This window comes from Haliotis rubra, unplaced genomic scaffold, assembly GCF_003918875.1.
Source record: "Haliotis rubra isolate DU_JTF1 unplaced genomic scaffold, ASM391887v1 Scf942, whole genome shotgun sequence".
Lineage (NCBI taxonomy): Eukaryota > Metazoa > Mollusca > Gastropoda > Lepetellida > Haliotidae > Haliotis > Haliotis rubra.
In genome coordinates this window covers 471-144,649 of record NW_025767682.1, presented here as the reverse complement: position 1 = coordinate 144,649, position 144,179 = coordinate 471, and the positions used below count along the sequence as shown (strand labels likewise).

Sequence of the window (144,179 nt, the reverse complement as noted above, 5' to 3'; positions counted from 1 at the left end):
GTAACTGTCAATCTCAGCCATCCGGTTAACAGCCTTACACTGATCACGTGCCATGTGCGCGTTAACACTACCACCGGAAGTGATATATTGTAGGATAAACGGCACGACTTTAAGCCAAACTGTCAATGAACCAGATCGCTGTGTACGTTCAGTGGGGGGTTTACATATGGCTATGTAATCGCCCGGCGTTAGGATCGGTATTTAAGATATTTCAAAACATTCTGAAACTATTTCGGTCAAGCATCATTTCGTTAGGGATAACTTACTTCAGGACTGAATTGTGTTTAGATGAGAGATAAACAGCGACAAACAGTGTTTGTGTATTTTTGTGATATTTCTTCAATTCTGCGATGTTTTGAGGTATGCTATATGACTATACTGTCGCTATAACACTACTGCTCAGCTTGAGGGTGAAGTGTGCACGTTATCGAATGTGTTGATTATCATTTCGTTTATAAATTTGTGCCAAGATTTAGATAATCGAAAGACATTTAGCGTAATATTAGACATTCCGCACCCGGTCAGTCAAATCACCTCAAAGTTTCAGTGATCTGCGGAAAACAATTATTGATGACCAAGGTGGTCCGTGCTAGGAATCAACAACATGATGCCACATGGACCAGTTGCCCACAACCATGCCCACCTTAACCCTGCCATTGGCCCAAGTACTGCTACATCGTACACAGTGTAGTCTTCCTGTACGAGCTCTACACTTCAGGTAGTACACACTAACAAGTGTGTGTGTGTGTGCGTGCGTGCGTGCGTGCGTGCGTGCGTGTGCCTTTGTGTCTGTCTGTGTGATATCACAACCTATACAAAATTGGTCCAGAGAGGGCTACAACTCGGGCTTTATGTCGTTACACGTGGGTACATGTAAATATAAGCAGTGAAACCAAAGAGGTGTATAACTCAAGATACAAACGTTAGGAGCTATTTAATTACATCATTCAGTCAGCATTCTAGTCTTTGTTCACGGGAGATCTTTCTGGAAGAATCGTAGTTACAGTTGACCATTTATAATTGTAAAACAGATTGCAGTCGAGTGACATGTGACGTGACGGTATTCCATTCACCAGCGCTGTCAGCGAGTTGCAATCACGCCTCGCCCTAGGAATCAACACACGTGCAGGTGCACAACGTGGTGAATAGCTTAATGTCTGTGTCACTGTGATTCCCAGAAGTGGTGGGCAGTTACGCAACCACCGAGTAATGATTTGTGACAAAATGTCACGTGCACACGCATGATCTAAACACTCGTAAGCTATTCATCAGTTGCAGACACAACAGACACAACAGACACACATTCATAAGCTTCACACTAACCAGCCACACACTACAGACACCTCCCCCATGATAGATAGATAGATAGATAGATAGATACATAGATACATAGATACATACATACATAGATACATAGATAGATATTCTTCATTTCCTCCATAAAATGAAGATTACATTTGTATGATAAACACCAGTACAGTAAAGGTTCTAACTATTAGTACTTATATTATACAGTAATATTCAATTGTGAAAGAACTGAAGGTATTTACTGCGAACAGAGAAGCTAATCATTACCATCAGTTCTGACCAAACAATAATCCAATAACATCCTTACAGTGGTCAGGTATACCTCGGAGGAAGAATGACAGGAATACATCATCGTCTTCCATCCACATTTTAACAAAAATGTCTATGTCAAGAATGTCACAGATTATTTCAAATAGAGAATTCCTTTCTACTAAGTTGTACTGGCATGACCTAAAAACATGTTTCATAATGTCGTGAGCAACTGTACCACATAGACATTCCTTTGATTCTATTGGAGTTGCACCAAGCCTTATAATTCTCGCAATGTCAGTGAAGTTCTGAGGTCGCTCTAAAGCGAGTATCCATAGTCTATGTTCTCGTCCTGATCTTATTGTTAGATATCTGGAGAGAGACAACCTTGTCTGTAGTACATTTACCAACTGCATTTGATTCGGCATTCAGAGTACATACATAAGCTACACACCTCTGCTACAGACACTAGTTAAACACTAGCTATAGACGGTTACAGCTAGACACATCAGCTACACGCGGCTACACATAAGGCATAAGGCACAACACACACACACACACACACACACACACACACACACACAGAGAGAGAGAGGTATGTGTGGTTATTCGTGTTTTCAACGCGCCGTGGCGACTGCAATACAATTCCTCCTTCAGCAGGCAAGAGTTATCGAACCTTATTACATAGGTAGGAAACTATTTAAGGCCACCTCACAGTGATGTTAGGAGTTCTCACAGTGATGTTAGGAGTTCCCACGGCCGGAACAGGTGTGCGGAGATAAGGATCCTGTCTGACGTGCCATGCCACTCTCCCGAGAAAAGTCAAATATTCTGAAAAATAATAGCCAGAAAAGATTTGAGGGCTGGAAGTGGTGGACTGTCAGGTTGTATTGCTGCGCGATCTGTTCGGACGAAACTTGTAAAGCAGAATGGAAGCTTCTTTTATTGGATGGGTTTTTTTTCGAAAGCAATTTCTGGTTGTAATGAATTACGTACAGACGTTAGACTGTTGTGTGCAGGGGAACCGGGGGCATCTTACAGTGTTGATACCATGGTTCGTCCTGAGAGAGTTGATAGTCTCAAGAAAAACACATTCTGTTTGTTTGGAAGGGCGACAATATTCGACCCAAGTTCCCCTTGTTCTGCTGATGTGTTGGCTTGAAATAATGTAATGCCATTATTTGGCAAATTGTTTGTGAAAGTGTCAAAGTCTGTAAGAGACCGTTATGCTGAATCTGATATGTTTACATCACAGAAGTATAGCATCACTTATTTTGTAATATGTATTTTCAACCCGCGTCTCACGTGTTCCCACAGGCCCGGTTTTGACTTCTTCTGTGACTCCTCAGTAAACAAACCACGAGGGTTTCCATGATTGCACGGGTAATATCTCCACGTGGGGCTTCGCAGCATCAAGCTGTAGCATGGGCACACAATCAAGTGCAAGCAAAAAGGTATCAAAAGATTGTTATCGCAAGGGTCGTGTTCGGAAAAGAAAACATTGCAATTACGTGCTAACTCCGTTCAAGATATGCGGGTCCATGTCACTTGGCAGGACCGGACCGAGGGGTAATTAGGCTCCCACGTGATTTGATTGTGGAGATCTAAGGACACACAAAGTAGGCCAGTTGTACGGCCTAAAACAAAGCTCCAAGTCGCTTTACTCAACCTGCTTATCTTATAATCAACTGCACTGGTCCTTCCCTTCTATTGTCAGTCTTTTCCCTGTCACGTCGCTCTACCTCGACACACAGCTAGACTTTATTCTGTTGTGCTCGACCCCCTTTCAATACATCCGCAATGCATCCCTCTACACCCCTCTGCACCGATTTACACCCCTCTACCCCCCTCTGCACCGATCTACATCCCTCTACACCACTCTGCACCGATCTACATCCCTCTACACCACTCTACACCGATCTACATCCCTCTACACCACTCTACACCGATCAACATCCCTCTACACCACTCTACATCCCTCTACACCACTCTGCATCCCTTTATACAACCCCTAGTCTGTCTCACAGTCCCTGAATCACATTAATTTCCCTACTGCCAAGCCCTCTCTGCAGTGCTAAAGCCCTAAATAAAGCAAGTCTAGATTTCCTCAGGTTCAGGTTCTGAATCTCTGGTCTCCCTAGGGCTCCTTTTCAATATAAATGGCCTTGTTTGTTACTATAAAAATTATATATATTCAGAGACTAAGCCTTAGTCTATACAACCCCCTACATTCTGTACAACGACGTACCCAACTACATCAGGGATCTGTGTCTGCTGTTTTGTCTTTCGTGAAGAAGTGGTTCTAACAGATCAAAGTTTGGAACAAAACACATACAAGCACCATCTGCGGCCATGTGCACACCCTCACCCACCCTCCCAGCCCCTATCCCCACCCCCACCCCCCTCCCACCCTCCTAGCCCCTATCCCCCCACCCCCACCCACCCTCTCCCAGCCCCCCATCCCCCACCCCCTTCACCCATACCTCCCAGCCCCACCCGCCCCCCACCACCCCACCAACACCCATCCCAACCCATACCACCCCACCACCCACCCCACCCACCCTACCACCCCCACACCACACACCTTTTTCACCAATGGGTCCAGACCGACGACCAGCGTTTCCACGTCCCCACCGAGTCCCCCGAAAGATCTCACACTGCCACAACCAATTCACAAATACGCTCATTGATCTATTCCTCCAAGTGTGTATGACTGTTGATGCCCCATGGTATCTGTGAGTGTTCTGTCCCAAATACCTTCTTTCTCAACCACATCAAACGATTATACAGCAACTTTTACATCTGTTTGAGCCCCGATCTTCGATGTCTTGTGGTCTATCCAGGGAGTCAGCCAGAACTCTTCATTCATAGAACAAACCCAGTGTGTCACTTTGTTGTTAGATTGTCCTAAACTGGAGGAGCGCAGGTAAACACACAAACAAACAAAGACATGTTAGCCGACATAGCTCCTCCTTGTTTGAGAACATCGCTAGCCGACATAGCTCCTCCTTGTTTGAGAACATCGCTAGCCGACATAACCCCTCCTTGTTTGAGAACATCGCTAGCCGACATAGCTCCTCCTTGTTTGACAACATCGCTAGCCAACATAACTCTTCCTTGTTTGACAACATCGCTAGCCGACATAACTCCTCCTTGTTTGAGAACATCGCTAGCCGACATAACCCCTCCTTGTTTGAGAACATCGCTAGCCGACATAACTCCTCCTTGTTTGAGAACATCGCTAGCCAACATAACTCTTCCTTGTTTGAGAACATCGCTAGCCGACATAGCTCCTCCTTGTTTGAGAACATCGCTAGCCGACATAACTCCTCCTTGTTTGAGAACATCGCTAGCCGACATAACCCCTCCTTGTTTGAGAACATCGCTAGCCGACATAACTCCTCCTTGTTTGAGAACATCGCTAGCCGACATAGCTCCTCCTTGTTTGAGAACATCGCTAGCCGACATAACTCCTCCTTGTTTGAGAACATCGCTTGTAGGCAGTCCGGTTCAACAGACATTTCAAGTTCAGGGTCGCTACCTGAGACGTTACTTCCTGCTGTGACCCAGCAGCCGGACCGTGGTAAACGTCACGTGTTAGCAAAACAGATAACAGTGGAGCGTGGTTAGTTTAGTGTATAGGCGTGTGATCACCACTCCGTAGACTGTGGTTCGATTCCCATGTATTCACATGTATTGCGTTGTAGAACGTTTCAGTTTAGCCAGCACACCATATGTATTGATTGTGTTGCAACATGTTCCAGTTCAACCAACACAACATATGTATATTGTGTTGCAACATGTTCCCGTTCAACCAACACAACATATGTATATTGTGTTGCAACATGTTCCCGTTCAACCAACACAACATACGATTGTGTTGCAACATCTTCCCGTTCAACCAACACAACATATGTATATTGTGTTGTAACATGTTCCCGTTCAACCAACACAGCATATGATTGTGTTGCAACATGTTCCCGTTCAACCAACACAACATATGTATTGATTGTGTTGCAACATATTCCCGTTCAACCAACACAACATATGTATATTGCGTTGCAACATGTTCCCGTTCAACCAACACAACATATGTATATTGTGTTGTAACATGTTCCCAACATATTCCCGTTCAACCAACACAACATATGATTGTGTTGCAACATGTTCCCGTTCAACCAACACAACATATGTATATTGTGTTGCAACATGTTCCCGTTCAACCAACACAACATATGATTGTGTTCTAAAATGTTCCCGTTCAACCAGCACAACGTATGTATATTGTGTTGCAACATGTTCCCGTTCAACCAGCACAACATATGTATTGTGTTGCAACAAGTATCCGTTGAACCAACACAACATATGTATTGTGTTGTAACATGTTCCCGTTCAACCAACACAACATATGTATTGTTTTGTAACATGTTCCCGTTCAACCAACACAACGTATGTATTGTGTTGCAACATGTTCCCGTTCAACCAGCACAACGTATGTATATTGTGTTGCAACATGTTCCCGTTCAACCAACACAACATATGTATTGTGTTGTAACATGTTCCCGTTCAACCAACACAACATATGTTGGTCATTTTCAAAATTGGTAGGATTTTCTGTCCGTTCCAAATTAAAAAACGATCTGTGAGTTTAAAAGGATTTTATGTTCTAGAAAACATATTTAGATGTTTACTAGTCAGTAAATGTGGTATATCATTAGTTTTGTCTTTTTGAAATTTATACTTAACCACATTTTTGGGTCAAAATTTGCAGATTTGCTCCGTCCGGAGGTGACGGTCCTAATATCAATGTTCACAAATAATGTAAATATAAATGCAAATAAACAAATTAATTCATATGATGCCAATTAGGATTGATCAAGCATACTCAGACTGCATTTATTTATTTTTTAACTTAAAAAAGTTTTCTTCTACAAATTGTCACATGCTTGTCCTGTGATTCTGTGTCCTGACCGTTACCAGTGTTTGAATTTCCTGCAATAATATCTCCCTGGAGCTGGATTGTAATACTACTTCCTGTGTCTGTTTGAGCTAGCCCCTGTGGATGTGACAGCAGATGAAATAAAGTGATTCAATACATTTTGAAGAAAATTGACACCATCAAATAAGTATAAATGTTATGTGTCAACCTTAATTGTCCAGACCGTTACCAATGTATTTTGTGTCAAATATGTATCTTTTTTTTTAAATTTCAATAGATATGGTGCCCAGAAATGGAAGAGGTGGAAGGCATGTCCTTTGAAATGTTTTAGGAATCATTCATTTGTTTATTTAAGATTTACTTACAAATTGTCTTGACCGTTACTGTCCAAACCGTTACCATTCTGCAAAGTAACGGTTTGGACATTCCTTGTAACGGTCAGGACAAAATGATTTGCATTTCAAAACGTTATTCATTAATATTTGAAGTAGAACAAATTTATAATTTCTTTAAGAGTTAAGATAGTTTAAGCATTGACTTCAAATGAGTTTTGATGTAGTAGCGAAAAAAACACAGTCTCTAGTAACGGTTTGGACAAATAATAGTAACGGTCGGGACATTTCTTTAATAAATTTCAATTTTGAAGAATCTGTTCTATGGTGTGATAATAAATTTCTATTTACTTATCTATCTGCTTTTAATAATAAAAACCAAAACGAATTTATCACGTTAAGTTTCTATTTTCTATAAGATGTATAGTCTTTATGAATTAAAGGTAACTGTAAGGACAAAATGTAGTAACGGTAAACAACTTTCTTGTATTCCAACCTTTAAAGATTTTGTTGGTGTAGTCTGTTTTGACTTTGTGAGATATGTAAGACTACCTTTTACTTAGAATATTGATAGGTGCTAATATGTTGGCCTTTGTAATTGATAAATATGTGTTACCATCTCACTATTAACAAAAGCTAAAGGTATCCGAGTGAATGAAAGAAGTATATTTTGTGGAGACTAATATTGCACCGTAATATCAACAGCAATATGACATCTATGCAGCCTGTGTAGCATGACCATGTGTACAGTATCATAGTTGTTGCAGTACCTTTCAGAATTTAATCTTTTACAACTTTTTAGAGGGATAACATTTGTTTGTTACACTGATGTCCTGACCGTTACCAATAATGTCACAACCGTTACTATTCATTCAATTTTCGTTCCCCAATTGCACTCTTCTTTAGATTATAAGTGATTTCCAATCTAGACAGGTGTGTTTTTCTATTCTTTAGAAGCTACAGTTTGTTTTTATTCAAAAGCCTAAATTCATTCACAAGTTTTATATTGATATAACAAATGTCCAAACCGTTACCACAGAATGGAAGAAAACATGTCATATTATATAACTAGTTACGAGTTACAATTCTATTACACATTTCACTGTCTGCCCAAAATAGGGTTAGCAGTTCAAGTAAATGATATCATTTCTTTCCTTTCATGTTACCTGTTTCTATGTTGAATTAAATTGTTTAAGGCTTATGTCCGTTACCATTCCTGTCCAAACCATTACCACTATTGTCCTAACCGTTACTGGTGTTAATTGACTGCTCTAATTAATTCATGATAATACATGAAACACTCCTCTTTATGTTGGTATCATCAAAAGATGTACTGGGCTTAGTAGCTGATGTTTATTTTAGACAATTCCACCTGTTGAAAGCTATATACATAATGTTTCAGAAAAATGCTATCATTTAGTGGTAAGTAAATGAAAGATACAAAATAACAGTTTCAAGATTCATGATGATAGTTTTTACCTACAAGTTTGATTAAGTGTGTGTAAAAGCTGTGTCGGCCATCTTTAAAAGAGTTTTATGAATTATATTTTAAAATCCATATTCTGACTAAGAAATGGTAACGGTCAGGACAGTCCCCCACGCTTTTAATTACTTATGTATCAATTAAAAGGTCAATTAGTACATTTCAGTCTGCATGTTTGTATTTTTGAATAATTAAGTGTTTGAGGTTTTATTTGAATAATAATTAAAATTTTTTTGAGGAGTTTGATTTTACTGTAATAAAGAATTGAAAATCCTACCAATTTTGAAAATGACCCATGTATTGTGTTATAACATGTTCCCGTTCAACCAACACAGCATACGTATTGTGTTGCAACATGTTCCCGTTCAACCAGCACAACATATGTATTGTGTTGTAACATGTTCCCGTTCAACCACCACAACATATGTATTGTGTTGTAACATGTTCCCGTTCAACCAACACAACATATGTATTGTGTTGTAACATGTTCCCGTTCAACCAACACAACATATGTATTGTGTTGTAACATGTTCCCGTTCAACCAATACAGCATATGTATTGTTTTGTTACATGTTCCCGTTCAACCAACACAACATATGTATTGTTTTGCAACATGTTCCCGTTCAACCAACACAGAATATGTATTGTGTTGTAACATGTTCCAGTTCAACCAACACAGAATATGTATTGTGTTGTAACATGTTCCCGTTCAACCAACACAACATATGTATATTGTGTTGCAACATGTTCCCGTTCAACCAACACAGAATATGTATTGTGTTGTAACATGTTCCCGTTCAACCAACACAACGTATGTATTGTGTTGCAACATGTTCCCGATCAACCAACACAACATATGTATTGTGTTGCAACATGTTCCAGTTCAACCAACACAACATATGTATATTGTGTTGCAACATGTTCCCGTTAAACCAACACAACATATGTATATTGTGTTGCAACATGTTCCCGTTCAACCAACACAACATATGTATTGTGTTGCAACATGTTCCCGTTCAACCAGCACAACGTATGTATTGTGTTGCAACATGTTCCCGTTCAACCAACACAACATATGTATTGTGTTGCAACATGTTCCCGTTCAACCAACACAACATATGTATATTGTGTTGCAACATGTTCCCGTTCAACCAACACAACATATGTATATTGTGTTGCAACATGTTCCCGTTCAACCAACACAACATATGTATTGTGTTGCAACATGTTCCCGTTCAACCAACACAACATATGTATATTGTGTTGCAACATGTTTCCGTTCAACCAACACAGCATATGTATGTTGTGTTGCAACATGTTCCCGTTCAACCAACACAGCATATGATTGTGTTCTAAAATGTTTCCGTTCGACCAACACAGCATATGATTGTGTTCTAAAATGTTCCCGTTCAACCAGCACAACATATGTATGGTGTTGCAACATGTTCCAATTCAACCAACACAACATATGTATTGTTTTGTAACATGTTCCCGTTCAACCAACACAACATATGTATTGTTTTGTAACATGTTCCCGTTCAACCAACACAACATATGTATTGTTTTGCAACATGTTCCAGTTGAACCATGCCGTGGTATAATGCAACAATACAACACAGACATCCATCAACCACCACAGCAGATCATACCGGACCCCCTCCCCAGACAGCCAATATAGGTCAGTCTGTGAGCTACTGGAGGGCTGGAATGTATTTCCTCAAATTATCGAAATGTAAGAATTCGGATATCCTGCGCTGCATGCAGACATATGATTGCCTGACATTTTATTCCTTGGAACTGTGCATAATAAATCTTGCTCCAGCTACAGATTCACCTTTGTCTGTCCAGCATAAATGAGCTATTATTAACCTTTGTGGTGGTAAGTCGTGGCGGTTTACTGCTTGATTAATAGACCACATACAGTGGAGACAGAGCAAGGGGGTTAATTGTTGAATAGGATACTAGCGACTGCTTAATCGCGCATGATTACAAGGCGGATCACCCCTCCTGCCAGCTGTATCCGCTTTCTAAAAGTAGGCCTCTTTGATCCAAGCGCGATCTACTTATATCTACACATGAGCTGTCGACTGCGTTTCAAAGTGCCTACTTACATCGAGCCCCCAGATGAAGTGGATGCTATATTTGAAATTCATTTGGACCTCACAAGTTTGGATAATCTCTTGGTATTTCTGAGAGCTTGGCTGATGGCATTAGATGCAAAAAACGCAGATTTTTTTCCCGCTTTGGATAATGTTCATACACCGCTTTAATAGACAGATGACGTCACGACTGCTACCGGTGTAACCCATCCATCTCCTCAATACAATCCTCAATATAAACACGCATGGACGCACGCACGGACGCACGCACACACACATTACTGATCCCAAATTACGTCTGGGTCTGTCAGCTGCGCTAGCTGGTTTTGAATTTAACTGAAACCTCTCAATATAGACAACAGAGAGACCTTCTGCATGAAGAGACATGGGGTAATATTCCTTTGTGTACACATGCGTTCAAGCCCGTCAGGAAACCAACGATTATGGAGTATGGATGTGATAAACCCATCATCAGTGAAATGAACTTGGATTCGAACCGTAACTGAGTGTATGTTTCAAACCTTGCAGTGAAAGGTAGCACATCTGCATGGTGATTTGAATGATTGCCAAAACACAGTTTCATGTCGTATCTGTTGAGTCAATGGTTCATCTGTATAATATCTGGACCGTAATAACGGCCATAGACATGACACAACCCGTGATCACAGCCAAGACACAAACAGTGATCACAGCCAAGACACAAACCGTGACCACACCCATGATACAAACCGTGACCACACCCATGATACAAACCGTGACCATAGCCAAGACACAAACCTTAACGCGGCCAAGACACAAACCGTGACCACAGCCTAGACACAGTCCGTGACCACACCCACGGCCGCGGCACGTACTTCAGCGCACGTTGGTTTGTAAGACTGTGGTATTTTGCCACCTTGAAACAGTTTAACAACCTACTGTGGACCGGCCGCATATTCTTTCAGGTCGAAATATTTGGCTTGGTTCCAGCCCAGACCGGAAGTTCCAAATGAGTTCTGACGTCACGTGCAATAAACACGAGTATCGAATGGTTGTGAATGAGTGACCTTGACTCGGCAGACTCAAGTGTACCGGAGCTGCAAGCGCTACAAGCTAATACTGACATCCCAGACAAGATGTTTACCCACCGTGGACGGTAGCCCGTGCTGTCGAACCACGCTGATCCGTCGGAGTACGGCCTGTGTGCGTTTCGATTTGTGGTTTGAAGAATCAAATGGTTTCAGGATAAAGCGGGCTGATCTGACACACTAAAACGCAATGTTTTCACCTTATATATGTGTCAATTAAGATGTCCATACGGGGCGTCCAGATACTTCAAACGGCATCCCAATATGTACAACGTGTTCCATGCGGGGGTCTGAGAGCAGCAGCTGTAGAGGAGAACATATCTTAGGATGGGTGTGTTCAGTGCATGCTTCCAGCTGTCTCAGTGTGATATCATTTACCATGTACACATTCCCCTCAATGCTCCCAGTTGTCTCAGTGTGATATCATTTACCATGTACACATTCCCCTCAATGCTCCCAGTTGTCTCAGTGTGATATCATTTACCATGTACACATACCCCTCAATGCTCCCAGTTGTCTCAGTGTGATATCATTTACCATGTACACATTCCCCTCAATGCCTCCAGTTGTCTCAGTGTGATATCATTTACCATGTACACATGCTTCCAGTTGTCTCAGTGTGATATCATTTACCATGTACACATTCCCTCAATGCTTCCAGTTGTCTCAGTGTGATATCATTTACCATGTACACATTCCCCTCAATGCTCCCAGTTGTCTCAGTGTGATATCATTTACCATGTACACATCCCACTCAATGCTTCCAGTTGTCTCAGTGTGATATCATTTACCATGTACACATACCCATCAATGCTCCCAGTTGTCTCAGTGTGATATCATTTACCATGTACACATTCCCCTCAATGCTCCCAGTTGTCTCAGTGTGATATCATTTACCATGTACACATTCCCCTCAATGCTCCCAGTTGTCTCAGTGTGATATCATTTACCATGTACACATTCCCCTCAATGCTCCCAGTTGTCTCAGTGTGATATCATTTACCATGTACACATCCCCCTCAAAGCTCCCAGTTGTCTCAGTGTGATATCATTTACCATGTACACATCCCCTCAATGCTCCCAGTTGTCTCAGTGTGATATCATTTACCATGTGCACATCCCCTCAAAGCTCCCAGTTGTCTCAGTGTGATATCATTTTACCATGTACACATCCCCCTCAAAGCTCCCAGTTGTCTCAGTGTGATATCATTTACCATGTACACATACCCCTCAATGCTCCCAGTTGTCTCAGTGTGATATCATTTACCATGTACACATCCCCCTCAAAGCTCCCAGTTGTCTCAGTGTGATATCATTTACCATGTACACATACCCCTCAATGCTCCCAGTTGTCTCAGTGTGATATCATTTACCATGTACACACACCCCTCAATGCTCCCAGTTGTCTCAGTGTGATATCATTTACCATGTACACATCCCCCTCAAAGCTCCCAGTTGTCTCAGTGTGATATCATTTACCATGTGCACATGCCCCTCAATGCTCCCAGTTGTCTCAGTGTGATATCATTTACCATGTACACATTCCCCTCAATGCTCCCAGTTGTCTCAGTGCGATATCATTTACCATGTGGAGGCCCCCTCAATGCTCCCAGTTGTCTCAGTGTGATATCATTTACCATGTACACATACCCCTCAATGCTTCCAGTTGTCTCAGTGTGATATCATTTACCATCTACACACCCCCCTCAATGCTCCCAGTTGTCTCAGTGTGATATCATTTACCATGTACACATCCCCCTCAAAGCTCCCAGTTGTCTCAGTGTGATATCATTTACCATGTACACATACCCCTCAATGCTCCCAGTTGTCTCAGTGTGATATCATTTACCATGTACACATTCCCCTCAATGCTCCCAGTTGTCTCAGTGTGATATCATTTACCATGTACACATCCCCCTCAATGCTCCCAGTTGTCTCAGTGTGATATCATTTACCATCTACACATTCCCCTCAATGCTCCCAGTTGTCTCAGTGTGATATCATTTACCATGTACACATTCCCCTCAATGCTCCCAGTTGTCTCAGTGTGATATCATTTACCATCTACACATTCCCCTCAATGCTCCCAGTTGTCTCAGTGTGATATCATTTACCATGTACACATTCCCCTCAATGCTCCCAGTTGTCTCAGTGTGATATCATTTACCATGTACACATACCCCTCAATGCTTCCAGTTGTCTCAGTGTGATATCATTTACCATGTACACACACCCCTCAATGCTCCCAGTTGTCTCAGTGTGATATCATTTACCATGTACACATCCCCCTCAAAGCTCCCAGTTGTCTCAGTGTGATATCATTTACCATGTACACATGCCCCTCAATGCTCCCAGTTGTCTCAGTGTGATATCATTTACCATGTACACATTCCCCTCAATGCTCCCAGTTGTCTCAGTGCGATATCATTTACCATGTGGAGGCCCCCTCAATGCTCCCAGTTGTCTCAGTGTGATATCATTTACCATGTACACATACCCCTCAATGCTTCCAGTTGTCTCAGTGTGATATCATTTACCATGTACACACCCCCTCAATGCTCCCAGTTGTCTCAGTGTGATATCATTTACCATGTACACATCCCCCTCAAAGCTCCCAGTTGTCTCAGTGTGATATCATTTACCATGTACACATACCCCTCAATGCTCCCAGTTGTCTCAGTGTGATATCATTTACCATGTACACATTCCCCTCAATGCTCCCAGTTGTCTCAGTGTGATATCATTTACCATGTACACATTCCCCTCAATGCTCCCAGTTGTCTCAGTGTGATATCATTTACCATGTACACATTCCCCTCAATGCTCCCAGTTGTCTCAGTGTGATATCATTTACCATGTACACATTCCCCTCAACGCTCCCAGTTGTCTCAGTGTGATATCATTTACCATGTATACATACCCCTCAATGCTCCCAGTTGTCTCAGTGTGATATCATTTACCATGTACACATACCCCTCAATGCTTCCAGTTGTCTCAGTGTGATATCATTTACCATGTACACATCCCCTCAATGCTCCCAGTTGTCTCAGTGTGATATCATTTACCATGTACACATACCCCTCAATGCTCCCAGTTGTCTCAGTGTGATATCATTTACCATGTACACACCCCCTCAATGCTCAATGCCAGTTGTCTCAGTGTGATATCATTTACCATGTACACATCCCCTCAATGCTCCCAGTTGTCTCAGTGTGATATCATTTACCATGTACACATTCCCCTCAATGCTCCCAGTTGTCTCAGTGTGATATCATTTACCATGTACACATTCCCCTCAATGCTCCCAGTTGTCTCAGTGTGATATCATTTACCATGTACACATTCCCCTCAATGCTCCCAGTTGTCTCAGTGTGATATCATTTACCATGTACATATTCCCCTCAATGCTCCCAGTTGTCTCAGTGTGATATCATTTACCATGTACACATTCCCCTCAATGCTCCCAGTTGTCTCAGTGCGATATCATTTACCATGTGGAGGCCCCTCAATGCTCCCAGTTGTCTCAGTGTGATATCATTTACCATGTACACACCCCCTCAATGCTCCCAGTTGTCTCAGTGTGATATCATTTTACCATGTGGAGGCATACCCCTCAATGCTCCCAGTTGTCTCAGTGTGATATCATTTACCATGTACACACCCCCCTCAATGCTCCCAGTTGTCTCAGTGTGATATCATTTACCATGTACACATACCCCTCACTGCTTCCAGTTGTCTCAGTGTGATATCATTTACCATGTACACACCCCCTCAATGCTCCCAGTTGTCTCAGTGTGATATCATTTACCATGTACACATCCCCCTCAAAGCTCCCAGTTGTCTCAGTGTGATATCATTTACCATGTACACATTCCCCTCAATGCTCCCAGTTGTCTCAGTGTGATATCATTTACCATGTACACATTCCCTCAATGCTCCCAGTTGTCTCAGTGTGATATCATTTACCATGTACATATTCCCCTCAATGCTTCCAGTTGTCTCAGTGTGATATCATTTACCATGTACACATTCCCCTCAATGCTTCCAGTTGTCTCAGTGTGATATCATTTACCATGTACACATCCCCCTCAATGCTTCCAGTTGTCTCAGTGTGATATCATTTACGATGTTGAGGCCCCCTCAGTGCTTCCAGTTGTCTCAGTGTGATATCATTTACCATGTACAAATCCCACTTAATGCTTCCAGTTGTCTCAGTGTGATATTATTTACCATGTGGATGCTTCCACCTGTGTCACGGCGGTTTCTACCCACGTGTTTGTAAATATGCTACCTGTATGTTTGCGTAAACTGATTCTGTATATGTCTTCAATTTTTCCCCTGTTCCGTAGTGGATTTTTTTGCAATAAATATACCTTATCTCTTATCTTATCATGCAGAGGCCCTTTTCAGTACTTCCAGATATCCTGGATCTACTACCTATAAACATTTACAGCAACAAGTCCCATGACATCCTATAGCCATATACATAGCAACATGTCCCATGACATCCTATAGCCATATACATAGCAACATGTCCCATGACATCCTATAGCCATATACATAGCAACATGTCCCATGACATCCTATAGCAACATATGTCCCCATGACATCCTGTAGCCATATACATAGCAACATGCCATCCTATAGCCATACATGACATCCTGTAGCCATATACATAGTAACATGTCCCATGACATCCTATAGCCATATACATAGCAACATGTTCCATGACATCCTATAGCCATATACATAGTAACATGTCCCATGACATCCTGTAGCCATATACATAGCAACATGTCCCATGACATCCTATAGCCATATACATAGCAACATGTCCCATGACATCCTATAGCCATATACATAGCAACATGTCCCATGACATCCTATAGCCATATGCATAGCAACATGTCCCATGACATCCTATAGCCATATACATAGCAACATGTCCCATGACATCCTGTAGCTATATACATAGCAACATGTCCCATGACATCCTATAGCCATATGCATAGCAACATGTCCCATGACATCCTATAGCCATATACAGCAGTAAGTGGTGTTGCAACCCACATGATGGATACATGGATGTATACTCTCCCCCAAAACGAACCACATAGGTGATACTGATGCATGAAATTTCAAATATGTTTCAAAATTAGCAATCCTCGGAACCATTAAGAAACGTTTACATTCGAAAATGTCAACTTGCATGAAAATGCCATGTGGAAAGTGGTTCGCAATACGCACGTGCAGTTCTGATGAATCGTGAGCAGGGACATTACCTATATAAGGTACCCGTGGACGTCCGGGTTAGAATGAATCTTCAGTAACCCATGCTTGTCGTAAGAGGCGACTGACGGGATCGGGTGGTCAGGCTCGCTGGCTTGGTTGACACATGTCATCGTTCCCAGTTGCGCAGATCGAAGCTCATGCTGTTGATCACTGGATTGTCCGGTCCGACGATTATTTACAGACCGCCGCCATATAGCTGGAATATTGCTGAGTGCAGCGTAAAACTAAACTCACTCACTAACTCACTCACTCACTCACCTATATAAGGTCGTTTTGCGTTTAGTGGGTCATTGTCATTTTAAATAGCTAAATGAAAGAATATCGATATGCTGTAAATCGAAACATTACCGTTGGAGGTCTGCAGGCTGGGAGTCTCAACATGCCGTTGGAGGTCTGCAGGCTGGGAGTCTCAACATGCCGTTGGAGGTGTGTAGGCTGGGGAGTCTCAACATGTCGTTGGAGGTCTGCAGGCTGGGGAGTCTCAACATGCCGTTGGAGGTGTGCAGGCTGGGGAGTCTCAACATGCCGTTGGATGTGTGCAGGCTGGGGAGTCTCAACATGCCGTTGGAGGTGTGCAGGCTGGGGAGTCTCAACATGCCGTTGGAGGTGTGCAGGCTTGGGAGTCTCAACATGCCGTTGGAGGTCTGCAGGCTTGGGAGTCTCAACATGCCGTTGGAGGTGTGCAGGCTGGGGAGTCTCAACATGCCGTTGGAGGTGTGCAGGCTTGGGAGTCTCAACATGCCGTTGGAGGTCTGCAGGCTGGGAGTCTCAACATGCCGTTGGAGGTCTGCATGCTGGGAGTCTCAACATGCCGTTGGAGGTGTGCAGGCTGGGGAGTCTCAACATGCCGTTGGAGGTGTGCAGGCTGGGGAGTCTCAACATGCCATTGGATGTGTGCAGGCTGGGGAGTCTCAACATGCCGTTGGAGGTGTGCAGGCTGGGGAGTCTCAACATGCCGTTGGATGTGTGCAGGCTGGGGAGTCTCAACATGCCATTGAATGTGTGCAGGCTGGGGAGTCTCAACATGCCATTGGATGTGTGCAGGCTGGGGAGTCTCAACATGCCGTTGCACCTCGCCTCAATGTTCACCAGAGTACCATCAGTCGTTTATGGGACCGATATTAACAAAGCAATTCTACCAAGATCGGCCTCGAAGTGGTAGACCTCGGATTACCACTACAGCACAGGATAGGTACATCCGTGTACTTCACTTGCGGAATCGAACTGTATCAGCAACTGCAACTGCAACTGCAACTGCAAAAGCAGTGCCTGGTTTTAGGAGGGTGTCGGCGCAAACCATTCGTAATCGTTAACAAGGAGCTGGACTTCGAGCCAGAAGACGACATTTTGTCCCTCTGCTGCGACAAATACACCGACGGCGACGGGTCCAGTGGAGCAAAAACGTTCGACCCTGTAATCTACAAGACAGGTGACGTGTATGGTTTAGTGACGAATCACTCTTGCTTCTTCAGTGTCATGACGTTCTACACAGAAATCTAACTTTGTGCGCCTTCAGGGCAATTTAACTCGGTCGACGCGTACGTGAACGTCAACCGGCATCCCAGACGTTAGATCAACTGTCGCAGGCGTTGCCAGAGGAATGGGCCAGAATTGCACAAGGTCGAATTCAAAGACTTATTTAGTCGATGCCGAGACAGTGCAGAGCAGTTTTGGGGGCTCATGGCGGCCACAACAGATACTGAAGGCAACTGGGAACAGACGCCTTCACTTAGTGAACTTTTTATAAGTTATGCTGCTGTGACATTTGGCTGAAACTGATCCAGAATTACCATGCGTTATCTCAGTTTAAAGAAAGCAGATTAATTTCGTAAAAATACACCAATGCGTTTCCTTCTTGGGAGAGTATAGGATGACTTGCTTCTTGATGCAATATATATATGGTTGCATTGCTTGTTGTGTGTCATGCTGCCATGTCTACAGGTTATATCAAAAGGTTGCCCGTTTGCGCATTAATAGTGCGCCTATATCGCACACACGCACACACGCACACTTCTCTTCACCCAGTTTCGTGACCCAGCATGGGAAGTGGCAGCAGTTGACATAAGTTACCAGACGTTCATCACGTAACGCTGCCTCGCGAGTGTCCGGCGATACATTAGCAATATAAGTATTACATTAACATACTTTATTGGAGTGAATGCATAAGGTCAACACCAGAGATTAACTAGTCACGACTCACTGTCGATTTAAAGGTGTAAAAAGATCATTGACAATCGGTGGTGACAGCAGCTGATCCTGCTCAAGACGCAGCACCGGCAACTCATCCTATTTCAATCCACCAACTCACATTACTGGTTATCTGAATATTTCTGATTAGATGCATTCTAACCGTCACAAATTCACCACATACAGTAAAATATTTATAATATTTCTATCAGACTTTCTGCCTTAAAAACAACAGCCGTGTAGATTAAATATTGGAATTGCCCTTTCGATTACTAACAATTTCTCTGTTGATTAGAGAGTACCATTTCTCTGTTGATTAAAGAGTATCATTTCTCTGTTAATTAGAAAACGTAATTTCTCCTTTCAAAGGGAGCGGTCACTGCCATCTGAGACAGGGTTACCACAATAACACCAGCCTGGCCAAGGGCCGATCAGCTTGTGGGTCGGTACACAGTGATCTGTCACGATCCGCTTACATCTATATATATACGTACATAACGATAGATATGAAGTGGGCATTGTGTTTGATTATTTTACGCTGAGGTCGGCAATAATACAGGTGTGTCCTGAAACTGATGGGGTTGGGCAACCCGGTGGTTGATAGCTTAATCTACATATCACACTGTCGTAAAGTATTCTGACCTGACATAGCCACACTGTCGTAAAGTATTCTGACCTGATATAGCCACACTGTCGTAAAGTATTCTGACCTGATATAGCCAAACTGTCGTAAAGTATTCCGACCTAGTATAGCCACACCGTCGTAAAGTATTCTGACCTAGTATAGCCACACTGTCGTAAAGTATTCTGACCTGATATAGCCACACTGTCGTAAAGTATTCTGACCTAGTATAGCCACACTGAGGTAAAGTATTGTGACCTAGTATAGTCACACCGTCGTAAAGTATTCTGACCTGATATAGCCACACTGTCGTAAAGTATTCTGACCAAGTATAGCCACACTGTCGTAAAGTATTCTGACCCATTATAGCCACACTGCCGTAAAGTATTCGAACCTGATATAGCCACACTGTCGTAAAATATTCGGACCCAGTATAGCCACACTGTCGCAAAGCATTCTGACCTAGTATAGCCACACTGTCGTAAAGTATTCTGACCTGATATAGCCACATTGTCGTAAAGTATTCTGACCCAGTATAGCCACACTGTCGTAAAGTATTCTGACCTAGTATAGCCACACTGTCGTGAAGTATTCCGACCTAGTATAGCCACACTGTCGTAACGTATTCTGACCCAGTATAGCCACACTGTCGTGACGTATTCCGACCTAGTATAGCCACACTGTCGTAACGTATTCTGACCCAGTATAGCCACACTGTCGTGAAGTATTCCGACCTAGTATAGCCACACTGTCGTAACGTATTCTGACCCAGTATAGCCACACTGTCGTAAAGTATTCTGACCTAGTATAGCCACACTGTCGGCGTCCAGGTAAAGTATTCTGACCTAGTATAGCCACACCGTCGTAAAGAATTCTGACCTAGTATAGCCACACTGTCGTAAAGTATTCTGACCTAGTATAGCCACACTGTCGTAAAGTATTCTGACCCAGTCTATCCACACTGTCGTAAAGTATTCTGACCTAGTATAGCCAAACTGTCGGTGTTCAGGTAAAGTATTCTGACCCAGTATATCCACACTGCCGGTGTTCAGGTAAAGTATTCTGACCTAGTATAGTCACACTGTCGGCGTCCAGGTAAAGTATTCTGACCCAGTATAGCCACACTGTCGGTGTTCAGGTAAAGTATTCTGACCTAGTACAGCCACACTGTCGGCGTCCAGGTAAAGTATTCTGACCCAGTATATCCACACTGTCGTAAAGTATTCTGACCCAGTATAGCCACACTGTCGGTGTTCAGGTAAAGTATTCTGACCTAGTATAGCCACACTGTCGGTGTTCAGGTAAAATATTCCGACTGAATATAGCTACACGTAAAGGGAACATCAACGGACATTATATCATGTTTCGTCCTTGTAAATGATATTCACCATGAAATTATAATCGACTGATTTTATCTACAAAAGCAAAAAAGAAAAGTATCGATCAGTGATTAATCTAGCTGTTGTGGCCGGAGTGATATATACACACGATGCTTGAATATGCTGTCTGTTTGAGAGCTAAAGAACAGATAAGATCTACATTACACATACGACTGCTGTTGTGTACTAACCCAGTCAACTACACGGCTTCTATTGGGTCATCCGGATAGAGACGCCTGTCAACGCCAACAGTCTACCCCTGCTCTCTGTGTATTTATATCAACATCAATATGGTGACGTCTTTGCCTAATTGGGGCGCTTCAAGCTAATGGCGTGTACACCCACTGTACTGTACACCCACTGTACACCCACTGTACACTACAGACATACGGCTATAAGGAGATCACAAACAACTGATTAACACCATCAGTGACTCTGATCCATACAATCGGTCTCCATTTCATGTAGGGTATGATGACACGTACAATTGCGCGACCTGGATTACGATGTTGCTGTCGCGTACAACGTATCTGGCTGCCATCAATAAGTACAGGACTTTATACCAATATTTGGCTAGATGGCAAGTGTCCCAAGGGCTATGACAGGGAGGCACAGGAAACAAACAGAAAAGGTTTCTAGCTGTCGGAGGGTTGGTTAAGAATCTGGCAGTTGTGTCATATGTGGTCTGTGTTTATAATGTGTACATTACCAAACTATTCCCCGCCAGATACCGTTCTTCCTGACGACTCGTGAACGGTAACCGTACCTATCGAGATGAACAGTTTGATACGTTTTGAAATACATGAGTTGTTATGAAGCCAGGAAGGAAATGGCAACGGGTGCGGGTATTAAGTATTACTCCTTTTATGCTGCACGTTAAAGTGATGACGTCGCTTGGTACAATAGTGGGAATCAACATCCGACCAGGTAACTCGGTTATGCACTTTACTCTAAAGGTGCAACCTGGCAATATGGTGCGCGTTTTTCTCCGACCTTGATTACAATAAGCGATAAAATGTAAATTCTATAAACATATTCAGAATAGCATTACTGATACATATTACACAGTTCAACGCAATGTTCCAGCTTCATACTTCAGTGTAGATGTGAATCTCTATTTCAAACGTCCTGCAATAGAGCACAGACAATTGCCACACAGACTTGCAAAGTTCCAGTAAAGTATGACGTATATTATGGGATGTATGACGTGTGTGTTTTTGAATCCCTGTGGCGGTCTGCACATGAGTCCAACCCGGATATTCAGCGAGCTGAGCCAGCGCTGTATTCAATAAACTACCCACTGTCCCAATATCAAGTTGGCCTCCAGAAACACACCTCACAATGATTAATTTAAGCCAGGATATATCCGACATGATATGCTGATTCACCAGTTTATTATTCTTTAAAATTCCTCCAGGTGATCAACAGCGACACTCTGCACTAGATGGTGTCGGGTTTCATCACTGACCTACTTCCTCAAAGATTGTTAACGTCATCATCGGCTGAAATTTGAAGACGATGTCGGTGTGATGACACAAGTCCTATAGCCGCAAGGCCTGTCAGCTGCCCGATGACGTCGCCACGTGTTATTAAGGCAATCATCTCGCTACTCCCCGTTCCTAATTTACTAATATTATAGACTACGGGAGACACTTTCTGGAACACTTTGTTGCAGGCTCGTTCGGTCTACTATCAACAGAAGTAAATGAATGCCGCCTAAGTTTATGCAATATATAATATGAACTGCCACGAGGTGGTCATGTCTTCAGTTTCACGTCTGGAATTAGTAAGTTGCTAATTTATTTTCTCTTGCGTACAAAGCAATTGAATATTAAAACACCAGTTGGGGAAAAAATTTGCAAACATGTTCAAAATTTATATAGAAATTATATTAAACAAAAAATGGCCGTCAAACCATTATTCTCACTGACAATATACAAGCCAGGGTAACTAACTCAATCCTTCAGCGCATATTGATGTGTGTTTGTTATAGATTAGGAGTCTGGTACACCATAAGAGTGTCTCATGAGTTTGTTTGATGATATAACACGAGATCCTTGGTGGAGTTCCTTGAAATGAGATCACAGACTCGGCTTGCCAAGCTCCTCGTGGAGGATGATCAGAGGACCCAAGATGTAGACATTCTCGGTATAATTGACAATACAGCGCGTTACGACAGTTGACACACTACATGACCGAGAAACAGCGCCATCTCATCTTGGAGTGCAACCGCAGTTCCTGAATGCTGTTTATCGCCACCTACCGGTTCTCATTACATAGTTATGTCCCTTTAATCGGAACATCAATGGCGCCTTAGGCACCACTAATTAGTCTCGGTGCACCACGCCAGCCTCTCTGCCAGCTTTGATATAATGTTCGGATGTTTACAGTGTGTCCTGCTGCGGGCGATTCTAGTCGACTACTGGTAATTGTCTGGAGTCGGTGTCTGGGCTGGTTAGAAGAATTGCATTGAAGAATCGTTAATGTAATATGTTAGTTGCTTGTTTTCTTGCCAGCTGTTAATCGTGTAAAGACTGATAAGTCGAATTAGGCGTGATGTTGAGTTAACTTTATCATCGTTGCATTACAGTCCATTGCTGAGCATTATGCGTTCGGTGACCCTGACATTGCTCTGATGGAACTGGGTGTGGTTTGATCATCTGTACACATAGCCTTTACATACTGTGTACGGTCCAGATATACAGGATATTTAACATGGCTCGTCATATAACATGTCTGTCTTATTCACTGACTGTCTAAATTATTCTTTTCAAGAAGTCCACAATCACACGAAAAGCTGGCGGTCTTTTTTTCAAATCTTTGATCCATGCTCAAGGTCTAAACCATCTGAATCTAAACATTGTGTTTTTGTGGTAGACTCAGATTGTAGTCGAGTCAAGTTTCTATGTTCATTGTTCAGACAATATAGTATTTCCTCACTGAATACACAACACACATCCACATTGTCTGGTGAATAAGGTTTAAACATTTATATATTCCTTACAGGCAGTCGCGTTTTCCACCACAGAAACCAGTCACCATCCCTCCTTCCCGATCCGCTGCTAGTCTCTTCTAGGGCTTCTTCCACTCAGAGTGGATGAAGGGTAGCCTAGTAGTTAACGTGTGGTCACGCCAAAGGTCTGAGTTCTTTTTCCCACTTTGGTGCAGGGTATGCAGCCCAGTTCTGGTGTCCCTGTTCTTGTTAGAAAACCGCCGTAAAACATTACTCACTCACCCAGCTCACACACACCCGTGCCACACACCCACTGCGTTCAACTATGCTTATTGTATAATTGTCGGTGCATGAGTAAAGTGTTGGTAATCTAATTTACAGGCCCAGTATTCTGGTTAAAGTGAGTCGATATATGTCGTACGCCATTAAATATTGAACTCATATAATCAACCAAGACGAATCAAGTTTGGACTTAGACGTGCAATGAAACACGAGCCACCATCATCACCCACTCCGCCTCTCTGATCAGTCGACCCTCACGGCGCTGTGGCTACAACCGACGACGTCAATGCGACGTTCTATCAATAAGCCTGGTCTTGGCTGGACCTATCGCACCTGCTGGCCCAAGTCTCGAGGCCTGAACGCCCTGATCAGGCTAATGAGACGAGTCGTATCTTATCACCACGAGACAATCGTCCACTGAAGCAGAATTGATTGCTTGTGTCTGCATGATCAAAGTTACAATTATTGGATGTATGGTTGTGACGTGGGTCTGACACTGGGGACAGGGCAGTACATCAGGTACTTGGTATACGTATTTAACCGACAAGTGATCAGGCCCGATGTGCCTGCCACACGGACGATGCTTCTTCAAGGAAAAAACTATCACTGAAAAGCACTGAACACGCGAGACTGTTGGGGCTAACGGCGCATATTCAGACACAAGAACACTCAACACTGTTGGTGCTAACGGTGTATATACAGACACAAGAAAACTCAACACTGTTGGGGCTTACGGTGTATATACAGATACAAGAACACTCAACACTGTTGGGGCTAACGGTGTATATACAGATATAAGAACATTCAACACTGTTGGGGCTAACGGTGTATATACAGATACAAGAAAACTCAACACTGTTGGGGCTAACGGTGTATATACAGATACATTATACTCAACATTGTTGGGGCTAACGGTGTATACAAAGACACAAGAACACTCAACACCGTTGGGGCTAACGGTGTATATACAGACACAAGAACACCCAACACTAATGGGGCTAACGGTGTATATACAGATACAAAAACACAGGACACTGTTGGGGCTAACGGTGTATATACAGATACAAGAACACTCAACACTGTTGGGGGTAACGGTGTATATACAGACACAAAAACACTCAACACTGTTGGGGTTAATGGTGTATATACAGATATAAAAACACAGGACACTACTGGGGCTAATGGTGTATATACAGATACAAAAACACAGCACACTGTTGGGGTTAACGGTGTATATACAGATATAAAAACACAGGACACTGTTGGGGCTAACGGTGTATATACAGATACAAAAACACAGGACACTGTTGGGGATAACGGTGTATATACAGATACAAAAACACAGGACACTGTTGGGGCTAAGGGTGGTACAGAAACAGGAGCACTAAACACTGTTGGGGCTAACGGTGTATATACAGATACAAAACAAGGGAAACTGTAGGGGCTAACGGTGTATATACAGATACAAGAACACTCAACACTGTTTGGGTTAACGTTGTATATACAGATATAAAAACACTGGACACTGTTGGGGCTAACGGTGTATATACAGAAACAGGAACACAGGACACTGTTGGGGCTAACGGTGTATATACAGATACAAGAACACAGGACACTGTTGGGGCTAACGGTGTATATACAGATACAAGAACACTCAACACTGTTGGGGTTAACGGTGTATATAAAAACACAGGACACTACATATACAGATATAAAAACACAGGACACTGTTGGGGCTAACGGTGTATATACAGAAACAGGAACACAGGACACTGTTGGGGCTAACGGTGTATATACAGATATAAAATACACAGATACAAGAACACTGTTGTTGGGGCTAACGGTGTATATACAGATACAAAACACACTGGACACTGTTGGGGCTAACGGTGTATACAGAACTGTTGGGGCAGGAGCACTACAACACTGTTGGGGCTAACGGTGTATATACAGATACAAAAACAAGGGAAACTGTTGGGGCTAACGGTGTATATACAGATACAAGAACACTCAACACTGTTGGGGCTAACGGTGTATATACAGATACAAAAACAATCGGGAAACTGTTGGGGCTAACGGTGTATATACAGATACAAGAAAACTCAACACTGTTGGGGCTAACGGTGTATACACAGATACAAGAACACTCAGTACTGTTGGGACTAACGGTGTATATACAGATACAAAAACACAGGACACTGTTGGGGCTAACGGTGTATATACAGAAACAGGAACACGCGACACTGTTGGAGCTAACGGTGTATATACAGATACAAGAACACTCAACACTGTTGGGGTTAACGGTGTATATACAGATACAAAAACACAGGACACTGTTGGGGCTAACGTTGTATATACAGATATAAAAACTTAGGACACTGTTGGGGCTAACGGTGTATATACAGAAACAGGAACACACGACACTGTTGGGGCTAACGGTGAATATACAGATACAAGAACACTCAACACTGTTGGGGCTAACGGCGTATACAAAGACACAAGAACACTCAACACTGTTGCGGTTAACGGTGTATATACAGATATAAAAACACAGGACACTGTTGGGGTTAACGGTGTATATACAGATATGAAAACACACGACACTGTTGGGGCTAACGGTGTATATACAGATACAAAAACACAGGACACTGTTGGGGCTAACGGTGTATTTACAGAAACAGGAACACTCAACACTGTTGGGGCTAACGGTGTATATACAGATACAAGAAAACTCAACACTGTTGGGGCTAACGGTGTATATACAGATACAAGAACACTCAACACTGTTGGGGCTAACGGTGTATATACAGATACAAAAACACAGGACACTGTTGGGGCTAACGGTGTATATACAGACATAAGAACACTCAACACTGTTGGGACTGACGGTGTATATACAGATACAAAAACACAGGACACTGTTGGGGCTTACGGTGTATATACAGACACAAGAACACTCAACACTGTTGGGGCTAACGGTGTATATACAGATACACAAGAACACTCAACACTGTTGGGGCTAACGGTGTATATACAGATACAAAAACACAGGACACTGTTGGGGCTAACGGTGTATATACAGATACAAAAACACAGGACACTGTTGGGGCTAACGGTGTATATACAGAAACAGGAACACACGACACTGTTGGGGCTAACGGTGTATATACAGATACAAGAACACTCAACACTGTTGGGGCTAACGGCGTATACAAAGACACAAGAACACTCAACACTGTTGCGGTTAACGGTGTATATACAGATATAAAAACACACGACACTGTTGGGGTTAACGGTGTATATACAGATATGAAAACACACGACACTGTTGGGGCTAACGGTGTATATACAGATACAAAAACACAGGACACTGTTGGGGCTAACGGTGTATTTACAGAAACAGGAACACTCAACACTGTTGGGGCTAACGGTGTATATACAGATACAAGAAAACTCAACACTGTTGGGGCTAACGGTGTATATACAGATACAAGAACACTCAACACTGTTGGGGCTAACGGTGTATATACAGATACAAAAACGCAGGACACTGTTGGAGCTAACGGTGTATATACAGACGTAAGAACACCCAACACTGTTGGGACTGACGGTGTATATACAGATACAAAAATCACAGGACACTGTTGGGGCTTACGGTGTATATACAAACACAAGAACACTCAACACTGTCTGGGCTAACGGTGTATACACAGACACAAGAACACTCAATAATGTAGGGGCTAACGGTGTATATACAGATACAAAAACACAGGACACTGTTTGGGCTAACGGTGTATATACAGATACAAAAACACAGGACACTGTTGGGGCTAACGGTGTATATACAGAAACAGGAACACGTGACTTGTTGGGGCTAACAGTGTATATACAGATACAAGAACACTCAACACTGTTGGGGTTAATGGTGTATATACAGATATAAAAACACCTAACACTGTTGGGGCTAACGGTGTATATACAGATATAAAAACACAGGACACTGTTGGGGCTAACGGTGTATATACAGATACAAAAACACAGGACACTGTTGGGGCTAACGGTGTATTTACAGAAACAGGAACACGCGACACTGTTGGGGCTAACAGTGTGTATATACAGATACAAAAACACTATACAGATACAAAGAACACTCAACACTGTTGGGGTTAACGGTGTATATACAGATATAAAAACACAGGACACTGTTGGGGCTAACGGTGTATATACAGATATAAAAACAATGGACACTGTTGGGGCTAACGGTGTATATACAGATACAAAAACACAGGACACTGTTGGGGCTAACGGTGGTACAGAAACAAGAGCACTCAACACTGTTGGGGCTAACGGTGTATATACAGATACAAGAACACTCAACACTGTTGGGGCTAACGGTGTATATACAGATACAAGAACACACAACACTGTTGGGGCTAACGGTGTATATACAGATACAAGAACACTCAACACTGTTGGGGCTAACGGTGTATATACAGATACAAGAACACTCAACACTGTTGGGGTTAATGGTGTATATACAGATATAAAAACACAGGACACTGTTGGGGCTAACGGTGTGATACAAGAACACTATATACAGTACAGAAACTAGAGAACACTCAACACTGTTGGGGCTAACGGTGTATATACAGATACAAGAACACTCAACACTGTTTGGGCTAACGGTGTATATACAGATATAAAAACACAGGACACTGTTGGGGCTAACGGTGTATATACAGAAACAGGAACACGCGACACTGTTGGGGCTAACGGTGTATATACAGATACAAGGAAAACTCAACACTGTTGGTGCTAACGGTGTATACACATACAAGACACAAGAACACTCAGCACTGTTGGGGCTAACGGTGTATATACAGATACAAGAACACTCAACACTGTTGGGGCTAACGGTGTATATACAGATACAAGAACACTCAACACTGTTGGGGCTAACGGTGTATATACAGATATAAAAACACAGGACACTGTTGGGGCTAACGGTGTATATACAGATACAAAAACACAGGACACTGTTGGGGCTAACGGTGGTACAGAAACAGGAACACTCAACACTGTTGGGGCTAACGGTGTATATACAGATACAAAAACAAGGGAAACTGTATGGGCTAACGGTGTATATACAGATACAAGAACACTCAACACTGTTGGGGCTAACGGTGTATATACAGATACAAAAACAAGGGAAACTGTTGGGGCTAACGGTGTATATACAGATACAAGAAAACTCAACACTGTTGGTGCTAACGGTGTACACACAGACACAAGAACACTCAGCACTGTTGGGGCTAACGGTGTATATACAGATACAAGAACACTCAACACTGTTGGGGCTAACGGTGTATATACAGATACAAGAACACTCAACACTGTTGGTGATAACGGTGTATATACAGATACAAGAACACTCAACACTGTTGGGGTTAACGGTGTATATACAGATATAAAAACACAGGACACTGTTGGGGCTAATGGTGTATATACAGATACAAAAACACAGCACACTGTTGGGGTTAACGGTGTATATACAGATATAAAAACACACGACACTGTTGGGACTAACGGTGGTACAGAAACAGGAGCACTCAACACTGTTGGGGCTAACGGTGTATATACAGATACAAAAACAAGGGAAACTGTTGGGGCTAACGGTGTATATACAGATACAAGAACACTCAACACTGTTGGGGCTAACGGTGTATATACAGATATAAAAACACAGGACACTGTTGGGGTCAACGGTGTATATACAGAAACAGGAACAAGCGACACTGTTGGGGCAAACGGTGTATATACAGATGCAAGAAAACTCAACACTTTTGGGGTTAACGGTGTATACACAGACACAAGAACACACAGCACTGTTGGGGCTAACGGTGTATATACAGATACAAAAACACAGGACACTGTTTCGGCTAACGGTGTATATACATAAACAGGAACACGCGACACTGTTGATGCTAACGGTGTATATACAGATACAAGAACACTCAACACTGTTGGGGTTAACGGTGTATATACAGATACAAAAACACAGGACACTGTTGGGGCTAACGGTGTATGTACACATACAAAAACACAGGACACTGTTGGGGCTAACGGTGTATATACAGATACAAAAACACAGGACACTGTTGGGGCTAACGGTGTATATACAGAAACAGGAACACGCGACACTGTTGGGGCTAACAGTGTATATACAGATACAACAACACTCAACACTGTTGGGGTTAACGGTGTATATACAGATATAAAAACACAGGACACTGTTGGGGCTAGCGGTGTATTTACAGAAACAGGAACACGCGACACTGTTGGGGCTAACAGTGTATATACAGATACAACAACACTCAACACTGTTGGAGTCAACGGTGTATATACAGATATAAAAACACAGGACACTGTTGGGGCTAACGGTGTATATACAGATATAAAAACACAGGACACTGTTGGGGCTAACGGTGTATATACAGATACAAAAGCACAGGACACTGTTGGGGCTAACGGTGGTACAGAAACAGGAACACTCAACACTGTTGGGGCTAACGGTGTATATACAGATACAAAAACAAGGGAAGCTGTTGGGGCTAACGGTGGTACAGAAACAGGAACACTCAACACTGTTGGGGCTAACGGTGTATATACAGATACAAAAACAAGGGAAGCTGTTGGGGCTAACGGTGTATATACAGATACAACAACACTCAACACTTTTGGGGCTAATGGTGTATATATAGATATAAAAAAACAGGACACTGTTGGCGCTAACGGTGTATATACAGAAACAGGAACACGCGACACTGTTGGGGCTAACGGTGTATATACAGATACAAGAAAACTCAACACTGTTGGTGCTAACGGTGTACACACAGACACAAGAACACTCAGCACTGTTGGGGCTAACAGTGTATATACAGATACAAGAACACTCAACACTGTTGGGGCTAACGGTGTATATACAGATATAAAAACACAGGACACTGTTGGGGCTAACGGTGTATATACAGAAACAGGAACACGCGACACTGTTGGGGCTAACGGTGTATATACAGATACAAGAAAACTCAACACTGTTGGTGCTAACGGTGTACACACAGACACAAGAACACTCAGCACTGTTGGGGCTAACGGTGTATATACAGATACAAGAACACTCAACACTGTTGGGGCTAACGGTGTATATACAGATACAAGAACACTCAACACTGTTGGGGCTAACGGTGTATATACAGATACAAGAACACTCAACACTGTTGGGGTTAACGGTGTATATACAGATACAAAAACACAGGACACTGTTGGGGCTAACGGTGTATATACAGATACAAAAGCACAGGACACTGTTGGGGCTAACGGTGTATATACAGATACAAAAACACAAGACACTGTTGGGGCTAACGGTGTATATACAGATACAAAACACACTCAACACTGTTGGGGCTAACGGTGTATATACAGATACAAAACAAGGACACTGTTGGGGCTAACAGTGTATATACAGATACAAGAACACTCAACACTGTTGGGGCTAACGGTGTATATACAGATATAAAAACACAGGACACTGTTGGGGTCAACGGTGTATATACAGAAACAGGAACAAGCGACACTGTTGGGGCAAACGGTGTATATACAGATGCAAGAAAACTCAACACTGTTGGGGTTAACGGTGTATACACAGACACAAGAACACACAGCACTGTTGGGGCTAACGGTGTATATACAGATACAAAAACACAGGACACTGTTGGGGCTAACGGTGTATATACAGATACAAGAACACTCAACACTGTTGGGGCTAACGGTGTATATACAGATACAAGAACACTCAACACTGTTGGGGCTAACGGTGTATATACAGATATAAAAACACAGGACACTGTTGGGGCTAACGGTGTATATACAGAAACAGGAACACGCGACACTGTTGGGGCTAACGGTGTATATACAGATACAAGAAAACTCAACACTGTTGGTGCTAACGGTGTACACACAGACACAAGAACACTCAGCACTGTTGGGGCTAACGGTGTATATACAGATACAAGAACACTCAACACTGTTGGGGCTAACGGTGTATATACAGATACAAGAACACTCAACACTGTTGGTGATAACGGTGTATATACAGATACAAGAACACTCAACACTGTTGGGGTTAACGGTGTATATACAGATATAAAAACACAGGACACTGTTGGGGCTAATGGTGTATATACAGATACAAAAACACAGCACACTGTTGGGGTTAACGGTGTATATACAGATATAAAAACACACGACACTGTTGGGACTAACGGTGGTACAGAAACAGGAGCACTCAACACTGTTGGGGCTAACGGTGTATATACAGATACAAAAACAAGGGAAACTGTTGACGCTAACGGTGTATTTACAGATACAAGAACACTCAACACTGTTGGGGCTAACGGTGTATATACAGATATAAAAACACAGGACACTGTTGGGGTCAACGGTGTATATACAGAAACAGGAACAAGCGACACTGTTGGGGCAAACGGTGTATATACAGATGCAAGAAAACTCAACACTTTTGGGGTTAACGGTGTATACACAGACACAAGAACACACAGCACTGTTGGGGCTAACGGTGTATATACAGATACAAAAACACAGGACACTGTTTCGGCTAACGGTGTATATACATAAACAGGAACACGCGACACTGTTGATGCTAACGGTGTATATACAGATACAAGAACACTCAACACTGTTGGGGTTAACGGTGTATATACAGATACAAAACACAGGACACTGTTGGGGCTAACGGTGTATGTACACATACAAAAACACAGGACACTGTTGGGGCTAACGGTGTATATACAGATACAAAAACACAGGACACTGTTGGGGCTAACGGTGTATATACAGAAACAGGAACACGCGACACTGTTGGGGCTAACAGTGTATATACAGATACAACAACACTCAACACTGTTGGGGTTAACGGTGTATATACAGATATAAAAACACAGGACACTGTTGGGGCTAGCGGTGTATTTACAGAAACAGGAACACGCGACACTGTTGGGGCTAACAGTGTATATACAGATACAACAACACTCAACACTGTTGGAGTGAACGGTGTATATACAGATATAAAAACACAGGACACTGTTGGGGCTAACGGTGTATATACAGATATGAAAACACAGGACACTGTTGGGGCTAATGGTGTATATACAGATACAAAAGCACAGGACACTGTTGGGGCTAACGGTGGTACAGAAACAGGAACACTGTTGGGGCTAACGGTGTATATACAGATACAAAACAAAGGACACTGTTGGGGCTAACGGTGGTACAGAAACAGGAACACTCAACACTGTTGGGGCTAACGGTGTATATACAGATACAAAAACAAGGGAAGCTGTTGGGGCTAACGGTGTATATACAGATACAACAACACTCAACACTTTTGGGGCTAATGGTGTATATATAGATATAAAAAAACAGGACACTGTTGGCGCTAACGGTGTATATACAGAAACAGGAACACGCGACACTGTTGGGGCTAACGGTGTATATACAGATACAAGAAAACTCAACACTGTTGGTGCTAACGGTGTACACACAGACACAAGAACACTCAGCACTGTTGGGGCTAACAGTGTATATACAGATACAAGAACACTCAACACTGTTGGGGCTAACGGTGTATATACAGATATAAAAACACAGGACACTGTTGGGGCTAACGGTGTATATACAGAAACAGGAACACGCGACACTGTTGGGGCTAACGGTGTATATACAGATACAAGAAAACTCAACACTGTTGGTGCTAACGGTGTACACACAGACACAAGAACACTCAGCACTGTTGGGGCTAACGGTGTATATACAGATACAAGAACACTCAACACTGTTGGGGCTAACGGTGTATATACAGATACAAGAACACTCAACACTGTTGGTGATAACGGTGTATATACAGATACAAGAACACTCAACACTGTTGGGGTTAACGGTGTATATACAGATATAAAAACACAGGACACTGTTGGGGCTAATGGTGTATATACAGATACAAAAACACAGCACACTGTTGGGGTTAACGGTGTATATACAGATACAAAAACACACGACACTGTTGGGACTAACGGTGGTACAGAAACAGGAGCACTCAACACTGTTGGGGCTAACGGTGTATATACAGATACAAAAACAAGGGAAACTGTTGGGGCTAACGGTGTATATACAGATACAAGAACACTCAACACTGTTGGGGCTAACGGTGTATATACAGATATAAAAACACAGGACACTGTTGGGGTCAACGGTGTATATACAGAAACAGGAACAAGCGACACTGTTGGGGCAAACGGTGTATATACAGATGCAAGAAAACTCAACACTTTTGGGGTTAACGGTGTATACACAGACACAAGAACACACAGCACTGTTGGGGCTAACGGTGTATATACAGATACAAAAACACAGGACACTGTTTCGGCTAACGGTGTATATACATAAACAGGAACACTCAACACTGTTGATGCTAACGGTGTATATACAGATACAAGAACACTCAACACTGTTGGGGTTAACGGTGTATATACAGATATAAAAACACAGGACACTGTTGGGGCTAACGGTGTATATACAGAAACAGGAACACGCGACACTGTTGGGGCTAACGGTGTATATACAGATACAAGAAAACTCAACACTGTTGGTGCTAACGGTGTACACACAGACACAAGAACACTCAGCACTATTGGGGCTAACGGTGTATATACAGATACAAGAACACTCAACACTGTTGGGGCTAACGGTGTATATACAGATACAAGAACACTCAACACTGTTGGTGATAACGGTGTATATACAGATACAAGAACACTCAACACTGTTGGGGTTAACGGTGTATATACAGATATAAAAACACAGGACACTGTTGGGGCTAATGGTGTATATACAGATACAAAAACACAGCACACTGTTGGGGTTAACGGTGTATATACAGATATAAAAACACACGACACTGTTGGGACTAACGGTGGTACATAAACAGGAGCAATTAACACTGTTGGGGCTAACGGTGTATATACAGATACAAAAACAAGGGAAACTGTTGGGGCTAACGGTGTATATACAGATACAAGAACACTCAACACTGTTGGGGCTAACGGTGTATATACAGATATAAAAACACAGGACACTGTTGGGGTCAACGGTGTATATAGAGAAACAGGAACAAGCGACACTGTTGCGGCAAACGGTGTATATACAGATGCAAGAAAACTCAACACTTTTGGGGTTAACGGTGTATACACAGACACAAGAACACACAGCACTGTTGGGGCTAACGGTGTATATACAGATACAAAAACACAGGACACTGTTTCGGCTAACGGTGTATATACATAAACAGGAACACGCGACACTGTTGATGCTAACGGTGTATATACAGATACAAGAACACTCAACACTGTTGGGGTTAACGGTGTATATATAGATACAAAAACACAGGACACTGTTGGGGCTAACGGTGTATGTACACATACAAAAACACAGGACACTGTTGGGGCTAACGGTGTATATACAGATACAAAAACACAGGACACTGTTGGGGCTAACGGTGTATATACAGAAACAGGAACACGCGACACTGTTGGGGCTAACAGTATATATACAGATACAACAACACTCAACACTGTTGGGGTTAACGGTGTATATACAGATATAAAAACACAGGACACTGTTGGGGCTAGCGGTGTATTTACAGAAACAACAACACTCAACACTGTTGGAGTCAACGGTGTATATACAGATATAAAAACACAGGACACTGTTGGGGCTAACGGTGTATATACAGATACAAAAACACAGGACACTGTTTGGGCTAATGGTGTATATACAGATACAAAAGCACAGGACACTGTTGGGGCTAACGGTGGTACAGAAACAGGAACACTCAACACTGTTGGGGCTAACGGTGTATATACAGATACAAAAACAAGGGAAGCTGTTGGGGCTAACGGTGTATATACAGATACAACAACACTCAACACTGTTGGGGCTAATGGTGTATATATAGATATAAAAACAGGACACTGTTGGCGCTAACGGTGTATATACAGAAACAGGAACACGCGACACTGTTGGGGCTAACGGTGTATATACAGATACAAGAAAACTCAACACTGTTGGGGCTAACGGTGTACACACGGACACAAGAAAACTCAGCACTGTTGGGGCTAACGGTGTATATACAGATACAAGAACACTCGACACTGTTGGGGCTAACGGTGTATATACAGATACAAGAACACTCAACACTGTTGGGGATAACGGTGTATACACAGATACAAGAACACTCAACACTGTTGGGGTTAACGGTGTATATACAGATATAAAAACACAGGACACTGTTGGGGCTAACGGTGTATATACAGATACAAAAACACAGGACACTGTTTCGGCTAACGGTGTATATACATAAACAGGAACACGCGACACTGTTGATGCTAATGGTGTATATACAGATACAAGAACACTCAACACTGTTGGGGTTAACGGTGTATATACAGATACAAAAACACAGGACACTGTTGGGGCTAACGGTGTATGTACACATACAAAAACACAGGACACTGTTAGGGGCTAACGGTGTATATACAGACACAAGAACACACAGCACTGTTGGGGCTAACGGTGTATATACAGATACAAAAACACAGGACACTGTTTCGCTAACGGTGTATATACATAAACAGGAACACGCGACACACTGTTGATGCTAACGGTGTATATACAGATACAACAACACTCAACACTGTTGGGGTTAACGGTGTATATACAGATACAAAAACACAGGACACTGTTGGGGCTAACGGTGTATGTACACATACAAAAACACAGGACACTGTTGGGGCTAACGGTGTATATACAGATACAAAAACACAGGACACTGTTGGGGCTAACGGTGTATATACAGAAACAGGAACACGCGACACTGTTGGGGCTAACGGTGTATATACAGATACAACAACACTCAACACTGTTGGGGTTAACGGTGTATATACAGATATAAAAACACAGGACACTGTTGGGGCTAGCGGTGTATTTACAGAAACAACAACACTCAACACTGTTGGAGTCAACGGTGTATATACAGATATAAAAACACAGGACACTGTTGGGGCTAACGGTGTATATACAGATACAAAAACACAGGACACTGTTTGGGCTAATGGTGTATATACAGATACAAAAGCACAGGACACTGTTGGGGCTAACGGTGGTACAGAAACAGGAACACTCAACACTGTTGGGGCTAACGGTGTATATACAGATACAAAAACAAGGGAAGCTGTTGGGGCTAACGGTGTATATACAGATACAACAACACTCAACACTGTTGGGGCTAATGGTGTATATATAGATATAAAAAAACAGGACACTGTTGGCGCTAACGGTGTATATACAGAAACAGGAACACGCGACACTGTTGGGGCTAACGGTGTATATACAGATACAAGAAAACTCAACACTGTTGGGGCTAACGGTGTACACACAGACACAAGAAAACTCAGCACTGTTGGGGCTAACGGTGTATATACAGATACAAGAACACTCAACACTGTTGGGGCTAACGGTGTATATACAGATACAAGAACACTCAACACTGTTGGGGATAACGGTGTATACACAGATACAAGAACACTCAACACTGTTGGGGTTAACGGTGTATATACAGATATAAAAACACAGGACACTGTTGGGGCTAACGGTGTATATACAGATACAAAAACACAGGACACTGTTTCGGCTAACGGTGTATATACATAAACAGGAACACGCGACACTGTTGATGCTAATGGTGTATATACAGATACAAGAACACTCAACACTGTTGGGGTTAACGGTGTATATACAGATACAAAAACACAGGACACTGTTGGGGCTAACGGTGTATGTACACATACAAAAACACAGGACACTGTTGGGGCTAACGGTGTATATACAGATACAAAAACACAGGACACTGTTGGGGCTAACGGTGTATATACAGAAACAGGAACACGCGACACTGTTGGGGCTAACAGTGTATATACAGATACAACAACACTCAACACTGTTGGGGTTAACGGTGTATATACAGATATAAAAACACAGGACACTGTTGGGGCTAGCGGTGTATTTACAGAAACAGGAACACGCGACACTGTTGGGGCTAACAGTGTATATACAGATACAACAACACTCAACACTGTTGGAGTCAACGGTGTATATACAGATATAAAAACACAGGACACTGTTGGGGCTAACGGTGTATTTACAGAAACAGGAACACGCGACACTGTTGGGGCTAACAGTGTATATACAGATACAACAACACTCAACACTGTTGGAGTCAACAGTGTATATACAGATATGAAAACACAGGACACTGTTGGGGCTAATGGTGTATATACAGATACAAAAGCACAGGACACTGTTGGGGCTAACGGTGGTACAGAAACAGGAACACTCAACACTGTTGGGGCTAACGGTGTATATACAGATACAAAAACAAGGGAAGCTGTTGGGGCTAACGGTGTATATACAGATACAACAACACTCAACACTGTTGGGGCTAATGGTGTATATATAGATATAAAAACAGGACACTGTTGGCGCTAACGGTGTATATACAGAAACAGGAACACGCGACACTGTTGGGGCTAACGGTGTATATACAGATACAAGAAAACTCAACACTGTTGGGGCTAACGGTGTACACACGGACACAAGAAAACTCAGCACTGTTGGGGCTAACGGTGTATATACAGATACAAGAACACTCAACACTGTTGGGGCTAACGGTGTATATACAGATACAAGAACACTCAACACTGTTGGGGATAACGGTGTATACACAGATACAAGAACACTCAACACTGTTGGGGTTAACGGTGTATATACAGATATAAAAACACAGGACACTGTTGGGGCTAATGGTGTATATACAGTTACAAAAACACAGCACACTGTTGGGGTTAACGGTGTATATACAGATATAAAAGCACAGGACACTGTTGGGGCTAACGGTGTATATACAGATACCAAAACAAGGGAAACTGTAGGGGCTAACGGTGTATATACAGATACAAGAAAACTCAACTTTGTTAGGGATAACGGTGTATATACAGATACAAAAACACAGGACACTGTTGGGGCTAACGGTGTATATACAGATACAAGAACACTCAACACTGTTGGGGTTAACGGTGTATATAGAGATACAAAAACACAGGACACTGTTGGGGCTAACGGTGTATATACATAAACAGGAACACGCGACACTGTTGACGCTAACGGTGTATATACAGATACAAGAAAACTCATCACTGTTTGGGCTAACGGTGTATACTCAGACACAAGAACACTCAGCACTGTTGGGGCTAACGGTGTATATACAGATACAAAAACACAGGACACTGTTGGGGCTAACGGTGTATATACAGAAACATGAACACACGACACTGTTGGGGCTAACGGTGAATATACAGATACAAGAAGACTCAACACTGTTGGGGTTAACGGTGTATATACAGATATAAAAACACAGGACACTGTTGGGGCTAATGGTGTATATACAGATACAAAAACACAGGACACTGTTGGGGCTAACGGTGGTACAGATACAAGAACACTCAACACTGTTGGGGCTAACGGTGTATATACAGATATAAAAACACAGGACACTGTTGGGGCTAACGGTGTATATACATAAACAGGAACACGCGACACTGTTGACGCTAACGGTGTATATACAGATACAAGAACACTCAACACTGTTGGGGTTAACGGTGTATATACAGATACAAAAACACAGGACACTGTTGGGGCTAACGGTGTATATACATAAACAGGAACACGCGACACTGTTGACGCTAACGGTGTATATACAGATACAAGAAAACTCATCACTGTTTGGGCTAACGGTGGTACAGATACAAGAACACTCAACACTGTTGGGGCTAACGGTGTATATACAGATACGAAAACACAGGACACTGTTGGGTCTAACGGTGTATATACAGAAACAGAAACACTCAACACTGTTGGGGTTAACGGTCGTACAGAAACGGGAACACAGGACACTGTTGGGGCTAACGGTGTATATACAGATATAAAATACAGGACACTGTTGGGGCTAACGGTGTATAGAGAGAAACTAGAATAACCGACAATGTTGGGGCTAACGGTGTATGTACAGAAACTATAGAACACTCGACACTGTTGGTTGTAATGGTGTATATCTACAAACAAGAACGCAGGACACTGTTGGGGCTAATGGGGTATAACAAACAAGAACACTCGACACTGTTAGGACTAATGGTGTATATACAGTCAAGAACACAGGACTTTGTTAGGGCGTACATAAACAAGAACACTAGGGGACAGACAGACAGACAAATATTTGGGGACTAAGGTTTGTACGGAAATATAACCATTTCCGAGGAGCTCCTTGAGTAAATGAAATATTCACCATGTTTTACGTTAAATGTGAAATTGAACATTTTTTGAAACACACATTACATTTATCAAATAACTTTGAGGAATCCTGAATATGATTGATGAACCGTCCGTTTGGCCTGAAGATCTGTCCAATAATCAAATAATTTAATATTGTTATCTCAATAACTTTCAGGAGCGCGGTTGTTCTGAGACCTGCCAGAGCTCCGCCCTGACGGAACTGGGTCGAGCTGCACGGGCTGTCGGTACCGTGCTTTCCCGGCATCCTCCGTGACGTCAGACGTAAGTCTCGGGGGCAATCTCGCGTTCAGCTATTTCCGTCAATCCTCTTTTCAACACGTCACTGGTTATGTTAGGTCCCTTTTTTGGCACATGTCTCGGGGGAGACAGTGGTGTGTTTAAATAGAGTAACTGAATACTGACTGATGTCCCCGTGTTGTCAACAAAGTTTCACATGAAACATCTTCTATTTAATATGTTTCTACTTGACTGGTTCGGATGCAGGCCGTGTCCCTCGAGATATGGATTTATTACCATTTGGAGATAATATGACAATACAACTGTTTATTTATTATTAAAGTGTGGATCACATTGGCTGATTACTTGCTTTCATGCAACTGACGTCAGAATATGGTATTTGTGTCTAGCCTGTTGTCCATGTAACACACCGTTGGTGACGGCAAACATTCCGTCAATGGGGCAGTAGTGTCTGGAGGAAGTCATCCGGCATATCATACAGGCCAGTCCACACACTGTACAACATACCATACAGACATCTCCACACACTGTACAACATACCATAGAGACATCTCCACACACTGTACAACATACCATAGAGACATCTCCACACACTGTACAACATACCGTGCAGACATCTCCACACACTGTAGAATATACCGTACAGACATCTCCACACACTGTACAACATACCATACAGACATCTCCACACACTGTACAACATACCGTACAGACCTCTCAGTTCACTGTACAACACACCGTACAGACATCTCCACACACTGTACAACATACCATACAGACATCTCCATACATTGTACAACATACCATACAGACATCTCCACACACTGTACAACACACCGTACAGACATCTCCACACACTGTACAACACACCGTACAGACATCTCCACACACTGTACAACATACCATACAGACCTCTCCACACACTGTACAACATTCCGTAGAGATACCTCCACACACTGTACAACATACCGTACAGATCTCTCCACACACTGTACAACATACTGTACAGATCTCTCCACACACTGTACAACATACCCTATAGACATCTCCACACACTGTACAACATACCTAACAGACATCTCCACACACTGTACAACATACCTTACAGATCTCTCAATTCACTGTACAACATACCGTATAGACATCTCCACACACTGTACACAATATTGTACAGCCTTCTGAAATTCACTGTACATCATACCGTACTGACATCTCCTCACACTGTACAACATACCGTACAGACATCTCCACACACTGTACAACATACCGTACAGACCTCTCAGTTCACTGTACAACATACCGTACAGACAGCTCTAGACACTGTACAACATACCGTGCAGACATCTCCACACACTGTACAACATACCGTACAGACATCTCCACACACTGTACAACATACCATAGAGACATCTCCACACACTGTACAACATACCATACAGACATCTCCACACACTGTACAACTTACCATACAGACATCTCCACACACTGTACAACATACCATACAGACATCTCCACACACTGTACAACATACCATACAGACATCTCTACACATCGTTATGAAAGAAGTTGAATATTGAATATTCAATACGATTGCCAGACCGTCCGTTCGGCCAGGAGATGTGCCCAAGTAATCAAATAATCCCCGTTACCTTCATAACCCCCAAAGAGTTCCCAGAGATTTGGATCTGACTCGAAGTGCACGAATTTCTACCGACGGCGAAAGTTTTAGATAAGGGCAACATGTTGTTAATCATAGAATCTAGAAACTACATGTAAAAACATTAATACTGATTACTATTGTCTCCGAGACTTGTGCAAGTCTAGGTGTTGGCGTGGGCGTCCTGCCCACAGGTGGCAGTCGTCACAACCCTGGCCATGCCGAGTCTATTGGTGACGACGTTTGAACCCTGCGATGTGTATTATAGGGCGCCTGTCAGACACGAGCGATGCTGAAGTGGAACAGATAGCAAATCTAAATAAATCTTGTTTGCGTGGAATGACGCTCTGTGTAGAAATAGTCTGAACCAGATGAAACAGATCTGAGAAGCGGCTGCAAACATCTTGTCCCTCATCCCATGTGTAGGAGCGGTCGTTGAGGATGGAGCCGGCAAACAGCACGACAACACTGCGCAGGAAAGCATTCCTTGATCTGCTTCTCAATCATCTTGCTATTTTCTTCACATAAATAATTAAGCAAAGTGTGTCCGATGACTGAAGGTTGTCGACAGGTAATTACTTCTACTGTGTGAAAGTGCTGCTGCTTTGAGACTGCGACGGTGGAGACACGGCTGGCGGTGTCAGTGTCGTTGTCACCTACATCACGGCGACGGGATGAATGGCCAGCGACGACAACACCTGATGTTTGTTTCTAAGAATACTGACGACACACATGTGCTGGATAATTAGACTTGAATAACTTCCTACTCTGGAAGTCTTGAGAAAACATTGTGATGTTGAATATGACGTCATCTGTTTGGTTTCAAGAATAGACTTCATGCCTTTGATTATACTGTACACATTTCCCAGTTCAAGGACTGTGTGTAAACGTTATTGACACAAGCAGTGTGTGAATGGATGCTGCCCAAACGATAAGATTTCAGGAGTGCCAGCTGTTTATGTTCAATTCCGTAAACCAGTTGGATCAAACAAACTAGTATGATAGTGATATGGAGTAGAGTGCGTGTAGCCTTGTGGTAGCTAAGAATTAGAATGTAGTTTACACGAGTGAGTGAGTGATCGCCTCTCTACGCCGCCCCTATGTTTTGCAAAGAGATCGACGCTTTACGAGTGCAAAGCCCTGCCTGTGTGTATGGGACAAAGACTGAAAACAGTTTTTTCAAGAAGGTATAGTAAAATTACTGATCAGAGTTGTAAACCGTACAGCCAGGTAGTGTATGTTACTTAACGCACAAATACTTCAGCTATATTTCAACCAGACAATCCTATGATCAACAGCATGAGCATCGTTCTACGCATTTTGGATACGATGACAAGTGTCACCCAAGTCAGCAAGCCTGACCACCAGATCCCGTTAGTTGCCACTTACGACAAGCATGGGTTGCTGCAGACCAATTCTAACCCCGATCGTCACGGGTATAGGGACCTCCATGTTGGATGTTGATGATGGCCGAGGCACGATATGGGCGGTTGGCGACGGATTACTTACAACATAACAGAGAATATTATGTAATCTGTTGAGGCCTCTCGCCGATGTACGCAGTTTTAACTTTAGAACCTGCTATTTTGATAGTTACGATTTCTCTCTCAGTTTTCTCCGTGTCCAACAGCTTCACCGTGAAACATGACTTGTTCTGTCATCTGTGTTAACGGTGGAATGGGTGACGTTAGATCACGTGATTCCGCGTGATTAATCCAAATGAGGGTCAAATCCAGATTAACAAATTTGACACGGAGTAAAGTCAATGTAGACGCGTATCGTAAGTGCTAAACGCATATCGTCAATACTTCACGGTTTACAACGCAAAGACGATATACTGGACGTACATCGTCAATACTTCACGGTATACAATGTAAAGACGATACTGGACGTACATCGTCAATACTTCACGGTATACAATGTAAAGACGATATACTGGACGTACATCGTCAATACTTCACGGTATACAATGTAAAGACGATATACTGGACGTACATCGTCAATACTTCACGGTAAACAATGTAAAGAAGATGCTGGACGTACATCGTCAATACTTCACTGTATACAATGTAAAGACGATGTTGGACGTACATCGTCAATACTTCACTGTATACAATGTAAAGAAGATACTGGACGTACACCGTCAATACTTCACTGTATACAATGTAAAGACGATGTTGGACGTACATCGTCAATACTTCACGGTATACAATGTAAAGAAGATACTGGACGTAAATCGTCAATACTTCACGGTATACAATGTAAAGACGATGCTGGACGTATATCGTCAATACTTCACGGTTTACCACGTAAAGACGATGTTGGACGTACATCGTCAATACTTCACGGTATACAATGTAAAGAAGATGCTGGACGTACATCGTCAATACTTCACTGTATACAATGTAAAGACGATACTGGACGTAAATCGTCAATACTTCACGGTATACAATGTAAAGAAGATACTGGACGTAAATCGTCAATACTTCACGGTATACAATGTAAAGAAGATGCTGGACGTACATCGTCAATACTTCACGGTATACAATGTAAAGAAGATGCTGGACGTAAATCGTCAATACTTCACGGTATACAATGTAAAGGAAGATGCTGGACGTATATCGTCAATACTTCACGGTATACAATGTAAAGAAGATGCTGGACGTACATCGTCAATCTTCACGTCAATACTTCACGGTATACATTGTAAAGAAGATGCTGGACGTACATCGTCAATACTTCACGGTATACAATGTAAAGAAGATGCTGGACGTATATCGTCAATACTTCACGGTATACAATGTAAAGAAGATGCACGTAAAGACGATGTTGGACGTACATCGTCAATACTTCACGGTATACAATGTAAAGAAGATGCTGGACGTACATCGTCAATACTTCACCGTATACAATGTAAAGACGATACTGGACGTAAATCGTCAATACTTCACGGTATACAATGTAAAGACGATACTGGACGTAAATCGTCAATACTTCACGGTATACAATGTAAAGAAGATGCTGGACGTAAATCGTCAATACTTCACGGTATACAATGTAAAGACGATACTGGACGTAAATCGTCAATACTTCACGGTATACAATGTAAAGAAGATGCTGGACGTACATCGTCAATACTTCACGGTATACAATGTAAAGACGATACTGGACGTAAATCGTCAATACTTCACGGTATACAATGTAAAGAAGATGTTGGACGTACATCGTCAATACTTCACGGTATACAATGTAATGACGATACTGGACGTAAATCGTCAATACTTCACGGTATACATTGTAACAATGTAAAGAAGATGCTGTCAATACTTCACGGTAAGATACTGGACGTAAATCGTCAATACTTCACGGTATACAATTAGTCCAGTCATCCTGGTAAGATTCTGACCTAACCCACCACAAATTGTAGCAGAAATGATTTCAACAGTTTTAAGACCCTGAACCATTCCTTTATAACATATAAAAAGTCTAGGAAAATCTCAGTGGTGGAACAAGGTCAAATTCGACCCTAAAGGTCATAGGGGTCATCTTCGCTTTCGAAATCTTAGATGGAAATGCAAACTTATTTGTAATCTACTCCATTGTGTCATGTTATATATAAAATAAAAGCTCTGTTTACAGGCTTTTCAAAGATATACGATTTAATAGGTATTAGCCTCATCATATTTGTTTAATTTTAAAAAAAAAGGTTCTGAAAATTATGAAAATCGTTTCAGACATCCACATGTATGTGTATGCTATGATTATGTAAAACTAATTATCTGCTAAAAACAATGTTTTATTAATTTTAAAACCTTGTACTTTTATATTTAAAAAATAAAACAAACATTTAGAAATGCAGCTGAGGTGCTATAAATTTTAATGCACTAACATTGATTGAGCCCAAGTGACTTGTCACCACACAAGCCATGGAAAACAATGTAACACCAATCGTCACTTTTGATTAGCCTCTCTGGCGGAAAGCTTGAATGAAAATTTCCAGTGAGCCTTCATCAAGGGATTTGAAGAACGTCGCCTTTTCGGATGGATTTGAAATATCATGTCTGGATAGGGTCTATTTGAACTTCTGGTAGTGATATATGCCAGTTACACAATTAGTTACATACTAACAGGGAAAGCTGTTGCCAGAGCAATTCGAGCTCACTTTCTTGTAGCCACAGCTCTCGGTGCACTGTTGATATCAAGAGCTTTTAACGTGAACCTTCCTAGGTTTTGTAAGCCTTCTGATGAAGCTGACCTTGTCACTCCCCTTCAAAACAGCGATGGTGACGATCTCAACATGGCGGCAGTGCTGTACAATGAGCTGGTGAGTGAATCCTTGACTGTTGGTGAAGTATCTTCTTCAAACACATAAAGAACATTCACCATCAGTTACACCAAGAAAAAGATGCACTGAGCAATATGAGGACAGCGAAACCTTGGATCCAGTATATGAACATGGTAGATATCTTGCGGAATTTCATTTAGGCTGAAACATTAGGAAATGGGAAGATGCACCTAAAGTCTATTGTCATAACTTGTATACCAAATCAGTTCAGTTGTACGTTCAGTTGATGACTTCCCAGCAAGGAACACATCCCAAGACCTTAAAATTCAGGTCATCATGTTATATGCCGTTCCGATCGCTATTGGGGAGGACCTTAAACAGATCTTGTGATTGAACAGGTGCTCATGCGGAGCATTAAGACAAACGGAGGACTTACAAGGGGGGCAGGCATGTCTGAAACGCAAAGGTTTATGTCAATGCCATCATGCATGGAAGTCAGCAATGCCATGAGTGATCTTACAAGTAGTAGAAACAGAAAATCTGAACTACACAAGGACATGTCCAATGCAAGACAGGAGAGTGACAAGAATGTGGGCATGAAACTACTCCATTTCCTTCAAGAAACACTGCATATAGAGTGCAACTGTGAATGCAGATGATGCATGTTGTGTTGGTAGCTCTGTTGTGGACTCTATGACAAACACAACCACTGGCGATTTCAAATTCAAAAAGGAGTGAGTGAGTTTAGTTTTACGCCTCACTCAGCAATATTTCAGCTATATGGCGGCGGTCTGTAAATAGTCGAGTCTGGACCAGACAATCCAGTGATCAACAGCGTGATCATCGATCTGCTCAATTGGGAACCGATGACATGTGTCAACCAAGTCAGAGAGGCTGACCACCCGATCCCGTTACAAGCCTCTTACGACAAAAATGTGTTACTGAAAATCAATATTCTAACCCGGAACCTCCACGTGTCTCAAAAAGGAAGATCAAGTTGTACAATGAATCAGAAATAGGAAGCAATCTGCAACATTGGTCCAGTTTTAGTGTTTCAACGGTTTCTGATTGCCGCTAGGAAGCAAACAAACCTGCCCTGGTTTCATTCATATCAACATTGGATGGTGGTTTTTCCCCTGGTCCAGCTTCTGATGCTGTTTATGTTCTCAGTGGAAGGGGTTTGCTTCATACACTACCTTGGCCACGTGGAGAATCTTATGCTGAGTTGTGCATCATGTACTGCACATATGTCAAACTACACTATGACAGAGCTACTGTTGTGTTCGATGGATACTCAAGTTCATCGAGAAAGTATACAACACAAATGAGGTGGACTCGTCAGACCAACAGTTAAATTTGATGACAGTCTGATCTTACAATCAAAGAAAGAGTCATTCTCGCCACTGTTCAGAACAAAGAACAGTTCGTCATGATGTGTTCCTATCACCAAGCTGATGTTGTGATAGTTCCAACAGCAGTTTCATTGGCATGCCATCAACAGTTGTCAAAGGGGACGACACGGATCTACTGGAATTGCATGATATCTTCGTGATGTCAACCCCCAAGAAAAGTTCTTTGAAAAGAATTCCAGTTTGGATTATCAGCGAAACCAAGAAGAAGCATGGAGAAGACACTTGTCAGAACTTGTTCATACATGCTGTATTTAGCTGTGATATGACATCAAGAATCCATGGAATTGGAAAAGCTGTTGCCATGAAAAAGTTTCAGGACGATCTATGTTTCAGGGAAATTATTCAACTAGCCCATTGAATCAATAACAGCAGAACAGATCAGCGATGGTTGATGCAATCAGAGAACTGTTGTAAAGTAAACTGGAAAAGGACATTGCCATTCTGTCAAGGAAGTGTAACTAATGAATTGTAAAGTAAATTGAAAAAAGGGCATTGCCATGTCAGTCAAAGAAGATTAGCTAATGAACTCAGGTAATTCATAATGAAATACCATTTATGAAGTTGAGTAATAGAGAACTCTCTTACATAACTTTCAATCATTAAATGACTTGTTTTTCATCTTTGCATCTGAGGAAAATGTGTTGATATAAAATAATATTATTATATTATTATCATATTCCACATTTCTCTATTGCCATATTTGAACTACTTCTAGAGTACTCTAAGGCACTACCGAAGTTGTTTTTTAACTTGACCATTGGATGTCAATCTCAACGGCACATCGTATTTTCAAATCTCAACTCCCTGGGGGATCACTAGGCACGCCGAGTTAATGTTATTTTACCATCCTACCGAGGTATCCATTAACAACTGGGTGGACTGGGACACATAGTCACAGTACTTTGTCCAAGTTTTATTGCACGTTGCTGTATCCGCCCGGTCACAGGTGGGCTCGATCCCGGCTTACTTGCTTAAGACAGCTCGCCCGTCCTGCACCCCCCACCCACCCAACAATATTGATCGTCAAATCTTTTTCATTATTATTTGGATAGACTTGGTTGATACAGATCCATCACAATATTTCTTCATGCAAAAACTGTCACACAATTGAAGAATGATATTTTGGGCATAGTCGTAGCATACATATACATGTGGATGTCGGGACACAATTTTCATAATTTTCGGTATGTCTTTTTAACAATAGAACAAATATGATGAGGCTAATCCTATTAAATCATATATCTTTGAAAAGCCTGTAAACAGAGCTTTTATTTGATATATAACATGACACAATGGAGTAGATTACAAAAAAGTTTGCATTTCCATCTAAGATTTCGAAAGCGAAGATGACCCCTATGACCTTGAGGGTCGAATTTGACCTTGTTCCACCACTGAGATTTTCCTAGACTTTTTATATGTTATAAAGGAATGGTTCAGAGTCTTACAACAGTTGAAATCATTTCTGTTGCAATTTGTGGTGGGTATTCACATAAATTGACTGGACTAAATGTAAAGACGATGTTGGACGTAAATCGTCAATACTTCACGGTATACAATGTAAAGACGATGCTGGACGTACATCGTCAATACTTCACGGTATACAATGTAAAGACGATGCTGGACGTATATCGTCAATACTTCACGGTATACAATGTAAAGACGATGCTGGACGTACATCGTCAATACTTCACGGTATACAATGTAAAGACGATGCTGGACGTATATCGTCAATACTTCACGGTATACAATGTAAAGACGATGTTGGACGTAAATCGTCAATACTTCACCGTATACAATGTAAAGACGATGCTGGACGTATGTCGTCAATACTTCACGGTATACAATGTAAAGACGATGCTGGACGTATATCGTCAATATTAAAGGAAACATTCCACCCTGGCCGTGCCAGTTTAAGAGCCTCCATCACCTGTACATTAACCAGGCTACATATCTCTAACAAGCTCCACACCCAGCCTCTCTGCCTTACTAGTGATTTACACGTTGCTGATAACGCCGACAGTTTTTTTAGCCTTGATTAGATAAAGAGTTTTAAAGTAGGTAAAAAGCATCGTGGGAAAATTACTTCCTGGAGTATCCATCCCATGTACTCGTCAATGATTAGGACTAAACTCTAGATATCCACAAGCAGATGCATTAACGGGAGATAGGCCTGGGAATGGATGGGGCGACGGGGGAACAGTACTTCAATTGTTATAGATGGGGAGGGGAAACGCAAGTAGCTGGCTAAGTGGATGTGATGATAATGATTGAGTAATGTGTTTGTGAAGATCTTCACCTCCGAGTGTGTTGTTCTGTATAAGACGCAGTGCTGTGCTAGATGTGGTCTACAGATGTCTTACTGTTGGGTGGGGGTGGGGGTGGGGGTTAGACCGAGATAGACAGCAAAAGTGGAAACAGTAATATTTCGATGATTGATTGGTAGTTGGTCCTCTGTGAAAATGAATTGTATACTCGCAACAAGTTCGACAGATGCGCGTGTGAGCGGCTCAGGAAACATGTTCCAGTGTAGCATGCGGGTCTCACATTCCCTGAACCGCAGTATGTTCCCTTCCGCCCAACACTTTCTGCAGTCCTAAAGCCCTATATGAAGTAAGTCTAGATTTCTTCAGGTTCAGGATCTCTCGGAATCTCCTTTGTCACAGGGGCTCCTTTTCTTAAAAGGAACTGTTTGTTTCTATCCAACTTTATATATTCCGAGACTAAGCGTTAGTCCAGGCCGACACACAGTGTCTTTCTTGTATATTTTCAGATAATGTAATATACATGTTTGTGTTTTTATATGTTACACTGACGGATCCAAGTGTGTGTGTGTGTGTGTGTGTATGTCGGAGGGAGGGAGATAGGGGTGTCGGAGGGAGGGGGTGGGGTGTATGTCGGAGGGGGTGCGGTGTGTGTGTGTGTGTGTGTGGGGGGTTTGTTTAAAATAGATAATGTCATGCTACTGAGAACCAGTCCTGTAAAATGTGTGACAGTGATAACAATGAAGATGAATATCACTTTCTTCTCACCTATCCACAGTATGAAGTTCAAGGGAGTCATTATATCCCATCCAAGTATGCGTACTGTCCCACAATATACAATTCTGTCTTCTAATGTCAACAGAAAATGTCCAGCTTCTACAGAAGGTGGCTACATAATGCATTGTCAAAACGTTCACGCGCGTGTACCACTCACTCATTCTACATTCTTACTTATACTATGGGAACCCGTGAAGGTCCGGGTTAGAATGAACCTTCAGTAACCCATGCTTGTCGTAAGAGGTGACTAACGGGTTCGGGTGGTCAGGCTCGCTGACTTGGTTGACACATGTCATCGGTTCCCAATTGCACAGATCGATGCTCATGCTGTTGATCACTGGATTGTTTGGTCCAGACTCGATTATTTACAGACCACCGCCATATAGCTGGAATATTGCTGAGAGCGGCGTAAAACTAAACTCACTCACTCACTCACTTATACTATGGGCCTCAGGACATCAGTTCAGAATCACAGAATCGAATCAATGTTTAGTTAATTGGTCGAATTCACAAACAATCGAAAACGCCATGATAACAGGTGAAAACTAGAACATGTGTTCGTGTGTATGTGTGTTACGCGTGTGTGTAAGCAACAGAAATGCGTCGTGGTGAAATGCGCATTTTGTTACCACGACCAGTCCAACGCCACACACAAGTATGTTTCGGCGATCAACAATCGTCTCCGTGAGACGCACGTGAGGACCTCAACATGAAAGTGGAAACAGGAATGTTTACTCGCGGCTTTGGATCGCAGTTGATCAGCGGCATTCCTTGGTATCCATCCCTTGGAGGAGTGGTCAGTTAATGAAGGGTCCTGACATCAGCCGATCCAGTTGTTTCACGTACACCAGATAACATGGAGTGCAGATGTACTTTAAGCATTCGGCACATACCCAAATGATCAAGGTTTCCTGGGCATACTGTAAAATATGGAGTGGAGTCTTGGAGTGGAGCCTTGGAGTGGAGTCTTGGAGTGGAGTCTGGAGTGGAGTCTGGAGTGGAGTCTTGGAGTGGAGTCTTGGAGTGGAGTAATGGAGTGGAGTCTGGAGTGGAGTCTGGAGTGGAGTCTTGGAGTGGAGTCTTGGAGTGGAGTCTGGAGTGGAGTAATGGAGCGGAGTCTGGAGTGGAGTCTGGAGTATGGAGTATAAGTGCACTTGTCACTTCTGTAAATACTGATTACTGTCTAGAATATGCCATTAATGTTTTTTCCCAGTTGTTGTTTATACCTCCAGAATCACCGGTTTCAAAAGTAAATATCTTATCTTACTCATCTTAGAGATTAGTCTTTCTTTTTTACAGCTCTCTAAGAAATGTTTGTTAAAGCTTGTCAGTTTACTCCGAACTTATTAATAAATCGTCACAAATTTGAACTCAATTTGTGCAATTATACTTTCATTTGTAGACAGCAACGTAATCGAGATTGTAAACATGTTTACATGGCAATCCACAGCAGCATTCCTTTAGCTCTGTGACATTCTGAGGGCAGATCGTATCAGTGATGTGTTTCCTCTAATCCGTCACATTCCAGTGGACTGCCCAAATGGATTTTCCAAGCCATAGAGAGCTGATGAAACTCACTAACAATCAGCTTGCAAAATATTCTGCTACATTTATTTTTGCTTTTTGTTTGTAAGTTCAAGGATGTAGAGAGATGGCTATTTCTGGACAGGCAAAACTATGATGACTTATGAACAGTTACTTTTGCCATCACTGACAACAAATCCAGTTCTTGAATAATATAGTGCTATGTATCTTATGTAATCAATTTCTTTGTTAAGTAAGAAATAAATAATTCATGCAATAATAACTGTTATATTCCCTGATGATTAGTATGTCTTAGCATAGACCTAATTTGTGTACCTTTTCCCTCACTACCGCTTCCTCTACACAAATTTGAATTAACATGTGAAAATGTTATATATGTCGTTATTTGGCTAATAAATAATGCCATTATTAATATTTTGTTTACAGGTTGTAAATAATTTACATGCTTCTCCATCCATCCATTCATCCATCCTTCCATCTATTCATATACATTTTTCTTCTTGATGGCAGCATGGTACTGTTACAGAATGACATTTCTGGAGTTGACAGGGCTAATTGATACGTGTATACAAAATGCCTCCTGTCTTCTGATAAAACTGATAACACCAACCAGCTACAGATGTGAAATGAATGTGCTTGTATAGCTACCCTTATGATCAAAACAAAACAAACTCGGTCACCTAAATATTTACATTAAGACTCCATTCTCAGACTCCACTCCAAGACTCCACTCCATGTTTTACAGTTTGCCGGTTTCCTCAACTCACATGTTGTAGCACAGCGGACATTACTTCAAGCGAGTTGGAATAACAACTTTACTTAAACCTTTCACAATCGACTCGACAGGTATCTGGTTTCATGACGAAACCAAAATCTGAACAATTAAGAGTAGGCGCGTTTGTAAAATGCATGTTAAAACAAAAAGTTATATTTTAAAATGAAACAATTGTACAAAGAATGTGCATATTTATAATGCGCCTGATGCACACACTAAAATATGCTCCAAATCGCTGACAGGGAAGCCACGTGATCCGAGTTGTCGGCTTCCTGGGGATCATACACAACAAACGTCCTTCTACCGGGTACCCATTCACTGATGGGCGAATATGGACTTAACTGGAATAACAGTTCTTGTCTAAGCATTACTTATAAATCAGGGCCTCATGTAACATGGGCCAGTGGTTAAGGCCTGCGTGAGACCAACGTTATCCTATAGTATAGATATTATATAACGGGTTCTAGAAACGGGAACATGTTGTAATGAACACACGTTGTGGTGTGTTGGTTGTAACAGTTTGCTGAAAATAGTTCACCACACAGACGCTCGCTGCTGTCATTCCATCTTGTCAACAGCTACAACACTGTATTTACCCGGAGTAAAGCACATCTCGGTTCACGACCTATTGCGAAACGTACCCGTGTTCACCTGCCTTGTAAACAGCAGGGAGCCAGGACATTGAACCCCACGGGCAAAACACTCATGTTGTATGTCAACCCAGGTGACACAGACATACATAGCTTCCCGCTCGGAAATACACCAGCTCGAACATATGTAGGATGCATTAACCCGAAAACAACACATTATGGCGATCCTTGCTGTGAATGTATGTTTGGACGCCCGGTTTAGTACCAGCTAATTGATATCTGAGTAGAAGACAGGGCAAGTATTATAGATTCATCCGCTGTTGAACAAACAAGGACAGCGCTGAGGATTAATAACACAATCATTATCACTATTTCGAGAGTTTTTCAACGATTTCACGTTTAAACAAAGATTAATTATATCCTACTCTACGGAAAATAGAAATTTTTGAAACATAGTGAAGTCGATAACCCGAATGAGTGCCAGATGAACACGTACGACTGTACGTAAAACACTTGTGTGACGATATGCTGCTTATTTACAGTTACATCTGTACAGATATGAACAGGCGCGACTGTACGGGCATTACTGACAGTTGTAATAAGAACGTGTGTCTGTATAGATTCTCACGTATAGTCAGTAATACTTTTATAACGTTCAAATATCCAAAACTGAAATTTTTTAAAGCTACTCCACGTCTTTGTTGGGTGAATACATAAGTACGGAATACGATGAAACATCTGTGCCAATTCCAGTACGCTCCAGTACGAACTGAAAGTATATTGACATAGGAGTATTATGCGTGTAGCGTGTTACGTAAGTGTCAATTACTTAGCCGAAACTAAAACGACAACCAGGAAATCTATCAGTAAAAGAAATAATTAGTGTGAAACCAAGAAACAGCCAAGAAATGTTATTAAATTACCAGTTTTATTATTTTATGAAAACAACAACAGATTTTCAAATCCACTCAATATACGTCACATTATTTACAACGCCACTGCACAGCAGAGTGGCAGTACTTTAATAAGGAACAGAGTCCGTGGCCTAGGATGGATTTCAAGAATAGAAATATGATCTTCACACAACTGCTGGTCTATATGTCAATATGTATCCTTCAAACCTTCCAGTATATGTTCCCTAATAAACTGTAATGTTCTACGTTGTTTCAGAAGTTCCACAGTACACTGGACTCCAAAGGCATCATGATGTAGTATGTCGATATTTCGGGGGTGTCAGTATTTCTAGGTTTGGAAACGGAAATGTGCTGTAGCCCGTAAAGGCAGTCATCAACATAGACCATCCTCGGTAATTAGTAGACCTCCATCCAACATAGACCATCCTCGGTAATTAGTAGACCTCCATCCAACATAGACCATCCTCGGTAATTAGTAGACATCCTCGGTAATTAGTAGACCTCCATCCAACATAGACCATCCTCGGTAATTAGTAGACCTACATTCAACTGAGATACACTAACCAAGGTAACCCCGCCCTGCCTTTCTACAATATTGGTCATTATAGGTAGGGAGTGCCAGGTATTCACTATCCCTAAGGAGTGAATAAGTTGGGTTTTCTTGATTTGAGCAATATTCAAGACATGTCATGGTGGCTGAACTTTGAGGTACTGCAAATTCTGATCAGTGCAACATAGACCAAGAAGCGTGCTGATCCACCTGTACCCCTCCTTATGTACCGACATATGCCAGCCACGCACGTAGTAGAGAAACACTGTTATTTATTAATAATTCCAAGATATGTGAGAGCAGATTCACATGTGGCGTGGCGCCCGTGAAGATCCGGTACGGAAGTGGTCTTCCTATGTTTGTGTTATTAGGAAACTATGGTGATGGGCGACTAACGGGCTTGGGTTGGCAGGTTCCCTGACTTTGTGGATGCATGTACTCGTGTCCAAATTGCGCAGATCGCTCCTCATCATGTGAATCACTGGAATGTTTTGTCAAAACTCGATTATATAAAGACTGCCATCATGTAGCTGGAATATTCCTGACTGCGGCGTTCAACAGAAAACAAACAAATCATATGACATTGATTTCATTATACTGAACCAGCTGTAAATCAGAACAAAAACAACCTCTACTTAGCCTCACATGTAAGTCAGGGAGCGATGAATCCATTATTTGTAAGTCAGGGAGCGATGAACTTCATTACTTGTAAGTCAGGGAGCGATGAACTTCATCACTTGTAAGTCAGGGAGCGATGAACTTCATCACTTGTAAGTCAGGGAGCGATGAACTCCATTATTTGTAAGTCAGGGAGCGATGAACTCCATTACTTGTAAGTCAGGGAGCGATGAACTCCATTACTTGTAAGTCAAGGAGCGATGAACTCCATTACTTGTAAGTCAGGGAGCGATGAACTCCATTATTTGTAAGTCAAGGAGCGATGAACTCCATTACTTGTAAGTCAGGGAGCGATGAACTCCATTACTTGTAAGTCAAGGAGCGATGAACTCCATTATTTGTAAGTCAGGGAGCGATGAACTCCATTACTTGTAAGTAAGGGAGCGATGAACTCCATTACTTGTAAGTCAAGAAGCGATGAACTTCCATTATTTGTAAGTCAGGGAGCGATGAACTTTATCACTTGTAAGTCAGGGAGCGATGAACTCCATTATTTGTAAGTCAGGGAGCGATGAACTCCATTACTTGTAAATCAGGAAGCGATGAACTCCATTACTTGTAAATCAGGGAGCGATGAACTCCATTACTTGTAAGTCAGGAAGCGATGAACTTCATCACTTGTAAGTCAAGGAGCGATGAATTCCATTATGTGTAATCAAGGAGCGATGAACTCCATTCCTTGTAAATCAGGGAGCGATGAACTCCATTATTTGTAAGTCAGGGAGCGATGAACTCCATTACTTGTAAATCAGGGAGCGATGAACTCCATTACTTGTAAATCAGGGAGCAATGAACTTCATTACTTGTAAATCATGGAGCCATGAACTCCATTACTTGTAAGTCAGGGAGCGATGAACTTCATCACTTGTAAGTCAAGGAGCGATGAACTTCATCACTTGTAAGTCAGGGAGCGATGAACTTCATTACTTGTAAGTCAAGGAGCGATGAACTTCATCACTTGTAAGTCAAGGAGCGATGAACTCCATTACTTGTAAGTCAGGGAGATGAACTCCATCACTTGTAAGTCAGGGGCGATGAACTTCATCACTTGTAAGTCAGGGAGCGATGAACTTCATTACTTGTAAGTCAAGGAGCGATGAACTCCATTACTTGTAAGTCAGGGAGCGATGAACTCCATTACTTGTAAGTCAGGGAGCGATGAACTCCATTACTTGTAAGTCAAAGAGCGATGAACTCCATTATTTGTAAGTCAGGAGCGAAACTCCATTACTTTGTAAGTCAAGGAGCGATGAACTCCATTACTTGTAAGTCAGGAGCGATGAGGACTCCATTACTTGTAAGTCAAGGAGCGATGAACTCCATTACTCGTAAGTCAGGAGCGGTGAATTCCATTACTTGTAAGTCAGGGAGCGATAAACTTCATCACTTGTAAGTCAGGAGCGATGAACTCCATTACTTGTAAGTAAAGGAGCGATGAACTCCATTACTTGTAAATCAAGGTAAATCAGAGCGATGAACTCCATCATTACTTGTAAGTCAGGAGAGATGAACTTCATTACTTGTAAGTCAGGAGCGATGAACTCCATCACTTGTAAGTCAGGGAGCGATGAACTTCATTACTTGTAAGTCAAGCGATGAATTGGAGCGATGAACTCCATCACTTGTAAGTCAGGGAGCGATGAACTCCATTACTTGTAAGTCAGGGAGCGATGAACTCCATTACTTGTAAGTCAGGAGCGATGAACTCCATTACTTGTAAGTCAAGGAGCGATGAACTCCATTATTTGTAAGTCAGGGAGCGATGAACTCCATTACTTGTAAGTCAGGGAGCGATGAACTCCATTACTTATAAGTCAGGGAGCGATGAACTCCATTACTTGTAAGTCATTACTTGTAAGTCAGAGCGGTGAATTCCATTACTTGTAAGTCAGGGAGCGATGAACTTCATTATTTGTATGTCAAGGAGCGATACCCTCACAGAGCATTACTTGTAATTCAAGAGCAATGAACTGTTATGTGTCAGTCGCAAATCAGCACGACACGAACCACAGCATAGTATCGTGAGGTACACAATGTCCACTCCTCGAACCTGTCGGACAACGGGGGCCACGGGACGCTCTGGGTTGGGATCGGCAGGGTCACGCTTCGGCAACATGTTGACATGAGGGGGGATCTCGCAATACCAGACAGACATTGCGCACACATCTCACGGGGAGGTTCAATGTTGTCATAGTTGTGATCAGGCCGAATGCTAGTCTGTCATACAGACCCTCAAGCAAATACATGTATATCTAAGAAATCCCATGCAAGTCTAGAAAATGTGGCAAGTCTAGATTTCCACAGTTTCCGGAGTTTCAGGGTCCTTTTTATTATATTTTGGTGTTTTTTTTCACTATGAGCCTTTTTCTGTAAAATGTGTTCATTTCAAAGACTAGTTGTTAGTCTAACCAGATGCCTACATTTCATACTCTGGCGTAGTCTGTTGCAGACTGGTTTTTAGCATGTTGAATGTACAACGATACATTTCTGATTTGTCTAGTATATGACATTTGGATTGTTGTAGAAACAGTTGTTTTCAGATATTTTGCTCGTAGATTATTGTACACTGAACACACACATGAACGACGTCTTTTCTTTTCTTAAAAAGATACAACAAACAGTGCGAATGTTTGGATTTTTATGGCACCAGATCCAGTAAACAAATTGTGTACAGAAATGCGTGTTGCTATAAATAGCTACACTGGTTGTATGGGCCTTCGATGCAACACCTTGACACGCCATCGCAAGCCCATGTCTGTGTTGTTGATCGAGGTCACAGAGGTTGACACTGGAAATTTACACGAACCTTCTGACAGTTTACATTACAACAGGTGCTTGTTGTTGACGAGAGCGTGCACGGGTTTCTCAACATAACAGTGTCGACGGCACGTGTGAGGCGTGAAATTGACGACCGTAATGAGCTAGACAAGACGAGTTGCACTATATAATGACAACGGCGTTCAACTCAGTGTTAATATTCTGGGTGAGAAGGAGTATAAATATCCAGCTTAGATTAGTCGGCGATAGGTAAAGTGGGACGGGTTTCCGTCTGGGGACGTGTAAAGCGACTATTTGTAAGATACTCTAATCTGTGAAGGAGGGACAACACTGACATTAACTGACGAATAAAGGATATCATACCAGGTTTGCCATTAAGTCATACAACGCTCTCGGAACTCACATTGACACATTCTGAGTATGTGAACGTGAAGTGAAGTCTTTGACAGGAATTTGGAAATCTTGATTATTTTTAGACTGACATGACACGAAAAACCTCTTTGAGGGGCATGACACGATAATGGTAAAGTACCCCTCGTGAGTCTTATGCTGTACCCGTCACACTCACACTCGCCACATACTGGTCGAACAAGTCACACATACCCCCATACACCCCCCACTCACACGTCGTCCTCGTCACACGCACCCCTATTCATGAAACACACGAACGCCAGATGAAATACAACGTGGAGACAACGTCGTGATATCTCGCCCACAGCCCACAGTCAGTGTGATTCATGGAGAGCCGGTTGAGGCATGTCCCCTCTATATGCTCTAGATCAAACGTAATACTTACAGGTAGGAATAAGCAAAAACATGTCTACTTGAAAGCGTTTCTTGGATCAAGTCTCCTTTTTGTGTGACGTATTTTCCCATAGCTATATTTGTCGTATGCGTGGTGATATAACCTGTACTAACACTTCCAACAGGCCGTTGAATGTAAGATATTTGTAAAGCACCCAGTTGGACGAGAGTAATGTTCGCTCCGCTTGTAATGTGAGCAGTCATCAATATATTTGTACCTGACAGAGGTGTGTTGCCGAGTTTGGGCCTGTGGAGGACACCACCCATCGTCTCACAGGTAGAGATACATGTAGTTCTGACCAATGAATGTTTAGGATTACGCTTTCTCAGTGACGTACAGATTCTGCTACATTTGTTAGGGTGAGACCCATGCGGGATTCGAATCCGCACTGTCAGAGTTAGGCACCTATCTACCAGCACACATAGTCAGCAATCTAACCCACTCAGCCCTCGCAGCTTCCATGTGTTATACGAGTCCTTCTTCAAGACTGTTGAACAGAACATCAATGTCTTATTGAAAAATAAGGCAAGAAATCTCACACTAATGATTAACCTGCTTATCCTAACAGGAACAAATATACAACGGTAACAAATGGCAACTCGATATGTTACATTTCGTATTTGAAGTAATTATAAAATAATATTTCCTATTTTGGTGCCTAATACAGGTACTGAAGACGTCCTGAGTGTTTAATTCATGTGCGTTGAAAGGGAGATAACTCTGATTATCATACTTCAAGAAACAGTCCCAGGCCCTCAACACTCTCCATCCACTGCCCACTGACTACAGGTTCAAGTCCCCATCTACTGCCCACTGGCTATAGGCTGAAGTGTCGACCTGGTCAGCGTGTGCTGTGTGAAAACATCCCAACATAGACTTCACCAATGATTGGTTTCACCCATTCTTCATTTGTGTTTGTCCGTCCATGGGTCCGTCTGTCTGTCTGTCTCAATGGCCGACGAATGAATACTTCTGTATGAACAATGGGAGTAGCTATATGGATATTCTATATTATAGAGTAAGCGACGTTAAGGTGTAGCAGCATGCACTGTTATGAGGCAAGTTTCAAGTGATGGCTTGCTTGATAACGGTGTGAGCTGCTACACCTAAACGTCGCATATAGAGTACTAAGGAAGTTTATATCCATAGAACTGTCTCTCTTGTTTCGTATGTGAAAAAAATCATTTACAAAAGGCGTTTCAAATATTTCTATATACATTTAGTTAAATCTTTGGTGGGCATTTTGAAGATCTGAACCTTTTGTGGATGACACTATATAATTACACGTAATGTCGTTTCAAGGCCACATCTTGTTTTTACATATTTGTCAGTTAATATATTACACTCATCTCATTCAGTTGTCGTCACTTGAATCACAAGTTGCATGGCGGCTAGGTCCTTTACCTCGATATTGATCTCCAGCTGATCAGGATAAAGAACGACAATAGGATAAAATCGTGACGCGTTTCAAACGATTTTAACTGCAGGGTCGTTTTTATACAATTCAGCTTGTAAACAACATTAGACAACACTGTGCTGTATTTATAAACATGTGTCAGTAACGACAACAGTTGCGGGGACGTCGGCTTGACAGTCAACATTGACAGTGATATATGGTTGCAGTGGCTGTCGTCATATCAACATTGCGACACAAAGTTCAGGTCTGTGATACAATAGACACACGGTGCAGCTGCAGGACCAGTTGGGTTCCTTCCGCGAAGTACAATAGATACACTGTTCAGGGCTGTGGTACACTAGACACACTGGTTCTGGGCCCCGTTCCTCAAAGCGATCGTAGCGCTACAACAGTCGTATAGTCTATGTTAAAGTATGGGAATTACGATCAACTTTGCGCTACGATCGCTTTGAGGAACGGGGCCCAGGTCTGTGATACAATAGACACAGTGGGTTCAGGTCTGTGATACAATAGACACACGGTTCAGGTCTGTGATACAATAGACACACTGGTTCTGGTCTGTGATACAATAGACACACGGTTCAGGTCTGTGGTACAATAGATACACGGTTCAGGTCTGTGATACAATAGATACACGGTTCAGGTCTGTGATACAATAGATACACGGTTCAGGTCTGTGATACAATAGACACACGGTTCAGATCTGTGATACAATAGACACACTGGTTCAGATCTGTGATACAATAGATACACGGTTAAATACAATAGACTGGTCTGTGATACAATAGACACACGGTTCAGGTCTGTGATACAATAGACACACGGTTCAGGTCTGTGATACAATAGACACACGGTTCAGGTCTGTGATACAATAGACACACGGGTTCAGGTCTGTGATACAATAGACACACGGTTCAGGTCTGTGATACAATAGACACACGGGTTCAGTTCTGTGATACAATAGACACACGGTTCAGGTCTGTGATACAATAGACACACGAGTTCAGATCTGTGATACAATAGAGACACGGGTTCAGATCTGTGATACAATAGAGACACGGTTCAGGTCTGTGATACAATAGACACAAGGGTTCAGATCTGTGATACAATAGACACAAGGGTTCAGATCTGTGATACAATAGACACACGGGTTCAGATCTGTGATACAATAGACACACGGTTCAGGTCTGTGATAAGGGGCGGTGGGGTAGCCTAATGGTTAAAGCGTTGGTTCGTCACGCCGAAGATCCGGGTTCGAATCCCCACATAGGCACAATGTGTGAAGCCCATTTCTGGTGTCCCCCGTCGTGATGTTGCTGGAATATTGCTAAAAGCGGCGTAAAACCAAACTCAGTCAGTCAGGTCTGTGATAGACGGTATAGGTCTGTGATACAATAGACACACTGGTTCAGATCTGTGATACAATAGACACACGGTTCAGGTTTGTGATACAATAGAGACACGGGTTCAGGTCTGTGATACAATAGACACACGGTTCAGGTCTGTGATACAATAGACACACTGGTTCAGATCTGAGATACAAAAGACACACGGTTCACGTTTGTGATACAATAGAGACACGGGTTCAGGTCTGTGATACAATAGACACACTGGTTCAGATCTGTGATACAATAGACACACTGGTTCAGGTCTGTGATACAATAGATACACGGTTCAGGTCTGTGATACAATAGAAACACTGGTTCAGATCTGTGATACAATAGACACACGGTTCAGGTTTGTGATACAATAGAGACACGGGTTCAGGTCTGTGATACAATAGACACACGGGTTCAGATCTGTGATACAATAGAAACACGGGTTCAGATCTGTGATACAATAGAGACACGGTTCAGGTATGTGATACAATAGACACACTGGTTCAGATGTGTGATACAATAGACACACGGTTCAAGTTTGTGATACAATAGACACGCGGGTTCAGATCTGTGATACAATAGAGACACGGTTCAGATCTGTGATACAATAGACAGACGGTTCAGGTTTGTGATACAATAGATACACGGGTTCAGGTCTGTAATACAATAATCACACGGGTTCAGATGTGTGATACAATAGACACACTGGTTCAGATGTGTGCTACAATAGACACACTGGTTCAGGTCTGTGATACAATAGACACACGGTTCAGATCTGTGGTACAATAGATACACGGTTCAGGTCTGTGATACAATAGATACACGGTTCAGGTCTGTGATACAATAGTTACACGGTTCAGGTCTGTGATACAATAGACACACGGTTCAGATCTGTGATACAATAGACACACTGGTTCAGATCTGTGATACAATAGATACACGGTTAAAGTCTGTCATACAATAGACACACGGTTCAGGTCTGTGATACAATAGACACACGGTTCAGGTCTGTGATACAATAGACACACGGTTCAGGTCTGTGATACAATAGACACACGGGTTCAGTTCTGTGATACAATAGACACACGGTTCAGGTCTGTGATACAATAGACACACGAGTTCAGATCTGTGATACAATAGTTACACGGTTCAGGTCTGTGATACAATAGACACACGGTTCAGATCTGTGATACAATAGACACACTGGTTCAGATCTGTGATACAATAGATACACGGTTAAAGTCTGTCATACAATAGACACACGGTTCAGGTCTGTGATACAATAGACACACGGTTCAGGTCTGTGATACAATAGACACACGGTTCAGGTCTGTGATACAATAGACACACGGGTTCAGTTCTGTGATACAATAGACACACGGTTCAGGTCTGTGATACAATAGGCACACGAGTTCAGATCTGTGATACAATAGACACACGGGTTCAGATCTGTGATACAATAGACACACGGTTCAGGTCTGTGATAAGGGGCGGTGGGGTAGCCTAATGGTTAAAGCGTTGGTTCGTCACGCCGAAGATCCGGGTTCGAATCCCCACATAGGCACAATGTGTGAAGCCCATTTCTGGTGTCCCCCGTCGTGATGTTGCTGGAATATTGCTAAAAGCGGCGTAAAACCAAACTCAGTCAGTCAGGTCTGTCCACGGATAGCACGGTATAGGTCTGTGATACAATAGACACACTGGTTCAGATCTGTTGATACAATAGACACACGGTTCAGGTTTGTGATACAATAGACACACGGGTTCAGGTCTGTGGATACAATAGACACACGGTTCAGGTCTGTGATACAATAGACACACTGGTTCAGATCTGAGATACAATAGACACACGGTTCACGTTTGTGATACAATAGAGACACGGGTTCAGGTCTGTGATACAATAGACACACTGGTTCAGATCTGTGATACAATAGACACACTGGTTCAGGTCTGTGATACAATAGATACACGGTTCAGGTCTGTGATACAATAGAAACACTGGTTCAGATCTGTGATACAATAGACACACGGTTCAGGTTTGTGATACAATAGGGACACGGGTTCAGGTCTGTGATACAATAGACACACGGGTTCAGATCTGTGATACAATAGAAACACGGGTTCAGATCTGTGATACAATAGAGACACGGTTCAGGTATGTGATACAATAGACACACTGGTTCAGATGTGTGATACAATAGACACACGGTTCAAGTTTGTGATACAATAGACACGCGGGTTCAGATCTGTGATACAATAGAGACACGGTTCAGATCTGTGATACAATAGACAGACGGTTCAGGTTTGTGATACAATAGATACACGGGTTCAGGTCTGTAATACAATAATCACACGGGTTCAGATGTGTGATACAATAGACACACTGGTTCAGATGTGTGCTACAATAGACACACGGTTCAGGTCTGTGATACAATAGACACACGGTTCAGATCTGTGATACAATAGACAGACGGTTCAGGTTTGTGATACAATAGACACACGGGTTCAGGTCTGTGATACAATAAACACGCGGGTTCAGGTCGCTCATACAATAGACACACGGTTCAGGTCTGTGATACAATAGACACGCGGGTTCAGGCCTCTCATACAATAGACACACGGTTCAGGTCTGTAATACAATAGACACACGGGTTCAGGTCTCTCATACAATAGAGACACGGGTTCAGGTCTGTGATACAATAGACACAGTGGGTTCAGATCTGTGATACAATAGAGACACGGTTCAGATCTGTGATACAATAGACACACGGGTTCAGGTCTCTCAAACAATAGACACACGGGTTCAGGTCTCTCATACCATAGACACACGGGTTCAGGTCTCTCATACAATAGACACACGGGTTCAGGTCTCTCATACAATAGACACACGGGTTCAGGTCTCTCATACAATAGACACACGGGTTCAGGTCTCTCATACAATAGACACACGGGTTCAGGTCTCTCATACCATAGACACGGGTTCAGGTCTGTCATACAATAGACACACGGGTTCAGGTCTCTCATACAATAGACACACGGGTTCAGGTCTCTCATACAATAGACACACGGGTTCAGGTCTCTCATACAATAGACACACGGGTTCAGGTCTCTCATACAATAGACACACGGGTTCAGGTCTCTCATACCATAGACACACGGGTTCAGGTCTCTCATACCATAGACACACGGGTTCAGGTCTGTCATACAATAGACACACGGGTTCAGGTCTCTCATACAATAGACACACTGGTTCAGGTCTCTCATACAATAGACACACGGGTTCAGGTCTGTCATGCAATAGACACACGGTGCAGCTGCAGGACCAGTTGGGTTCCTTCCGCGAAGTAAACTGTTGAACTTTGTTGTGATCACACTTCCAGGCCAGGTTCGTTTATTCATGTCAAACCTGTTTGTGTTTGTTTTCAGGACTCTGCGTGGGCGGGACAACGCAGACCAAATATTTTACATGTTATTTTGAAATTTTGTAATTGCTACGCTGACAGCAGTGGAGTGACGTGTTACCAGCCTCTCGTCCTTTGTGACTTGAAACTGTTAAACAATTCAGCGTTGGGAAAACATGTCTTCCTCGCCATGGCCCTTCTCTGGCCGCCGCTAGATCGGCGTAAAAAAATGCTTGTTCATTCATTCTGACATACGACCCTTAATTCGGTCGCACGCCGAAGGTACGATACCTCAATGTTCAACTATTGACAATGTTTATATCAAAGTGCGTGGTCCATTATGTTAGTACCTGGTGCACTCGGGAGGATAACTACATACATCTGCTCAGTGCCTCTATGGTGGCACTCGGGAGGATAACTACATACATCTGCTCAGTGCCTCTCTGGTGGCACTCGGGATGATTACTACATACATCTGCTCAGTGCCTCTCTGGTGGCACTCGGGAGGATAACTACATACATCTGCTCAGTGCCTCTCTGGTGGCACTCGGGATGATTACTACATACGTCTGCTCAGTGCCTCTCTGGTGGCACTCGGGAGGATTACTACATACATCTGCTCAGTGCCTCTCTGGTGGCACTCGGGAGGATAACTACATACATCTGCTCAGTGCCTCTCTGGTGGCACTCGGGTGGATAACTACATACATCTGCTCAGTGCCTCTCTGGTGGCACTCGGTAGGATTACTACATATATCTGCTCAGTGCCTCTCTGGTGGCACTCGGGAGGATAACTACATACATCTGCTCAGTGCCTCTCTGGTGGCCAATCAGCAAGAGTCTGCCCAGTGCTGGTGCTTTATGTCAGAGGGTTAAACATTAAGTGCCAGATCAGTGTTTGTGCTTCATTGCAGAGGGTGATACATTAAGTGTCAGATCAGTGTTTGTGCTTCATTGCAGAGGGTGATACATTAAGTGCCAGATCAGTGTTTGTGCTTCATGTCAGAGGGTGAAACATTAAGTGCCAGATCAGTGTTTGTGCTTTATGTCAGAGGGTGAAACATTAAGTGCCAGATCAGTGTTTGTGCTTCATGTCAGAGGGTGAAATATTAAGTGCCAGATCAGTTCTTGTGCTTTATCAAAGATGGTGAAACATTAAGTGCCAGATCAGTTTTTGTGCTTTATCACAGATGGTGAAACACTCCCATTCCCTCTACATAATTGGAGATAGCTAATGTCACTATCATCGTTTCAGTTATATATTTTCTGTGTCTGAATCGTCTAAATGAACAAATACCATTATTCAACACGTACAAACAAGTGCCGAGTTCGACGTTTCATGTATTTGCCTCCTCGTTGTAACTTCTCAAACACAAGGCTTCCTGTTTTCCAGCGACTTTAACAGAGCATGCATTAAGAACAAAAGGGAAAAAAAGATGTAATTTGACAAATTTAGCATGCTGCAAAGAAGTAATAAGACCAGGATATATTTCGCCCATTGATGTCAACGAAGAAGATACAGTACTTCCTCGTTGACTGAAGACTTAGCTTCCTACTCACCATCACTTACCATCCCAGCACAAACACGTACCTGCACCATCTTACCGAATAAGGGTCATTGACTTCGAGGGCAAGGGGAACCTATAAATGCTGATGGACTTCTGTTCTGTAGTGTCATTATTTATATCCTGAAAGACGTCATTCACGCATACACTACATGTCTGAAGACTAATTATAGACAGTATTACACCATTTCAGGAAACGGCAGTCTATATCAAGCATGCCAGTTAATACTACTTTCCTATTCCATTTATTGTTATTTCAAACATCCAAGAATTAAATCCTAACAGGGTTGTGATTTTATCTAATATTGTATCTTTAAGTGGCGTTCAGAAGGTGTCGTATCAATGGAGACTAGTGGGCTTCAACTTCGATTTCAGTTTAATGAGTAGCGTATGAAAGTGGAATTTGCCAAGTAGGTGACAACTCTCCGGAAGTACACACTTCAACTATAAACATGGTCTGGAATCAAAACCAGATGAAAGGTTTGAAAGGAAGCCCCTTACCATATATATTTTTGTGTTTTTTCCATTTGAACACAATCCTATATTGATTATTCCCTTTACACAAATGCTTGAAACAGCTCAAAGGAGACAATCCTTAAAAGGGTGAACATTAAGTACATTTTTTGCCGCAGTCATTAAATTTCAACCATATCGCAGCAACCGGGAAACAACCTGGATCCCAATCTACAAAACGTTCGTAGGACTACGACATTCGTAAGCCTGTGATAGACTATATAGTTACGACAGGTCGTAACATTACGAAAGCTTTGTGGATCGGGACCGATGCCTGGAAATTGCAAGTACAACGTAACAGTGATGACCACAGTAACTCGGTGTACATACCGAACCGTACACTCCGATCTACACATTAACATATTCAACTCCGGTCTATTCTGTGACGGAGGTGTAACGCGATCACATTTGCACATTTGTGTCTCACGATCACGGAATAAGAAGATGCCAGTTTAATATTTCCAGTAAACTGAGACTAAACGCCGATACTAAAGAGAATGACGCGGGGATTCCAGCGCAGACAGAACGGAAGTTTTAGGACGGAATCTTCTGGAAGCTCTGTGTGTGCGTGTGTGTGTGTACACACACACACACAGATTCCGTCCTAAAAATATATATATATATATATATATATATATATATATATATTAGCGGGGGAAAAATTACTGTGCATAACGTAAATTTGCATAAAATATAAGTTATTTGAAAAGTTATATTAATAACCCTAAATAAACATGTAGCAAAGTACTTTGTATGAAATTTGATGTCTCGTGTGGCACGTGCACTTTGTCTACATTGAACAGTTTGCATGCTTTTTGACACCTTGAAGTTCACACACCTGATATTGGAAATGTAAGAACGGTTGATTGTTCTCTAGCCTCTAAATGTTGCGGAAAACACGTTAATTTCAACCTGAACGCTTACGTCATGCCACGGCTTATAAAATTAAAAAATCAGCGTCCCCGCGCCGTTGGTATGCTGGAGACTCGAGTGGCCAGACATTTTTGGTGGCCATCGAAACACGACCTCATGTCTATGTAGACGTTTTCAACATAATGGGAACACGATAGATTTGCCTCGGACCGGCCGTAGCATATAGGAGACAAGATTGGGATGGTGTCTTGTTCACTGATAAGATTTCATCTGGACAGCTCAGATGGCAGGACAAAGGTGTACAGACAGTGAGGTGAACGGTATGCTGACAGACAGCGTTATGGTATGGGGGAGCACCACATGTCATGGTCAGACATACCTTGTCATTGATACAGGGATGAGATCATTGGGCCTCATGTGCAGGCGTTCAGTCAAGGACAGAGACGTGACTTCAAGCTTCGGCAAGATACTGCCCGTCCACATGTCGCTCGTGTTATGACAGATTTCCTGAGACAGCAGAACATTCCCGTACTCCCTGGCCAGCTGTTTCTCCGGACCTGTCCCCTATCGAGCACACTTGGGATGAAATGGAGACAGGCCCGTTTTGGAAACCTGATCACAATAGGAGCTAGGTGACTATTACAATCACTGAATCTATTACTGACAGTTTCATATCATATATCCATTTTCTTGTTTGTACTACCATGGAGTACTTTCATATAATTACTTTGTAGTTCAAACACACCAACTATACTTACTCCACAATCAAGATTTCCGCTTGTAATTCTTGTTGGCACAGAAACAAGGTGGTGTTTGACATGCACTGATTGTCCCTACCCAGATATCACACTCAGTCCCCACTGTTTCTGGAATTCTTGGATTGGCGATACCAAATACACTGCTGACATCATGTTGGATACAATCTACAGTTCCTGGATTCACTACCTTTGTATATTTGTAATTATTTATGACGAAATATTGTGAGTTTGATATGTTTCTCGAATCTACAGTGGTGTATGCATATGATAAGCAGAGTGGTCAGAAATGATACCACTACACACTGCCCGCAGCTACCAACCAGTCCCCTGCAGAAGCCTTCATGTACAAACATTCCTGAGAACTGTTCTGGTATCTCGCACCTCCTTCCCTTCAGTAGCGGCACCGGTCAGACTGGTCAACAATGATGGACACAACAGGATATACTTGATAGCTATATACAAGTTTATTGTACAGAGTCAGTCAGTCTGCCGACTCAGAGGCATAGTAAACTACCGCAGTTGATATACACACAGGCACACGATATACAGCGAGTACACAGTCACATGCATATACAACACAAGCAGGTTAACATACAGCGTAATAACACTGAGATGGTCAACAGGAACACAATGACAGTCCTCGGGAAGTGGGGAACAAGGCATGTGGAAATGACAACTCAGATTGAAACTTCAGTTTGCTGGCTTAACAATCTAATTATACAACGACAATGAGTCAGTATCACACAGGGCATGTATTGCATACCATTCAGGAAGCGGAATCAGTGTGGAACTATCAGCAGGTCAGTGTATGGTGGCCACACCTGCAGGTGTAATGTTGGGCCAGTAATACTGGTAGAGAAAACCTAGTACAGCTGATCACTACGACCAACCCGATATTCACTCATCTTCCTGATTCAACCAAAGTTGTTCCACAGAATATTTCATAAGTTTGATCAGATGAAACACAAAGGTGTTGATGTGTTGAGCTGACCCTTCCTCATGGTGTGACTCGCCTGTCCGTGGCAACCAGACTCCCACCAAGTATTGAGGCAAGGAAGCACTATTTCTCGTAGTGAGTGTACATGTCATAATCTGGATGATCAGTTAAACCCAGCCTCGTTCAGTACTACACACTGGCCACCTACACTGGCTGTAAACTGACAATGTACTACCAGCCCTATTGACAGCACCATACCTGGAAGTACAAGACGAGTATGTCCACCTGCAGTGTAGAGGTAGGGTCCTTCTCACATGATTATTGCAATAATGGTGGCTGTAAACAGCTGACAACAAAACCCACACAACTGAGGCACTGAACTCCAACTTTGGGCTATCTGTCTTTGATTCCACCAAATATTCAGTAAACCATAAAACTACCAGTTGTGGAACTGGAATACACAAACTGTTGTTTACAAAATATACCTTGCATCACAGAGCACAGACAGACTTGCATAAATAAGTGAAATATACTGTATTATCCATATCCTTGTGACACACACTAACTCTACCTGGAGCCACACTGATTCTCAGCTGTGTTCACCGACGTATTCAGGCACTGGTCAAACCAGCTGGTGAGGATGTGCCACAGATAATGGTGGGATGTAACGATTCATGTGAATAATATCAACAGCCCCATATTCCGATGACTATAAGACACACCTGTACAAGTATCACAGATTCTCATAAAGATAGAAAAATAATTTAAAACTACATCTACAACATGGACATCAGTGGGTGGAATGAGATCAAAACATCAACCCCAAGTAGCACATGCTGTCCAGTGCTGCACACATAGCCTTACCGGACCACACCGACACCCCACCCCACAGAACCCAGTCCGCCCCTGATTATTGTAAAGCAAGTTTCATCATACACATCTTCTCTCACAAAACGATTCTTTAAAACTCAGCTGTAAATATGCTTTGTCATAACTATTTTACCATTCCTCTCTGAATCACATCAGTGCTATTTACAGAGAGGCAGAGCTGGACAGCAGGATGTCCACAGGTCGTGATTCAGGTCGATGTTGACGGCGATACAGGTCGATGTGGTTCGTGATGCGAGAAACAATGGATGTCGCGCCTGAGTCGCAGCCGTCAGTCTGCTGCAGTCGCAGCCAAACACTTCAGTCTGTGGTCGGACCTGCAGGGTTATTTTTCTGCTGGTTGTCCAAACACTGGAATGTCTTGTTCTCCGTCAGACTTGTTCTCCTGTCATCGTGGAGTCAGAGCTTGTACAGGAGTAAATGCTCCAGCAAAGACACCGTCTGGAACGTCAGAGGAGAATTGTACATGAGTAAATACAAGTTCTGGAACGTCAGAGGAGAATTGTACGTGAGTAAATACAAGCTCTGGAATGTCAGAGGAGAATTGTACATGAGTAAATACAAGCTCTGGAACGTCAGAGGAGAAATGTTTATGAGTACTTCCTCTCTCTGAGAGAGTTGACATCACACAGGGTAAATCAGTACTTTCTGTCTTTGATCAAGTTGATATTTACAAATATTTGGAAAGCTACAATAAGTTATACATTTTCATCGAATTGTTTTCAAAACAGTAAAGAGTCTTTTTAAATATTTGTAAGAAACAAGAAGACAAAAGTCATCGATATCTGCTGCCAGATAAAGTATATGTATAAAATAACGAAAATGTATGTGGTACACCTCATTATACCAAGGTCAGTTGTTTGTTTGCTTGTTTGTTGTTTAATGCTACACTCATCTATATCCCTGCTACATGAAGTCAGCCCAGAGATTATGCAGATCCATGGATTGACGTTGTGAGTATTATATAACGGAATTGAGATGACACGTTATCATTGAAGTGAGCAAGCCTGATCCACCAGATCGTTCAGTTGCCTCAATCAACACATAGGTTGCTAGAGGCCTTTAGTTTCACCAAGAACCTTCACAGGTGGGCAACTCTAGGCAACTGTGGACATCTACAGACGCAATACACATGATGTAGTGTGAGGCTGAACAACACAAACACACATAACAAGACAGACATATACACACAAGTTGCCGTGTTGTGGGACATAACAAAGTAATGTGAGGCAAGGTGGAGTTTGGTGGGAAGCAGGGATCACAATCAACTGTTTTCTGGTGTTACGCTAACATGATCAGGTTACTTATTCAGGGCATTCACAGTACAAGGGAGGGAACTCTGGAAATGTACAACACAAATACCCTTGTCACTGAAGGCCAACAGGTTGGCATATTTTAATAACATCACACTAACTATATATTCACACTAACTTTCAAACAGGTTAACTTCACTGAAGTGTCTTTAAAAGAGTCAAGTTTCATGACCTAAGGACTATTCTGCCTTGTTCTTAAAAGGATTGTCCGACTCTTGAAACCTTGCTGCCCCAACTCTTGAAACCTTGCTGCCCCAACTCTTGGAAACCTTGCTGCCCGAACTCTTGGAAACCTTGCAGCCCCAACTCTTGGAAACTTTGCTGCCCCAACTCTTGGAAACTTTGCTGCCCCAACTCTTGGAAACCTTGCTGCCCCAACTCTTGGAAACCTTGCTGCCCCAACTCTTGGAAACCTTGCTGCCCCAACTCTTGGAAACTTTGCTGCCCCAACTCTTGGAAACTTTGCTGCCCCAACTCTTGGAAACTTTGCTGCCCCAACTCTTGGAAACTTTGCTGCCCCAACTCTTGGAAACTTCCTGCCCCAACTCTTGGAAACTTTGCTGCCCCAACTCTTGGAAACCTTGCTTTACAATAAACAAAGGTCCAAGAGACAAACTATCCACATCCCACTGAAGATCCAGGTAAGAGTTTGTCTTCAGCAAACCATTCATGATGTAAGAGAAAACTAACTGCATCATGTGGTTAGGCTGCTAACTTGGTTGATGCATGTCACTGTATCCCAACTGAATCAATCAATGCTCATGATTTCCATTTTAGAAGTTGTGAAGCTGAAGGAAAACCAAGTTCTAAGGATAACCAACTTCTTTATTGCAATGAGTGCGACGTCTCGGTGTAGGTACTAACATCATTATCAAGCAAGTGATGATGGTTTTCCTTAATGCTCATGATGTTAATCATTGGACATTCTCGTCCTCCATGGATTATTCACAGACAGCTATGTAACTATAGTCAGTGCAGCATTAATCACCAAACAAACATTATTCACACAGTAAGGGATCGTGTGTTGGCCACAAGTACCCAGGTGTTCTGGTTTTGCTCCAGGTATGTATCATGTACCAGCTGGAACTGAGGTATCTATCTACCTGGCATCTTTCAGTTCATGGCTGGTGTTATTGGTCACATATTCCTAAACACATCATGATCCAAAACTTAATTCTAAGGGACCTATCAATACAGGGGAAAAGATTCACTATATTTGGGATTTCACTTTCTCAGTAAAGATTCAAACATTTTTTCGGGATTTGAACCCAGACTCAGAGAGTGAGGCACCTGATCGTCACACCACAAACCTGGGTGAGTATGTCCAGCTGGCCTGCAATCTTCTCCATGAACTGGGTGAGCTGTGGAGGAATAGACTTAGACTCCAGGGGCTGTGTGACTGACGTGTACTCCCGGGAGCGTTGTGATGTGTCCGCGGCAGAGGCCATGTCATAGTCCGAGTGGAAGTGATCTGACACACCATTAGACAGAGTGGGCTGAAACAGACAAACAAACCTCCATATACAAGGTGAAGGGAACACAAGAACAGTCGAACTGAGTGATGATATCCAGATGCTCATTACTGTAGATCATCATGATGAACAACTTGACTATAGATGGCAACACATTACTTGAGAATAAACTATTTGAACAGCAAAGTTTATACAGGGGCCAAAACCCAACACCCTGCATACATCTTTCTACCTGTGAGGAGAAGAGGGCGGGGCCCACATCAGTGACCCCCGGGTCCTCGTCTGCCATGCAGCGAACCTCAGACCGTGCATCAAGCTGAAACACATACAGTGCCCATGTAGGATGTCTGATACACAAGCAAGACATCAGATATAGAAGCAATGCATGTAGGACCCATGCAATTCACATACAAGGCATCAATACACATCAAAGGCATCCAATACACATGCAAGAGACCCAATACATTATCAAGACATCCAATACACATGCAAGACATGAAATACACATACTGAACACCCACTGTAAAAAGACAACACCCTACACAATGCAGGACATACCCTATACATGCAACACATCCCCTGTTCACAGGAGACATCCAATACACAAGCAACACATCCAATACACAAACAACACATCCGATACACAAGCAACACATCCGATACACAAGCAACACATCCAATACACAAACAACACATCCGATACACAAGCAACACATCCAATACACAAGCAACACATCCAATACACAAGAAACACATCCGATACACAAAGCAACACATCCAATACACAAACAACACATCCAATACACAAACAACACATCCGATACACAAACAACACATCCTATACACAAGCAACACATCCAATACACAAACAACACATCCGATACACAAGCAACACATCCGGTACACAAGCAACACATCCGATACACAAGGAACACATCCGATACACAAACAACACATCCAATACACAAACAACACATCCGGTACACAAGCAACACATCCGATACACAAACAACACATCCAATACACAAGCAACACATCCAATACACAAGCAACACATCCGATACACAAGCAACACATCCAATACACAAGCAACACTTCCAATACACAAACAACACATCCGATACACAAGCAACACATCCTACACACAAACAACACACAAGCAACACATCCAATACACAAACAACACATCCGATACACAAACACATCCGATACACAGTGGTCATCCCAAACATATTCAGAACATCTATTCCGTGCGCAAGATGTTCAATAGACACATAGACCTGTTTCAGAAAGCACCACTACGGCTTTATCACAACAGTATATAAATAATCGAGTCTGGCCCTGGCACACAGTAACTAAATAAATCAGAAACAAGACCAGCTCAACCAAATGTCTGATAATTCTTCAATGAATGTACGCTACAGACAATATATCCCAAACTAAGTTCTCCCTGGGAGTTGGTAGCCATGCAGCACAAGAAGCATGAGGTACAGACTGACAGCCAACAAGACCAGCACAGACACTTACCCGTCTCGGGGATTTCCTCTGTGACCGTGGTGGTATATCTTCAACTGTGGGGGGTGCAGTGCCTCGTCTAGGGGGCAAGGCCTGGTTGAAGTCTATCTGGTCAAAGTTGGTCTTCCAGGCCAGCACCTGCAGCACACGAGGGCGGCTGTAGCAATGTGACAGGTCAAATACAGACCAGTAAAGAGAAACTGAGGACCTTTCGTTAGATTTAAAAATGAATAACCTTAAACTCTTTTCACATTGCTGAAGTGTTGAAATCAACATCCAAATAGTGTGCTACCTTTAGGTGATGACCACTTCAGTGCCAACAGAAAACAGTTTGAACTGGGTGGTAACAGGAAATTATCTCGGTTTTCATAATTGTGAAAGGGCATGACATTTCTGTACTGAGAGCCTGACAACTATTCCTCTAACATCTCTGCCATAGCGTTAAAGCATCCAAACGTGACTGAAATCCAGTAGTGATGCAAGGGAGATAATTTTCAGGTCAAAATTATCTCCCTTGAGACACCAACTGGAAACTTCACCCACCTGTTCATCTGCACCGCCTGTTGAGAAATACTCCCCATTTCTTGAGAATGCCACGGCAGTCACTGGGCCCTGGAACAAAACACACAGGTTAAAATCAAGTATGTGATACATGAGCTCACCGTATTCAGACCAACCAAACAAATACCAACAGAGGGCAAACAACTATGGAAGATGTACACACTTTACATAGGAATTTAACTGAACATAGTAAATCATGCAGCACTTGGCTTGATGTAGTCTCCATTCAAAATGTGGCAGGTTTTAAGTATTTTGATGCAGACTTTATGGGGATTGGGTCTTGTATGTAATTCCCACCTACACCCATGTAATTCGCACCTACAACCATGTAATTCCCACCTACACCCATGTAATTCCCACCTACAACCATGTAATTCCCACCTACAACCATGTAATTCCCACCCTTAGTTGGCACACAACCATGTAATTCCACCTACACCCATGTAATTCCCACCTACACCCATGTAATTCCCACCTACAACCATGTAATTCCCACCTACAACCATGTAATTCCCACCTACACCATTGTAATTCCCACCTACAACCGTATGTAATTCCTGACCACCTACACCCATGTAATTCCCCTACCTACACACCATGTAATTCCCACCTACAACCATGTAATTCCCACCTACAACCCATATGTAATTCCCACCTACACCATGTAATTCCCGTACCTACAACCATGTAATTCTCACCTACAACCGTATGATTAACACCCTACAACCAATGATTCCACCCTACACCCATGTGATTCCCACCTACAACCATGTAATTCCCACCTACAACCATGTAATTCACACCTACAACCATGTAATTCCACCTACAACCATGTAATTCCCACCTACAACCATGTAATTCACACCTACAACCATGTAATTCACACCTACAACCATGTAATTCCACACCTACAACCATGTAATTCCCACCTCCACACCATGTAATTCCACCTACACCCATGTAATTCCCACCTACAACCATGTAATTCGTGACCTAAACCATGTAATTGCACCTACAACACATGTAATTCACACCTACAACCATGTAATTCCCACCTACACCCCTTTGTAATTCCCACTCACACCCATGTAATTCCCACTCACACCCATGTAAATCACACCTACACCCATGTAATTCCCACCTACACCCGTGTAATTCCTACCTTACACTGATGTAATTCCCACCTACAACCATGTAATTCTACCACCACAACCATATGGGCTTCACACCTACAACCATATGTAATTCCCACCTACACCCATGTAATTCCCACCTACACCCATGTAATGCCCATACACCCGTGATTCCACCTACACCCATGTAATTCAGCACCTGCAAACCATGTAATTCCCACCCACAAATCATGTAATTCCACCTACACCATGTAATTCCCACCTACAACCATAATGGTCACACCTACACCCATGTAATTCCTACTCCTACACCCATGTAATTCAAGCGACCTACATGTCCATGTAATTCCACCCACACCCACATGTAATTCCCACTCTGTCCACTATGTAATTCCCACCCACACTCCATATGTAATTCCCACTCACAACCATGTAATCATACACTCTACAACCATGTAATTCACACCCCACAACCATGTAATTCACACCTATGTAATCACTAATTCCATACCATGTAATTCCCACCTACAACCATGAAATTACACCTACAACATATGTAATTCCCACCTACACCTATGTAATTATACCCTACACTCCATGTATCTGCATTCTAAAACCATGTAATTTGTGACTCTACAACCACATGTAATCATACACTCTATACCCATGTAATTCACACTTACACCTATGTAATTCTCCAAGAACCTATATGTAATTCTACCTAAGCATCATATGTAATTCTCCTAATTCTACAATTTCATGTGATTCCCACCTACACCCATATGTAATTCCCACCTACAACCATATGTATCTGTGACTCTACAACCATGTAACTCCTACTCTTTTACACCTATGTATTCCTACCTACACCCACATGTAATTCCCACCTACAACCACATGTAATTCTAATCTTACACCCATGTAATTACACCTGCAACCATGTATTCCTACCTACCCGATGATTCCCACCTCACACTCATGTAATTCCCACCTACAACCATATGTAATTCCTAACTCTACACTCCATATGTAATTCCCACTCTTACAACCATGTAATTCCCACTCCACACCCATGTAATTCACACTCCAAAAACCATAATTCCTGACTACACCTAAGGGATTCCCACTTCTATGTCCATGTAATTCTGCCCCACAACCATGTAATTTTCAGACTCTACAACTATAATTCTACCCCACACTCCATGTAATTAGACTTTACACTATTATGTAATTCTAATTTATTAACTGGACATGTGATTCCTACCTACACCCATAATTCCTACCTTACAACCATGTAATTTACCTACAACTATACCCCACCTACAACCATGTAATTCTAATTTACAATCCATATATGTAATTCATACTCTACAACCATGTACCTGTAGCTCACAACCATGTAATTCTAATTTACACTCCATGTAATTCACACTCCCAACCATGTAATTGCACCTACAACCATATAATTCCCACCCCACACCGACATGTAATTCCCACTCTACAAACATATAATTTCACTCACAACTCCATGTAATTCCCACTCCAAGACCCCATGTAATTTCACCTATTAACCATGTAATTCTGCACTCTACAACCATGTATTCTGTCTCATAAATCCAATTTCCACCTACACCATTGTGATTCCCATAATACCTGCACCATGTACCATTAATCTTCCACCTACACCCATGTAATTCCCAATTTCCACAACCATGTAATTTCTAATTCTACAACTATGACATTCCTAATTCACACATTCCATGTAATTCCCACTCTACACCCATGTATCTGTGACTTCCACCTATGTATTTCATTTACAACCATGTAATTACACTCTACAAACTATAATTTCTACCTTCATAAACATATAATTCTAATTTACAACTATGTAATTCCCACTCACACCATGTAATTCCTAGACCCTTACAACTCTGTAATTCCACACCACATGTGGGTCTCTAATTTGTGACTAATCTACAACCATGTAGTTCCTAAGACTCTACACCTATGTAATTCAGACTTCACACCCATATAATTCCCACCTACACCGATGTAGATTCTACCTACACCCTAGTGTAATTCTACTCCATAACCATGTAATCTCATAACTCTTACACCCATATGTAATTCCCACCCCACAACCATGTAATTCCCACCCCATAACCATGTATTCACATCTCCACAACCATGTAATTGTGAGCTACACCATAGTTCTACCTACACCCATGTAATCCATGTAATTTGCACCTCACAACCTAATGGTCAGACTCCTACACTCCATGTAATTCTACTCCACCCATGTAATTCCTCCAACCATGTAATTCTAATTCCTACAGACTGACATGTAATTCCCCACCTACACCTATGTGGGTTCCCACCTACACTCTATGGATTCTAAATGTCTATGTATGTCTTGGCACCTTCACAAACTATGTATTTCCCATCTACACCCATGTAGGATTCTTAATTTACACCATATGTAGAATTCTCACTCACACCTACATACCCATGTAATTCCCACCTCCAACTATGTAATTTCTACCTACACTTAGAGCAACAATAATGCTATAAACCATGTAATTCCCTAATCACCACAATCTTATGTAATTCCTGACCTACACCCATGTAATTCAGACTCCATGGGCAACCTTAATTCACCACTCCACAACCATGTAATCTCACACTCTACAACCATGTAATTCCCACCATAATTCACCTACACCATGTAATTCCCACCTACACTCCATGTAATTCCTCGGTGACCTACAATCTAATTCCACCTCCACACCCATGTAATTCTCTGCACTCACAACCATGTAATTCCTCAGACCTACAACCATGTAATTCCCACCTACAAACATACTACACCTACAACCATGTAATTCACACCTACAACCATGTATTTACACTCTTACCAACCATGTAATTTCACCTACAAACTTATGTAATTCACACCCCAACCCATGTAATTCACACCTACACACCTATAATTTGCACTCTAAACTGGATGGATCTGCACCTACAACCATGTAATTCCTACCTACAACCATGTAATTCAAATTTCCACTCCACATGTAATTCCCACTCTACACCCCATGTAATTCAAACCTACACTCATAATCCAGACCTACACCCATGTAATTCCCACCCTTACACCCATGTAATTGGCACCTACACCATGTAATTCCCTACTCCTACACTCCATGTAATTCCCACCCACAACCATGTAATTCGCTACCTACAACCATCACACACCATGTAATTCCCACCTACACCCATGTAATTCAAGACCTACAACCATGTAATTCCCACCTGTAAATGTACCACATGTACCATGTAATTCTAATCTCAACCATGTAATTCCCACTTGCACCTATAATTCTACAACCATAATTCAAAGACCTAAGCACCCATGTAATTCAAGACTCTAGCACCCATGTAATTCGGTGACATAACCACACCCACACCATGCATCTAATTCACAACCATGTAATTCCTACCTACATGTCCATGTAATTCCACACTCCACACCCATGTAATTCATACTCACACATATGTATCCACATGAAATGCACTTCACACCCATGTAATTCCACCCCAACCATGTAATTCACACCTACACCCATGTAATTCACAGACCCATAACCATGTAATTCCACTCCTATACCCATGTGGCCCACACCACTCTACACCCATAATTCCCACTCTTACACTCCATATGTAATTCAGACCTCCAACCATGTAATTCCCACCCATAATTCCATGTATTCTAGACCTGCAACCATGTGATTCCCACCCCACACTCCATGAGTCTTCCCACCTGGCACACCCACATGTTATTCTAATTTCAGAACCATGTAATCTCTAATTACACCCATGTAATTCCCACCTTACACCTATGTAATTCCCACCCACACCCATGTAATTCCCACTCTTGCAACCATGTAATTCCCACTCCACACCCATGTGGATCTGTTACTCCTGTAAACCATGTAATTCCCACTCCACAGTCCACATAGACCAGACTCATGGATTCCTTAATTCCACTCCCATAATCTCAGACTCACACCCATGTAATTCTAATTCCACAACCATGTAATTCCCACCTACACCCACATGTAATTCCCACCTACAACCATGTAATCTCTATCCTACACCCATGTAATTCACACCTGCACAACTATGTAATTCCTAATCCACACCATGATAGGATTCCCACCTACAACCATGTAATTCCCACCTACAACCATGTAATTATGACTCCAGCAACCATGTAATTCCCACTCTACACCCATATGTAATTCAGACTCTACACCCATGTAATTCTAGACCACACAATTCATTGTGATTCCCACTCACACCCATGTAATTCCTGCACCTACACCCACATGTAATTCCCACCTACACCTATGTAATTTCCACCTACACCATTGTGATTCCCACTTTTTACACTCCATGTAAATCCCTACCACCTACAACCATAATTCTGCACCTACATTCTTGTAATTCCCACCTACAACCATGTAATTCCCAGCTACACTCCATGTAATTCCCACCTGTCACCCATAATTCCCACCCACAACCATGTAATTCCTGACTCTACACCCATGTAATTCCCACCTACACCCATGTAATTCCCACCTACAACCATGTAATTCCCACCTACAACCATGTAATTCCCACCCACACCCGTGATGTAATTCCCACCTACACCCATGTAATTCACACCTACAACCATAATGTAATTCCACCTACAACCATGTAATTTCCACCACACCATTGTGAGATTCCCCACTTACACCCATGTAATTTCACCACCCACAACCATGTAATTCCCACCTACAACCATATGTAATTCCCACCTACACCCGTGTTCACCTACAATTCACACCTACAACCATGTAATTCCCACCTACACCCATATAATTCCACCTACAACCATATGTTCCACCTACAACCGTATGACTCCACCTAACCATGTAATTCCCACCTACACCCATGTAATTCCCACCTACAACCATGGTTCGGCACCAGCCGTCCGACACACGGGCGCCACGTGTAATTCCTAACCTACAACCATGAAATTCGACACCTACAATCATGTAATTCCCACCTACAACCATGTAATTCGCACCTAAACCATGTAATTCGCACCTACAAACATGTAGTTCCATGTAATTCCCACCTACACCCATGTAATTTGCACCTACAACCATGTAATTCGTCACCTACACCCTTTTGTAATTCTAATTTACAACCATGTAATTCCCACTCTACACCGATGTAATTCCCTACCTCGTACACATGTGATTCCCACCTACAACCATGTAATTCCCACCTATGCCGTACAACCATGTAATTCACAGACCTACAACCATGTAATTCCCACCTACACCCATGTAATTCACCGACCTACACCCATAATTCTGTGACCTACACCGATGAGTTCACACCTACAGCCGTGGATTCCCACTCCACACCCATGTAATTCCCACCTACAACCATATGTAATTCCTCCCACCTACACCCATGTAATTCTGCACCTACAACCATGTAATTCCACCTACACCCATGTAATTCACACCTACAACCACTTATAATTCAGAAGGACCTAAACCATGTAATTCCCACCTACAACTCCATATAATTCCACCTACCCATGTAGTTCCCACTCGACCATGATTCACTACCTACACCCGTTGTAATTCCCACCTACACCCATGTAATTGTGTGACACCTACAACCATGTAATTCCCACCTACACCTATGAAATTCCCACCTACACCGATGTGATTCCCAACTTACACACATACATGTAATTCCCACCTACAACCATGTAAGATTCCACACCTACAACCCATGTAATTCCCACCTACACCCATGTAATTCCCACCTACACACCCATGTAATTCCCACCTACACCCATGTAATTCCCACCTACACCCATGTAATTCCGCACCTACAACCATGTAATTCCACACCTACAACCACAGCCGTAATTCACCTGCACCTGGCCGGTGGCCATGTAATCTCACACCTACAACCATGTAATTCGTGCCTCCACACCCATGTAATTCGCACCTACAACCATGTAATTCGTTCCTCTACAGCTATGTAACACCTGCACTTACATATGATTCACGCATACAACCATAATTCCAACCACAACTGATGTAATTCCTAATTCTACACAGCCATGTAATTCCCACCTACACCCATGTAATTGGCGCACCTACAACCATGTAATTCACTCACAACCATGTAATTCACTTCTACAACTGATGTAATTCGCACTTCTACAACCATGAGATTGGCACCTACAACCATGTAATTCCACCTACAACCATGTAATTTGGCACCTACAACCATGTGATTCCCACCTACACCCATGTAATTGCTGACCTACAACCATGTAATCTCCGCACCTACACCCATGTAATTCACACCTACAACCATGTAATTCATGTGACCTACACCATGTAATTCACACCTACAACCATGTAATTTGCAATCACCCCTACACTCCATATATCTGCACACCCACACCCTACATGTAATTGGCACCTACAACCATGTAATTCGCTGACCTAAACCGTATGTAATTCAGACTCTACAACCATATGTAATTCACACCTATACCCATGTAATTTGTAATCCTACAACCATGTAATTCCCACCTACACCCTTGTAATTCACACTCACAACCATGTAATTCCCACTTACACCCATATGTAATTCCCACTCTGCGCGGTCATGATTCCCACCTACAACCATAATTCCCACCTACAACTATGTATCTGTGACTCTACAACCATGTAATTCCCACCTACAACCATGTGATTCCCACCTACACCCATGTAATTCACACCTACAACCATATGTAATTCCCACCTACACCTCATGTAATTCCCACCTACACCCATGTAATTCCCACCTACAAGCATGTAATTCACACTCCACAACCATGTAATTGGCAGAGTTACAACCATGTAATTGGCACCTACAAACCATGTAATTCACACCTAAACCCATGTAATTCACACCTAAACCATGTAATTCCACCTATACCCATGTAATTTGTGCACCTACAACCATGTAATTCCCACCTACGCCTTGTAATTCACACCTACAACCATGTAATTCAGACCTTACACTCCATGTAATTCCCACCTACACCCATGTGATTCCCACCTACAACCATGTAATTCCCACCTACAACCATGTAATTCCCACTCACACCCATGACACCTACAACCATGTAATTCCCACTCTACACCTATGTAATTCTGACTAATCCTACACCCATGTGATTCCCACCTACACCCATGTAATTCCCACCCTACAACCATGTAATTCACACCTACAACCATGTAATTCCCACCTACACCCATGTAATTCCCACCTACACCCATGTAATTCCCACCTACAACCATGTAATTCACACCTACAACCATGTAATTCGCAGCTACAACCATGTAATTCCCACCTACACCCATGTAATTCCCACCTACAACCATGTAATTCCCACCTACACCCATGTAATTCCCACCTACACCCATGTAATTCCCACTCCACAACCATGTAATTCCCACCTACAACCATGTAATCTCACTCTACACGGACCATGTGATTCCCACTCTACAACCATGTAATTCTGCACCTACAACCATGTAATTCGCACCTACAACCATGTAATTTCACATCTACACCCATGTAATTCCCACCTACACCCATGTAATTCCCACCTACACCCATGTAATTCCCACCTACAACCATGTAATTCCCACCTACACCCATGTAATTCCCACCTACAACCATGTAATTCCCACCTACAACCATGTAATTCCCACCTACAACCATGTATTCCCTAGCTACAACCATGTAATTCCCACCTACACCCATGTAATTCCCACCTCCACAACCATGTAATTCTTGCACTCCTACACCCATGTAATTCTACACCTACACCCATGTAATCTCTCACCTACAACCATGTAATTCCCTACAACCATGTAATTTCACCCACACCTATGTTCCACCTACACACCCCGCGCGTAATCTCACACCTACATAATAATTCGTGACCTACAACCATACCACTTCCACCTACACCATTGTGACTTCACTTACACCCATGTGATTCCTACCACTCCTACAATCCATGTAATTCCCACCTACAACCATGTAATTCCCACCTACACCCATGTAATTCACACCCTCTACACCATGTAATTCCCACCTACACCCATGTACTCAAGACCTACAACCATGTAATTCACACTACAACCATGTAATTCACACCTACACCCATGTAATTCTGCCTACAAACCATGTAATTCCCACCTACACCCATGTAATTCCCACTCTACACCCATGTAATTGGTACCCTACAACCATGTAATTCCCACCTACAACCATGTAATTGCACCTACAACCATGTAATTCTCACCTCTACACCCATGTAATTCACACCTACAACCATGTAATTCTACCTACACCCATGTAATTCCTACACCTACAACCATGTAATTCCCACCTACACCCATGTAATTCCTACCTACAACCATGTGATTCCCACCTACAACCATGTAATTCCCACCCACAACCATATATGTAATCACACCTTACAACCATGTAATTCCCACCTACACCCATGTAATAATCACACCCATGTACTACCACTTCACAACCATGTGATTCCCACCTACACCCATGTAATTCTACCCTACAAACTATGTAATTCCACCTACAACCATGTACTTGCACCTACACCCATGTAATTCACACCTACAACCATGTAATTCCCACTTCACAACCATGTAATTCTAAGCACAACCATGTAACTCTACTTCCCACCCATGTAATTCCTGACTACAACCATATGTAATTCCCACTACACCTATGTAATTCTCAGACCTACAACCATGTAATTCCACCTACAACCACATGTAATTCCCACCTACAACCATGTAATTCCCACTCTACAACCATGTAATTCCACCCTACAACCATGTGATTCCCACCTACACCCATGTAATTCATAATCTACAACCATGTAATTCACACCTACAACCATGTAATTCACACCTACACCCATTTAATTCTGCACCTACACCTATGTAATTCCCACCTACAACCATAATTCCCACCTACACCCATGTAATTCCTACCTGCAACCATGTAATTCTCACCTCACAACCATGTAATTCGCACCTACACCCATGTCATTCGTCACCTACAACCATGTAATTTTACACCTATGTAACTCACACCCATGTATGTACTCCGCCTTTACACCCATGTGTAATTCAGACCTACACCCATGTAATTCCCACCCACAACCATGTAATTCCCACCTACAACCATGTAATTCCCACCCTACACCTATGTAATTCCCACCTACACCCATGTAATTCCCAATCTCCACAACCATGTAATTCACACCTACACCATGTGATTCACACTCTACAACCATGTAATTCTGACCTACAACCACATGAGATTGGCAGCTACAATCGTGTAATTCCCACCTCACAACCATGTAATTTGCACCTACAACCATGTGATTCCCACCTACAACCATGTATCCGCAGACCTACAAACCATGTAATTCTGCACCTACACCCATGTAATTACACCTGCACCCATGTAATTCAGACCTACAACCATGTAATTGCACCTACAACCATGTAATTCACCCTTACAACCATGTAATTCGCACCTACAACCATGAGATTGGCACCTACAACCATGTAATTCCTACCTACAACCATGTAATTTGCACCTACAACCATGTGATTCCCACCTACACCCATGTAATTCGCACCTACAACCATGTAATTCGCACCTACACCCATGTAATTCACACCTACAACCATGTAATTTGCACCTACACCCATGTAATTCACACCTACAACCATGTAATTTGCACCTACACCCATGTAATTCGCACCTACACCCATGTAATTCGCACCTACAACCATGTAATTCGCACCTAAAACCATGTAATTCGCACCTACAACCATGTAATTCACACCTATACCCATGTAATTTGCACCTACAACCATGTAATTCCCACCTACACCCTTGTAATTCACACCTACAACCATGTAATTCCGACTACACCCATGTAATTCCCACCTACACCGATGTGATTCCCACCTACAACCATGTAATTCCCACCTACAACCATGTAATTCGCACCTACAACCATGTAATTCACACCTACACCCATGTAATTGCACCTACACCCATGTAATTCCCACCTACACCGATGTGATTCCCACCTACACCCATGTAATTCCCACCTACAACCATGTAATTCCCACCTACACCCATGTAATTCCCACCTACACCCATGTAATTCCCACCTACAACCATGTAATTCCCACCTACAACCATGTAATTCGCAGCTACAACCATGTAATTCCCACCTACACCCATGTAATTCCCACCTACAACCATGTAATTCCCACCTACACCCATGTAATTCCCACCTACACCCATGTAATTCCCACCTACAACCATGTAATTCCCACCTACAACCATGTAATTCCCACCTACACCCATGAAATTCCCACCTACACCGATGTAATTCCCACCTACACCCATGTAATTCCCACCTACAACCATGTAATCAACCATATGTAATTCGCCCCTACACCCATGTAACTCGCACCTACAGCCATGTAATTCCCACCTACAACCATGTAATTCCCACCTACAACCATGTAATTCCCACCTACACCCATGTAATTCCCACCTACACCCATGTAATTCGCACCTACAACCATGTAATTCGCACCTACAACCATGTAATTCACCCCTACAACCATGTAATTCGCACCTACAACCATGAGATTGGCACCTACAACCATGTAATTCCCACCTACAACCATGTAATTTGCACCTACAACCATGTGATTCCCACCTACAACCATGTAATTCGCACCTACAACCATGTAATTCGCACCTACACCCATGTAATTCACACCTACAACCATGTAATTTGCACCTACACCCATGTAATTCGCACCTACACCCATGTAATTGGCACCTACAACCATGTAATTCACACCTTCACCCATGTAATTCCTACCTACAACCATGTAATTCACACCTACAACCATGTAATTTGCACCTACACCCATGTAATTCGCACCTACACCCATGTAATTCACACCTACAACCATGTAATTTGCACCTACACCCATGTAATTCGCACCTACACCCATGTAATTCGCACCTACACCCATGTAATTCACACCTACAACCATGTAATTTGCACCTACAACCATGTAATTCACACCTACAACCATGTAATTCACACCCACAACCATGTTATTTGCACCTACAACCATGTAATTCGCACCTACACCCATGTAATTCGCACCTACAACCATGTAATTCGCACCTACAACCATGTAATTCACACCTACAACCATGTAATTCGCACCCATGCCTTCAGTCTTGAGAGTACCCAACAGGGCAAAGTGAGTTGTTTGACCACTACCTGATGGCCGTGTAGAGTGTAGAAGATCCTGCCCTCCAACAGGTCGAATATCTTGACCGTGGCATCGTCAGAACCAGTGAGGAGGTAGTTGCCACTGGAGTGGAAGGACAGGCTGTTGACGGCGGCAGTGTGAGCTGGGGAAACACAAGCGTCAAATACATGGGATATCTGGTTTTGTTAATACTGTACACAACAAATATTCCAGTCTGTAAGTTGAAGATAATTGTCACAGCTTTACATAATGCTGATCAGAAGTGAGATTGAAACTCTTTCAACCATGTACGTTATGACAAAGGACAACTTGACAACAGACACTACATACAATATATCGACCGTCTTGGGACAAAGTACCAACATGGTTCTGCAGTATACAATATATCGACTGTCTTGGGACAACGTACCAACATGGTTCTGCAGTATACAATATATCGACTGTCTTGGGACAACGTACCAACATGGTTCTGCAGTATACAATATATCGACTGTCTTGGGACAACGTACCAACATGGTTCTGCAGTATACAATATATCGACTGTCTTGGGACAACGTACCAACATGGTTCTGCAGTATCTTGTTCATCCTGATGTCCCATACTTTGACTCCTCCATCAGTGCTGGCTGAGGCGATACAGGTGCCGCTCGGGTGGAACTCCACGTGGTTCACAAACCTACATCACAAACATCCACAGATCAGCATATATACACACTACATAGCAATAGACATAACAAACACACAAGGGTCATGCTCTGGGGAGTTGACACACCATTGAATGGAAACACCAAAGTGGCACAATGTAGGCCATGATAGTTTGTTATTCCATAGTTCCACTTTAAAGGGTTGACAACATGCAGGATGAAACAATTCCTTTCAGATCTCATGTATGGTACATTGGGTATTTCCACCACTGTCAGCTCACCCTCCAGTTTCATAGAAAGTGTGGACACACTCCTTGCTCTGTCTGTCCCACAGCCGGACTGTCTTGTCATCACTTCCGGACACCAGCAACCGATTGTCCGGGGAAAACCTGCAGCAAACATATACAAGTACACAAGACAGTCGCTCCTCTCATACAGGGACAGACTTGTCGTATTTCATGATTTACAAATTGCTTGCCAATCACTTAATATAGACTGGTCAAGTTGTGTTGAAATGCATATAAAATAAATTAGGAGTGTCTCAAATTTGTTGTCATCTTATTTGGTGTAAAGCTAGAGTAGAGTAGTTGGGTGCTAGCAATGGATATGACTCCCAACAGACCAAGGTAAGACACAGGTGCTCTATAACCATGTCCTCTATGTATCGTGTAGCCACGTGTACAGATGCATCTGCCTCCCACTAGACATACCTGGCACAGCGCACCCAGTTCATGTGTTGTGTAAGGGAGAAGATGAACTTCTGGCGGTGAACAGTCCACAGCTGAAATCAGGACAATCACACAGCTCTTAGCAGGTAAAAAGTTGTCCATTTCTGGGTGAATTAAACACAAAATAAACAAAGCCATGAACAACTTGTGTTTTTCATAACAGCAGTTTGTATGCAGTACTCAAATTTTAACTCAACAAGAAAATAAGATTTTATATGTGTGTTATGTGTGTTCAATGTGTGTAGTAGGTCAAACAAGTCTAGTGTGTGCAGTGAGTGTGTTATATGTGTGTGTCGTGTGAGGCATGTGTTGTGTTGTGTGAATCATGAGTGTGTAGTATGTGTCATGTGTATGTTGTGTGTCATGCATTTGCCATGTGTGTTGTGCCGTGAGTCATGTATGTGTTGTGTTATGTGAGTCATCTGTGTGTTGTCACGTGAGTCATGTGTGTTGTATTATGTGAGACATGTACGTGTTGTCATTTGAGCCATGTGTGTTGCATCATGTGAGTCATGTATTGTTGACATGTGAGTGTTGTCATGTGAGTCATGTATATGCCGTAATGTGCATCATGTGTGTTATGGCATGTGAGTCATGAATGTGTTGTGTCATGTGAGTCATGTAGGTGTCTTGTCATGTGAGTCATGTATGTGTTGTGTCATGTGAGTCATGCATGTGTTGTGTCATGTGAGTCATGTAAGTGTCTTATCTCATGAGAGTCATGTATGTGTTGTGTCATGTGAGTCATGTATTGTTGACATGTGAGTGTTGTCATGTGAGTCATGTATATGCCGTAATGTGCATCATGTGTGTTATGGCGTGTGAGTCATGAATGTGTTGTGTCATGTGAGTCATGTATGTGTCTTATGTCATGTGAGTCATGTATGTGTTGTGTCATGTGAGTCATGCATGTGTTGTCATGTGAGTCATGTAAGTGTCTTATCTCATGAGAGTCATGTATGTGTTGTGTCATGTGAGTCAGGTGTGATGTGTTGTGAGTCATGTATGTGTTGTCATGTGAGTCATGCATGTGTTGTGTCACGTGAGTCATGTCAGTGTCTTATCTCATGAGAGTCATGTATGTGTTGTGTCATGTGAGTCAGGTGTGTTGTGTCATGTGAGTCAGGTGTGTTGTGTCATGTGAGTCATGTATGTGTCTTATGTCATGTGAGTCATGTATGTGTTGTGTCATGTGAGTCATGCATGTGTTGTGTCATGTGAGTCATGTAAGTGTCTTATCTCATGAGAGTCATGTATGTGTTGTGTCATGTGAGTCAGGTGTGTTGTGTCGTGAGTCATGTATGTGTTGTAATGTGAGTCGTGTGTGTTATGGCATCTGAGTCATGTGAGTCTTGTGTGTTGTGAAGTTGTCATTTGAGTCATGTATGTGTTGTGTCACATGAGTCATGTGTGTTGTGTCATGTGAGCCATGTATGTGTTCTGTCATGAGTCATGTACGTGTTGTAATGTGAGTCATGCGTGTTGTGAACTGTGAGTGATGTATGTGTTGTGTCATGCAAATCATGCTAGTGTTGTCATGTGAGTCATATGTGTTGTGTCATGTGAGTCATGTGTGTTGTGTCATGTGAGCCATGTATGTTGTGTCGTGAGTCATGTATGTGTTGTGATGTGAGTCATGTGTGTTGTGACATGTCATGTATGTGTTGTGTCATGTGTGTTGTGATGTGTGAGTCATGTGTGTTGGGTCATGTGAGCCATTTATGTGTTATGTCATGAGTCATGTACGTGTTGTAATGTGAGTCATGCGTGTTGTGAAGTGTGAGTTGTGTCATGCAAATCATGCTAGTGTTGTGTCATGTGAGCCATGTATGTTATGTCGTGAGTCTTGTATGTGTTGTGATGTGAGTCATGTATGTGTTGTGTCATGTGTGTTGTGATGTGTGAGTCATGTGTGTTGTGTCACGTGAGTCATGCATGTCATGTATGTGTTGTGTAATGTGAGTCATGTCACATGAGAGTCATGTGTGTGTGGTGTTATGTGAGTCATGTGTGTTGTTAAGTGTGAGTCATATATGTGTTGTGTCATGTGAGTCATGTGTGTTGTGTCATGTGAGTCATGCATGTTGTGAGTGAGTGAGTTATATTTTACGGCACTTTTAGCAATATTCCAGCAATATCACGGCGGGGTACACCAGAAATGGGCTTCACACATTTTACCCATGTGGGGAATCGAACCAGGGCCTTCGGAGTGACAAGCGAACGCTTTACCCACTAGGCTACCCCACCCCCCATGCGTGTTGTGACGTGTGAGTCATGTATGTGTTGTGTCATGGGAGTCATGTGTGTGTTATGTCATGCGTGTGGAGTCGTATGTGTGACATGTCAGTCACATATGTGTGTTGTGTTGTGAGTCATGTGTGTGTAGTGAGAGTTTAGCTCACCTTGACTGTCTTGTCGTCCGATGCTGTACACAGAGTCTGCCCATCACTGGAGAAGTCCACACTACGTACAGTAGCGGTGTGAGCTTTGAATACAGTTGATTCCCCTTTCCTAAAACAAAATAACATCATTTCAGTCACAAGAAAGACACATTACGGAGCATGAGGAATACGTCTTGGATCGACTAGGTCTAAAACTTGGACGTCACATTGTATAATGGTATATGTATCTCTGAGTACGTACACACTTGGTATCCAGAGTCTGACGGTCTTGTCCCTGGAGGATGAAGCTACAAGGTGACCGGATGGGGAAAACTGCACTGACATGACTGCATCCTGTAACACAAACAGATGGTTACTTGACAACACCATCCCTAGAGGATGAAGCTACAAGGTGACCGGACGGGGAGAACTGCACTGACACGACTGCATCCTGTAACACAAACAGATGGTTACTTGACAACACCATCCCTAGAGGATGAAGCTACAAGGTGACCGGATGCACCACTACACTGTGACAACTGCACCACTACACACTGTGACAACTGTACCACTACACTCTGTGACAACTGCAACAACTGCACCACTACACACTGTGACAACTGCACCACTACACACTGACAACTGCACCACTACACACTGTGACAACTGCACCACTACACACTGACAACTGCACCACTACACACTGACAACTGCACCACTACACACTGACAACTGCACCACTACACACTGACAACTGTACCACTACACACTGACAACTGCACCACTACACACTGACAACTGCACCACTACACACTGACAACTGCACCACTACACACTGTGACAACTGCACCACTACACACTGACAACTGCACCACTACACACTGTGACAACTGCACCACTACACACTGTGACAACTGCACCACTACACACTGTGACAACTGTACCACTACACACTGTGACAACTGCACCACTACACACTGACAACTGCCACACTGACAACTGCACACTGACAACTGCACCACTACACACTGACAACTGCACCACTACACACTGACAACTGCACCACTACACGCTGACAACTGCACCACTGCACTGACAACTGCACCACTACACACTGTGACAACTGCACCACTACACACTGTGACAACTGCACCACTACACACTGACCAACTGCACCACTACACACTGTGACAACTGCACCACTACACACTGACAACTGTACCACTACACACTGACAACTGCACCACTACACACTGTGACAACTGCACCACTACACTGTGACAGCTGCACACTACACTGACAACTGCACCACTACACACTGTGACAGCTGCACCACTACACACTGTGACAACTGCACCACTACACACTGTGACAACTGCACCACTACACACTGACAACTGCACCACTACACACTGTGACAACTGCACCACTACACACTGTGACAACTGCACCACTACACACTGACAACTGCACCACTACACACTGACAACTGCACCACTACACACTGGCACCACTTACACACACAACTGCACCACTACACACTGACAACCGCTGCACCACTACCACTACACTGTGACAACTGCACCACTACACACTGTGACAACTGCACCACTACACACTGACAACTGACAGCTGCACCACTACACACTGTGACAACTGCACCACTACACACTGACAACTGTACCACTACACACTGACAACTGACAACTGCACCACTACACTGTGACAACTGCACCACTACACACTGACAACTGTACCACTACACACTGACAACTGCACCACTACACACTGACAACTGCACCACTACACACTGACAACTGCACCACTACAGCACTGACAACTGCACCACTACACACTGACAACTGCACCACTACACACTGTGACAACTGCACCACTACACACTGTGACAACTGCACCACTACACACTGACAACTGCACCACTACACACTGACAACTGCACCACTACACTCTGTGACAACTGCACCGCTACACACTGTGACAACTGCACCACTACACTGTGACAACTGCACCACTACACACTGTGACAACTGCACCACTACACACTCGACAACTGCACCACTACACACTGTGACAACTGCACCACTACACACTGTGACAACTGCACCACTACACACTGACAACTGCACCACTACACACTGTGACAACTGCACCACTACACACTGTGACAACTGCACCACTACACTGTGACAACTGCACCACTACACACTGACAACTGCACCACTACACACTGTGACAACTGCACCACTACACATGTGACAACTGCACCACTACACACTGTGACAACTGCACCACTACACACTGTGACAACTGCACCACTACACACTGACAACTGCACCACTACACACTGTGACAACTGCACCACTACACACTGTGACAACTGCACCACTACACACTGACACTGTTTCACTGCACCACTACACACTGACAACTGCACCACTACACACTGTGACAACTGTACCACTACACACTGTGACAACTGCACCACTACACTGTGACAACTGCACCACTACACACTGTGACAACTGCACCACTACACACTGTGACAACTGCACCACTACACACTGTGACAACTGCACCACTACACACTGACAACTGCACCACTACACACTGACAACTGCACCACTACACACTGTGACAACTGCACCACTACACACTGACAACTGCACCACTACACACTGACAACTGCACCACTACACACTGACAACTGCACCACTACACACTGACAACTGCACCACTACAGACTGACAACTGCACCACTACACACTGACAACTGCACCACTACACACTGTGACAACTGCACCACTACACACTGACAACTGCACCACTACACACTGTGACAACTGTACCGCTACACACTGTGACAACTGCACCACTACACACTGACAACTGCACCACTACACACTGTGACAACTGCACCACTACACACTGACAACTGCACCACTACACACTGTGACAACTGTACCGCTACACACTGTGACAACTGCACCACTACACTGTGACAACTGCACCACTACACACTGACAACTGCACCACTACACTCTGTGACAACTGTACCGCTACACACTGTGACAACTGCACCACTACACTGTGACAACTGCACCACTACACACTGTGACAACTGCACCACTACACACTGACAACTGCACCACTACACTGTGACACTGACAACTGTACCACTACACACCCAGACAACTGCACCACTACACACTGACAACTGCACCACTACTAGACTCTGACAACTGCACCACTACACACTGTGACAACTGCACCACTACACACTGTGACAACTGCACCACTACACACTGTGACAACTGCACCACTACACACTGTGACAACTGCACCACTACACACTGACAACTGTACCACTACACACTGACAACTGCACCACTACACTGTGACAACTGCACCACTACACACTGACAACTGCACCACTACACACTGTGACAACTGTACCACTACACACTGACAACTGCACCACTACACACTGACAACTGCACCACTACACACTGTGACAACTGCACCACTACACACTGTGACAACTGTACCACTACACACTGACAACTCCGCACCACTACACACTGACAACTGCACCACTACACACTGACAACTGCACCACTACAGACTGACAACTGCACCACTACACACTGACAACTGCACCACTACACACTGTGACAACTGCACCACTACACACTGTGACAACTGCACCACTACACACTGTGACAACTGCACCACTACACACTGTGACAACTGCACCACTACACACTGTGACAACTGCACCACTACACACTGTGACAACTGCACCACTACACACTGTGACAACTGCACCACTACACACTGACAACTGCACCACTACACTGTGACAACTGCACCACTACACACTGTGACAACTGCACCACTACACACTGTGACAACTGCACCACTACACACTGTGACAACTGCACCACTACACACTGTGACAACTGCACCACTACACACTGTGACAACTGCACCACTGCACACTGTGACAACTGCACCACTACACACTGTGACAACTGCACCACTACACCACACACTGTGACAACTGCACCACTACACACTGTGACAACTGCACCACTACACACTGTGACAACTGCACCACTACACACTGTGACAACTGCACCACTACACACTGTGACAACTGCACCACTGCACACTGTGACAACTGCACCACTACACACTGTGACAACTGCACCACTACACACTGTGACAACTGCACCACTGCACACTGTGACAACTGCACCACTACACACTGTGACAACTGCACCACTTCTGTGACAACTGCACCACTACACACTGTGACAACTGCACCACTACACACCGTGGACAATGACAACTGCACCACTGCACACTGTGACAACTGCACCACTACACTGTGACAACTGCACCACTACACACTGTGACAACTGCACCACTACACACTGTGACAACTGCACCACTACACACTGTGACAACTGCACCACTGCACACTGTGACAACTGCACCACTGCACACTGCAACTGCAATTCACTGCACACTGTGACAACTGCACCACTACTACACCATGACACTATCGCTGTTGACACACATCAAAACTTTTGTAGTAGTAGTATTACTGCACACTGTGACAACTGCACCACTACACAATGTGACAACTGCACCACTACACACTGTGACAACTGCACCACTGCACACTGTGACAACTGCACCACTACACACTGTGACAACTGCACCACTACACCATGACACTATCGTGGACACACATCAAAACTTTTAGTATTAGTATTACTGCACACTGTGACAACTGCACCACTACACAATGTGACAACTGCACCACTACACACTGTGACAACTGCACCACTGCACACTGTGACAACTGCACCACTACACACTGTGACAACTGCACCACTACACCATGACACTATCGTGGACACACATCAAAACTTTTAGTATTAGTATTACTGCACACTGTGACAACTGCACCACTACACACTGTGACAACTGCACCACTACACACTGTGACAACTGCACCACTACACACTGTGACAACTGCACCACTACACACTGTGACAACTGCACCACTACACCATGACACTATCGTGGACACACATCAAAACTTTTAGTATTAGTATTACTGCACACTGTGACAACTGCACCACTACACACTGTGACAACTGCACCACTACACCATGACACTATCGTGGACACACATCAAAACTTTTAGTGTTAGGCTGCAAAGAATCAAAATAGTCATAGAAAAACAAAAGAGGAATCAACCAGGTCACGTCAGTAGTTTGTTTCTTACTGGCTCTGTAGGGTGGACATACCTTGTGGCCAACAAATCTGTAAGCCCTCATTTTCGGCTTGAAATTCCACACCATCAGACATGAATCCATGGACCCAGAGGCTGAAAAAGTCCACAACACATCATTAGCATGATTAGTGATGATGATCATCTTTCATCACAATGGTGTTGAGGCACCAGGAAGCATCTCTGTTGTGACATGAGACAGCTGGGATGTCAGCACAGGTCACATGATGAGAGTGATATAATGTCAACAACAACACACTTGCCACTGAGACAGGGTTAGGAGAGCAGGGCTCCAGATAAGGGCCATATCGGCGTATGTACGAATACAAAATATGCACGATACGGTAGCAAATAATTTAGAAAACGTAGCAGGTACGCACCACAGCAATAGTGTACGGTCTTAGAATCATTTACAGACGTATTTATCTGAATAAAATATTGGTTTATTGTTTATTGACCTGTCTACACAAGACTATCAATGTAGTGGTGCATATATGAAACGAAACACAAGATTACTGATACTCCATTAAATTCCACTCAGTACTCTAAATGTACTCTTAAGGTTTTCCAGTACTCCTGTAGTGAAAAATATGGAGTACGTACTCCTGATGTTGAAAAATTATCTGGAGCCCTGGGAGAGGTTCACAAGACACATTGCATCCTGTATGCAAATACATTATGACACCTCAAAACTGTAAAAACATGGCTAATGGAATCTGAGACTGAGAGGTAGCAAACTGGTAACTTTCATGTTGCATATGACTTAACTTTCTGTTCAGGTAAGAAATATATTCAAAGTGTCAACAGTGAATAAACCCTTATTGTTTGACCAGCATACTAGAAGTTGGAAAGTCAATAACAAAGATTACAGCTTAAGGATAACTTTTTGTTTACTACACAGAGCGACGTGCAGCAATCTGCTTAGGCTGTAGTGTTCTGTTTTATGTTCTTTAGATGGGTATCTGCTGGGCCGGGTAGTTTTATCTCCTCCAGGTCAAACCCAAACTGACCATGTCTAAATCCACCCCCATCAGGATGACCATACCCTATATTGGCAAGGCCTCTCGTCAGATCAGTACACTACTTTAGCACCAAACAGGCAGTGACACCATCTTCACTGGCTTCCAATCCCTGAGAACCATCCTCCAAGCAAATGGCTGAACCCTATCCCCCCAAAAAGCAACCCCCAAACGGAATAATATGCAAGACAAACAATGAATGTTGAGACTCTTACGTACGTGAAACCTCCTGTTCCTTAGTTAACTGCATTAAAATGAATAAGAGCCTCAACGGCAGACAGGAAATCAGACCACCAAAAAAGTACTCAAGCAATCAAATTCAGTTTGACCAAGTTGTAATCCTATTCAACAAAAATCAGGACTTCAAGAAAAGAAAATTCTCTGACCGAAATATGTCGCCACAAACTTTTTATCGCAAGAGATCAAGGGCAATCTTCGTTATTCAGTCCATCCCCCACTGAGCATGTGCAATATAGTAATAATAATAGTAATATCAGTCACATGTTTGGGCATATAGGTCACCTAGAATGACAATAGCCTGCCTTGGGCCCCACAAAATTATTACTATCAGTGTTCTCTGTGTTTGAAAATGGATACCAAATACTGGAGCCTAATCACTGTAGGCAGCATCTTACCATCCCTGTACCTTAGATAGATTCACTGGCCTCTGCTGTCAAATAAAGACATGAACAATCCTATTACAGGCTAGTCACAAAACACAGCCACTTTAACATTTATTTACAGATAAGAAGAACAAATCATCTCACCTAGCTGTGTCATGTTGGGACTGAAGTCAACTGCAGTGATTGTGTCGCGGTGGCCCCGGAAGTGCCGCTCCAGTGATGGATCTTCCTGGAAACAACATAGTAACAATCATAATTAAATCTGCAGAAAATGAGGCAAAGAGATATTTGTTTGTCTTTCTCTTAGTTTAAGCAATATTTCAGCAACTCAAGGGCAGCATGTAAACAAACAAGACAAAATGTAGGCCAGACAATCCAGTGAATAATTGTTCTTTAAGTCTACCATAGAACCAACATCACTGGGATGGGATGAGAAATAATGAAAACAGCCACCGGATCCCAATGCTTGGGACCTGTTGAATCCTGAATGCACTCAAAGCTCCATAGCATCACATCAGCTGTGCATCTGAGTAAAATATGTAAAATAGATGACAGTAATTGGGTTGGGTTTTACGCCGCTTTTATCAATATTCCAACAATATGAAGGCGGGGGACACCAGAAATGGGCTTCACACACTGTACCCATGTGCGGAATCAAACCTGGGCCTTCGGCATGACAAGCGAACACTTCAACCACTAGGCTACCCCACCGCCCTGATAAGCAGAATAAGATTCAAGTTGCCTTATTCATATGTAAAAGATGCTTTCTCTTCAATATACCTCAAATTCATTAACACCCAGACATGCTTGCCCTGAAAGTCTACAGCCTGTTTGCAGGAATTATATTTACATCATCTCTTCTGAGAAGCGGTCACAATGCCAGGCACATATTTTTCGGATTTCGATTGGTGCCAGGATTGAAAAAAAGTGCCTAGGTAGCATAAGGAGTTATTCTATTCGATGTTATTCATAAGGAGTTATTACTTGGAAATAGTTCCTTCCGTTCCCCCATATTGCCCACTTCTTTCTTCAGCAGATTAACAGAGGTAACGCAACATAGTTCGACCCTATATATTGTAATTAATTTTGGGGGTTTTAGTTATTTTTGTGAGTTCTCTAGTAATTGTTGTGTTAGGTTTTGTTAATAATTTTAGTATATATTAATTTATAAATATTATTTGGGATGGGAGAACGGGAGGAACTCTTACCTTATCTTTATATGTATGCACAGAATCCGCTATTTTCTCTGTAAAATCAGTAACTTGATACCAATTTTACAGTTTCCACACATTGTCTATTAGATTAATTTGTTAAGAGAGACAGCTAACCTATTTACAACCTGACAAGGGTGCCTAAGGGACAGAAAAGGGCTGTTTGACTAGCAATAGGTGCTCAACCCCAAGGACACTAAGGGTATTTTTGATTGGAATTTGGAACCTCATCCTATTAATTGTAAGCGATGCTGGAACGTAAATGAGAACCAGGGACTCGGGATACAGCTGGGATGTTCTAAGGTATATAGATGTCAAATGTAGGTGCTTAATGAATATGAATTATTATTTTATCCATATTGTCAATGCATGTAGCTGTTCTCAAACGCCAGGTGTGCATGTCAAGACATGTTTGTAAACACTGCAAACATTGAACGATTCAGGTTTGTTGACATCTTCTTTGAGTACATTTTTCTCCAGCTTTTTGTTGAAATATTTACTTGCCAAACCGAAAGCTTGTCAAAAAAGAAAACCTGACACAAATGGAGCCAAAAAATGAAAATAACTGCATTAAGTGGCTTGGCCTGTCAAATATTTAGCTAAAAGGAAGCCGAATGAATATTGGCTAGAGTTTCAAAATTTGAATGCACCAACTGGTTGTATCTCTTCCGTAACGGTACTCACAAGTGTTGTTGCCATTTTCAAGTATCCACTATCTGCTATTTCCTCTTTCATGAGCCAAATGCCAAAAGAATTCAGGCCTGATCATGTATCAACGACTTTCAAATTATGGCGCTAAGTACCACAATTGCGCATGACGACGAAAATAATATCCGGTTCCTGTACGGCTGATAGCTTTGTAAATGAATTCACAAATATTCATTGTACTGGATATGATCAAAACTTTAAAGTAATTTCTCAACCACTCAATGCTAGAGTCTGTAAACAGACAAAGGATGTCTATCAAATCTGACTCTTCTTTGAGACAACTGTTAATAAAGTTTCTGTTTCCACTTTAATAATGATTTCTCCCGAACTCGCGTGTTATCCTGGAGTTGCACTGAAAAGTTGGAATTTGATGTTGTTAAAAAGTGCTCTGGCCAGCGCTCTTGAAAGTTGAAGATATGACAGAAGTAGAAAAACGTGTTCATTTCCGCGTTGTGCGTTTTATGACTGAATCAGGTAATCACGGCTGAATCGGACGAGATTTCATACGCACATAGATGTCGGTCTATTTCGGGTGGCTGTCTGAAACATGAACTTGTAACCACGCATCTAACATTCACCAAAGAAAATTATGTTTTATGTTTGTATCAGTAAAACTGGCTTCACATGGACGAAGTGGCAGAGTTCCTTTGACGTAGATAAATAAACGATACACACATCCTCCAGGAAACATCTCGTTCAACCTTATTACATGTAACAAGGTTGAACTGGAACATTTGCCGGTTTGGAAAAATCTACTGTCCTTTCAAAACTCATGAAATTACTAGACAAAATAAAATCATTCAAGAGAAGTCTCTAAACACACCAGTTTCAAACACTCTACTCTCATTAGTGAGAGCTTCATTTTGTGCAATGCTGTGTGCATACTGTGTAGTGAGTGAGTTTAGTTTTACAATGCTTTTAGCAATATTTCAGCAATATCGCGGCGAGGGAGACCAGAAAAGGGCTTCACACATTGTACCCATGTGGGGAATTGAACCCGGATCTTCGGTGTGATGGGCGAATGCTTTAACCACTAGGCCACCTCACCGACCTGAATGCTGTGTAGAATTTGGCACTATGCAATTGTGTTGGGGGTGTTAACTCTTGCAACTCTGTAACACACTACATTTGTAACTGATGACATCACTGCATTGTTGGAGGTGATAAAAAAATGTAGCATGCACACCATTTGTTTTTAGGTGGTTGGGGTAGTTTTGAAAATGAGGTAGGTTAAAAGTTGTTTTCATACTATTAATTAAGTTTTGAATTATTATTTTTTAACTAATTCGAAAAATATCGTTAGGAAAGTGTAGTAATATGCTTTCTTACACACCCGAGGGTGAGAAACCCATGTGAGAAAACTGGTATCACACATATGTGTGAGATCGATTTCTGATCCCATGATTGGCTACTCCATGGTGATGACCTAGGGTCAGGTTATGACGGACTACTTTCCTGATTAAAATTCATTGAGTAGTTCCTCGTGCTTCAATCGAACAGGAACCTGTTATTCGTTCCAAAAGAAAAACCTTTACACCTACCTGTTATTTTCTAGATTGCAACATAAACAGGTATTTAAACAATGAAACAGAACTTGAAGAAATATAACACGAATCTATTTATTTTCTAATTCCTTTTATTAAAACTTTTGATTTCTAGTCATGAATTCAAAATCGCTTCGAACAATCAGTGAAACCTGTGTATTAAAACAATTATGTGAAAATCACCGTTAAAGATAAAGACCGGGATTCCCTTCGAATATTGAAAATGTAAATCGTTGGTACTTTTACTGGAGAGATGTGACAAGTCATGTATCGTCTTGCAAATTAAAATACCTGACACGATAACGTCAGTGATCGATTTGCCTCGCGTTTCTTTGATGAATTGATGAAGATAACATTTTTCATTGATAAACATGATGAAGACCCACTTCCAGCTCCGAGCTACTATGTGATTCGAATGTTGTTAAATTCACTCATGACAGTTAGAACCAAAACACACTCGTTGAAACAATGTACAACATGGAATGTTTGCAAGGGTTCATGAGTGCAAATGGCGGCACACGTCCTTTCTATTCAATCGAACATGTACAGAAACGGTTTATCTACACATAAGTCATTGCTTAGATATTCCTCCCGACGCATGATAATGCAAAGTTTATGTCTTGATAATATACAGGATGTAATCAACTCACATTTCACACTGACAACTCCGTAAATTCCGTTACATTCCAAGTGGCAGTTTCTGGCTCAGGAAAACGAGAAGGCTGTGGCGAAGAAGAGTAGTCCCCCATTGATAGTGAACGTAACCTCAGCAATGTCATATGCAAGCACAGGGGTTACACCTAATGACACACACTCAATAGTTTTGGCTCCGATTGGATGGGAGAACATTGAAGAGAAACTGGTACACAATTACAGATCCCCAATGACAATGTGCAGAGATATCCAAAACAATCTTCCGATGACGACAACCACCAAACGATGACGATGACGTCACACGCTGAAATATTTTTTGCTTGCAAGAATTAAAATTGCCCACATTTACCTGGTAACATCATTGTTTTAGAGTGTTTAATTAATTTTCTGTGATCTTATCTACTTTGCATTATCACTATTACCTTGATGACGCGAAGATATGGCAGAAACTATTTTTGTGGAGGGTCACCTTGGGGATGAGTAGTGATTAGGAAGCCAAGTGACGTCACTCATTCATAAACGTTGTGTTTTGTATTATTGCGCAGCTATGATGAGAAAATATGAAATTTGTATCTATTCGACCATGAAATGGTGCGATTTTATGGTGTGTAAGAAACAGATTACTGTACTCGTGTCTGTCAGATATCATTTATGTTACAACTCGTTGTTTCAAAACGTATTTAACGCGCTTTCGCTCGTTAAATACGTTTTGAAACAACTCGTAAGATAAATGATATCTGACAGACACTCGTTTAGTAATCTCTATCAGACCTAAGTATTGGGACCTACCCATGGTCTCTGACCTAATTATCAGCACTTACCTATGATCTCAGACCTAAGTTATAGGCCCTTCCCATGGTCTCAGACCTAAATATTAGGACCTACCTATGGTCTCAGACCCTCAATATTAGGACCTACCCATGGTCTCTGACCTAAGTATTAGGACCTACCCATGGTCTCAGACCTAAATATTAGGACCTACCCATGGTCTCAGACCTAAATATTAGGACCTACCCATGGTCTCAGACCTAAGTATTAGGACCTACCTATGGTCTCAGACCCTCAATATTAGGCCCTTCCCATGGTATCAGACCTAAATATTAGGACCTACCTATGGTTTCAGACCCTCAATATTAGAACCTACCGATGGTCTCCGACCTAAGTATTAGGACCTACCCATGGTCTCAGACCTAAGTATTAGGACCTACCCATGGTCTCCGACCTAAATATTAGGACCTACCCATGGTCTCAGACCCAAATATTAGGACCTCCATACCCATGGTCTCCGACCTAAGTATTAGGACCTACCCATGGTCTCAGACCTAAGTATTAGGACCTACCCATGGTCTCAGACCTAAGTATTAGGACCTACCCATGGTCTCCGACCTAAGTATTAGGACCTACCCATGGTCTCAGACCTAAGTATTAGGACCTACCCATGGTCTCAGACCTAAATATTAGGACCTACCTATGGTCTCCGACCTAAGTATTAGGACCTACCCATGGTCTCAGAACCTCAATATTAAGACCTACCCATGGTCTCCGACCTAAGTATTAGGACCTACCCATGGTCTCCGACCTAAGTATTAGGACCTACCCATGGTCTCAGACCTAAGTATTAGGACCTACCCATGGTCTCCGACCTAAGTATTAGGACCTACCCATGGTCTCAGACCTAAATATTAGGACCTACCTATGGTCTCCGACCTAAGTATTAGGACCTACCCATGGTCTCGGACCCAAATATTAAGACCTACCCATGGTCTCAGACCCTCAATATTAGGACCTACCCATAGTCTCCGACCTAAGCATTAGGACCTACCCATGGTCTCAGACCCAAGTATTAGGACCTGAGCAAGGATGGTGTCAGAACTAAGTATTAGGACCTATTCATAGTCTGTATTCATTCTGTTGGGAGAGCTGACTCTTATTTTAGTGAGGTTTTCAGTGAGGGGCCCAGAAGTCCATCAGGTCCAAAGGTACATAAATCTGGGACTCCCAAAACCTTTCAATATTAGGGTTAAGACAATGACGTTCATTCTTAAGCAGTAATTGCATGTTTGTGTTAACACTGTAAATATAATGTCAGTAATGTCCAGATCATTTTTTTGGTAATATGTATGTTACACTTCCGATTTATATGCAAAATGTGGTTTTCAAAGCTAATACAACTTGCCTCATTTTCATACTTAAAAAGTGCTTGATTAATGCTTATGTGTATACATTGTCTTTGAGTGGCCTTTGTAGATACATTTAAGTTAGCAGATAATATCAAGGTTGCGTCATCAGATGAGTTGTGTCATGGTGACCTTAAATTGTGGATGATTATTCATGCAACTTTAACCTGGACATGGCATCCAACAATACGTCAGAAGATCCACAGTTCACGTTAGATCGTTTAACCCGAAACTGAAGGGCTGTTATATATCACTAACTAAACTATGAGGGAAACACCAGTGATAGTTGAATGCAGTATGTTTGGTTTGAGAGTGTTCTGTTTGTCATGACAGGGGTGAAGCTTCACATCAAGAGTGTTCCCATGGCAACTGCGTGTGTGTTGTACCACAAGTTCTTCAAGGAGAACTCACTGAATGACTATGATCCCTATGTAAGTACCAAGACTGTAGGATGGAGAGTTGTCTCCCTTAGTAATGTCTTTTAGTCATGAAACAGCTTTTGAAACCTTAATCTTATAAGTATCTGGTTTCTACCTGATCTAGTGTCCCACCTTAAACATGTTAAAGTTACCTATTGACCTAATGCCCCACCTTGAAGTTACCTATTGATCCTAATGCCCCACCTTGAAGTTACCTATTGACCTAATGCCCCACCTTGAAGTTACCTATTGACCTAATGCCCCACCTTGAAGTTACCTATTGACCTAATGCCCCACCTTGAAGTTACCTATTGACCTAATGCCCCACCTTGAAGTTACCTATTGACCTAATGCCCCACCTTGAAGTTACCTATTGACCTAATGCCCCACCTTGAAGTTACCTATTGACCTAATGCCCCACCTTGAAGTTACCTATTGACCTAATGCCCCACCTTGAACTTAAACATTGATCTTATGTCCCATGTTAAAGGTACAGATCAATATATGTGATGTATCTAGTAGATAATGTTGATCCACAGAGCTGGAATGATCAATATGCAAGATTGTATGTAGTAGGTATAGTGCACTTGTTGCTTATTTTGTTTTTTAAGCCTAGCAAGAACTACCTGACAACGTAAATGAAATCCTTGAATTTTGAAACTGTTAATGATATTCATTTCTTCTTCACCATAACACTTATCCGTGAAGGTCCGGGTTAGAATGTACCTTCAGTAGCCCATGCTTGTCGTAAGAGGCGGACGAACAGGTTCTGGTGGTCAGGCTTTCTGGCTTGGTTGACACATGTCATCGGTCATCGGTTCCCAATTGCACAGATAGATGCTCATGCTGTTGATCACTGGATTGTCTGGTCTAGATTCGATTATTTACAGACCGCCGTCATATAGCTGGAATATTGCTGAGTCCGGCGAAAACTAAACTCACTCACTCACCATAATACTACTTATGTCTTCTACACTGTGTGTTCATACTTTACTTTAACTTGTGCTGTTTGTAGCTAATTGGCACCACCTGTATTTACCTGGCTGGCAAAGTGGAAGAAGAACACTTGAAACTGAGGGATGTCATCAACTCATGTTACAGGTAGGCACGTGTAGTCATCAACCCATGTTACAGGTGGGCAGGTGTAGTCATGAACCCATGTTACATGTGGGCAGGTGTAGTCATCAACCCATGTTACAGGGGGCAGGTGTAGTCATCAACCCATGTTACAGGGGGCAGGTGTAGTCATCAACCCATGTTACATGTGGGCAGGTGTAGTCATCAACCCATGTTACAGGGGGCAAGTGTAGTCATCAACCCATGTTACAGGGGGCAGGTGTAGTCATCAACCCATGTTACAGGGGCAGGTGTAGTCATCAACCCATGTTACAGGAGGCAGGTGTAGTCATCAACCCATGTTACAGGGGGCAGGTGTAGTCATCAACTCATGTTACAGGGGGCAGGTGTTGTCATCAACCTGTGTTGCAGGGGGGTGGGGTTACAGGGCAGGTATAGTCATCAACTCATGTTACAGGTCGGCAGGTGTTGTCATCAACCCATGTTACAGGGGGCAGGTGTAGTGATGAACCCATGTTACAGGTGGCAGGTGTAGTCATCAACCCTTGTTACAGGGGCAGGTGTCATCAACTCATGTTACAGGTGGGCAGATGCAGTGATGAACTCATGTTACAGGTGGCAGGTGTTGTCATCAACCCATGTTACAGGGGGATGTGTTGTCATGGAGCCATCTTTCAGGGGCAGGTGTTGTCATCAACACATGTTACAGGTGGGCAGGTGTACTCATCAACCCGTGTTTTACAGGGGGATGTGTTGTCATTGAGCCATGTTACAGGAGCAGGTGTTGTCATCAACCCATGTTACAGGTGGCAGGTGTATCCATGAACCCATGTTACAGGTGGCAGGTGTTGTCATCAACCCATGTTACAGGGGCAGGTGTATTCATGAACCCATGTTACAGGGGGCAGGTGTTGTCATCAACCCATGTTACAGGTGGCAGGTGTATCCATGAACCCATGTTACAGGTGGCAGGTGTTGTCATCAACCCATGTTACAGGGGGCAGGTGTAGTCATGAACCCATGTTACAGGTGGGCAGGTGTATTCATGAACCCATGTTACAGGGGGCAGGTGTTGTCATCAACCCATGTTACAGGGGCAGGTGTATTCATGAACCCATGTTACAGGTGGCAGGTGTTGTCATCAACCCATGTTACAGGGGCAGGTGTATCCATGAACCCATGTTACAGGGGGCAGGTGTCAACCCATTCATGAACCCATGTTACAGGTGGCAGGTGTTGTCATGAACCTATGTTACAGGGAGCAGGTGTTGTCTTGAACCCATGTTACAGGTGGCAGGTGTTGTCATGAACCTATGTTACAGGGGCAGGTGTTGTCTTGAACCCATGTTACAGGTGGCAGGTGTTGTCTTGAACCCATATTACAGGGAGCAGGTGTTGTCATCAACCCACCCCAGAGAATGTTGTGTACGATATATGAACAGGACTTTGTATTGAATCTATGTACACATCTGTTTAATACTATAGATGTGGAATCATTGATCAATGATGGAAATTGATCAAATGAAATATCAGTATTCACTGGTTCACTGTACATTGCAATTTGGTTCTATGCTTACTTGATCAAATGTCATTGAGAGCCGATAAAGGATGATAACAATTGCTCAGTTTGAAGGGTGATACACATACTGTACTTGTTTCCCATGGTCTGTGGGGGTCATTGTCAGCAGTGATATTCATGGTCTATAAATCCTGCAGTGAAATAATGAATAGTGATCAGTGTTTCCGTTCTCCGGTATATACCTGCAAATCGCCGGTAAAATTCGTTGGGGACCGGTAAATTGAAAGCCAGCCGGACACTGTGTCCGCTACATAATCAAGTTTTAAAAAGAAAAAATCATGGGTAAGCTGAAATGACAGTCTTGGCTGTGCTTTCATGGTCACAAAAATTGTTATGTTTTGGAAATATGCAGACTGAAAATAACTTTAAAATGAGTACTTGCAGTATGGTGATAGGATATAACTGGCAAAGTTCATTCATGACTGGTATAAGTTTAGGTCGCCAGACACGGTGTCCGATAAATAATGAAGTCAGCGGAAACACTGGTGATTTTCAGGACTCTTTAAGTGGTGGTTGCGATGTTCCATTGTGTGAGTTGTCTCCCTTTGACCTACTAGCTGAAACAACTATATTTCATACAAGTGTCAGAAGTGCATGGTCATGTACATGCACACACAGTCTTACAAGTACATGCACATACACATACACACACATACACATGCACTCTCTCACATACAGAGTTTCAGATAGGTCCCGTTCAATCACAACCCATCTAATGACTTCCACTACCAGGAACAGAACCAAAGACATACAATCCAAGTCAGCCACCCATTCACCCGCTCTACCACCCACTCTATCACCCATACACCCACTCTACCACCCATACACCCACTCTACCACCCACTCTATCACCCATACACCCACTCTACCACCCATACACCCACTCTACCACCCACTCTGATCCGATCAACGAACCGCTCTACCACACATCTACCCACTCTACCACCCACTCTCATCCGACCAGCAAACCACTCTACCACACATCCACCCTCTTATCAGTCACTCACTCTGCTTCTAGGACCCTACACAAAAGCAAGCCACCGCTGGAGTTGGGGGACACCTTTTGGGCACTGCGGGAGTCGGTCGCCAATTGTGAACTTTTCGTGCTTAGGACACTCAAGTTCAGGGTTGTCTTCTCTCACCCTCACAAGGTAGATATATACTTTTCGTTATTCCCTGGAAATGTCACCTGTGTGGATTCCCAGAAAGAAGGTTTGCTTATCTCGTTGTGGATGTTCCATGAATAAAGGCCTGCCCCGGGACAAATTCCTGGTCAGGGTAGTTCCACAGTACCCCATGGTTGTCTCCCTGTAGGGGGTGATACGGTTTACCACGGTATTATGTGTACGACCACAGTATTTTGTCTTCGGTTCGGTATACCATAATGCAATCCAAAAGTTTTCGGTTTTCATGCTGTTATTTTATTAACCTTTTTAAAACCTTTTCTAAAATGTCAAGAAATCAATACATTTTGTCAAAATGTATTCATTTCTTTGCTTGACGGCCGCTATTTTTCAGGAAGTAAGTTCTTCTATACCAAACTAAAATTGACCAAACCGAAGGTCTTGTCCTGCAATACATACTGTACTGGTGGGTGGTAAGAGCATACCGTTTCACCCCTACTCACTGTAGAGATTCCTGGTCAGGATAGATCCCCACTACCCCATGCTTGTCTCCCTGTAGGTCCCCACTACCCCATGCTTGTCTCCCTGTAGAGATTCCTGGTCAGGATAGGTCCCCACTACCCCATGCTTGTCTCCCTGTAGGTCCCCACTACCCCATGCTTGTCTCCCTGTAGGTCCCCACTACCCCATGCTTGTCTCCCTGTAGGTCCCCACTACCCCATGCTTGTCTCCCTGTAGGTCCCCAGTGTCCCATGCTTGTCTCCCTGTAGGTCCCCACTACCCCATGCTTGTCTCCCTGTAGGTCCCCACTACCCCATGCTTGTCTCCCTCTAGGTCCCCACTATGCTTGTCTCCCTGTAGGTCCCCACTACCCCATGCTTGTCTCCCTGTAAAGATTCCTGGTCAGGATAGGTCCCCACTACCCCATGCTTGTCTCCCTGTAGGTCCCCACTACCCCATGCTTGTCTCCCTGTAGGTTCCCAGGATCTACCCCCATGCTTGTCTCCCTGTAGGTCCCCACTACCCCCCATGCTTGTCTCCCTTGTAGGTCCCCACTACCCCATGCTTGTCTCCCTGTAGGTCCCCACCCCCCATGCTTGTCTCCCTGTAGATTCCCCACTATAGGTGCTTGTCTCCCCTGTAGAGATTCCTGGTCAGGATAGATCCCCACTACCCCATGCTTGTCTCCCCTGTAGGTCCCCACTACCCTACCCCATGCTTGTCTCCCTGTAGGTCTCCCTGTAGGTCCCCACTATGCTTGTCTCCCTGTAGAGATTCCCCATGCTTGTCTCCTGTAGGTCTCCCCTGTAGGTCCCCACTACCCCATGCTTGTCTCCCCTTGTAGAGATTCCTGGTCAGGGATCCCCACTACCCCATGCTTGTCTCCCCTGTAGGTCCCCAGGTCCCCATGCTTGTCTCCCTGTGGTCCCCACTACCCATGCTTGTCTCCCCTGTAGTCCCACTACCCCATGCTTGTCTCCCTGTAGAGATTCCTGGTCAGGATAGGTCCCCACTACCCCATGCTTGTCTCCTTGTAGGTCCCCCTGGTCATGATAGATCCCCCCCCATGCTTGTCTCCCCTGTAGGTCCCCACTCCCCATGCTTGTCTCCCCTGTAGATTCCTGGTCAGTCCCCATGCTTGTCTCCCTGTAGGTCCCATGCTTGTCTGCCTGTAGGTCACCACTACCCTGTAGGTCCCCAGTGTCCCATGCTTGTCTCCCCTGTAGGTCCCCTACCCCATGCTTGTCTCCCCTGTGGTCCCCACTTCCCCATGCTTGTCTCCCCTGTAGGTCCCCACTACCCCATGCTTGTCTCCCCTGTAAAGTCCCCAGTCAGGATAGGGGTCCCCATGCTTGTCTCCTGTAGGTCCCCACTACCCCATGCTTGTCTCCCCCCCACTACCCCATGCTTGTCTCCCTGTAGGTCCCCACTACCCCATGCTTGTCTCCCATGTAGGGTCCCAGTGTCCCATGCCGGCTCCCCTGTAGGTCCCTTCCTGCTTGTCTCCTGTAGGTCCCCACTACCCCATGCTTGTCTCCCAGGTAGGTCCCCACTACCCCATGCTTGTCTCCCTGAGATCCCTGGTCCATGCTTGTCTCCCTGTGAGATTCCTGGTCCCATGCTTGTCTCCTGTAGGTCCCCACTACCCCATGCTTGTCTCCCCTGTAGAGATTCCTGGTCAGGATAGATCCCCACTACCCCATGCTTGTCTCCCCTGTAGGTTCCTGGTCTCCTGGATAGATCCCTACTCCCATGCTTGTCTCCCCTGTAGGTCCCCACTACCCCATGCTTGTCTCCCCTGTAGGTCCCCACTTCCCCATGCTTGTCTCCCTGTAGGTCCCCACTACCCCATGCTTGTCTCCCTGTAGGTCCCCACTACCCCATGCTTGTCTCCTTGTAGAGATTCCTGGTCAGGATAGATCCCCACTACCCCATGCTTGTCTCCCTGTAGGTCCCCACTACCCCATGCTTGTCTCCCTGTAGGTCCCCACTACCCCATGCTTGTCTCCCCTGTAGAGATTCCTGGTCAGTAGCTTGTCCCCCCACTACCCCATGCTTGTCTCCCCCTGTAGGTCCCCACTACCCCATGCTTGTCTCCCTGTAGAGATTCCTGGTCAGGATAGATCTCCACTACCCCATGCTTGTCTCCCTGTAGAGATTCCCGGTCAGGATAGATCCCCACTACCAATTCTATGAATGAACAACATAATATTTGTTTTGTTTCAGCACATGCTGCACAACCTGAAGTATCTGCAAGACTGGTTTGATCCCTACAAGTGGGAGGCATTGCCAATTGCTAAAACAGCCTGGTCACTGCTTCAGGATTGTTACCATGGCAACATGTGTTTGAACTACAAGCCCCAACACATGGCAGTGGCTGTTCTGTTTTTCGCCCTCCAGTGTCATGGTGCCGAGGTGCCGTACCACAAGTATGCTGACACACCATGGTGGCTGGTAGGTTCCAAGTCGGCATAAAACAACACTCGCTTACATGATCTTAAAGCAACATTCTCTCTCATCGGTCAGCTCCAGTAGACGATTCATGTAGCCATGTTGTTCCGCTGTATGTGTCTGACTGCTTCAACACGATATTATGTTTCAGGTGTTTGCTGAAGATATCACTCTGGACATCATCAAGACCATCATCACAGACATTATTGCTGTGTATGAACTGGAGAATACTGTCTGAACTACATCACAACAGACATTGCTGTGTATGAACTGGAGAATACTGTCTGAACTACATCACAACAGACATTGCTGTGTATGAACTGGAGAATACTGTCTGAACTACATCACAACAGACATTGCTGTGTATGAACTGGAGAATACTGTCTGAACTACACCACAACAGACATTGCTGTGTATGAACTGGAGAATACTGTCTGAACTACACCACAACAGACATTGCTGTGTATGAACTGGAGAATACTGTCTGAACTACATCACAACAGACATTGCTGTGTATGAACTGGAGAATACTGTCTGAACTACATCACAACAGACATTGCTGTGTATGAAGTGGAGAATACTGTCTGAACTACACCACAACAGACATTGCTGTGTATGAACTGGAGAATACTGTCTGAACTACACCACAACAGACATTGCTGTGTATGAAGTGGAGAATACTGTCTGAACTACATCACAACAGACATTGCTGTGTATGAACTGGAGAATACTGTCTGAACTACACCACAACAGACATTGCTGTGTATGAACTGGAGAATACTGTCTGAACTACACCACAACACAGACATTGCTGTGTATGAACTGGAGAATACTGTCTGAACTACACCACAACACAGACATTGCTGTGTATGAACTGGAGAATACTGTCTGAACTACACCACAACAGACATTGCTGTGTATGAACTGGAGAATACTGTCTGAACTACACCACAACAGACATTGCTGTGTATGAACTGGAGAATACTGTCTGAACTACACCACAACAGACATTGCTGTGTATGAACTGGAGAATACTGTCTGAACTACATCACAACAGACATTGCTGTGTATGAACTGGAGAATACTGTCTGAACTACACCACAACAGACATTTGTGTATGAACTGGAGAATACTGTCTGAACTACACCATAACAGACATTGCTGTGTATGAACTGGAGAATACTGTCTGAACTACATCACAACAGACATTGCTGTGTATGAACTGGAGAATACTGTCTGAACTACACCACAACAGACATTGCTGTGTATGAACTGGAGAATACTGTCTGAACTACACCACAACAGACATTGCTGTGTATGAACTGGAGAATACTGTCTGAACTACATCACAACACAGACATTGCTGTGTATGAACTGGAGAATACTGTCTGAACTACACCACAACAGACATTGCTGTGTATGAACTGGAGAATACTGTCTGAACTACATCACAACAGACATTGCTGTGTATGAACTGGAGAATACTGTCTGAACTACACCACAACAGACATTGCTGTGTATGAACTGGAGAATACTGTCTGAACTACATCACAACACAGACATTGCTGTGTATGAACTGGAGAATACTGTCTGAACTACACCACAACAGACATTGCTGTGTATGAACTGGAGAATACTGTCTGAACTACATCACAACACAGACATTGCTGTGTATGAACTGGAGAATACTGTCTGAACTACACCACAACAGACATTGCCGTGTATGAACTGGAGAATACTGTCTGAACTACACCACAACAGACATTGCTGTGTATGAACTGGAGAATACTGTCTGAACTACATCACAACACAGACATTGCTGTGTATGAACTGGAGAATACTGTCTGAACTACATCACAACAGACATTGCTGTGTATGAACTGGAGAATACTGTCTGAACTACATCACAACACAGACATTATTTTGCCCTGAACAAACTACAGACTTTTGATGTGTGGAGGACCCCCCATTGTTAGGTCAGCTAACGTCAAGTGAGGTCGTCTATCCCTTCTTCTCTCAAACAACTAGGAATGTGGAGCTGGGACTTGGTATGACAGATCTCAGCTGTGAAAGGTGTGGAGCTTGGACTTGGTATGACAGATCTCAGCTGTGAAAGGTGTGGAGCTTGGACTTGGTATGACAGATCCCAGCTGTGAAAGCTGTGGAGCTGGGACTTGGTATGACAGATCTCAGCTGTGAAAGGTGTGGAGCTGGGACTTGGTATGACAGATCTCAGCTGTGAAAGGTGTGGAGCTGGGACTTGGTATGACAGATCTCAGCTGTGAAAGGTGTGGAGCTGGGACTTGTTATGACAAATCTCAGCTGTGAAAGGTGTGGAGCTGGGACTTGGTATGACAGATCTCAGCTGTGAAAGGTGTGGAGCTGGGACTTGGTATGACAGATCTCAGCTGTGAAAGGTGTGGAGCTGGGACTTGTTATGACAGATCTCAGCTGTGAAAGGTGTGGAGCTGGGACTTGGTATGACAGATCTCAGCTGTGAAAGGTGTGGAGCTGGGACTTGTTATGACAAATCTCAGCTGTGAGAAAGGTGTGGAGCTGGGACTTGGTATGACAGATCTCAGCTGTGAAAGGTGTGGAGCTTGGACTTGGTATGACAGATCTCAGCTGTGAAAGGTGTGGAGCTGGGACTTGGTATGACAGATCTCAGCTGTGAAAGGTGTGGAGCTGGGACTTGGTATGACAGATCTCAGCTGTGAAAGGTGTGGAGCTGGGACTTGTTATGACAGATCTCAGCTGTGAAAGGTGTGGAGCTTGGACTTGGTATGACAGATCTCAGCTGTGAAAGGTGTGGAGCTTGGACTTGGTATGACAGATCTCAGCTGTGAAAGGTGTGGAGCTGGGACTTGGTATGACAGATCTCAGCTGTGAAAGGTGTGGAGCTAGGACTTGGTATGACAGATCTCAGCTGTGAAAGGTGTGGAGCTGGGACTTGGTATGACAGATCTCAGCTGTGAAAGGTGTGGAGCTGGGACTTGGTATGACAGATCCCAGCTGTGAAAGGTGTGGAGCTGGGACTTGGTATGACAGATCTCAGCTGTGAAAGGTGTGGAGCTTGGACTTGTTATGACAGATCTCAGCTGTGAAAGGTGTGGAGCTTGGACTTGTTATGACAGATCTCAGCTGTGAAAGGTGTGAAGCTGGGACTTGGTATGACAGATCTCAGCTGTGAAAGCTGTGGAGCTGGGACTTGTTATGGCAGATCTCAGCTGTGAAAGGTGTGGAGCTGGGACTTGGTATGACAGATCTCAGCTGTGAAAGGTGTGGAGCTGGGACTTGGTATGACAGATCTCAGCTGTGAAAGGTGTGGAGCTGGGACTTGTTATGACAGATCTCAGCTGTGAAAGGCTGTCTGAACAGGCTGAAATGGCTCACACAATTCCGATCCATGTTTATGCCTGGCTTTTTTGGAAATTACTCAACCATTTCCTCAGTTATTGTTATGACAAGTGCATGTACCAAGTATGTATGTGTTGGAATTGCATATGATTTTGTGTGTGTATATTTTGATATTTGGTTTGACCCAGTTGAGAGATTTTGTTCTCAGCTATGATTTCACAGAATTCCAGTCAGATACAATGACTATAAACTGGGTATCCATACCTTGAGTCCAACCCTAGAGCACCAAGGTCTCACCAACATAGAAATGATATCATATACATGGAGAAAAATGGCCCGGAGTTGTTTTTCAGATATGCTAGCCATGGAAACTAAATTTGACTTCCAAAAGAAATGGTTCAAGCAATATGTGGAGACTTTCTGTAGGATGGTTGAGGGAACGTTTCACCTTGCAACTCCTTGTCATAAAAAATATTGTGTAAGCAGTGTGTTTGACCAATGTGACTGTTCTGTCAGTAAGCACAGTCAAACCCAATACAGGCACTGCCACTGTCAAGGCAGGGGTCTGAACCAGTTGGAGGAGAGTCACTTCCTTATGAAACACAGATGAAGTTATCTCCCTTTGAACACAGCAGCAGGAGTAATGGGACCCAGCACACAAGGTACATGGTGTGTGAGACTGGCCCAGTCAGGACACAACACTCATTCAGGCCCCCAAGTAAGGGAGGTTGTGAACACCCAAGCAGGTTTCCTCATGGGAGCATCAATACCATGAAAGAGCACCACAATGCTTTGCAGATCATAGTGACATCATCTCGAGGTGCAAACTTACATCGACTTGAGTTGATAAATTTGTTGTCAAAAGACGCTGTGGTGAGACTGTGTTGTGTTAGAACAGCCGCTCCATTGTGTGAGTGCACTATTGAGGAGAACAATGCAGTCAGCCCATGACATTTGTATATTTCTTGTACAAATCATTAAATATTTTCTCATGAATGGGTCAGTTATTATTTAAAATTGTCCCCAGCTATTGGTTCCTTATCAAACATCTTGATACCATGGTTAAAAGTTTCCATCGATCTCAAGCTTGTCTGATTGTAGGGATCTGGGTTAGAACACGTTAACATCTTTGTGTTGCTTGTCTCATTGTAGGGATCTGGGTTAGAACATGTTAACAGCTCTGTGTTGCTTGTCACATTGTAGGGATCTGGGTTAGAACATGTTAACAGCTCTGTGTTGCTTGTCTCATTGTAGGGATCTGGGTTACAACATGTTAACAGCTCTGTGTTGCTTGTCTCATTGTAGGTATCTGGGTTAGAACATGTTAACAGCTCTGTGTTGCTTGTCTCATTGTAGGGATCTGGGTTAGAACATGTTAACAGCTCTGTGTTGCTTGTCTCATTGTAGATATCTGGGTTAGAACATGTTAATGGCTCTGTGTTGCTTGTCACATTGTAGGGATCTGGGTTAGAACACGTTAACAGCTCTGTGTTGCTTGTCACATTGTAGGGATCTGGGTTAGAACATGTTAACAGCTCTGTGTTGCTTGTCTCATTGTAGGGATCTGGGTTAGAACATGTTAACAGCTCTGTGTTGCTTGTCTCATTGTAGGGATCTGGGTTAGAACATGTTAACAGCTCTGTGTTGCTTGTCACATTGTAGGGATCTGGGTTAGAACATGTTAACATCTCTGTGTTGCTTGTCACATTGTAGGGATCTGGGTTAGAACATGTTAACATCTCTGTGTTGCTTGTCACATTGTAGGGATCTGGGTTAGAACACGTTAACAGCTCTGTGTTGCTTGTCACATTGTAGGGATCTGGGTTAGAACATGTTAACAGCTCTGTGTTGCTTGTCTCATTGTAGGGATCTAGGTTTACAACATGTTAACAGCTCTGTGTTGCTTGTCACATTGTAGGGATCTGGGTTAGAACATGTTAACAGCTCTGTGTTGCTTGTCTCATTGTAGGGATCTGGGTTAGAACATGTTAATGGCTCTGTGTTGCTTGTCACATTGTAGGGATCAGGGTTAGAACATGTTAACAGCTCTGTGTTGCTTGTCTCATTGTAGGGATCTGGGTTACAACATGTTAACAGCTCTGTGTTGCTTGTCTCATTGTAGGAAGCTGGGTTAGAACATGTTAACAGCTCTGTGTTGCTTGTCTCATTGTAGGGATCTGGGTTAGAACATGTTAACAGCTCTGTGTTGCTTGTCTCATTGTAGGGATCTGGGTTAGAACATGTTAACAGCTCTGTGTTGCTTGTCTCATTGTAGGGATCTGGGTTAGAACATGTTAACAGCTCTGTGTTGCTTGTCTCATTGTGGGGATCTGGGTTAGAACATGTTAACAGCTCTGTGTTGCTTGTCACATTGTAGGTATCTGGGTTAGAACATGTTAACAGCTCTGTGTTGCTTGTCTCATTGTAGGGATCTGGGTTAGAACATGTTAATGGCTCTGTGTTGCTTGTCACATTGTAGGGATCTGGGTTAGAACATGTTAACAGCTCTGTGTTGCTTGTCTCATTGTAGGGATCTGGGTTACAACATGTTAACAGCTCTGTGTTGCTTGTCTCATTGTAGGAAGCTGGGTTAGAACATGTTAACAGCTCTGTGTTGCTTGTCTCATTGTAGGGATCTGGGTGAGAACATGTTAACAGCTCTGTGTTGCTTGTCTCATTGTAGATATCTGGAGCTTAGAACATGTTAATGGCTCTGTGTTGCTTGTCACATTGTAGGGATCTGGGTTAGAACACGTTAACAGCTCTGTGTTGCTTGTCACATTGTAGGGATCTGGGTTAGAACATGTTAACAGCTCTGTGTTGCTTGTCTCATTGTAGGGATCTGGGTTAGAACATGTTAACAGCTCTGTGTTGCTTGTCACATTGTAGGGATCTGGGTTAGAACATGTTAACAGCTCTGTGTTGCTTGTCACATTGTAGGGATCTGGGTTAGAACATGTTAACATCTCTGTGTTGCTTGTCACATTGTAGGGATCTGGGTTAGAACATGTTAACATCTCTGTGTTGCTTGTCTCATTGTAGGGATCTGGGTTAGAACATGTTAACAGCTCTGTGTTGCTTGTCACGTTGTAGGTATCTGGATTAGAACACGTTAACAGCTGTGTGTTGCTTGTCACATTGTAGGGATCTGGGTTAGAACACGTTAACATCTCTGTGTTGCTTGTCACATTGTAGGGATCTGGGTTAGAACATGTTAACAGCTCTGTGTTGCTTGTCACATTGTAGGGATCTGGGTTAGAACATGTTAACAGCTCTGTGTTGCTTGTCACATTGTAGGGATCTGGGTTAGAACACGTTAACAGCTCTGTGTTGCTTGTCACATTGTAGGTATCTGGGTTAGAACACGTTAACAGCTCTGTGTTGCTTGTCACATTGTAGGGATCTGGGTTAGAACACGTTAACAGCTCTGTGTTGCTTGTCACATTGTAGGGATCTGGGTTAGAACATGTTAACAGCTCTGTGTTGCTTGTCACATTGTAGGGATCTGGGATAGAACACGTTAACATCTCTGTGTTGCTTGTCACATTGTAGGGATCTGGGTTAGAACACGTTAACATCTCTGTGTTGCTTGTCTCATTGTAGGGATCTGGGTTAGAACATGTTAACAGCTCTGTGTTGCTTGTCACATTGTAGGGATCTGGGATAGAACATGTTAACAGCTCTGTGTTGCTTGTCTCATTGTAGGTATCTGGGTTAGAACATGTTAACAGCTCTGTGTTGCTTGTCTCATTGTAGGGATCTAGAACATGTTAATGGCTCTGTGTTGCTTGTCACATTGTAGGGATCTGGGTTAGAACATGTTAATGGCTCTGTGTTGCTTGTCTCATTGTAGGGATCTGGGTTAGAACATGTTAACAGCTCTGTGTTGCTTGTCACATTGTAGGGTATCTGGGTTACAACATGTTAACAGCTCTGTGTTGCTTGTCACATTGTAGGTATCTGGGTTACAACATGTTAACAGCTCTGTGTTGCTTGTTTCATTGTAGGGATCTGGGTTAGAACACGTTAACAGCTCTGTGTTGCTTGTCACATTGTAGGTATCTGGGTTAGAACACGTTAACAGCTCTGTGTTGCTTGTCACATTGTAGGGATCTGGGTTAGAACATGTTAACAGCTCTGTGTTGCTTGTCACATTGTAGGGATCTGGGATAGAACACGTTAACATCTCTGTGTTGCTTGTCACATTGTAGGGATCTGCTTAGAACACGTTAACAGCTCTGTGTTGCTTGTCTCATTGTAGGGGTCTGGGTTAGAACATGTTAACAGCTCTGTGTTGCTTGTCTCATTGTAGAGATCTGGGTTAGAACATGTTAATGGCTCTGTGTTGCTTGTCACATTGTAGGGATCTGGGATAGAACATGTTAACAGCTCTGTGTTGCTTGTCACATTGTAGGGATCTGGGTTAGAACATGTTAACAGCTCTGTGTTGCTTGTCACGTAGGTATCTGGGTTAGAACATGTTAATGGCTCTGTGTTGCTTGTCACATTGTAGGGATCTGGATTAGAACATGTTAACAGCTCTGTGTTGCTTGTCTCATTGTAGGGATCTGGGTTAGAACATGTTAACAGCTCTGTGTTGCTTGTCTCATTGTAGGGATCTGGGTTAGAACATGTTAACAGCTCTGTGTTGCTTGTCTCATTGTAGGGATCTGGGTTAGAACATGTTAACAGCTCTGTGTTGCTTGTCACATTGTAGGGATCTGGGTTAGAACATGTTAACAGCTCTGTGTTGCTTGTCTCATTGTAGGGATCTGGGTTAGAACATGTTAACAGCTCTGTGTTGCTTGTCTCATTGTAGGGATCTGGGTTAGAACATGTTAACAGCTCTGTGTTGCTTGTCACATTGTAGGGATCTGGGTTAGAACATGTTAACAGCTCTGTGTTGCTTGTCACATTGTAGGGATCTGGGTTAGAACATGTTAACAGCTCTGTGTTGCTTGTCACATTGTAGGGATCTGGGTTAGAACATGTTAACATCTCTGTGTTGCTTGTCTCATTGTAGGGATCTTGGTTAGAACATGTTAACAGCTCTGTGTTGCTTGTCACATTGTAGGGATCTGGGTTAGAACATGTTAACAGCTCTGTGTTGCTTGTCACATTGTAGGGGTCTGGCTTAGAACATGTTAACAGCGGAATCTCTCTCTTTATATTTTCCCCATGGCGTCATGTGGAAAGACCCTAGAAGTTTGTCATGTAGGTGTCCTGGTGTCCAAATTATCCCCCTCCGTTGCTGCATTACCAGTCTGGGTGGGAAGCAAAGCAAAATGTCGATTATACACTTGTGAAACGTTTCTAAAACGCTTCGTTTATTCACAACACTCAAAATCCTTTTACAGTTTCAGTATATAGGTCTGTTCAGTATATAGGTCTGTTCAGTATATAGGTCTGTTCAGTATATAGGTCTGTTCAGTATATAGGTCTGTTCAGTATATAGGTCTGTTCAGTATATAGGTCTGTTCAGTATATAGGTCTGTTCAGTATATAGGTCTGTATACGAGACAAGGAAACTGTTGTTCCAGTTTACTTTGTAGTTAATTGTGTTGAAATTACAGCTTGTACAGCTCGTGTGTCTAGACAGGGATATTTGGGTTAGCCTCATCTATAGTTTCAAAGCAGTATCGAAATGATAGTGCTTGCGAAATTACTTACTGTTGTAGCAAGTTAATATCTGAGAGTGTAGGTTGCACTTATCTGGTCAATGCAACTGTTATATTTGATGTCTTCCACGTGCAATTACTGCAACACAACGCGATGTAATGGGCTACGACAATAACTGGCATTACGTTTAGTTCACGCTTCATGATATACAGTGATATACAGTGTCGTTATACAGAGTTTCTCCTGGCGACTGGCCGTGAATGCACACGTACATCTTTGTGGGATACACAGATATACTAAGCAACGTTGACTCCCTTGGCTGTATCGGGATCTGCTGCCAGCGTCAGTTTACTCCAACATGATTACGCCACGACAGATGAGCGGCAGATTCCGCGTCTGGGAGTGAGTGAGTGAGTATAGGTTTAGTTTTACGCCACACTAAGCAATATTCAAGCTATATGGCGGCGGTCTGTAAATAATCGAGTCTGGGCCAGACAATCCAGTGATCAACAGCAGGAGCATCGGTCTGCGCAATTGGGAACCGATGACGTGTCAACCCAGTCAGCGAGCCTGACCACCCGATCAGAAAGAACATGCGTACGAGTGTCCTGCAATGATCTCTTTGTCAAACCGATTGTAAATGTTACCATGCCAACTAGAAAATGTATCTGTACTTCATCAAAACCTTCGATAAGAAGAGATTTATTTTGAAATTAAGTAATGTGTCTCCGGTACATGTTCATCTCCACTGTTAGGTCTTAAGTCACAATTTCTACCGGCATGTGCATGCATGTATTTTGACCTTTGAGTGGTTGTTGTAGGAACGATAACTACATACGTGGGTGTCTTAAACGTGACGTAAAGGCGACTAACGGGATCGGATGGTCAGGCTCGCTGACTGGGTTGACACGTCATCGTATCCCAATTGCGTAGATCGATGTTCTTGCTGTTGATCTAGGTGGAATATTGCTGGGTGCGGCGTAAAACTAAACTCACTCACTCACTCTTAAATGTGAACAGCGAACAGTGGTTGTTTAGCTGTCTGGTGTTCATAAACCACTTTCGTTCAACTGCACATAACGCTTACACAAGGCCTGAAGGTGCAAACATCTAATTGCGCAAATGGACGCATTTTAATGTTCATCAAAACACTACGTGATTAGAGATGTTATCTTCAGAAGGGCAACAGCCATCGATGCTTCGTTACAACTGGCCTGTCGTCCACGTTTCTCGGTACGTCAACGAGGCAGCCACATGCTGTTGCTGCGTCTGTGGAATTTGTTCCAACAGCTCGGGCAATGCTTGGGTGAGTGAGAGCGTTCAGTTTTACGCCGCTTTTAGCAATATTTTTGTAATATCACGGCGGGGGACACCAGAAATTGGTTTCACACATTGTACCCACGTGGGGAATAGAACCCGGGTATTCGGCGTGACAAGCGAACGCTTCAACCACAAGGCGGACACACCGAATTTCCAGAAACCTCATTAAAGATCAACATCTTATCGTGAAAAAGTCCTAACCTCGTTCTTCACTGTTTTTTGCGTTTTACAGCGTAGCTATCTCATAAACGATAAACAAGTTCCTCGCCTTTTTTTCGTCTAAAATTTACAAACTATAAAACGTTGCTAGAAAAACTTTGGACGATAAACAGATTCTATCACTGGGCAAGCCTCTGAGGTTGAAACTATCGACTGACGTTGATAATAGTTTATCTCAAATACTCTGGCGTGAGAATATAGCGAGGGAGATTTCATATTTCACTTGCAATTGTAGAGCATCAGCTGGAGTGCATTGCCCACCACTGTTACGGAACAACACCGATACATATAGGGGAAGCACGACTAAATCTGACAGCCACTGTGTATAATGGGCAGAGGATCACAGCGTGATCATGAATAGCATCTCTAAATGAAGAGAGAAATATTGATGTCAAGAAAACAGTAACAATGAAAATGTTCAACTCCAAATCTTTGTGCATATATAGGTTAATCACCCTTACAAGGTAGTTATTTAAATAACTACCGTTGTGAGCTTTTAAATAGAAATAATTGCCCTAGGGCAGTTATTCAGTTATGCTAATAACACACTTCCAAGCTCAAAGGACATAACTTTCCCTAGTGGTTTAAATTCAGTTAAATTATTTTTATTTTCATTAAATGTGAAAAAGGGAAATTTCAAGTATGTACATTCAGAGGCGTGGATCAACCGATTCCAACACTTGTCCCGGGCACGAGGTACAAATCTCCAGACAAACCGAGAACACGAAATTTCAACTTCAACAGTAACACATTCAGTAATACACACAGTGTTTATAAAACCTCACTCTGGATGTGTCTGTGAGGCGTGGAGCGGATGTTTTATCGAACAATCGAATCCGATCAATTACAGGTGGAAGAAGTACGATTCTTACATTAGTACCAGTAGATTCTTACATTAGTACCAGTACATTCTTACATTAGTACCTGTAGATTCTTACATTAGTACCTGTAGATTCTTACATTAGTACCAGTAGATTCTTACATTAGTACCAGTAGATTCTTACATAAGTACCAGTTGATTCTCACATTAGTACCAGTAGATTTTACATTAGTACCAGTAGATTCTTACATTAGTACCAGTTGATTCTTACATTAGTACCAGTAGATTCTTACATTAGTACCAGTAGATTCTTACATTAGTACCAGTAGATTCTTACATTAGTACCAGTAGATTCTTACATTAGTACCAGTAGATTCTTACATTAGTACCAGTTGATTCTTACATTAGTACCAGTAGATTCTTACATTAGTACCAGTAGATTCTCACATTAGTACCTGTAGATTCTTACATTAGTACCAGTAGATTCTTACATTAGTACCAGTAGATTTTTACATTAGTACCAGTAGATTCTTACATTAGTACCAGTAGATTCTTACATTAGTACCAGTAGATTCTTACATTAGTACCAGAAGATTCTTACATTAGTACCAGTAGATTCTTACATTAGTACCAGTAGATTCTTACATTAGTACCAGTAGATTCTTACATTAGTACCAGTAGATTCTTACATTAGTACCAGTAGATTCTTACATTAGTACCAGTAGATTCTTACATTAGTACCAGTAGATTCTTACATTAGTACCAGTAGATTCTTACATTAGTACCAGTTGATTCTTACATTAGTACCAGTAGATTCTTACATTAGTACCAGTAGATTCTTACATAAGTACCAGTTGATTCTCACATTAGTACCAGTAGATTCTTACATTAGTACCAGCAGATTCTTACATTAGTACCAGTAGATTCTCAGATTAGTACCTGTAGATTCTTACATTAGTACCAGTAGATTCTTACATTAGTACCAGTAGATTCTTACATTAGTACCAGTTGTTCTTACATTAGTACCAGTAGATTCTTACATTAGTACCAGTAGATTCTTACATTAGTACCTGTAGATTCTTCCATTAGTACCAGGAGATTCTTACATTAGTACCTGTAGATTCTTCCATTAGTACCAGTAGATTCTCACATTTGTACCAGTAGATTCTTACATTAGTACCAGTGGATTTTCACATTAGTACCAGCAGATTCTGACATTAGTACCAGTAGATTCTTACATTAGTACCAGTAGATTCTTACATTAGTACCAGCAGATTCACACATTAGTAACAGTAGATTCTTACATTACTACCAGTTGATTCTTACATTAGTACCAGTAGATTCTTACATTAGTACCAGTAGATTCTCACATTAGTACCAGTAGATTCTCACATTAGTACCAGCAGATTCTTACATTAGTACCAATAGATTCTTACATTAGTACCAGCAGATTCTTACATTAGTACCAGTAGATTCTTACATTAGTACCAGTAGATTCTTACATAAGTACCAGTAGATTCTTACATTAGTACCAGTATATTCTTACATTAGTACTAGTAGATTCTTACATTAGTACCATTAGATTGTTACATTAGTACCAGTTGATTCTTACATTAGTACCAGTAGATTCTTACATTAGTACCAGTTGATTCTCACATTAGAACCAGCAGATTCTTACATTAATACCAGTAGATTCTTACATTAGTACCAGTAGATTCTTACATTAGTACCTGTAGATTCTTACATTAGTACCAGTAGATTCTCACATTTGTACCAGTAGATTCTTACATTAGTACCAGTAGATTCTCACATTAGTACCAGCAGATTCTTACATTAGTACCAGTAGATTCTTACATTAGTACCATTAGATTGTTACATTAGTACCAGTTGATTCTTACATTAGTACCAGTAAATTTCTTTCATTAGTACCACTTGATTCTCACATTAGAACCAGCAGATTCTTACATTAATACCAGTAGATTCTTACATTAGTACCAGGAGATTCTTACATTAGTACCTGTAGATTCTTCCATTAGTACCAGTAGATTCTCACATTTGTACCAGTAGATTCTTACATTAGTACCAGTGGATTTTCACATTAGTACCAGCAGATTCTGACATTAGTACCAGTAGATTCTTACATTAGTACCAGTAGATTCTTACATTAGTACCAGCAGATTCACACATTAGTAACAGTAGATTCTTACATTACTACCAGTTGATTCTTACATTAGTACCAGTAGATTCTTACATTAGTACCAGTAGATTCTCACATTAGTACCAGTAGATTCTCACATTAGTACCAGCAGATTCTTACATTAGTACCAATAGATTCTTACATTAGTACCAGTAGATTCTTACATTAGTACCAGCAGATTCTTACTTTAGTACCAGTAGATTCTTACATTAATACGAGTAGATTCTTACATTAGTACCAGTAGATTCTTACATTAATACAGAGTAGATTCTTACATTAGTACCAGTAGATTCTTACATTAGTACCAGTAGATTCTTACATTAGTACTAGTAGATTCTTACATTAGTACCATTAGATTGTTACATTAGTACCAGTTGATTCTTACATTAGTACCAGTAGATTCTTACATTAGTACCAGTTGATTCTCACATTAGAACCAGCAGATTCTTACATTAATACCAGTAGATTCTTACATTAGTACCAGTAGATTCTTACATTAGTACCAGTAGATTCTTACATTAGTACCAGTAGATTCTCACATTAGTACCAGTAGATTCTTACATTAGTACCAGTAGATTCTCACATTAGTACCAGCAGATTCTTACATTAGTACCAGTAGATTCTTACATTAGTACCAGTAGATTCTTACATTAGTACCAGCAGATTCTCACATTAGTACCAGTAGATTCTTACATTAGTACCAGTAGATTCTTACATTAGTACCAGTAGATTCTTACATTAGTACCAGTAGATTCTTACATTAGTACCAGTAGATTCTTACATTAGTACCTTCTTACATTAGTACCAGTAGATTCTCACATTAGTACCAGCAGATTCTCACATTAGTACCAGTAGATTTTTACATTAGTACCAGTTGATTCTTACATTAGTACCAGTACATTCTTACGTTAGTACCAGTAGATTCTCACATTAGTACCAGTAGATTCTTACATTAGTACCAGTAGATTCTTACATTAGTACCAGTAGATTCTCACATTAGTACCAGTAGATTCTTACATTAGTACCAGTAGATTCTTACATTAGTACCAGTAGATTCTTACATTAGTACAAGTAGATTCTTACATTAGTACCAGTAGATTCTTACATTAGTACCAGTAGATTCTTACATTAGTACCAGCAGATTCTTACATTAGTACCAGTAGATTCTTACATTAGTACCAGTAGATTCTTACATTAGTACCAGTAGATTCTTACATTAGTACCAGTAGATTCTTACATTAGTACCAGTAGATTCTCACATTAGTACCAGTAGATTCTTACATTAGTACCAGCAGATTCTTACATTAGTACCAGCAGATTCTTACATTTTACCAGTAGATTCTTACATTAGTACCAGTAAATTCTTACATTAGTACCAGTAGATTCTCACATTAGTACAAGTAGACTCTTACATTAGTACCAGTAGATTCTTACATTAATACCAGTAGATTCTTACATTAGTACGAGTAGATTCTCACATTAGTACCAGTAAATTCTTACATTAGTACCAGTTGATTCTTACATTAGTACCAGTAGATTCTTACATTAGTACCAGTAGATTCTTACATTAGTACATTCTTACATTAGTACCAGTAGATTCTCACATTAGTACCAGAAGATTCTTACATTAGTACCAGTAGATTCTTACATTAGTACCAGCAGATTCTTACATTAGTACCAGTTGATTCTTACATTAGTACCAGTAGATTCTTACATTAGTACCAGTTGATTCTCACATTAGAACCAGCAGATTCTTACATTAATACAAGTAGATTCTTACATTAGTACCAGAAGATTCTTACATTAGTACCTGTAGATTCTTACATTAGTACCAGTAGATTCTCACATTTGTACCAGTAGATTCTTACATTAGTACCAGTAGATTCTCACATTAGTACCAGCAGATTCTTACATTAGTACCAGTAGATTCTTACATTAGTACCAGTAGATTCTCACATTAGTACCAGTAGATTCTTACATTAGTACCAGTAGATTCTCACATTAGTACCAGCAGATTCTTACATTAGTACCAGTAGATTCTTACATTAGTACCAGTAGATTCTTACATTAGTACCAGCAGATTCTCACATTAGTACCAGTAGATTCTTACATTAGTACCAGTTGATTCTTACATTAGTACCAGTAGATTCTTACATTAGTACCTGTAGATTCTCACATTAGTACAGCCTTCTTACATTAGTGCCACGAGATTCTCACATTAGTACCAGTAAATTCTCACATTAGTACCAGTAGATTTTTACATTAGTACCAGTTGATTCTTACATTAGTACCAGTACATTCTTACGTTAGTACCAGTAGATTCTCACATTAGTACCAGTAGATTCTTACATTAGTACCAGTAGATTCTTACATTAGTACCAGTAGATTCTCACATTAGTACCAGTAGATTCTTACATTAGTACCAGTAGATTCTTACATTAGTACCAGTAGATTCTTACATTAGTACCAGCAGATTCTTACATTAGTACCAGTAGATTCTTACATTAGTACAAGTAGATTCTTACATTAGTACCAGTAGATTCTTACATTAGTACCAGTAGATTCTTACATTAGTACCAGCAGATTCTTACATTAGTACCAGTAGATTCTTACATTAGTACCAGTAGATTCTTACATTAGTACCAGTAGATTCTTACATTAGTACCAGCAGATTCTTACATTAGTACCAGTAGATTCTTACATTAGTACCAGTAGTAGATTCTTACATTAGTACCAGTAGATTCTCACATTAGTACAAGTAGATTCTTACATTAGTACCAGTAGATTCTTACATTAGTACCAGTAGATTCTTACATTAGTACAAGTAGATTCTCACATTAGTACCAGTAGATTCTTACATTAGTACCAGTAGATTCTTACATTAGTACCAGTACATTCTTACATTAGTACCAGTAGATTCTTACATTAGTACATTCTTACATTAGTACCAGTAGATTCTCACATTAGTACCAGAAGATTCTTACATTAGTACCAGTAGATTCTTACATTAGTACCAGCAGATTCTGACATTAGTACCAGTAGGTTCTTACATTAGTACCAGTAGATTCTTACATTAGTACCAGTTGATTCTCACATTAGAACCAGCAGATTCTTACATTAATACAAGTAGATTCTTACATTAGTACCAGAAGATTCTTACATTAGTACCTGTAGATTCTTACATTAGTACCAGTAGATTCTAACATTTGTACCAGTAGGTTCTTACATTAGTACCAGTAGATTCTCACACTAGTACCAGCAGATTCTGACATTAGTACCAGTAGATTCTTACATTAGTACCAGTAGATTCTTACATTAGTACCAGCAGATTCTCACATTAGTACCAGTAGATTCTTACATTAGTACCAGTAGATTCTTACATTAGTACCAGTAGATTCTTACATTAGTACCAGTAGATTCTTACATTAGTACCAGTAGATTCTTACATTAGTACCAGTAGATTCTTACATTAGTACCAGTAGATTCTCACATTAGTACCAGTAGATTCTTACATTAGTACCAGTAGATTCTTACATTAGTACCAGTAGATTCTCACATTAGTACCAGTAGATTCTTACATTAGTACCAGTAGATTCTTACATTAGTACCAGTAGATTCTTACATTAGTACCAGTAGATTCTTACATTAGTACCAGTAGATTCTCACATTAGTACCAGCAGATTCTTACATTAGTACCAGTAGATTCTTACATTAGTACCAGTAGATTCTTACATTAGTACCAGTAGATTCTTACATTAGTACCAGTAGATTCTCACATTAGCGCCAGTAGATTCTCACATTAGTACCAGTAGATTCTCACATTAGTGCCAGCAGATTCTTATATTAGTACCAGTAGATTCTTACATTAGTGCCTGTAGATTCTTACATTAGTACCATTAGATTCTTACATTAGTACCAGTAGATTCTTACATTAGTACCAGTTGATTCTTACATTAGTACCAGTAGATTCTTACATTAGTACCAGTAGATTCTTTACATTAGTACCAGTAGATTCTTACATTTTTTACCAGTAGATTCTTACATTAGTACCAGTTGATTCTTACATTAGTACCAGTAGATTCTTACATTAGTACCAGTAGATTCTTACATAGAAGTACAAGTAGATTCTTACATTAGTTCCAGTAGATTCTTACATTAATACAAGTAGATTCTTACTTTAGTACCAGTAGATTCTTACATTAGTACCAGTAGATTCTTACATTAGTACCAGTAGATTCTTACATTAGTACCAGTAGATTCTTACATTAGTACCAGTAGATTCTTACATTAGTACCAGTAGATTCTTACATTAGTACCAGTTTATTCTTACATTAGTACCTTCTTACATTAGTACCAGTAGATTCTCACATTAGTACCAGCAGATTCTTACATTAGTACCAGTAGATTCTTACATTAGTACCAGTTGATTCTTACATTAGTACCAGTAGATTCTTACATTAGTACCAGTAGATTCTCACATTAGTACCAGTAGATTCTTACATTAGTACCAGTAGATTCTTACATTAGTACCAGTAGATTCTTACATTAGTACCAGTAGATTCTCACATTAGTACCAGCATATTCTTACATTAGTACCAGTAGATTCTCACATTAGTACCAGTAGATTCTTACATTAGTACCAGCATATTCTTACATTAGTACCAGTAGATTCTCACATTAGTACCAGTAGATTCTTACATTAGTACCAGTAGATTCTTACTTTAGTACCAGCAGATTCTTACATTAGTACCAGTAGATTCTTACATTAGCACCAGGAGATTCTTACATTAGCACCAGTGTCCACAATCTCGTCACCCCCCATCGGATGAACGGGTTGCATTTAGTACACAGGGTCGTGTACTGCACACTAGGGGTTGTGACAACACTGAAAGAGCCTGCAAGTAATGTCAGCTCCAAGTTTTTTTCACATCCGGTCAAAAGTGGGGATCGATCCAGGCAGCTTTCGCTTACTAGCGCGACGCCTTAGACAGCTCGCCCACCTCGCCCCATATAGTGGCATTCCTCTATTCTTGAAAGATTTATTACCGACCTCAGTCCTCAATGTCCATGGTAAAACATAAGAAACTTGAGCGATCTTTCTGAACCCCCTACGAGACTAAGGAATTCGATTGATTCATTTTTTCCATCATCGATTAAAATGAAAAACAATCTACCATTAGATGTCAAAAACTGACTGGTTGTTTCAGCATTTAAGGTTCAAATAGGAATTATATAAAACACTGCGCCTCTTCACTTTGCGTATGGCATTAGAAATGTGAATGCCAGCACGTGGCCACGTGAGAATGCTGTGCATTATTTTTCAAAATGCATATTTTACATGTCATACAGAGATACAACGTGTCATAGAGATACAACGTGTCATAGAGCGATACAACGTTTGCAGGTCACATATTAGACATAAATCGCGTCTTTCACAGCAATGCAGGCACCACCTTCAGTGAGAAGCTGAATGTTGGCTGAACCACGTTGGCTTTCCTGCCACATTGAACTGAGTGCTGGAATATTGGTCAAACAATACACTAACACCTATAATCTGATAAGAACATTTAAAAAAAAATATTATCTGTATAAAACACACAAAAGAAGAAGCCAAGAGACGCTCTTCATCTTCAGACCTACAGTATCTAGACTTGCTATGCATCCTCGACTTGCATGGGATGTATCGGATATATTTATCGGCTTCAGGATGTATACCACAAACCGTTCAAGGCGTTAAACCCAACTGACCACCCCACTAAGACCCATATACGATGGGAGGTGTACACTGTACACGGCAAGCATGCATGAAGTAGAAATAACCGTACCTATCTGTACGTTATGAGGTTGGTAACATTGTTTCATATATAGAGAAACTGACGTAGCTATATGTACGTTATGAGGCTGGTAACATTGTTTCATATATAGAGAAACTGACGTACCTATCTGTACGTTATGAGGTTGGTAACATTGTTTCATATATAGATAAACTGACGTAACTATCTGTACGTTATGAGGTTGGTAACATTGTTTCATATATAGATAAACTGACGTAACTATCTGTACGTTATGAGGCTGGTAACATTGTTTCATATATAGATAAACTGACGTAGCTATCTGTACGGTATGAGGTTGGTAACATTGATTCATATATAGATAAACTGACGTAACTATCTGTACGTTATGAGGGTTGGTAACATTGTTTCATATATAGATAAACTGACGTACCTATCTGTACGGTATGAGGCTGGTAACATTGTTTCATATATAGATAAACTGACGTACCTATCTGTACGTTATGAGGCTGGTAACAATGTTTCATATATAGAGAAACTGACGTAGCTATATGTACGTTATGAGGCTGGTAACATTGTTTCATATATAGAGAAACTGACGTAACTATCTGTACGTTATGAGGCTGGTAACATTGTTTCATATATAGATAAACTGACGTAACTATCTGTACGTTATGAGGTTGGTAACATTGATTCATATATAGATAAACTGACGTAACTATCTGTACGTTATGAGGCTGGTAACATTGTTTCATATATAGATAAACTGACGTAGCTATCTGTACGGTATGAGGCTGGTAACATTGTTTCATATATACATCAACTGACGTAACTATCTGTACGTTATGAGGGTGGTAATCTGTACGTTATGAGGCTGGTAACATTGTTTCATATATAGATAAACTGACGTAACTATCTGTACGTTATGAGGCTGGTAACATTGTTTCATATATAGATAAACTGACGTAGCTATCTGTACGTTATGAGGCTGGTAACATTGTTTCATATATAGAGAAACTGACGTAACTATCTGTACGGTATGAGGCTGGTAACATTGTTTCATATATAGAGAAACTGACGTAACTATCTGTACGTTATGGGACTGGTAACATTGTTTCATATATAGATAAACTGACGTAACTATCTGTACGTTATGAGGCTGGTAACATTGTTTCATATATAGATAAACTGACGTAACTATCTGTACGTTATGAGGCTGGTAACATTGTTTCATATATAGATAAACTGACGTAACTATCTGTACGGTATGAGGGCTGGTAACATTGTTTCATATATAGATAAACTGGCGTAACTATCTGTACGTTATGAGGCTGGTAACATTGTTTCATATATAGATAAACTGACGTAGCTATCTGTACGTTATGAGGCTGGTAACATTGTTTCATATATACATAAACTGACGTAACTATCTGTACGTTATGAGGCTGGTAACATTGTTTCATATATAGATAAACTGACGTAACTATCTGTACGTTATGAGGCTGGTAACATTGTTTCATATATAGATCAACTGACGTAACTATCTGTACGTTATGAGGGTGGTAACATTGTTTCATATATAGATAAACTGACGTAACTATCTGTACGTTATGAGGCTGGTAACATTGTTTCATATATAGATAAACTGACGTAGCTATCTGTACGGTATGAGGCTGGTAACATTGTTTCATATATACATAAACTAACTATCTGTACGTTATGAGGCTGGTAACATTGTTTCATATATAGATAAAGATGACGTAGCTATCTGTACGTTATGAGGGTGGTAACATTGTTTCATATATAGATAAACTGACGTACCTATCTGTACGTTATGAGGCTGGTAACATTGTTTCATATATAGATAAACTGACGTACCTATCTGTACGTTATGAGGGCTGGTAACATTGCTTCATATATAGATAAACTGACGTACCTACCTGTACGTTATGAGGCTGGTAACAATGTTTTATATATAGATAAACTGGCGTAACTACCTGTACGTTATGAGGTTAGTAACATTGTTTCATATATAGATAAACTGACGTACCTATCTGTACGTTATGAGGCTGGTAACATTGTTTCATATATAGATAAACTGACGTAACTATCTGTACGTTATGAGGCTGGTAACAATGTTTCATATATAGAGAAACTGACGTAGCTATATGTACGTTATGAGGCTGGTAACATTGTTTCATATATAGAGAAACTGACGTAACTATCTGTACGTTATGAGGCTGGTAACATTGTTTCATATATAGATAAACTGACGTAACTACCTGTACGTTATGAGGTTGGTAACATTGATTCATATATAGATAAACTGACGTAACTATCTGTACGTTATGAGGCTGGTAACATTGTTTCATATATAGATAAACTGACGTAGCTATCTGTACGGTATGAGGTTGGTAACATTGATTCATATATAGATAAACTGACGTAACTATCTGTACGTTATGAGGTTGGTAACATTGTTTCATATATAGATAAACTGACGTACCTATCTGTACGGTATGAGGCTGGTAACATTGTTTCATATATAGATAAACTGACGTACCTATCTGTACGTTATGAGGCTGGTAACATTGTTTCATATATAGAGAAACTGACGTAGCTACCTGTACGTTATGAGGCTGGTAACATTGTTTCATATATAGATATACTGACGTAACTACCTGTACGTTATGAGGCTGGTAACATTGTTTCATATATAGATAAACTGACGTAACTACCTGTACGTTATGAGGTTGGTAACATTGGTTCATATATAGATATACTGACGTAACTACCTGTACGTTATGAGGCTGGTAACATTGTTTCATATATAGATAAACTGACGTAGCTATCTGTACGGTATGAGGCTGGTAACATTGTTTCATATATACATCAACTGACGTAACTATCTGTACGTTATGAGGGTGGTAATCTGTACGTTATGAGGCTGGTAACATTGTTTCATATATAGATAAACTGACGTAACTATCTGTACGTTATGAGGCTGGTAACATTGTTTCATATATAGATAAACTGACGTAGCTATCTGTACGTTATGAGGCTGGTAACATTGTTTCATATATAGAGAAACTGACGTAACTATCTGTACGGTATGAGGCTGGTAACATTGTTTCATATATAGAGAAACTGACGTAACTATCTGTACGTTATGAGACTGGTAACATTGTTTCATATATAGATAAACTGACGTAACTATCTGTACGTTATGAGGCTGGTAACATTGTTTCATATATAGATAAACTGACGTAACTACCTGTACGTTATGAGGCTGGTAACATTGTTTCATATATAGATAAACTGACGTAACTATCTGTACGTTATGAGGCTGGTAACATTGTTTCATATATAGATAAACTGGCGTAACTATCTGTACGTTATGGAGGCTGGTAACATTGTTTCATATATAGACAAACTGACGTAGCTATCTGTACGTTATGAGGCTGGTAACATTGTTTCATATATACATAAACTGACGTAACTATCTGTACGTTATGAGGCTGGTAACATTGTTTCATATATAGATAAACTGACGTAACTACCTGTACGTTATGAGGCTGGTAACATTGTTTCATATATAGATAAACTGACGTAACTACCTGTACGTTATGAGGTTGGTAACATTGTTTCATATATAGATAAACTGACGTAACTACCTGTACGTTATGAGGCTGGTAACATTGTTTCATATATAGATAAACTGACGTAGCTATCTGTACGGTATGAGGCTGGTAACATTGTTTCATATATACATAAACTAACTATCTGTACGTTATGAGGTTGGTAACATTGTTTCATATATAGATAAAGATGACGTAGCTATCTGTACGGTATGAGGCTGGTAACATTGTTTCATATATAGATAAACTGACGTAACTATCTGTACGTTATGAGGCTGGTAACATTGTTTCATATATAGATAAACTGACGTACCCTATCTGTACGTTATGAGGCTGGTAACATTGTTTCATATATAGATAAACTGACGTAACTATCTGTACGTTATGAGGCTGGTAACATTGTTTCATATATAGAGAAACTGACGTAACTATCTGTACGTTATGAGGCTGGTAACATTGTTTCATATATAGATAAACTGACGTAGCTATATGTACGTTATGGGGCTGGTAACATTGTTTCATATATAGATAAACTGACGTAACTATCTGTACGTTATGAGGGCTGGTAACATTGTTTCATATATAGATAAACTGACGTAACTATCTGTGTACGTTATGAGGCTGGTAACATTGTTTCATATATAGATAAACTGACGGAGCTATCTGTACGTTATGAGGTTGGTAACATTGTTTCATATATAGATAAACTGACGTAACTATATGTACGGTATGAGGGCTGGTAACATTGTTTCATATATAGATAAACTGACGTAGCTATCTGTACGGTATGAGGCTGGTAACATTGTTTCATATATAGATAAACTGGCGTAACTATCTGTACGTTATGGGGCTGGTAACATTGTTTCATATATAGATAAACTGACGTAGCTATCTGTACGTTATGAGGCTGGTAACATTGTTTCATATATACATAAACTGACGTAACTATCTGTACGTTATGGGGTTGGTAACATTGTTTCATATATAGATAAACTGACGTAGCTATCTGTACGTTATGAGGCTGGTAACATTGTTTCATATATAGATAAACTGACGTACCTATCTGTACGTTATGAGGGTGGTAACATTGTTTCATATATAGATAAACTGACGTAGCTATCTGTACGGTATGAGGCTGGTAACATTGTTTCATATATAGAAACTGACGTAACTATCTGTACGTTATGAGGCTGGTAACATTGTTTCATATATACATAAACTGACGTACCTATCTGTACGTTATGAGGCTGGTAACATTGTTTCATATATAGATAAACTGACGTAGCTATCTGTACGGTATGAGGCTGGTAACATTGTTTCATATATAGATAAACTGACGTAACTATCTGTACGTTATGAGTCTGGTAACATTGTTTCATATATAGATAAACTGACGTACCTATCTGTACGCTATCAGGCTGGTAACATTGTTTCATATATAGATAAACTGACGTAACTATCTGTACGTTATGGGGCTGGTAACATTGTTTCATATATAGATAAACTGACGTAGCTATCTGTACGGTATGAGGCTGGTAACATTGTTTCATATATAGAAACTGACGTAACTATCTGTACGTTATGAGGCTGGTAACATTGTTTTATATATCGATAAACTGACGTAACTATCTGTACGTTATGAGGCTGGTAACATTGTTTCATATATAGATAAACTGACGTCACTATCTGTACGTTATGAGGGCTGAAGTAACATTGTTTCATATATAGATAAACTGACGTAACTATCTGTACGTTATGAGGCTGGTAACATTGTTTCATATATAGATAAACTGACGTAGCTATCTGTACGCGGTTATGGGGCTGGTAACATTGTTTCATATATACATAAACTAACTATCTGTACGTTATGAGGTTAGTAACATTATTTCATATATAGATAAAGATGACGTAGCTATCTGTACGGTATGAGGCTGGTAACATTGTTTCATATATAGATAAACTGACGTAACTATCTGTAACGTTATGAGGGCTGAGTAACATTGTTTCATATATAGATAAAAACTGACGTAACTATCTGTACGTTATGAGGCTGGTAACATTGTTTCATATATAGATAAACTGACGTAACTATCTGTACGTTATGAGGCTGATAACATTGTTTTCATATATAGAGAAACTGACGTAACTATCTGTACGTTATGAGGGCTGGTAACATTGTTTTCATATATAGATAAACTGACGTAGCTATATGTACGTTATGGGGCTGGTAACATTGTTTCATATATAGATAAACTGACGTAACTATCTGTACGTTATGGGGCTAGTAACATTGTTTCATATATAGATAAATGACGTAACTATCTGTACGTTATGAGGGCTGAGTAACATTGTTTCATATATAGATAAACTGACGGAGCTATCTGGCACGTTATGGGGTTGGTAACATTGTTTCATATATAGATAAACTGACGTAACTATATGTACGGTATGAGGCTGGTAACATTGTTTCATATATAGATAAACTGACGTAGCTATCTGTACGGTATGAGGCTGGTAACATTGTTTCATATATAGATAAACTGGCGTAACTATCTGTAACGTTATGAGGCTGTACAGTAACATTGTTTCATATATAGATAAACTGACGTAGCTATCTGTACGTTATGAGGCTGGTAACATTGTTTCCATATATACATAAACTGACGTAACTATCTGGCAGCGTTATGAAGGGTTAGTAACATTGTTTCATATATAGATAAACTGACGTAGCTATCTGTACGTTATGGGGCTGGTAACATTGTTTCATATATAGATAAAACTGACATTACCTATCTGTACGTTATGAGGGGTGGTAACATTGTTTCATATATAGATAAACTGACGTAGCTATCTGTACGGTTATGGGGCTGAGTAACATTGTTTCATATATAGAGAAAACTGACGTAACTATCTATACGTTATGAGGCTGGTAACATTGTTTCATATATACATAAAACTGACGTACCTATCTACCTGTACGTTATGAGGCTAGTAACATTGTTTCATATATAGATAAACTGACGTAGCTATCTGTACGGTATGAGGGCTGGTAACATTGTTTCATATATAGATAAACTGACGTAACTATCTGTACGTTATGAGTCTGGTAACATTGTTTCATATATAGATAAACTGACGTAGCTATCTGTACGCTATCAGGCTGGTAACATTGTTTCATATATAGATAAACTGACGTAACTATCTGTACGTTATGAGGCTGGTAACATTGTTTCATATATAGATAAACTGACGTTACCTATCTGTACGGTATGGGGCTGGTAACATTGTTTCATATATAGAGAAACTGACGTAACTATCTGTACGTTATGAGGCTGGTAACATTGTTTTATATATCGATAAACTGACGTAACTATCTGTACGTTATGAGGCTGGTAACATTGTTTCATATATAGATAAACTGACGTCACTATCTGTACGTTATGAGGCTGGTAACATTGTTTCATATATAGATAAACTGACGTAGCTATATGTACGTTATGGGGCTGGTAACATTGTTTCATATATAGATAAACTGACGTAACTATCTGTACGTTATGAGGCTGGTAACATTGTTTCATATATAGATAAACTGACGTAACTATCTGTACGTTATGAGGCTGGTAACATTGTTTCATATATAGATAAACTGACGTAGCTATCTGTACGTTATGAGGTTGGTAACATTGTTTCATATATAGATAAACTGACGTAACTATCTGTACGGTATGAGGCTGGTAACATTGTTTCATATATAGATAAACTGACGTAGCTATCTGTACGGTATGAGGGCTGGTAACATTGTTTCATATATAGATAAACTGGCGTAACTATCTGTACGTTATGAGGCTGGTAACATTGTTTCATATATAGATAAACTGACGTAGCTATCTGTACGTTATGAGGCTGGTAACATTGTTTCATATATACATAAACTGACGTAGCTATCTGTACGTTATGAGGCTGGTAACATTGTTTCATATATAGATAAACTGACGTACCTATCTGTACGTTATGAGGGTGGTAACATTGTTTCATATATAGATAAACTGGCCGTAGCTATCTGTACGGTATGAGGCTAGTAACATTGTTTCATATATAGAGAAACTGACGTAACTATCTGTACGTTATGAGGGCTTGTAACATTGTTTCATATATACATAAACTGACGTACCTATCTGTACGTTATGAGGCTAGTAACATTGTTTCATATATAGATAAACTGACGTAGCTATCTGTACGGTATGAGGCTGGTAACATTGTTTCATATATAGAGAAACTGACGTAACTATCTGTACGTTATGAGGCTGGTAACATTGTTTTATATATCGATAAACTGACGTAACTATCTGTACGCGTTATGAGGGCTGGTAACATTGTTTCATATATAGATAAACTGACGTAACTATCTGTACGGTATGAGGCTGGTAACATTGTTTCATATATAGATAAACTGACGTAGCTATATGTACGTTATGAGGGCTGGTAACATTGTTTCATATATAGATGAAACTGACGTAACTATCTGTACGTTATGGGGCTGGTAACATTGTTTCATATATAGATAAACTGACGTAACTATCTGTACGTTATGAGGCTGGTAACATTGTTTCATATATAGATAAACTGACGTAGCTATCTGTACGTTATGAGGTTGGTAACATTGTTTCATATATATAGATAAAACTGACGTAACTATCTGTACGGTATGGGGCTGGTAACATTGTTTCATATATAGATAAACTGACGTAGCTATCTGTACGGTATGGGAGGCTGGTAACATTGTTTCATATATAGATAAACTGGCGTAACTATCTGTACGTTATGGGGCTGGTAACATTGTTTCATATATAGATAAACTGACGTAGCTATCTGTACGTTATGAGGGCTGGTAACATTGTTTCATATATACATAAACTGACGTAACTATCTGTACGTTATGAGGTTGGTAACATTGTTTCATATATAGATGAACTGACGTAGCTATCTGTACGTTATGAGGGTGGTAACATTGTTTCATATATAGATAAACTGACGTACCTATCTGTACGTTATGAGGGTGGTAACATTGTTTCATATATAGATAAACTGACGTAGCTATCTGTACGTTATGGGGCTGGTAACATTGTTTCATATATAGAGAAACTGACGCGTAACTATCTGTACGTTATGAGGCTGGTAACATTGTTTCATATATACATAAACTGACGTACCTATCTGTACGTTATGAGGGGCTGAGGTAACATTGTTTCATATATAGATAAACTGACGTAGCTATCTGCACGGTATGAGGGCTGGTAACATTGTTTCATATATAGATAAACTGACGTAACTATCTGTACGTTATGAGTCTGGTAACATTGTTTCATATATAGATAAACTGACGTAGCTATCTGTACGCTATGGGGCTGGTAACATTGTTTCATATATACAGATAAACTGACGTAACTATCTGTACGTTATGAGGGCTGGTAACATTGTTTCATATATAGATAAACTGACGTATTACCTATCTGTACGGTATGAGGGCTGGTAACATTGTTTCATATATAGAGAAACTGAGCGTAACTATCTGTACGTTATGAGGGCTGGTAACATTGTTTTATATATCGATAAAAGCTGACGTAACTATCTGTACGTTATGAGGGCTGGTAACATTGTTTCATATATAGATAAAGCTGACGTCACTATCTGTACGTTATGAGGCTGGTAACATTGTTTCATATATAGATAAACTGACGTAACTATCCTGTACGTTATGAGGGGTTAAAGTAACATTGTTTCATATATAGATAAACTGACGTAACTATCTGTACGTTATGAGGCTGGTAACATTGTTTCATATATAGATAAACTGACGTAGCTATCTGTACGGTATGGGGAGCTCGTAACATTGTTTCATATATACATAAACTGGCGTAACTATCTGTACGTTATGAGGCTGGTAACATTGTTTCATATATAGATAAACTGACGTAGCTATCTGTACGGTATGAGGCTGGTAACATTGTTTCATATATAGATAAACTGACGTAGCTATCTGTACGTTATGAGGCTGGTAACATTGTTTCATATAGAGTAGAGAAACTGACGTAACTATCTGTACGTTATGAGGGCTGGTAACATTGTTTCATATATAGATAAACTGACGTAACTATCTGTACGTTATGGGGCTGGTAACATTGTTTCATATATAGAAACTGACGTAACTATCTGTACGTTATTAGGGTGGTAACATTGTTTCATATATAGATAAAAACTGACGTAGCTATCTGTACGGTATGAGGCTGGTAACATTGTTTCATATATAGAAGAAACTGACGTAACTATCTGTACGTTATGAGGCTGGTAACATTGTTTCATATATATACATAAACTGACGTACCCTATCTGTACGTTATGAGGCTATTAACATTGTTTCATATATAGATAAACTGACGTAACTATCTCTACGGTATGAGGCTGGTAACATTGTTTCATATATACATAAACTGACGTAACTATCTGTACGTTATGAGGCTGGTAACATTGTTTCATATATAGATAAACTGACGTACCTATCTGTACGGTATGAGGTTAGTAACATTGTTTCATATATAGATAAACTGACGTAACTATCTGTACATTATGAGGCTGGTAACATTGTTTCATATATAGATAAACTGACGTAACTATCTGTACGGTATGAGGCTGGTAACATTGTTTCATATATAGATATACTGACGTACAAAGAAATTACACACTGATGCTTTCCTGAAAACTGCGTAATACATGTATTTAGAAAAGTGTTCGATTGCGACTTACGTTGTTTTAATACTCTCAAAACACCAGGTGTGTACTTTCTTTTGTACATCAGTATATATACACTTGCACAGTGTATTAGCAATAGTAATACATACAGTTGTTATGATTGCGATTGTTTGATAGGCATTGTAGGAGTTGGTGGGTAAATATAGAACTACATCAGGAAGAACATTGTTAAGAGCGACTTCTTGTATATTGCAGATAACTATGTTTCTATGTAGACAACAGCGTAATCACTTGATACACATCTACATTGAATCGTCGCTCTCCGCAATGGACAAAGGATTATTACAGCCATAAAGTCGTATGCTTCATTATAAAGGTCTGATTTGTGGATTTGTCTCTGCAAGGGTCTGGTGGATTTGTCTCAAATGTTTTGTGGGTTTGTCTCAAAGGTTTGTGGATTTGTCTCAAGGGTCTGGTGGATTTGTCTCAAAGGTCTGATGGATTTGTCTCAAATGTTTTGTGGATTTGTCTCAAAGGTTTTGTGGATTTGTCTCAAAGGTTTTGTGGATTAGTCTCACGGGTCTGGTGGATTTGTCTCAAAGGTTTTGTGGATTTGTCTCAAAGGTCTGGTGGATTAGTCTCAAAGGTCTGGTGGATTAGTCTCAAAGGTCTGATGGATTTGTCTCAAATGTTTTGTGGATTTGTCTCAAAGGTTTTGTGGATTAGTCTCAAAGGTCTGGTGGATTTGTCACAAAGGTTTATGGATTAGTCTCAAAGGTCTGATGGATTAGTCTCAAAGGGCTAATGGATTTATTAATCAAAGGTCTAGTGGATTAGTCTCAAAGGTCTGGTGGATTTGTCTCAAAGGTTTGTGGATTTGTCTCAAAGGTCTGGTGGATTAGTCTCAAAGGTCTGGTGGATTAGTCTCAAAGGTCTGTCTGAGTGGATTTGTCTCAAAGGTTTGTGGATTTGTCTCAAGGTTTTGCGGATTAGTCTCAAAAGTCTTATGGATTTGTCTCAAAGGTTTTGTGGATTAGTCTCAAAGGTCTGGTGGATTAGTCTCAAAGGTCTGGTGGATTTGTCT

General features: G+C 41.8%; 2 protein-coding genes and 2 long non-coding RNA genes across 6 annotated transcripts; 2 read left to right on the top strand and 2 right to left on the bottom strand.

Annotated features, from left to right (window-relative positions):
- Positions 1-72,091: 72,091 nt before the first annotated feature.
- On the bottom strand, positions 72,092-101,952 carry LOC124264792 (POC1 centriolar protein homolog A-like). Of its 2 annotated transcripts, XM_046699582.1 has the most exons (14): positions 101,837-101,952; positions 100,086-100,170; positions 98,316-98,395; positions 93,236-93,327; positions 92,995-93,103; positions 90,575-90,645; positions 90,146-90,253; positions 89,781-89,896; positions 89,230-89,363; positions 76,567-76,635; positions 76,036-76,161; positions 74,741-74,824; positions 74,347-74,532; positions 72,092-72,164 (listed from the first exon to the last, which is right to left on the bottom strand). In XM_046699582.1, the coding sequence occupies exons 1-14, from the start codon at positions 101,885-101,887 to the stop codon at positions 72,123-72,125; spliced, it is 1,353 nt and encodes a 450-aa protein (XP_046555538.1). In that variant the 5' UTR covers positions 101,888-101,952; the 3' UTR covers positions 72,092-72,122. The 2 variants fall into 2 exon arrangements, with proteins under 2 accessions (XP_046555538.1, XP_046555539.1); XM_046699583.1 differs by lacking the exon at positions 74,741-74,824.
- Positions 101,953-102,212: 260 nt separating this feature from the next.
- Positions 102,213-115,187, top strand: LOC124264793 (cyclin-Q-like). 2 transcript variants are annotated; one of them, XM_046699585.1, is made up of 7 exons: positions 102,220-102,334; positions 106,569-106,666; positions 107,670-107,755; positions 110,329-110,461; positions 113,162-113,389; positions 113,538-113,591; positions 114,194-115,187. In XM_046699585.1, the coding sequence occupies exons 1-7, from the start codon at positions 102,277-102,279 to the stop codon at positions 114,224-114,226; spliced, it is 690 nt and encodes a 229-aa protein (XP_046555541.1). In that variant the 5' UTR covers positions 102,220-102,276; the 3' UTR covers positions 114,227-115,187. The 2 variants fall into 2 exon arrangements, with proteins under 2 accessions (XP_046555540.1, XP_046555541.1); XM_046699584.1 differs by having other exon boundaries at positions 102,213-102,334; positions 113,538-115,187.
- A 750-nt stretch (positions 115,188-115,937) lies between these two features.
- On the top strand, positions 115,938-117,739 carry LOC124264791. Its single transcript, XR_006895246.1, has 2 exons — positions 115,938-116,708; positions 116,752-117,739. It is a non-coding gene; the product is annotated as an uncharacterized LOC124264791 (long non-coding RNA).
- A 6,246-nt stretch (positions 117,740-123,985) lies between these two features.
- On the bottom strand, positions 123,986-143,209 carry LOC124264795. Its single transcript, XR_006895249.1, has 3 exons — positions 143,146-143,209; positions 143,018-143,020; positions 123,986-123,997 (listed from the first exon to the last, which is right to left on the bottom strand). It is a non-coding gene; the product is annotated as an uncharacterized LOC124264795 (long non-coding RNA).
- Between the last annotated feature and the right edge of the window lie 970 nt (positions 143,210-144,179).

Bases quoted from the DNA above. Each gene is read 5' to 3' on its own strand.
- LOC124264792 (XM_046699582.1), bottom strand. From the start codon at position 101,887: ATGAAAGAGGAAATAGCAGATAGTGGATACTTGAAAATGGCAACAACA. The intron at 93,104-93,235 runs GTACGTACTCAG...ATTTTGTTTTAG, and splicing joins AGACTCTGGATACCAAGTGT to GAAAGGGGAATCAACTGTAT. The intron at 90,254-90,574 runs GTATGTCTAGTG...TGTTTGCTGCAG, and splicing joins AACTGGGTGCGCTGTGCCAG to GTTTTCCCCGGACAATCGGT.
- LOC124264793 (XM_046699584.1), top strand. From the start codon at position 102,277: ATGACAGAAGTAGAAAAACGTGTTCATTTCCGCGTTGTGCGTTTTATG. The intron at 102,335-106,568 runs GTAATCACGGCT...TTGTCATGACAG, and splicing joins GCGTTTTATGACTGAATCAG to GGGTGAAGCTTCACATCAAG. The intron at 106,667-107,669 runs GTAAGTACCAAG...TGCTGTTTGTAG, and splicing joins TGAATGACTATGATCCCTAT to CTAATTGGCACCACCTGTAT.